Source organism: Dendropsophus ebraccatus, chromosome 1, assembly GCF_027789765.1.
Source record: "Dendropsophus ebraccatus isolate aDenEbr1 chromosome 1, aDenEbr1.pat, whole genome shotgun sequence".
In the NCBI taxonomy this organism is placed as follows: Eukaryota; Metazoa; Chordata; class Amphibia; order Anura; family Hylidae; genus Dendropsophus; species Dendropsophus ebraccatus.
The window spans coordinates 151,123,654-151,259,923 of NC_091454.1; the positions used below are offsets into that span (position 1 = coordinate 151,123,654).

Consider the following 136,270-nt stretch of genomic DNA (forward strand, 5'->3'; position numbering starts at 1 on the left):
TGTGTCAGGGTCTTCGGACCTGTTCTCTACTGCAAACGATCCTGTGTAGTGTTATACGTTTTTAATAATATATTCTTTTTTTCCTTTTTGTGTGTGATCTACTTTTCTATGAGCCATCTACTGAGCCCCCTGACTTACTTTGCAGTGCATTGTCCACCAATTGTTATATAGGAACATATTATGGAGATCCACAACATAAAAACCAATCCTAACAGATAAAGTCATTGGCAAAGATTATTCTGACATTAGTCTGTATGAAAGAAATGTGAGTAATAGCTTGTGTTTGAATAACTCGCCTGGATCAACCACCTTAGGAACACATACTGTAGATACAACAGGTATAGCCCTTACACTGTTACAAGTAGTTCAGTGGGCCAGCAGCTAGAATAGGGGCCTTTTCTTCCTGGCAGTATTGCTTTCCCTGAATAATTCTGGAATTTGATCTGAACCTTGCAGGGAAGAGGTCGCAAACCGGTTTGACTAGTCTGTGACTCCTATTTCATGCTGCATTTCTTTGAAGGAAAATCCCACTCCTGTCCATTGTCAGGGTGCACCTGTTGGGCAGCAGACACTTTGCAGAGGAGTAATGGAGCTGAATGCAGCAATAGTATACAGCTCCATGCTGATTCTTCTGCAAGGCTGTGGTCCATTGTCAGCCATGTTATGTCCAAATGGTCAGTTTGCCCTTAATGCCCAGTGTGTGAACTGCCATTCTAGCTGTGAGGAATGCAATGGACAGGAGCTATATGAATGCACTCAGTGTGGCATAGGTAAGTCAGCTGTGGACTCCTTTGTGCAATGCTAACCTGTGTTATTTTGTTATTGCGTCATAGCCCTGTATTACATTTACAGCATGACAGAATGTTGCAAATTTTATAGATAATTCTATGGATACTAAGTTATGATCACACATAGCATAAACTGCTGATTTCACACAAAGAAATCAATGAGTTTTAATATTCATTATTTTATTCTTTTTTCAATCATTGACACAAGCTGTGGATTTCCTTGTGTTAGATCAGCAGCTTATATACTACATACTTAAAGGTCAGGCTCGTACATTGGGGTACAACAATCGTATAAAATAAATTACAACAAAAGCATCATGTCAAATATACATTATGTCCGATGATTTGGGGGAATTAGAGTTCTGTAAAGTTAACAATGTGATGACAATAGGGGGCATAAATAGTGTATGACTGTACATTTTCCATTATGTGTATTAATAGATATTATTTAATAACTTTATATTATCTATCTATTTGTGTCACAATTGGGATTAGGAGCCTAAGGCTGGAATTCATGCAAGTGAATGCATAGAGTGGTTTAACAAAGGTTCTTTTTGAGTTTTCAGTAAGACTAGATGATCTGGGAGTACTCTGGATGGTAACATCTTAGCCTCAGGCTGCTTAAAAATCTGGTGCTTCATTACCACGGTCTAGTCTAAGGTTAAGGCCAGTTTTAATTTGGCTTATTTTTAAAGCAATGCGATAATTTAGAAAAACTTCTGACATGTCATGCAGACTGTCCTACGTTCCCCTCCAACTTCTATATATACTTGGGCACTTCACTCCCAGGCTGGGCACTCACTCACGGCTTATTGCAGGAGCGGGGGAGGGGGCATTATAATTCTATGGTGCCCATATCTGCAATGAATTGGATTGAATGTTGAGCCAGGGAATGAAGTGTGCTGCTGCATGCTTTATCCAGCCATGTAGAGATTGATGGAGATTTCAGGGGTGTCATTTCTGGTGGGCCCAATGAACCCTAGTACAACAATGTCTGTTTTACCTGTTTCTCCGAACTTGAAAGTGTGTCTGTGCAACTAATGGTCAATATTTGAGATTATTGCAACTCGTACAGGCTTTAGTGACTTATGGTACTTTTACACGGAGCGATAATTCACCCGATCGCACGATTAACGATTTTGAATGAACAATGTTTTTTTTATAACGATCAGCGTTTAGACGGAAACCATAAGATCACTCAGCATTTAAATACCGGTGGCTGACAAAGTTTGGTGCAGCCCTAGGGAGTACAGGAAAACATGGATATGGCCTATTGTAGTAACCATGTTTTCTTGGAAGCCCTGAGGCTGCATCCATCTTCTCTTGTCACCGGGAGTCAAATGGCGAGCATTCAGGTTTGGCCAAACTCAAACATTCGGCAAGTTTAATCATCACTAATAATTGGGTCTCAACAAATAAGAAATTTGTAATACATGGTTGCATAAAAATACTGATAAAAATAAAATTAAAGACAAAGCAACAGGAGAAGATGCCAAAAATGTTCTGTCCTGTGTGTGACACCATCCTAAAAAATTCTTAAAAATATGATGAAAAACAAATTTGTGGTCAGCCCATTCAAGCTTCATTTACATTGTGTTAGGTCTGTATGTCAAAGGTATAAGATATATTGTCTGTAGTTAGTATTGTTAGTATTGACTGACCACAATGCAAAGGTTCTCCATATACTATGTTGTATGGGGTTTCTACAGGGGCCTGCTAGATACAAAAATGCACATTCACATTGCCATCTGCCATTGAATAGGGGCCCAGGTATATATTTGGCCTATGCACAGTAAGCTGTCCTGAAACATATTCACCAAATGGCGTTTTGGAAAACCCTGACATGAATTGTAAAGCAAAAAAACAAACAAACAAACATACAGCAAACAATTCTGAGAACCCAGTCCATGTGACGTATCTGCATGTCAGTGAAGAAAGTCTTATGGAAAAGTATATGTACATAAAGTGTGACAGTATGTTGATGTTTCCACAGTAATATGTTTGTGTGACTTTACACTTTGTTAAGGGCTGAACATAAGCAGATTATACATGAAGCTGTGCTCACTGTGTGTATGCGAGGCATATATGTTGGGGGCACTCCTGGCAATTGTGTTATATGTATCCAGAGGTCCCCTTGATAGAATTCACAAGTATGTCTTTTTGGCCTCCATCAGGCTGGAATGTGTCATACTATTATCTTAAGGAAAACGTATTATCTTTAAGGGATCTGTTTTACTACAGTTTTTACTACTCAGTGGCCAGCCCAAGAAATGTATACCAGTTACACAGCCTTTTGCAAAGGCAAGTCCTTTTGACATACTTTTGTAGGCATCTATCCAGCAGTTATATACATTTGCATTTTATTTTAAAGATTATGGGAAAGACTTATCAAACTGCTGTAAAATATAAATGTCTTAGTTGCCCCTAGCAACCAATCAGATTCCACCTTTCATTCCTCACAGACTCTTTGGAAAATGAAAGGTGGGATCTGATTGGTTGCTAGGGGCAACTGAGCCAGTTTCACTTTACACCATGTTTGGTAAATCTCCCCCTATGTTTAGAAGTGTGTTCATGTATAGTATACTGTTTATCATTCCACTGTGTGCCATACATTAATAATTAACTGCCTGGATGAAGCTATATACTAAGTGTAAATACAATAATTTAGAATTTGGGGCTTGACTTAAACAATAACAATGTCTATCATGGGGTAACCACTTAAAGGGGTACTCCAGAGAAACAAAATTATTTTTCAATCGACTGGTGGTAGAAACTTGAAAATTATTTTTATTTAAAAAAAAACAAAAAACAAAACTCATCTTATTTTATTTTTAAGATCAAGATGGTATTGAGCGCTTCCTTCATCGCAGTCGTTGTAAAGTCCATTGTCCTCGAGGCTTTTATCCAGAGCGTGACACCTACAGCTGTGAGTCATGTCCGCTGAACTGTGACATTTGCACTGATGCTAATAATTGTCAGAAATGCAAAAGCAACTACAAGCTTCAGAATGGCGAGTGCTACTTAATCCAGTGTTTGCCAGGTACTGTACCATACACCGTTTCTACTTATTTAGAGGAATTTTCCTTGGCAGGTTTGGCTGTCTTGACGTGTTGTCGTCTGCACCTGTCTCCCTCTGCTAATTATTTATTTTATTAATGTATACAACTTCAACATAGTTTGTTGTGCTATACTTAGCTTCAGTGTCGGACTGGCCCATCAGAGGACCGGAGGATCCTCCGGTGGGCCCTCAACTTTAGAACCTGCACTAACACTGACTGACATGTCTTTTCTCACTGGTTCTACATTGGTGGGCCCCCAGGATCATTTTCTCTGGTGGGGCCCAGATACCCCAGTGCAACACTGCTCAGCTTTAGATGTTCCTAAGCCATGCCCATTCTGAGGGTATATGCATACCACACAATACTCGTGGCAGACTCTGCTTAAAGTTCCCCTTGTCCCATAGACTTAATTATATTTTCAAACAAAATCCAATTTTTGGGCGGATGGTGGATTTTGTTTGAGAATATCATTGAGTCTATGGGGCAGACGGAACTTCGAGCAGAGTCAGCCACGTAGACTGCGCTTGAAAGTTCTGTGCATGTTCTGTACACATACCCTTAGAGCTGGGTAAAGCTACATGGGGAGATAGGTCCACAGCATATTGTATTTAAGTTGTACAGTCAATGCATGGCCACAATGGCACATGGCAACTTTCTTTGGTGTAGCCCTACCCTTATTCTTTTCGGAAAACTCTGTACCAATCATTGGTAATACAATATATATTATTACATTATAAATATTATTACATTATGAATATCTCTAACAGTGACAATGATGATGGAAACAGAACTTTGCATTGACTTTTTTAAAGGGTTTCAGTTTCTATGATTTATGGTCATTTGGCTGTATGAACTTGTTATGAACTGTCTCTGAATTTACAATCAGCAACTATAACAGAGACCAATGTTCTTGTGATCATTGGGGATCCCAGTGGTCAGATTCACATTGACCACATATCAATGGCATATCCTAAGGATATGTCAACAGTCTTGAAAAATGTGGAACCCCTTTAATAATTGTCTATATACAGTGGTGCCTTGGATTACGAGCATAATTCGTTCGGGGACCAAGCTTGTAATCCAAATCCACTCTTACACCAAAGCAAAGTTTCCCTTAAGAAATCATAGAAATGCAGACCATTGGTTCCACACCCCAAAAATAATAATTTATTATTCTGAACAACTTGTAAAACAAATGAAACAAACATTCTGAAACAGCATAATATGTGATATCATAAGTTACTGTACAGTAATGGAGAGGATGGGAAACACAAGGGCTGGTAGGGACTGTAGGGAGCATGAAGGAATGAGCAGCACATATGTGGGCACATACATGCAGCGCTCTCTGTCTAGGGAGAAAGGGGTTACAGCTATGGATAATCCCCACAGTCCTGTCCCCTGAGACAAGCCCCAGCCTGAAGTGGATCTGCTATGATTTGGAAGGTGAAAAAGACTTCCTGGGTCAGAGTACAGGGCTCTAGACCACGCTTTGCAGATCATGTGCTTCCTCCACTCGCGTTCCCACCCAGTACAGGGAGCTCTTAAACCAAAATGCTCTTAAACCCAGTTACCACTGTATTATGCAATGTATCATACCATGTATAAAATTATTGGTGATTCATATACTATTTACTACACTTGCACTTTGCATGAGGCATTGCATACATTCAGACACTTGCCCTTATCGCTATATACTATTGGTAATAGTTACAATTCAGCCATACCAGTATCCTTTAGTGTTCTGTATCTCCTTGTTAGGATTATAGGGGGTATTCTCTATATGACTTAACACTGATATTCATAAAATGAGAGTGGTTGAGCGTTTTAACTGTTCACCCATAATACTGTCAATAAATAAGCCAAAAATACTTCAGGTTCACTATTTAAACCTAAAGAAATAAATGTTAGTCTACAAAGGTGTGACCTTTTTAAAAGAAACACATCTGTTCCAGCTTGCTGTACTGTTCAGATGAGATAGCACAGGTGGAAGGGATTGTATAATAAAAAAATATTCATCACTCCTGCTGGTTATCTGAGCAATACATGTGGCCAGGATACTGAATACATCAAAAACATGTTGATTCTGCACATTTTATTACATCAAAGGCTGCTACAAACTATGGAGAGCTGCCAGGCTGCATAGCAAATGTATATTTCACATTATTGGAATAGCCATGTTTAAGGAATAATTCTGATAATGAAGACATTGTCATTTCCTTAGTCATTCTGTCAGGACTGTGCGCTGGCGCTCCTCGGTCCCGAGAAGGCGCTGAGATGGTGCAGTTCCAAAACCCTTTCTGAACACAGGTTTATTTTAGGTTTTTTTAGCCCCACCCTTCTTGCTTATGCCTTGGTAGCTTGAGGGTTAACTTGCTGCTGTGCAGGTGAGCAGTGTGGAGGATGAGGGGCCGGTCCAATCAGCAGCTGACGGAGTTCCTGATCCTCCATAAATAGTGTGTAAGTCCAGCAGACAGTGCTGGCTATTAGTGTTCTTTGCTAGGCTAGCTTGCTGTGACCTGTGGTACTCTACCTTTTGCCTGTTTTCCGACCCTTTGCTTGTTTTCTTACTTCCCAGTTTCGCTGCCTGCTTTGACTGTATTGCCTGACCCTTAACCATCAGACTACCTCCATTTTTTGTACCTTTGTTGCCCACCATTACCAACCCGGACTGATCACCATGCTATATTTGTTTGTCTATCTGTTTTCTGTGTCCCTTACTTACACCAGCGCAGGGACTGCCTTCGTGGTTGTCCGCAGCGGCCTAGGGCTGACCGAGGCAAGTAGGCCGGGACAGAGAGTATGAAGAGCCAGGGCTCACTGTCTGTCTATATCTGTTTGACTGCCCTTACCATACCTGGTGCTGACACATTCTTAAGTTAGAACTGCTGTAAAAATTAATCTGTTTAAATTTAGTGACAGTGGGAATGGAATGATGGAATTTGATGGAATGTTATAGATACAGTAGGTGTATTCAGAGTTATTATAGTTCTAAAACAGCCCTTTAACCAATTGAGACATGGTCTGCACAAGACCTCTGTGACATGTCACACCAAGATGTTATGTCCTTTATTCAGTACATTTTATTATCAATGAAGTGTTTCTAAAGAGTTAACTTTCATTTTGTGCTGTCGTAGGTACTGTACAGCGTAGAGCAATTGACTCTCCCCTGGTCGCCGATAGAAAGATCTCCCGGGCATGGAGGCCGAATCCTCCATGATCTCATACTTGCCCCCTATGTTTAGGGGACAAGTATTTTTCAACCGGAAAACCCCTTTAACCGAAACACACTTGTAATGTCACTGTAGCATACCACTGTATGTCACTATGCATGTATGTAATGTCACTGTAGCATATAACACTGAATCTGACTTGTGATGAAAAAACATTTAATTGGTTACTTGATTTCCAGTCGCTAATTTGGAGCGATAGACATGGACCACCTGTACCACGGCTTTTCACGAAATCTCTCATCACTTTACCAACCCACTGGCAATTGTAAAATATGGATAGGAAGAAGCATATCCCCATTATATGTGATCTAGGCTGTTGGGCTACATCAGTAAGAATTTGTTAACCATGTAAACTGATTAGTTGAAAGTATATTAAAAATCACAAGTGCTTTAATGTATGTGCCTACAGAGTATCCTGACTGTTATGCATTAAGATCATTCAGAAAAAGATCACATTATTAGTAATATTATGCAGTATACCATGGGCTGGAAGGCTGTAGAGTGGTTTGCCGTTATATAACTATTATTATTAGAATAATTTATGAGAATCATTTAATAATTCTTTTAATAACCTACATTTATATTTGCAAGCCTCTTCCAAGAGTAATACTAAGGAATCTATCAAAAGCAGTATTAAGATATATACTCTATCTACAGCTATCCAAATACATCTTACAGTCAGACATGCAGTTTCATTAGTTATATATGTTATTCCTGCCTTTATTCCACATAATGAAATCTGTGACATGTGCTCTTGGATAAACCTCTTACTTTCGCTGTATAAATCAGCTGCACCTGTGGCTGTCTCCATGGTAGTCTTAGATCCAGATTTCTACTATAATGTATACCCATTATTGGCATAAATTATGGTAAATGTGATGGGTTGTATTGCTAACACCCCCCTCTGCCACTAGGCATATGGCGTAAAGGAGCAAAAATGTCACAACTTTTATTGCCAATGAGCCTTGCACAAAATTTGACTTATTTACACAAAAAAAGGCATATTAACACTGATGAATTCCCCCACTATAATGATCATGGACATATACTGATTAAACTCACAAACGTGGGTGACAGATTACTTTTGTTTCTGTAAGTCTTCATAAAATCATCAGAAAATTGTTTAAATAAGAATTTTTGGTGACATTTGTTTACAATTCTCTATTTTACCATCTACCTTATAAAATATTCCCACCACTAGGTCTAAAACTAAGCTGAAACTTCCTAAACTGTCTGTGGTGATAAGAGGAGGCTGCTGTAAAGTGATCTTTGCAGTATTAAGGCCCTATTACACTGAACGATTATTGGCCTTACTTGTCTGATTACCGACCGTCCAGGCTGATAATCGATCAGTATAAAAACATATGCTGATAGGCAATGATCAGCAGACATGCATGATGTCGGCTGATCGTGATATTTCAATATGTTGAAAGAATAGAGTCAGTCTGTAGTGCATAACAGGAACGGCAGCAGCAGACTGCCATTGATTTCAATGGGCCGCCCAAAAGATCTAAGGATCGTTCAGACAGCCCCTCCCACTGCTTTCCGCTTGCTGTCTGTGCATGTAGTAGCACAGTGCATCAGCTGAGGAACGTTGGGAGAGCTAGCGTTGAGCTGACACGTCGGCAATCACTTCCCCGAAGCATCAGGCTGTGTAATACAGCCTTTACTGCAGCAGGTGATACAGCAGATAGATAGCACCAGTTTAAAACAATAGCAGCTCCCTGTGGAATCACCTCTTTAAAGATCACAGAGTATGTTCAATAATGTTTCACATTCATCTCAAGAGGAAAGCATGTCACTAAATGCTGTTAAACAGCTCAGGCAAGATGGCAGGCCCCATAACAATTTACAAAAGTAAAAAAATGACTTAAAATAGTAACAAAGTAGAAATAAAGAACATCCTTTAGTATTTGACTCTACTCAGTAAAAGAAAATCTAGGCAATACATTCCCCTTAGGTAACAGTGTACATATTTGACTGCCAGTACATTGAACTCCTCCTCAAAGCCATGGTGCTATGAAAAACAAGGCCCTAGGGCATGTTTAAATGATTGTGGAGGTCCCATTAGTAGATCCCTCAGGGATCATATTTTTATAATGCTTGAAGAAGCACTATATTGTAATCCCTTTTCTTTCTTCTTCTTCCAGTTTTACACGATTCTCTACATTTAATACAGCCCAAACCACTTTGTGTTCAGACTGCTTTACAAAACCCTTGGTGGTGACAGGAGTGCTAAGTATTTTTAGATTTGATTGGATTTGTCTTTAAGAAATTTTTATGTAAAGACCAGAAATTCCCCATAGAAATGAATGGCAGAATGTTCAAAAATTCAAATACCACACAGCACAGCACCAACCAGTCAGTCAGTCACAGCAAACATGCATAGAGCTGAAATGTAGCAGCCAATAGAAACTCACAGGTGCTTCACACAAAGGCTGACAACATTCACTTAGTCAGATGTCCCCAATTGGATGGCAGGTCCTTACGATTTTGCTTCACTAATATAAACACAGACTTTAAGAAGATTGTCATGGTAACCGAGCAATTTTCTTTACCAGTAGAGGACTGCTGTGAATGTCACTATTAACCCCTTAAGGTCAAAGCCTATTTTCGTTTTTGCGCTTTTGCTTATTCCATTTTAAGTTTAAAAGTCCATAGCGCTTGCATTTTTTCACCTAGAGACGTATATGAGCGCTTATTTTTTGCGAAACCAATTGTACTTTGCAATGACAGGCATTATTTTTCCATAACATATGCTGCGAAACCGGAAAAAAATCATTTGCGCTGTCAAATTGAAAAAAAAAGAATTTGTTTTGATTTCGGGGAGTTTTGCATTTACGCCGTCCGTCCTATGGTAAAACTGACTTGTTATGCATGTTCCTCAAGTCGTTACGATTACTATGATATATAACATGTATAACTTATATTGTATCGGATGGCCTGTAAAAAATTCAAACCATTGTTAACAAATATACGTTCCTTAAAATCGCTCCATTCCCAGGCTTATAGCGCTTTTATCCTTTGGTCTATGGGGCTGTGTGAGGTGTCAGTTTTTGCGCCATGATGTGTTCTTTCTATCGGTACCTTGATTGCGCATATACGACTTTTTGATCATTTTTTATTACATTTTTTCTGGATTTAATGCGACCAAAAATGCTCAATTTTGCACTTTGGAATTTTTTTGCGCTGACGCCGTTTACCGTGCGAGATCAGGAATGTGATTAATTAATAGTTTGGGCGATTACGCGCGCGGCGATACTAAATATGTTTATTTATTTATTTATTTATTAATTTATATTTATAAAATGGGAAAAGGGGGGTGATTTGGACTTTTATTAGGGGAGGGGATTTTTTATTAATAAAAACACTTTTTTACTTTTTTTTTTACTGTAACTAGAAGCCCCCCTGGGGGACTTGTATATAGACAGCACTGATCTCTCATAAAGATCAATGCTGTGTATATACACAGCAAAGATCGATTAGATCGGTCATAGATTACTATGGCCTGCTGCAGGCCATAGCAATCTATTGCCGAGTCGGGATCAGCGTCATTCCGACGCTGAGGCCCGGCACGGGCAGAAGAACGGATCACCCCCCCGCGATCACATCGCGGGGGGGAGATCCGTCTCACTAGACACCAGGGATGTGTTTACGTAAGCCTCTAAGTGCAGCTGTCAGGTTTGACAGCTGCACTTAGAGGCTTAATTAGCCGGCGCGGCAACGGGACCCGCGCCGGCTAATAGAGGCACTGCCCGGCTGCACGTGTCAGCCGGGATCAGCGCCGTTCAGAGCGGGGTCCCGCTCTGAACACCCCGAGCGGCACCATGACGTATCAGATACGTCATGGTTCGCTAAGGGGTTAAGGGGATGGTAGCAAAGTCACTCTTAAAGGGCTAATACCGATTTTGCTCTTAAAGGGCCAGCATAAGAGTCGCTCTTAAAGGGTCGGTACCAACTTCACTCAATGGGCGGTACTGCATTAGCACTTAAAGGGAAGGTATCAAATTTGCACCTAAACGGACTGTACCTTATTGTTAAAGGGCTGGTACTAAATTCACTCTTAAAGGGGCACAACTGATTTTGCTCATAAAGGGCTGGCAACAAAGTAGCTCTTAAAGGGCTGGTGCAGAATCCGCTCTTAAAGGGCCAGTACTGAATTTGCTCTGGGCTAGTTTCCGATTTCACCCTTAAGGGGCTGTCAGCAAAGTCACTCTTAAAGGGGCAGTAACAAAGTTGCCCTTTAAAGGGCCAGCACCAAAGATGTTCTTAAAGGGTCAGTACCAAACACATTCTTAACAGACCCATGACGAAAATAAATGACATGGGTTGTTAACAGGTTAAAGTTTCTCCTAAAGGGGCGCTCTTTTCAAGCATTGTGTATTTTGTCCTGGGAATGCACATCCAGTTATCACAATAATGTTACTTTAATAGTAAAGGTGTGACAACTACTTACTGTACGCAGAAGTACAAGACCACCATTCACATTTTTACATTTTGAACAGTGACCAACCCCTTAAAGAAAATGTCAGTTAATGTCTTTTTGATGAGAACAATAATATGTCTTCCTAAACATATCAATAGGCATCTATACATTATTTAATGTTTTTATTACACAATGTAGGACAAATGGAAGACCCTGAGACTGGAGAATGTGTGGACTGTGAGACTGGATGTAAAACCTGCTCAGTAGGTAAGACAAAAAAAAGCCCAAGAGATGATTGAAAGTGTCTAAAAAAACACTGTCTCTGTTGCCCTGTGAGGGGATTGACTGTTATGGGCAACCAAGTTATACTGTACTTTCTTCTAGACAGTTTCATACATGTGTCCTGTAATGTTAAAATGTAATTTCAGTAAAAAATTATTCCTATTTGGAATTAGAGGCCAGATGGACTGACAGGTTCCCTTTAAAAGCCCTTCATATTAAAATCAACTTGAATGCTTAATGCCCTGTGCACTCAGAGCAAAAGCGGCAGAATTGTCTGCCGTGGAATGCCACCGGCCTCCGTGTCATAATGACAGTCTAGGGGAGGCTCACGGCGCATCTCTCGGCGCTGAAGAATGAACATGTTCATTCTTTAGTGCGGAGAGAGGGGCCATGCGAGCCTCCCATAGAGTGTTATTATGTCGCGGACAGTAGTGAATTATAATAGGGGCGTTTCGGGCGGCAGCCCTGGGCCCTGAGCTCCTGGGGGGCCCATGACCACCCAAAAAGACTTATACTTTCAGTGGTGTACTGTCTCCTGGCTACACTTTCGCCATGATTTGCAAAAAAATCACAGTTTTTTTTATGGCAATTTTGCACAAATCAGGACATCATGACATTATCTATACTGTACTATAAACGCAAGGCTAGTGCTGCCATAGTTACAGTGGGATTGGGGGCCCAGGCTTGGTGAACAGCCCGGGGCCTATGGTAAAGTTAATCCGCCCCTGGTCGCGGAATGCCGCCGCTTTTGCTCTGTGTGCACGGGGAGTGAGTAAATGAAGCAGACAAATGGCAACATTACAAGGGAATTGATCGTTCTTTGTGCCAGTGCAAACTGGCAAAACTGTGCAACAATTATTTGGGAAGTTCTTTTATGCTCTTTCATAAATATTTTTGTGCAATTTTTCCACTCTGCCCTGGTGCAGGAAATGATGAATTCCACCCCTTCTCAGTTTCTCAGAGGAGACTGCATGACTTAGGCCTTCATAGTAGAATTGAAGCAAGACAATAACTTTTGAGGGAGACAAAGTCTTGCTTGGGCCAAATAACACAAGCAGTGGACATTAGACCAGTGTAAATCTATCATTTGGTGAAGCAAACTTTGAGAATTGTTCCTCCTATTGCCCTACAGATGGCATGAGACTAGTTACAATAGGGACTCAAGAAACAGACAAGTGTTCAGCCTAAACCTATACTCCTTCATAACTTTGGAAAAGCATCCATGGTGGCTTCTTCATTAAGTAGAGGAAGCCACCATGGATGTTGAGAGTCGGGTTGAGAGAATACCAATATAATATCAATGCCAAATTGAGTCAAGTTAATATCAATGCAAAGGGCTGTTACTTTGAAGATTCTAAAATTTATGATAGTTTTGCGTTGTGTTCACTATTTTAGTTATTGTATAGTTTAATTTGTTTTACTACTTGGTAACAATCATTTTACTATTACTCTTGATCATAATATCTTGCGTAGTAGATGAGAAGTTACCTAAATTTAATAAGCTTATATTTTTCCTCTTATAGATGATCCAGAAATCTGTCTTAGTTGTCTGCAAGGTTACTTCCTGTAAGTCGTTTAGATTTTTACATTATAGTTGATAATCTTCTTGTATGTTATTAATGCACAGCAGAAATACAATGAACGTTATCAATAGAAAAATGTTTCTTGCATGTGCAGAATTTGGTAAAATATATTGTATTGATGGAATATATATATACCTATATATTTCTATTCTATTCTAGCCTTTATATTTCCAGTTTTAGTCACAGAACGGCCGGTGTTAGTAAATATCATCCTTGCCGATACTGCAGTACCGGCCGGATAATCTTCATTTGTGCTGAATTGGGATGCGGGCGCATCCCAATTCACCATTGAACACAATGGAGAGTGCTGCCACAGCCGCACTCTCTATTGTGTGCACTGTCAGGGTTGTGTGTGACATGTCAGTTTTTTGTGCGGCCGCTAGCGATCCCAGACGGAGTGTATACTATGTGTATACACTCCGGACGTGATTCCATAGATGGCAGCACAACATACGTTTCCTATTAATCACAGCCATTGTTACAAATTATCAACAACGGCCATGATTAATAAGAAACTTATGTTGTGTGAACATAGCCTTACACTGATAACATAATACAAAAGCAATTTAGAGGACCTATCAGATATAGCTGTGATTCATGCATGTTTGAAAGGTTTATATCTTGTACTGGAAAATGAATAAGGATATTACTAGCCATGTGGGTGAAGAGTGTTGACAATTCTGAACAAAGTTTTGTTTTTATTTATTAAATTGGTGATCCTGGAAAACAGGAACGTAGGTTTCATTACTAGTGTGAATGTGCTTATGCAGAATTTCTTAACATACAGACGTTGTGACTGAAAAAACAAAAATGCATGGGACTGACATCTTGTCACTCAGCTGTATATAAGCTGTCAGTGCTTTTGTTAGTACAGGGAGGGAACACTGACTGCTCACATTATCAAAACATATCAGACATTTTAAGATGAATTCATGTTTTATTTCTGTAACTGATTTTAGGTACTATCTACAATGCCGAAAACTTTGCCCCCTGAAAACGTATGAGGACAATGACAGGAGGAAGTGCCTTGCTTGTCCATCAGGGTGCATTGAATGCCACAATGAAACACATTGCTCTTCCTGTCAGAGTGGATATTATTTGCATGGTAAAGAGAAAGCTGTAAAGCTTATCTGCTACTATTCTTACATAACTGTTTCTTGTTCTTATTTGTTCACTGGTGAATGGTTCAACACATTGAGATAAGAGAACAATACACACCCTGCTTACAATTCTCACTTATGGACAGAAGATATTTCCTTATAAACCTTAATAGCATTTCACAGAAAATTCTGTTTAGTTTGTTTTTGCTATTAGGCACTTTTATATTTTTGGTACTTTGTAAAATAGAAATTTGCCAAATGTACTCAGTCAATTGCATGTCTAATCATTATAAAGTACTTTGGTATAAACATCCAAACTAGCCATGTAACACTGCATATCAAGTGACAAGTCTTGTGTTGTGTCATTAGTTGTGAACACAAGTACAACAATTGCTGTTGCTGGTTTACAAAATACAGTATTTCAATGTTATTTTTGGTCAATGACATCATAGCTGTAAGGAAACCAGTAATGTCTACCAGTGGTGATATGGATAGCTCAGGACTTTATTTTAGAGAATTGGATTTTAAGGCTAAAGATGATTTGTTTTCAGTAGAAAAAGTACATTTGGGGTGAACAGGAAGGGCAAAAACACAGATTGGAAAGGTATACAATGTAACGATTCAAAATGTCTGTCTATGCTTTGTGAAATTAGTTGCTACAATGATTGTGTATAGTAATAAAGCTTCATTACAGATGCTAAATGTGTGCTGAAATGCCCTGGTAGCATGTTCCAAAATACCAAGAAATTGCAGTGTGAAGCCTGCCACAAATCCTGCCTGTCCTGTCATGGGCCATCCCCTCGGGACTGTGACTTGTGCCCAGATGAGAAGCAACCATCCTTTGGAATGTGTCATCTAGTGATTTGCTTGGATGAAGAATATTTTAATGGTATGTAACAAAAATAATAGTCCGTCCCTTAATAAATTTAACCCTTTACCAACCTAGGAATTTGTCATTTTTTTCTTCCTTTCCCTAAAGCCATAACGCTTTTATTTTTTCCATCTATTGAGCCACATAAGAGCTTGTTTTTGCAGAACCAATGATATACAGGTGAAGTGCCATGAAGATAAGAAATGACCGATTAGCATAGATAGAATGCTAAGCGGTCATTTACTACATGGATTATTGGTGTGTAATTTGGTAAACCTGGGTGGAATAAACCTGGGGTATATGTGGAACCCCATCAGATACCTGCACTCTGCTAATGGAATTTTAACGCAATCGCATGGGGCATCCCCTTGCTGTCTTTCTCACTTCTGAATTGTCTTGGTGCCTGCATTGTGTGATAAGGTTTTCCATAAAGCTCTGTAACATCCAAAAAAAAACAAAACGATACTGATTATTAGAGTGATCCATTGTGACAGATTGGGAGGTCTTAAAGCATTAAATGAAACTGATCTATAACTCAGGAGCCTGTATTTCGGACACTTTGTTGTGTCTATCACCTCTTGGCTAATCAGATAGACATGCTCAGTTATTGTTACAGGTACAACAATACCGCATAGTGTGCTGAGGTAAGATAGCCAAGTGTAATATGATTAATCCCAGGCCATGGTCCTGATGCTGGGAATTTGGGAAATGCTGAACTAGTCAATGTTCCAAGCTTTTAGCAATTCTCAGGAGTGCTAGATAAGCGATATTCACAGTTCTACACTAAATTGCATCCTGCAACCTTTTTTCCCTCATTCAGAAGGCAAACATATTAACAGTTGTACTGTAAAATTAAATCATGATAAATGCCCTGCTTTACAACTGGTCAGCGAACCTCTCTGTGGCTTTTAATATCTTTTTACACTATGGTATACATTAATCATTGCAAGTTTAAGTTTAAATGAATCTATAATATATTCTTGACACTCCAGATGCTGTGGGAATCTTCTATAACAGAGTTAGGTCTTAAGCACATAGACATATTATAGATCTATATAGCCTCTGAGTGGCACAGATCCATACCATGGCAATTATAGTAGTCTAAGCAGACAACTGAAAAGTAACAAATCCTACAGAAAAAGAATTGTGGCATACTCCACTGACTACCACTCACTATCATATTCTGGAGGCACCAAATGGCAGCTCTGTATTATATATGCATGAGGCCTCTGTTATATAAATACAAAAGTCTAAGAACATACTGGGGATCTAAATCATTTATTATTATTATGAATATTTTTTTTTTATGTAAAGGACACCATATATCAATTAGCTAGTTTTCCATGTATATGGACATGCCTAAATCTAGTGGTTTAGATTGATACCCTAAGATAGATCAATACCTGTCAAGTGTGGTATAAACTTGGAGGATTACCTGAGCAACTTCTTATGCAGAAAAGTTACAGTTGTCATTGTTCTAATTATTGTATAAAAATATGCATTTAAGGTTCCGTTCACTCTCCATTTTAGACTTCCCTTAGTCAAAGTGACCTCTGTTTAGGGTTTGCTGCATGAGCAGTTTGCAATAAAAAGACAATATGCTGTGCAGCAGGCCCGGACTGGTAATCTGGCAAACCGGGCAAATGCCCGCTGGGCTGGCCGGATTACCAGTCCGGGGGCCGCCCAGACTGCAAAGAAAAAAAAAAAAAAGACATTATAAATAAACAGCCCCGCCGCGGCCCTCTGCCGCTGTGCTGCTTAATTGCTTAATCAGTAGCAGAGGGCCGCTGCCGGGCTGAAGACTGCGTGGTGGGCCGGGAGGGGGGAAAAAAACAAACAACAACATCTCACCTGTCACCCGTTCCTGCCGCTCCTCCCCCGGCAGCGCGCGTCTTCTCGCTCATCTTCCGGCGCAGGCAGCATAGTACAGGAGACTCTGCCTGGGCCGGACGTCGCAGCCTCTATCAGACGTCAGCGTGTGACGTCAGCGTGTGCGTCTTAAAGACACACGCACACGCTGACGTCTGATAGGGGCTGCGACGTCCGGCCCAGGCAGAGTCTCCTGTACTATGCTACCTGCGCCGGAAGATGAGCGAGAAGACGCGCGCTGCCGGGGGAGGAGCAGCAGGAACGGGTGACAGGTAAGATGATGTTTTTTTTTTTTTCGCGGGTATGGCATTATGGATGGGTCACTGCTGGTGGGGCACTGTGGGTGGTGGCAAAATACGGGGCACAGAGGAGGCATAGCATAACAAGGGCACACAGAGGACATAGAAAAGTATTTGGGGCAAAGAGGGGGCATGGAAAAAGCTATATATGGGCACAGAGGGGATATTTAAAAACCATATGGGGCATATAAAACTAAGGGGGCACACAGAAGTACTTTATACATTGTAGGGGGCAAGAGGGGGCATAGAACACTATGGGGCACAAAGGGGGCATTTAAAAACTATATGGGGCATAGAGGGGGCATACGAACATGGGGGCACAGTGGGGATATATATACACTATATGGGAGCACAGTGGGGATATATATATACTATATGGGGGCACAGTGGGGATATATATATATACTATATGGGGGCACAGTGAGGATATATATATACACTATATGGGGGCACAGTGGGGATATATATACACTATATGGGAGCACAGTGGGGATATATATATACTATATGGGGGCACAGTGGGGATATATACACTATATGGGGGCACAGTGGGGATATATATACACTATATGGGGGCACAGTGGGGATATATATATATACTATATGGGGGCACAGTGAGGATATATATATACACTATATGGGGGCACAGTGGGGATATATATATACTATATGGGGGCACAGTGGGGATATATATATATACTATATGGGGGCACAGTGAGGATATATATATACACTATATGGGGGCACAGTGGGGATATATATATACTATATGGGGGCACAGTGGGGATATATATACTATATGGGGGCACAGTGGGGATATATATACACTATATGGGGGCACAGTGGGGATATATATATATACTATATGGGGGCACAGTGGGGATATATATATACACTATATGGGGGCACAGTGGGGATATATATATACTATATGGGGGCACAGTGGGGATATATATATACTATATGGGGGCACAGTGGGGATATATATACACTATATGGGGGCACAGTGGGGATTTATATATATATATACTATATGGGGGCACAGTGGGGATATATATATACTATATGGGGGCACAGTCAGGATATATATATACTATATGGGGGCACAGTGGGGATATATATACTATATGGGGGCACAGTGGGGATATATATACACTATATGGGGGCACAGTGGGGATATATATATATACTATATGGGGGCACAGTGGGGATATATATATACACTATATGGGGGCACAGTGGGGATATATATACACTATATGGGGGCACAGTGGGGATATATATATATATATACTATATGGGGGCACAGTGGGGATATATATATACTATATGGGGGCACAGTCAGGATATATATATACTATATGGGGGCACAGTGGGGATATATATACACTATATGGGGGCACAGTGGGGATATATATATACTATATGGGGGCACAGTGGGGATATATATATACTATATGGGGGCACAGTGGGGATATATATACACTATATGAGGGCACAGTGGGGATATATATATACTATATGGGGGCACAGTGGGGATATATATATACACTATATGGGGGCACAGTGGGGATATATATATACTATATGGGGGCACAGTGGGGATATATATATATATATATATATATATATATATATACTATATGGGGGCACAGTGGGGATATATATATATATATACTATATGGGGGCACAGTGGGGATATATATATATATATACTATATGGGGGCACAGTGGGGATATATATATATATATACTATATGGGGGCACAGTGGGGATATATATATACATACCATATGGGGGCACAGTGGGGATATATATATATACTATATGGGGGCACAGTGAGGATATATATATACTATATGGGGGCACAGTGGGGATATATATACTATATGGGGGCACAGTGGGGATATATATACACTATATGGGGGCACAGTGGGGATATATATATATATACTATATGGGGGCACAGTGGGGATATATATATACACTATATGGGGGCACAGTGGGGATATATATATACACTATATGGGGGCACAGTGGGGATATATATATATATATACTATATGGGGGCACAGTGGGGATATATATATACACTATATGGGGGCACAGTGGGGATATATATATATATATATATATATACTATATGGGGGCACAGTGGGGATATATATATACTATATGGGGGCACAGTGGGGATATATATATATATACTATATGGGGGCACAGTGGGGATATATATATATACTATATGGGGGCACAGTGGGGATATATATATATACTATATGGGGGCACAGTGGGGATATATATACACTATATGGGGGCACAGTGGGGATATATATACACTATATGGGGGCACAGTGGGGATATATATACTATATGGGGGCACAGTGGGGATATATATACTATATGGGGGCACAGTGGGGATATATATATACTATATGGGGGCACAGTGGGGATATATATATATATATATATATATATTTACACACACTATATATGGGCACAGTGGGGATATATATATATATATATATATATATATATATATATTTGGGAGTCTGATAGGGGAACAGCACAATGACAGGAGAGCGGACAGAGCCTCTGTAACTGTTCTGTATTCTACCTGTGACTGCGTTTGATAACTGCTGTATACTCTTCTATAGTCTGCAGGGTGTAATACTCTGCAACATCTGTGTACACCTGGTAGCTGATATCACTGCTATATTCTATTCTGTAGTCTTGAGGGTGTAATACTCTGCTGCATCTGTGTACACCTGGTATGTAATATCACTGCTGTATTCTATTCTGTAGTCTTGAGGGTGTAATAGTCTGCTGCATCTGTGTACACCTTGTATCTGGTGACTATATGGTCAGTGTATGGCGGTATTATTAATTATATTGGTAGTGTACACTTATTTTTCTTCTGTGATAATTCTGGGTGCACACATGCAAGAAAGTAATGTGACTAAGTAGAGCTAAAAATTCTTCTGTTGGAAATAGTTGGCAAAATGTGTGTGTGTGTGTGTGTGTGGGGGGGGGGGCAACGATATATATGGGGGCTGGTGGGGGTTTTGTGCCCGGGCTGCTTTTCAGCCCCAGTCCGGCTCTGCTGTGCAGTATATATTAACATGGGTCTTCTAAACATCAGAGAATCCCTTGACATATCCTTCACAGTATGAAAAGAGCATTAAACTGTGACAATAAAATGTGTGTAATGTAAGGTGACTGTCGAAAAATATTATAATACTTATTAAGATTATGTGTTTTCTTCTTTAGTGGCAGATGGCAAGTGCTACCCCTGTGACCCGTCCTGTCAGAGTTGCTTTGGCCCACAACCGCAAGATTGCTTCTCCTGCCATTCTGGTACTGTAGAGAAAAACTTTATTATTCTTGCTGCCCCCTGTGTCTCCAAATTTATTAGAGATGTGCGAAGTATTGTTGTGTGCTGTATACAATGCATTCAGAAAATCTTCTACATTTTGTTAAAATTCCCCCCCCCCATCATATGAGACTCATTGCCCTATAATGAGAATGTGAAAATAGAATTTAAGACATTTGTACCAATTTATTAAAAAGTCAAATTTTGCCTGGACATAATTATTCAGACCCTTTGCAATGACACTTAAAATTTACCTCTAGAGCTCAGAGACAGGATTGTGTAGTGCAAAAGATATGGAGAAGGGTAAAAAAAGAAAATTCTTGGAACAGCCGGAACTGTTCTTAGCACTCTCCGACCACCAAACCAAGTAATCGGAGGAGAGGGCCTTAGTAAGAGAGATGACCATGAACCAAATGGCTAAACTCCAAAGATCCAAAGAGGTTTGCTTATGAGAAAGACTTCCAGAAGGTCAACAATCACTGCTGCATTCCACTAAACTGGGATTTATGGCAGAGTGGCCAGATGAAAGCCTCTCCTCAGTAAAAGACTTATGAACGCATACCTGGAGTTAGCAAATAAGCACCTAAAGGACTCTCAGACTGTGAGAAACAAAATCTTTCATCTGATGAAACCAAGATTGACTGGTCAGGGTGAAAAAAAGCTGAATCAACCAAAGCACAGCAATATTTTTTAATAAAACCTAATCCAGAGTGCTCTGGACCATAAATTGGGCCGTAGGTTTACCTTCCAGCAAGAAAATCACCCTATGCACACAGCCAAGATAACACAGGAGTAGCTTAGGGGCAACCCTGTGAATGTCCTTGAATGGTGCTGTTAGAGCCCTTACTTAAAGAGAATCTGTCAGCAGGTTTATGCTGTCCTATGTAATTCTATATAAAATTACATCACATATGAATCATATGATCTGCAATGGAAAAAAGAAAAGAAGGCAAAGAAAAAAAATGCATAAAACATTAAAGGAAACATAGCTTTTCAAGTCCCCAAAAACCCACAAAAATGTGAAGGAGGCCTTAATCCTAAACAACCTGCCTGACCTTTTTGCAAAGTATGTGCACGCAATGAAAGTAACTGTAAATGACATCATTAATCAGAGTCGCCCCATGCAATGTGACCTTGCATGATGAATAACACGCACATCTCATGTTTTCTAGGTTATTATCTGGATGTGGAAAATCAATGTGTGCCAAACTGTCCACAGGGATTCTTTGGTGATCCATTCACTCAAACATGTGAAAAGTGTTCAGTGACCTGTGAAAGTTGTGCAGGTAGCAGTGAAAACTGTCTGAAATGTAATACGCAAGAGCAAAATCTGTTCCTTCATGAAGGACGCTGTCTTTCTCATTGTCCAGAGTAAGTAGATGGGGGGTGAGAAAAGAAATAAGCTGGGGGAGAGTTATCAAGCTGTCCTATAGTAAAAATGTCCATTGTTGACTATAGATTAGCACTGTAGCCTTGCAGCACTGGAGTCCTGGGTTCAAATCCCGCCAAGGGCAACATCTGCAAAGAGTTTGTATGTTCTCTCCGTGTTTGCGTGGGTTTCCCCGGGTACTACGATTTCCTACGATACAGATGTAGGTGAAGTGCTGCAGAATCTGTGTGCGCTATACAAATAAAATACAATAAAAAATAAAATATAGCAACCAATCAATGCTTAGATTAGAAATAATAATCAGTTCTAGTAAAATGAAAGCTGAGCTGTGATTGGTTATGGGTAACAAAGGACATTTATACTTTAAGACTGCTTCAAACAATAAATTTACCTTTAAAGATTTTAGCACTACACAATTGAATGCATATACTTTATATATTGTACAGCATATACAGTTGTGCTGAAAAGTTTACATACCCCAGAGAATTTTTTTCTTGTCCTTTTTTCAGAGAATATGAAGGATAATGCACAAACTTTTTTTCCCCACTTATGGTTAGTGGTTGGGGGAAGCCATTTTTTTGTCAAACTACTGTGTTTTCTCTTTTTTAAGCCATAATGACAAACATCCAAATGACCCTAAAAGTTTACATGACCTGGTGATTTTGGCCTGATAAGATGCACAAAAGGTGACACAAATGGATTTGAAAGGCTAATAAAGGTAACATCCTCATCTGTGACCTGTTTGCTTGTAATCTGTGTGTGCGCATAAAAGATGAGTGAGTTTCTGGGATCCAGACAGACTCTTGTATCTTGCATCCAGCCACTGATGTTTCTGGATTGTGAGTCATGGAGGAAAACAAAAGAATTGTCAACAGATCTACTGGAAGAAGTAGTTGAACTGTATAAAATAAGAAAGGGGTACAAAAAGATATCCAAGGAATTGATAATACCAGTCAGCAGTGTTCAAAGTTTGATGAACAAATGGAAAATCTGGAGCTGTGTACGAACCAAACCATGCTCAGGTAGACCAGCAAACATTTTGTCCACAACTACCTGGAAAATTATTCAGGACGAAAAGAAAAACAGCTGAAATACAAAACTCTCTGAAAACTAGCGGGGTGGCTGTTTCAAGATGCACAATAAGGAGGCATAGCACAGAGAGAAGCCTCAAAACTTGCAACATGACAACGATCCAAAACACGAGGACAAGGTGACCTGTCATTGGCTACAGCAGAACAAAGTGAAGGTTCTGGTGTGGCCATATCAGCCTCCTGACCTCAATATCATTGAGCCACTGTGGGTAAATCTCAAGCACGCACTTCATGCAAGACAGCCCAGGAATTTAAAGGAACTGGAGGCTTTTTGTCAGGAAAAATGGGCAGCTTTACCATCTGAGAAAATAAAGAGCCTCATCCACAACTACCACAAAAGACTTCAAGCTGTCATTGATGTTAGAGGGGGCAATACATAGTAATAAGAACTGGGGTATTCAACTTTTGATTAGGGTTATTTGGGTGTTTTGTTGTCATTATGATTTATAAGGAGAAAACACAGTAGTTTGAGAATAAATGGCTTCACTCGACCACTAACCAGGAGTGGGAAAAAAGTTTTTTTTGTGTTAGCATTCATATTCTCTGAAAAAAGGACAAAAAAAGCCAAAATTTTGCCAAAGCATGTTAACTTTTGAGCATAACTGTATATCTGCTGTATTCCATACAGCCACCTGTTGGACACATTTGACACTGCTGTTTTAGGTAATGATTTTACAATAAGCTCCAAGCATTACTATTCATCTTTTCCTGTTTTTCATTTATAGAACTATTATAGTTTTTTCACTAAACTTTATATTTAAATTACTGTAACAGATAATTCAAGGTTTAAAGGTGTATTCCGGCCAAAATTATTTTTGCATTAATACGCTGCCCCCCGTAGCTTTCCATCTTTCCAATATAAAGTTAGTATGGATTCTGCACAGTTTTGCTGTTATCCAGCTGCATTCACCCCCACGGATTGCATAGAATCATCAGACCTCAGTCCACACCGACACGCTCCCTGCTCCTGGCCCCCACCCTCCGTGTCGGCATCACGTGTCCTCAGTCCCAGCACAGTGAAGTGACTGAGAACACTGATGCGGTGGCTGCTGTTACAGAGGGAGACAGTGATCAGCGCAGCTGTGACTGCATCCCTCTCTAACAGCAGCCGCCCGGTCACCCCCAGCCCAGAGCTCACCCCCTGTGTCCAGAGCCTCAGGGCTGTGTCCAGCACTCATCCGCAGCACACAGCCCCACGGCCCACAACCAACCCCCCCCCCCCCCATCACCCGTGGCATCCCGCAGCTCAGCACCCCCCCCCCCCCCGCGGCAATCTCCGCTCCTCCATTCCCCCGGCGATCGCCCGCGTCTAGCTCCGCCCCCTAGCTCCGCCCCCCGCAATCGCCCGCGGCTAGCTCCGCCCCCCGCAATCGCCCGCGGCTAGCTCCGCCCCCACCCGCAATCGCCCGCGGCTAGCTCCGCCCACCGAAATCGCCCGCGGCTAGCTCCGCCCCCACGCAATCGCCCGCCGTTAGCTCCGCCCCCCGCAATCGCCCGCGGCTAGCTCCGCCCCGCACAATCGCCCGCGGCTAGCTCCGCCCCCCCACAATCGCCCGCGGCTAGTTCCCCCCCCACGCAATTGCCGCCGTCACCGCCAACTTAGCTCTGCTACGCCGTCACCGCCAACTCAGCTCTGCTACGCCGTCACCGCCAACTCAGCTCTGCTACGCCGTCACCGCCAACTCAGCTCTGCTACGCCGTCACCTCCAACTTAGCTCTGCTACGCCGTCACCCCCAACTCAGCTCTGCTACGCCGTCACCGCCAACTCAGCTCTGCTACGCCGTCACCGCCAACTCAGCTCTGCTACGCCGTCACCGCCAACTCAGCTCTGCTACACCATCACCCCCCAACTCAGCTCTGCTACACTGTCATCATCTCCTTTATTGTCTCAGCTCTGCTACTTCACCATCATCAGGCATAAGCATTGCATGATGGGAAATGTAGTTTTCTATCTTGGTTATAGATTGGCTTTTAGAAAAACTTGTAACTTGAGAACGGCAGGAGCTAGAAAGATGGGAGACGTCTCAAAATACTCAGGGGGACTTGGTGAGTAAGACCAGCTAGGTTTGGGAGCATTTCTTTTTTTAGCTCTTGGGGGGAATACCCCTTTAATGGAAATATGGTTCATACAATTATGATATATAATTTATAGTTTTGTTGTCCAGCATGAGACATAGTGGGACAGCAGTTGTAATAAAATAATGAATGTGCCATAAGTTGTATGACATAAATGAGATTAAAGTTAGAGATGAGCGAACCAGGTTCGGGTTCGAGTCGATCCGAACCCGAACATTCGGTATTTGATTAGATGGGGCTGCTAAACTTGGATAAAGCTCTAAGGTTGTCTGGAAAACATGGATACAGCCAATGACTATATCCATGATTTCCACATAGCCTTAGGGCTTTATCCAAGTTCAGCAGCCACTGCTAATCAAATGCCGAAAGTTCGGGTTCGGATCGACTCGAGCATGCTCCAGGTTCGCTCATCTCTAGTTAAAGTGGTTGTCTTACATGATGACCTTTGCCTGTACGACTAGGACATTAGGTTGTCAGAGCATCTCTAAATCAGCAGGTCTTATGTGGTGTTCCCCGTATGAAGTGGTAAATAGTAAAATGGTAAAAAGTAGTCCAAGAAATAAAAAATGGTAAACCGGTAACAGGGTCATTGACATCTGAGGCTCATTGATACGTTTGGACATAGAAGCCTTGTGTATCTGATCCAATCCCTCAGAATAGCTACTGTAGCACACATTTCCGAACAATGTAATGGCTATGAAAGAAAGGTGCCAGAACATAGAGTGTATCAAGCCTTGCTGCATATTGGGCTGTGCAGCCATGGCCAATATTAGGCATGTGTACACCAGAACTGGACCATGAAGCAACCAAAGAAAGGTGGCCTGGTCTGGAAGCACACAGATAGCGTATGACACTATTATAGCACATAGGCTTATTATGGGTCAATAATATAGCACATAACCTCCTTGCACAGAATAATAATACAGCACCACAATAAATTTAGTGGGGGCTACAATTGCAGAATGCTGAATTGGATGCAATATTATGGAGTTATTCATAAAACTGTGCTACATGGAACATCATGTGGTGTCCATAAGGACACCATGTACCTCTGTGCAACCTCCAGCACGCCGTGCTGCCACGTGGATGAGGCCTTATATAAAGGATTTTAAAAAACTGACTTTAGTTGGAAAGCAAGGAAAAGAGTCAGGTAATGTGTGGAAGCATTCAATGCATAAGATAGCCTCTGTTAGATGTTGTTACTGAACTGTTTTACATTCAAGATGCGTACCTGGGAATAAATGCAGTTTACCTTTTTCATGAATATATTTCTCCCTACATTGGTTTTGGTTATATATTGCAGAAGTTTGATCAATGATTTTTTTTTTCTTTTGTACAGAGGTTACTTTGAAAACGTTGAAGGCTCATGTGAACCTTGTGAGGGTTCCTGCTGGACCTGTGAGGGTAGTAAAATGAATTGCTTGTCCTGCGTGGATGGCTTATACCTGGAGAACAATAAGTGCCTTACTAACTGCTCCCTGAGGTATTATCCGGATGAGGAGGGCATCTGCGAGCACTGTCCAGCCCACTGCACTGTCTGTGCAGATGAAAGAACCTGTATCGGTATAACCTTATCACAGTATTTATCCATTGCATATGTACATTGTATACATATCTATATGTGTGTACAGTATTAGCTGCAATGGTTTCATTGCAGTTCTCTATACTGAAATCTGTGAGAAAGCTTTGTATTTTTCTCCTACTTTAACATTTGAGCATGCATTTCACTGTATCCGTTTCAGCACATTTAATTTTAATGTACAGAAAAAGATGGGCAACTACGTCTTTGTGTACATTCAAATTTTATTTTAAAAAAACAGATCTGTTTTGATCCTTTTTTTTTATGTAAGTTAATTTTTACCTTCAGTTTTTGTATTCATTTTTTTTCACCTTTAAATATATATGTTAAATGGACACAGAAATGCAGTGGGAACCTAGCCTTTTTTGATTTTGAGAATATATTTAACAGTTCTCTATACAAAAGTCTAGGTCCACATTTCTACAGACTAAGCAGAATAGTAGAGACTAACAGGTGAACTGTTCTAGTAGTACAAGATTTAACATTTTACAACATATATAGACATATATTACATAAATCAACACTAGGGATGGTCCGAACCTGCTGAGGTTCGAGTTCGTATGAACCCGAACGCTCGGCATCAGATTCCCTCTGTCTGCGCGCTCCGTGGAGCGGGCGGATACAGCGGGAGGAACGCCTGGAAAACTGGGATACAGCCTATGGCTATGGCTGTATCCCAGTTTTCCAGGCGGTCCTCCCGCTGGATCCGCCTGCTGAACAGAGTGGGCAGACAGCGGGAATCATTACCGAGGGTTCGGGTTCCTACGATTCGGACCATCCCTAATCAACACCGAAACTGGAAATTGCCCAAACCAGGTGAAATTCTGGAAAAAGGCGAAATAGTTACCGGAAATTAACCATTTAAATAGGGTTGCTTTAACGTACTATAACTAGCGGAAAACAGCGACATCACACAACTACATGGCATATAATAATTATTATTACCACCATTGTTGTGGTGGCCTCAAAATTCCGATCTAATTTTGTTCATACCTATTCTTCTGTGACAAACCTCTGGAAACCTAGGCATCACCTTACATTTTGAATTATTTCTGTTCTGTGGCATCATACTGTATTTTTATTATACCTTTATCTGCAATCTATTCTCTTTGTGATATTATATCAGGGCATGTATGTTCCCTGTACTGTAGCATCACAAGGCTGTAAGATATGATTTCACAGAGTGTGATGTCATGCATGAACTGTGACACCACTTTGCTCATTATTCAAGTGGTTTGTGCACAAATGTGTGACTTTTAGCAAACGTATGCCGGGCATGAGATTGATAAATCACCTCAAATATTTTCATGGGACAACCACTTTAAGTATATAACTTAAAATTTAGAGTTACAGTATATACCCATACACCTTTTCTACATCCATCTTTTCCCTTTCTTGGTGAAACCTGATAGACGTGTCATTTTATGTTTTGTAATAACTATTAGAGATGAGCGAACCTCGAGAATGCTCGAGTTCATCTGAACCCAAACTTTCGGCATTTGATTAGCGGTGGCTGCTGAAGTTGGATAAAGCCCTAAGGCTATGTGGAAAACATGGATATAGTCATTGGCTGTATCCATGTTTTCCAGACAACCTTAGAGCTTTATCCAAGTTCAGCAGCCCCCGCTAATCAAATGCCGATCGTTCGAGTTCGGATGGACTCGAACCCGAACCAGGTTCACTCATCTCTACTAACTATGTAACTACAATACCTGTACATTAGGCAAACTGAAACAATAATACTATGCTTTAGGGCTACATAGTCACTTGTTAGGCCACTGCTAGGCACACCTACATACAGAGTATATTAAAAGTCTCAGGACACCTTTTTATTTCAGAAATAATAGGGAACATTCCATATTTAAATACCCCAGCTAGTGATGGGTGAGGGGGCTATGCCTGGTACATGGCTGCCATCTTGAAAGCCTCCATATTGGATCAAGGGCATGTTTTCCCAATAGGAAGGTGGCCATGTGGCATATCAGAGAAGACCAGAATTGTCTCAAAAATAGCGTGCCACAATCAGATTTTCAAAATCAAAAGTTTTTAACACAGAAAGTTGCATTGTGTTCAGCACCATGGACAACACATTGAACGTGTCAAACGGCTGTCTATCACAGGAAACATTCCCGAGTATTGTTGCAACTTTCTGTGACTTAATAAATTTCCCCTCATGTGTTATGTCTGGTAATGGTGTCTGGTAATGCTTAAAGTATGTTAGGATCTATTTGATCATATCTATAGGCACCTAACATATGCTGAATGGGACTATGGGATTATGCATTTGCTTTATGCTTTTTTTTTAATTTTTATTTTAACATAGGAAGTGTAGGCTACTATGCTATGGTGAGGTATACTTGCCTTTTTTTTTTTTTTTTTTTTTTAGCAAGGAGGTCATGACTGATACAACACAGTGGGGAAAATAAGTATTTGATTTGCTGCTGATTTTGCAAGATTCCCCACCTACAAAGAAGGGAGAGGTGAAGAATTATTGTAGGTTCACTTCAACTGTGAGAGACAGAATCCATAAAGAATCCAGAAAATCACAGTTTGATTTCTAAATATTTAGAATTTTATTGCATGAAATATTTCATATGAAAATAACAAAATGTAATATTTGGTACAGAAACCTTTGCTTGCAATTACAGAGGTAAGACATTTCCTGTGTAGTTCTTCACCAACTTTGCACTCACTGCAGCAGGGATTTCATCCTACTCCTCTATACAGATCTTCTCTTTCAAGTTTCTGGCAACATTGAGTTTGAGCTCCCTCTAAAGATTTTATATTGGGTCTAGGTTAGAAAACTGGCCACTCCAGGATCTTGAAATTCTTCTTATGGAGCCACTCCTTAGTTGCCTTAGCTGTTTGTTTTGGGTCATTGTCATGCTGGAAGACCCAGCAACAATCCATTTTCAATGCTCTTTTTGAGGGAGGGAGGTTGACAAAATTACGCAATACATCGCCCCATCCATCCTCCCTTCAATATGGTGTAGTTGTTCTGACCCCTTTGCAGAAAAGCACCCTCAAAGTATTATGTTTCCACCCCAATGCTTCATGGTTAGGACTGTGTTCTTGTGGTTGTATTGTTCCTTCTCCCTCCAAACATGAGTTGATACAAAAAAGTTCTATTTTGGTCTCATCTGACCATATGACCTTCCCCCATGCCACCCCTGGATCATTGCTGAACTTCAAACGGGCCTGCTCATGTGCTGGCGTGATAGGGGTGACTTAGCATGCCCTACAGCATTTTAATCCATGATGGTCTAGTGTTACTAACTATAATCTTTGAGACTGTGGTCCCAGCTCTCCTTAGGTCATTGACCAGGTCCTCTTGTGTAGTTCTGGGCTGATTCCTGACCTTTTTCAGAATCACCCTTACCACCTGAGGCAAGATCATGCATGGAGCCCCGGACTGAAGAAGATTAACAGTCATCTTGTATTTCTTCAATTTTCTAGTAATTGCACCAACAGTTATTGGCTCCTCACCAAGCTGTTTTCCTGTAGCCTATCCCAGCCTTGTGCACATCTATTTTGTAACTGCTGTTCTTAGCTCTTTGGTCTGTGTGTGTGTGGATAGTTTTTATTTTTTATAATACTTTAAGTTTTCAATTTTTTTTTTCTAGCGGGTGTTTTTTGTTCCATACAGGTAACAAGATAAAACATCTGCAATTAAGTAATGAGTGCTGAGTAGGATAAATAGGTTTGTCAGAGCCAGAATTCTTGCCGGTTGGTGGGTGATTACAATAAAGTGCAAATAATTTTTTTTTTTATAAAATGGGATTTTCTGGATTTTTATTTATTTATTTATTTATTTATTTTTTTTAATAGATTTTGTCTCTCACAGTTGAAATTAACCTAAAAAAATACAGACTTCTCTATTCTTTGTAGGTGGGAAAACTTGCAAAATCGGCAGTATATAAAATACTTATTTTCCCCACTGTAGTGTGTGCCTTATTCTGCAACATACAGTAAAAACATCAGCTAATTTTGAGAACTTATCTCTAACCATCATGATTTCTGTTCATTGCATGTGTGACCACAGTGTTGTTGCTACAAAGTTGCATATGTAGCTTTGATGCAAAATCCCTATTGCATTAAAGTGACTCTGTACCCACGATCTGTCCCCCCCAAACCACTTGTACCTTCGGATAGCTGCTTTTAATCCAAGATCTGTCCTGGGGTCCGTTCGGCAGGTGATGCAGTTATTGTTTTAAAAACAACTTTTAATCCTGCAGAGCTGTGTCTAACGGCCGGGGCTTACATTAGTATATGCATTAGGCTGGCACCACCTCTCTGTCCTTCCTCCCCACCCTCCTCATGATTAGGAATGCTCCAGGCAGATTGCTTCCTATTCCCCTTCTGTGTGCATAATGAACATGGGCTGGATCGTTAAGATACCTGTGCAAAGCTCAAACAGCAGGTAATGTTCCTGGATCATTCCTAATGATGAGGAGGGTGGGGAGGAAGGACGGAGAGGTTGTGCCAGCCTAGTGCATATACAAATGTAAGCCCCGGCCGTTAGACACAGCGCTGTAGGATTAAAAGTTGTTTTTAGGACAATAACTGCATCACCTGCCGAACGGACCCCAGGACAGATCTTGGATTAAAAGCAGCTATCTAAAGGTACAAGCGGTTTTGGGGGGGGGGGGGTTCAGATTGTGGGTACAGAGTCGCTTTAAAGGGGTTATCCAGCGCTACAAAAGACATGGCCACTTTTCCCTCTACTGTTGTCTCCAGTTCAGGTGCGGTTTGCAATTAAGCTCCATTTACTTCAATGGAACTAAGTTTCAAAACCCCACCCAACCTGGAGATAACAGTAGGGGGAAAGTGGCCATGTTTTTGTAGCGCTGGATAACCCCTTTAAAAATTAAAGGGGTTGGCCACTTTATAGTAAAATAGTTCAGTGTACAGTATTAGTATGTGTACTCACTATATACACCCACAGCAACTGCCTGTGTACCTCATAGAGCTAAAAATCCGACTCCTCTCCTCAGGGCTGTGCTGCCCTGCTCTGTGGTGTTTCTGTCCATAAGATGGCTGACACGGAGGAGCATGTGACCATTCCCCGCCCCCAAATGTCCACCATTGAGCCTGTGTATGCCTATGGAGGACACTGAGGGCAGGACATGTTCACATGCTCCTCCATGTCAGCCATCTCATGGACAGAAACACCACAGAGCAGGACAATCCATCCTCAAGGAGGGGAGTCTGATTTTAGCTCAATGAGGCACACAGGCAGCTGCTGTTAGTATATACAGTGAGTACCGTTACTAACACTGTACACTGAACTATCTTACTATAAAGTGGCCAACCCCTTTAAAGGCGTTATTCAGTGAAAATATTTTTCTTTCAAATCAGCTGGTAAGGTTATATAGATTTGTAATTTACTTCTATTTAAAAATCTTAAGTCTTCCAGTGCTTATCAGCTGCTGTATGCCCTGCAGGAAGTAGTGTTTTGTTTTTTGTCCAACACAGTGCTCTCTGCTGCCATCTGCTGTCCAGAGCAGTATAGGTTTTCTGCTGCTGCTCTGAACAGTTCCTGTCTCGGACAGAGATGTCAGCAGAGAGCACTGTGTTAGACTGAAAAGAAAACACATTTCCTTTAGGACATACAGCAGCTAAAGGAAAGACTGAAAGTACTGAAAGACTTGAGATTTTTAAATAGAAATAATTTACAAATCTATATAACTTTCTAAAACCAGTTAAAAGAAAAAGATTTTCGCTGGATAACCCCTTTAAGAATTGATTGCAGTGTGAACGTATGTGGAGCAGTTAGCTGTGTTCCTTCTTCCATCAAGTATTTCCAGTGTTAACTAATATAAATTGTGGTGTCTCATGGTGCGTTTACACGAAACGATTATCGTACAAATTTGCGCGATAACGATCGAATTCGAACGATAATTGTACGTGTAAACGCAGCGAACGATCATACGACGAATGATACATCGCGCATTTTGATCTTTCAACATGTTATCAAATCGTCGTTCGTAAAAAATTCGCAAATCGTTCCGTTTGAACAGTCGCTCGCCGATTTAACCAATGTGTGAGATAGGCTTAAGCGTTCGCAAAACGATCGCACAACTAATTTTCCGTACGATATAGCGTACCGTCTAAACGCTGCTCGTTATGAAAAAAAAAAACGTTACTCCGAAATCGTTAATCGTACGATCGGGCCAATTATCGTTACGTGTAAACGCAGCATCACAATTAATGAACAACATTCTCAGAGGCGTAGGTTCCAGAAAATGTGTTTTTAATTTGTCTAATTATTGAAGTGAGAAGTAGCTCTGTGGTGTATATCAGTCTGTTTCCAACATTAATGCTATGCTTGAAGTAATCTAAATACATTTCTACAGTTTTTAAAAGGTTTATTCTGGTATCAGAAAATTGTATTTAAATAAAACTATCCCCTCAAGACTTGTACCTTCCTAATAAAATGTTCATCAACTCAGGTACCCAGCAGGCAATAGGAACTTGCTACTTTAAAAAGTAACTGTGTACAGCTATGTTTACACATAATATTTCCGTCAGTCTTTTTGGTCTGTATTTTTTCACCGAAAATCAGGGGTGGAACTGACAAGGCAAAATTATTTGGTTAAAAAAAGACTGACCAAAAGACTGACGGAAATGACAAGTGTGAACATAGCCTATAAGATCATGAGTAAGAGATTAGGTTCCTTTATCTCTATGTCTCTCACTTAAGGGTGCGTTCACACCTACAGGATCCGTAGCAGATCTGCAGCAGATTTGATGGTGCAGATTTGATGCTGCGTTCAGTTATTTAAATGACACCTGCTGCGGATCAGCAGAAAATCAGATGCGGATCCGGTAAGTGTGAACGTACCCTAACCCAGGTGAATTTGTAGGGTACAGGGGTAAACGATTTTCTGGAGTAATAAATAAGGAGATCTATGGCTACCATTCCACTGTTATCAAATTGGCAACTAGAAATTAAGGAGCCAATGAACTGTTCTTCTAGAAGACTTTCTGTTGTTGGTGTTTGTCCCCATCACAAAAGTTTTCAACTTGCCTTAGAGTCAGATAGATACTAAAACATATTTTCTTCGAATCGTTTTCTATTTTTCTGTTTTTTAATTTATTGTTCCATATAATATGGCTACTACATTGCCTGAGCAATGAGTCGGTTCTGAATTACAGCTTAAACGTTCTGAATCCTTGTGGTGCGTTTACACAGAGAGATTTATCTGACCAATTTTGGAAGCCAAAGCCAGGAATGGATTTGAAAAGAGGAGAAATCTCAATTTTTCCTTCATGGCCTGTTCTCTTTTTATAGTCTGTCCCTGGTTTTGGCTTCAAAAATCTGTCAGATAAATCTGTCTGTGTAAATGCAGTATTACTCTATTTTATTCTGAATAAATGCTCTCAGAATATCTTTGCAGATACATGGTGAGGTCAATATCAATTTAAGTCCGTATCAATGTCTAAGGGCCCTTTTACACAGAAAGATTATCTGACAGATTATCTGCTAAAGATTTGAAGCCAAAACCAGGAACAGACTATAAACAGAGATCAGGTCATACATGAAAGCCTGAGATTTCTCCTCTTTTCAAATCCATTCCTGGCTTTGGCTTCAAATCTTTGGCAGATAATCTGTCAGATAATCTTTCTGTGTAAAAGGGCCCTAAGTATCAGTTCTAAAATGTGTTGGTCATATTCAGTCAATGGCATTTTAATGCGTAATGTGCTCCTGGGCCCCACCTATAATATGACATTTATTAGACTCGTGTCATCTTGTGTGGCAGAGGGCTTATGGTCCTCCTAATTTTCCAGGCCATGGGTGCAACCTCTTCACCTGAAACTTATGACCTTGATGGTATTTTCTATCAAACCCTCCCAAATATTATTTGATGGAATGGTAGAATATTATATTTTATATGTTTTCCTGGCCTATGAAGAACTTGTTAAATTTTCTGTACAAGCGCTGCGGAATCTGTTGCAAGCGCTGCGCAGTCTGTTTGCAAATAAATAGTATTAATATTATTAAAACATTTTTTGACAGCAGAAAATGTGCAAAAAGAGGCAGAAATAATTTACAACAAACTATGTTTACCCTGTACTAAATGTTTTCTCATTTTCTCTTTTAAAAGAATGCAGTTACTTGTATCTTCTCTTCAATGGCACCTGCAAGGCAACCTGCCCGGATGGTTACTACGAGGATCTTGATGCTGGAAGATGCATTTCCTGTCACATGAGCTGTGAGACATGCTCAGGGACATCAGACGATGACTGCGAGACCTGTCCTTCTGCTAACCCAAAGTTATATAGAGGAAGTTGTCTGACTAGCTGTCCTCCTGGAACCTTTTATAATGATGCGCTCAGTGAGTGCCAAGGTATGGCATCATTTAGATGGTTAGAAAATATGTATTGTAGTATATATAGATTAGAGGAATGAAAGCAATTTATGGAAGAATATTGGTATTTATTTCCATAGCTGAGGACCTGACTTAGGTCTGCTTTTAGTTATATATCACATAATAAATTAGTGTAACTTGATTGTATCAATCTTACCTGCCAAATCAAATGATGATGGATGAGTGAAAAGCTATGCCTTTGGTAAGTCATTTATAAAATACTGTATATAACACCCAATCACAGTGGCCCAGTGTGCTGTGTGGTGGTGATATACAGCAGGTGGGCTAGGTATTTTTCTGATTCACTTGGACACTTGTCATGATGGCCAGGAGTGGTAGTACCCACCCAGTGACACAAATATAGGACAGATTCCAACACTTAACCAAGGTGACTTTTACTTAGGAAACTTCAGTGCAATACAAGGTAATACAGCAGTGAACTTTGCAAGTGACGAGGTAAAGAGTAGTAAAGAAGGTAGAGGTAGCTTAGTGCAGGTGTACGGACCATCTTGGGGGTCTTGTCCAATGTAGAGATCCTTCATAAAAAGACATTTTCTTCTATATTACAATGGGATTGTATTATAGAAGAAAATGTCTTTTTATGAAGGATCTCTATCTCAAGTTGTGTCTTAGTCCCTTCACACCACTACTGACAAAAGAAATCCCACTAACTAACTACCCTTTTATAGGGTTGACTGGGGCTAACTCCTATTGGTGGGGCTGTGTAAGGAAGGAGAAGTGTAAGTGGCTTGAGTGGTGTGAAGCACCTGCACCTGTGATTGAATAGAACACTAAAGAAACAGTACAACAGTTAACCCTCATGCCATTTGTGCGATACCTGACAGGGGTACTTTACCCAGGCTGAATAAAACTTTGTGGACCACCCGTACCGGGACACTACACAATGTGTATGGAAATGCTAAGTTACTTTACTGGTTTGAATTGGGGCCTAACTTGGGAGTAAAAATTAAGTATCCTTGAGGAGCATCCTGCTCCAGGAGGTGGAAGCTGATCTTCTGCTGCTAAAGGATATCAGGTCACATCCACATTTGGCACGGTAAAGGTAGTGCACAACACCATCAATACAGGTAGGGGTTGAGGCTTCTGCATTGGGCCTGTAGCCTGGTAGTAATAGCAGTAGACACAGAACAGTCCAGTGTTTCTGACAGTAAGGTAAAACCAGTGCTTTGTAGAAGTAGGTGCTTTGTAGAAGTAAGTGCTTTGCAAAAAGAAGGAAGAGGAGAGGAGTTGCCAGAGGAGCCCTGCCCAATGTAGTATTTGTGCTCTGCTAGAACAACTTGACCGCAGAGAATATGGAGATTGATTGTGAGAATAAGGGCCTTGTGTTAGCTCCTTCAGCTGGTGATCTTATAGACGTACCTCCTGTTTCTTGCAGTGTTTATAGAGAAAAGACTTGTCCCTCAGCAAAGCTCTGGTGTCCTGGCATGGGCAAGGGTGGTCCTAGGTGGCTTCTCTCCCCTGTGGTGAACTTAGCACTGCACACTGAACTTAGTTGCTTGCCTAAGAGAAAGTCTTTTGCTGCATTTTTGGTCCCTGTCAGGGTTCCTGGCAAAGCCAAGCCCCGGTTTGACTTCTGCAGGAACTTGGTCTGTTTGTGTCCTCTCACTCTGAAAACTAAGAACTGACTCACTACCTCCACCAAGTTAATTTCTCCTACAAGGTCTATCTCTTGTGACTGGTGGGCGAGAGAGAAGAAGGATATGATAAGATAAAAAAAAGAAGAGCACCTGTGACTGGTCAGCATAAAACACATGATGTAAAACAGTTAACCCTTTATACTCTACAGCTCATAAAAGACATAAAAACAGTAGTGACACCTAGTGGGGAAAATAAGGTACTTTATCTCCCACTGGTTTACCTGAGAGAAAACTTTACACAGGTGACAAGGAACAGCACCCTCTGCTGGGACACCACATAGGTGCAAGGTGCGGCATAATTGATGACAGAGTCCTGACTTAAACAGTGCTTTAACTTTGCTTGGCATAATGACTTTAGTGCAACACATGATATAGGATAGAAAAAATACAGTTTACAAGTGCTAGTGCAAAAATACTTGATAAAACTTGGATAAGAACTTTGAGGTAGACTTGAGCAGAAGAAGAGAGTGAAGACATGTGTTCAAGGGTAGGATAGGGGCCAGTTAGGGACCCTTTTTAAATTAGTAACAGTCCTTTGCCGGAATGTGTAAAGAAATACAGTATTTTGAAGAACCTCTTGTACTTATGTTTAGATATAACTCTGATATCTGACTGCCTTCTGCCTGCACAATATTAGAGACCGCCTTGTGAGGTAGTACGAGTCCTAGTCCTTTGTCTCTAGGTTAAGTTCCCACTGAAGACTATCCCCGAGTGGGCGAGCGTGTGTCAGTAAAGTACATCAGTACTGTCTGTCTCAGCATACAGAAAGAGGTGTAGTCCCTGTCAAGGGCTCTGGCCAGAGCCAGGCCCGCTTAGTTACTGCAGAAGGAACTATGGGCTTGGTCTGTTTCCTATACACTTTCCAAACTAGACTGAACTGAATTCCCCTCCTGACAGGAAACCCCTACCGTATATAGGATGGTGTGACAGGAAATAAAGGTGAGAGAGTGTAAAGAGGTGTATAAAGTGTATATACAGTTAGGCTAACACACAAAACATAGTTAGCAAAACATTCCTGGGTGGTATAAAACTTAGGGAACCACCTGTGATGGGACACTACACTATGCCATTGCATAGCATTGATCATCGTTATCTGTGATCTTCTCATAAAGTCTGCACATAGGTATTTTACCTTCAGGTCAGGGAAAATGATTGGTACTCCCATAGCTCCTGTCACTGACAGTTAAAGATCGCGATTGGTGACATTTAAGGGGTAAATGACAGGCGGCAGCATGATCGCTACTGTCTGTCATTGACGGTGAGGACCTGGATGCTGAAAGCAGTTGGTCCTCACCCTCTATGAAGCAAACTTGAATGGAACCAATCAACCTAATTGGGCTGCTTTGGTTCCCTGCATTACTGTATACAGCTGCTGTGCAGCTCTCTATATGTTTTGGCCGCAGCTGCAGCAACAGCTATATATGGGAGAAAATGAAGTTTTATTCCCCAAGTGCGCGGCAGGCAGAGGCAGGCAGTCATCTGGGCGGCTCCCTGCCCATGTAAAGTCACTGCTCTCTACCTATCAGCAAGATCGGAGCGGATGATTGACAGGTAGAGAGGCTGGTAACGGGCTGCTATAATGTACCGGTACATTTATAGGTCCTTAAGTTGTTACAGAAGAAGTAGTGAGCTTGAGTTCAGGTATAAATTGTTCCCACCTGACTGTTGCCACCAATGGCTTTTCTAGGGAGGTGGTTGGCAGCCGATATTAAGAAAACAAGGCTTGGCAGACAAAAGTCCCATCTGAACCAGAGTACAGTAAAGTAGGTGCAGAGATACAGGTTTTACCTATAGTCAATGGCACAGTTAAATAAAGTTTAGGAGATTATTCTTTGTCACCTAGAGGCATAGTCCCTAGATTCAGGTTTTCAGTCTTAAGCGAGCAATTGCGCAGAAAGTGTTCCTTGCCGCCATGGTATTTTTAATATGTTGACACTGACCTTTCTGGTCAGAGATTTTGAGGTGTTCAACTTGCATGGGCTCTTCAGGTGAAAAGGCATTTACAACAAGTCTGAGAGCACTTCAAATAGCTGTGTGCATTACAGGCATGGCTGTGCTATCCCTTGTGTCTGTTAGATCGTCCGGTTGGCCCATAAAAGATAGCGGTGGTCTGCTGCACCATCTGCAGCAGAACGTCGCCATCGTTGTTGTTTTGATAGGTCATGTTTTAAGACAACGATGCGCCGTAATTGTGCATGTTGGCTGATCATTGCCCTTTAACATGACCTAAATGATTGTCATTCGGAACGGCCAGTAGTCGGCCAGTAATCATTTGGTGTAATAGGGCCCTAACTTAATAGAGCTATTGTGGATCAGGTGCACAGCAACAGCAAAGAGGGAGACATATATTTTCAAAGAGGGGGGGCATAATTGGGGAGGGGACTATAAAAATGCTAAAATCATCTATATTTTCTATTTAAAATCTAATAAGAACAGTTAAATGTTAATCTTTCCCGCTTTTGAAACTTTTAGACATCACATGTAGCCCAAAGCTGGTAACATCTCAATGCTTGAGCAGAAATGACTAGACAACAGAATACCAGTGTCCATTCCAACTGTGATGAAGAATAACCAGTTACAGCAAATAAAGCATTCTTTGATGGTGAAAATCTCATATTAATGGTCCATGACTGATTTTAGTTATTCATTTGCTGCTATTGCAAACGTACATGGCAACACATTCTGCTAGTTGTTAAAGGTTTGGTTGCCTTGGCACAGAATATGTCACTGGGTGGAGAGGAATGCTATTTACAATGGAACAGAAGCCTTGCTGGAGAAAAGTCGCCTAAGCTGGCACCAGCCACATAAATAAGATTAACAAAATGCAGACAAGAGTGTCATATGAATGACTCAGCTGACACAAATCAAAAGGCTCAAGTTCACACAGAACCTTGTTTTCCTTGGAAAACTCTCCTTCATAATCTCTGTCAGAGTCCTTGTGTCTATTTGAGTCACACTGATCCACAACATTAGAGCTCTGGTACTAATTTATACAGTTTACAGAACTTTTAAGGACATTGATAATTTGTGATAAAGTAAACTTCTCCTTCAAGACAATTTAAGCCTTGTATCAGAGAGCAGCAATATAAGAAATTCCTTGTTATATGTTAAGCAAATCACATAGATTATGGATAGGAATAGGTAACATGGCTAGGTAGCCATGGCATATCCATCTTCGTATCACTGCCCTTTTGGTACTCTTTGTAACCAGAGATGCTTTTTATGACTACTTCTATTCTCTTAGAAAAGTCTGAAAAAAAACAATTGGCTGATGATCATCATAGTATCCTGACTGCTCGCTCTGTTCACATAATACAAGTGTCCCTACAATTTTGGGTTTATCGAACCTATTGAAATCCATTCATAGATTCACATGTCTTGTGATGGGAGAAGTAAAAAGATGTTGTGGGAACATAACCATACACTGAAGACAGCATATCAATGAGAATCAAGATGGCAAGCAAGTGCTTCTATCAAAAACACAATGGATTCTATAGAAAGCAGAAATGAATAGTGTTAAAATGATACATGTCCAGAGTCAGAGCCTGATAGGAGATGACTGCCATGCAGGTGACGATCTTAATAAATTACACTTTATACTCTACTTACGCTATAGCCGTAAAGCACATTCCTGGGGGAGCATTTAAGAAGCAGCAATCTGTGCTATAAAGGAAACGCTTAGTTAATCCAAGGGACGTTTTAATTGTGATGCTGACAATTAGTGAAACATATGTAAGAAAATAACACAGTGGTTACTATTCCCTTGCTGCTGGAAGCCTATGTAGGTGGTACTATTAGAGAATTATAAGGGAGTTCATTAATTCACCATCTGTAATGAGATGTGTGCATTTGTGCCATTGCTTTCATTACATTCTTTTGGTGAAATATCTCATATGCTAGACGCATAGGAGGATATTTTTAAATGAAGAGTCTAGACTGAAGCGACCAGACGTCCATTTTAAAAAGGGACACTGTGACAAATGTATAGTATTGTGCCAGTGGAGTGTAGAAGTGTGTGACTCATGAATGCATTTCATCAGAATGCAAGCCCGCTCGCTAGTATATGTGATGCTAATACCACTGCAATGTTCCAGCTAGGGCCCATTTATAAAAATATGATTTCATCTAATGGCCATACACTAAATAAGTATAATGCAGGCCACAACAGGTGCCTCTTATTGCAACCATTTATAGTTAGACATCATCAGGTTATTTGCTTCCTGCTGTTATGGCCCCAGAAATGTCATTCTTTTTTTAAACAATTCATGTGCTCAAGTCACCTTAAGAAAGTTGTAAAGCTAAAACTCAAGGATTAAAATCATGCTTTTATATATAACTATATTTCTAAACCTAAAGAAAAACGATCATGTCACCAGCATTCTGTTAACCACCCCTAGTATGTTTTAGTAACATACATGATGGTGCTACAGAGTTCTAAAAAAAAAGTTTCAGAGTTTTTATTCAATAGAGAATATAAGTGTTTCCTAAAGAAGAGAACACAGTTTAACTGATGGGTTGCTTTATGGTTTGGTACCCCCTTTCCTGTAGAGCACCTGGGCAGTTATGTTTGAGGATTGAGGGAAAGCTGAATGGAGCAAAGTACATGTGTATTCTTAATGAAAATCTGATCCAGAATGCTCTGGACTTCAGATTGGGCCACAAGACAGTGCCACAAGAATGTCCTTGAGTGGCACAGTCAGAGCCTTGACTTGAACCCAATCTAACATCCTTGGAGAGACCTGAGTATTGCTATTGATAGACAGTCCTAATCCAACCTGAAAGAGACTTAGAGGATATGCAGAGAAGAATGAAAAAAATCCCCAAACCTTGTGACGTAATAGCTGAAGGCTGTATGCAATGCAATATGAGTTTTTGCTTTTCAGTAAGTTAGCAAACATTTCTAATACAGTGGTGCCTTGGATTACAAGCATAATTCGTTCTGGGACCGTGCTTGTAATCCAAATCCACTCTTAAACCAAAGCAAATTTTCCCAGAAGAAATCATTGGAATGCAGGCAATTGGTTCACCACTCTAAAAATAATATTTTTTATTCTGAATAACATGAAGAACAAATAAAACAAACAATGAGAAACAGGTGAAAATGTTATATTATAAGTTAATGTACAGTATAGCAATCAGTATGTGGAATATAATTTATAGTAAGTACTTATAGTAAGTGAAAAAAACAGCCACAGTTTGTAAATACAGGACGGAGCTGCAGATAATGCAGTAGTGTAGTATAACAGGCTAGAATAGAGAAACAGGACTGCTGTAAGAGGTCTGTGTGGTCACATGGCAGCAATGGGTAAGGGAGGCGTTTCAGCATAGACCAATCAGGAAGTGAGAATCACAGAGCTTTGCAGTAGAACAGTGACAGAAACTTTTCTATACAGCAGTGTGAGTGGCTGGGTGTAAGTGCAGGCACATTATAGCCAGAATGGAGAGGATGGGAAACACAAGGGCTGACAGAGACTGCAGGGAGCATGAAGGAATGTGTAGAAGTGGATCTGCTATTATTTGTAGGGTGATGGAGACTTCCTGGGTCATAGTACAGTGCTGTAGACCCCGCTATGCAGACCATACCCCTCTCCCACTCCCCATCCCACCCAGTACAGGGAGCTCTTAAACCAAAGCAATGCTCTTTATCCAAGTTACAATTTTGAAAAACTGTGAGCTCTTCTTTCAAAACGCTCTCAATCCAAGTTACTCTTAAACCAAGATAGTAGATAACTAGCTGATTGGTAAAGGCCCCATTACACCAAACAATTATCCGCCATACTTGGCCAATTATAAACCATTTCGGATGACAATTGTTTGGTGTAAGCTGGGAATGATCATTATCGTGGTGTTCCATTAATCACAAGAATGTAAGGAAATTTTTCCCTGAGTGAATAGAATAGCATTGTGTGTTTTTTGACCTGACATGTTGGCGCAAGCTTGCTTCTATATATTGGGCTGTCTAATATGGCCCTTAGGTTCTTGTGATGAGTGTGTTCAGCTAGTTTTCCACTATCCTGCAGATAGAGAATAACTCTTAATATTTATAAAACCCCTTCGGGATCCTGGCTTGCTTAAAGCGTAACTGTCATTTCAGGGTTATTTTTCTGAAAACATTAAATATCAACAGTACAAGCGATTTTAAGAAACTCTGTAATAGGTTTTATAAACCAAAAGAGTTTCCTTCTGTAGTGAAAAAGCAATCTCCCAGCCTCCCCCCTCACATCAGAAGCAGCAGGATTTCTGATTCCATTATGTGGCTATGGAGAGGGGAGGGGCTGTTAGGAGTGACTGAGCACGGAGCAGTCCTGCAGAGCACAACACCCTGCAATCTTCTCTCAGTAAGTTCATAGATAAGCACTGACCTTTCTGACCACAGAATCCTGCGTTTTAGGTGCCCAGAGAGTCTACAAACAGCTGACCTTCATGTCACCTCTTCCTGCTCCCTCATCTATCTCGGCCCCTCCCCCCTCCATAAGGATAGAATGGAGAGAGCAGAGCCCGTCTTCACTGGCTTCTCTATAATGAAGACGTGTTTGCCTGATAATGCACAGATAAGAAGTCAGGGGGGGAGGCTGGGAGATTGCTTCTTGAGTACAGAAGGAGGCTTTTTTGGCTGATGAAACCTATTACAAAGTTTCTTAAAATCGCTTATACTACTGATTTCTGCAATAACAAAAATATGACAGTTACACTTTAAGTTCAATTGCAATATACAGTAAATATATAACAATTATATAGTCTATGGAGAAAGAATTAAAGCAGCTTATAACCCCAATCCTTTTTTTTTCACTTAACGGGGTATTCCCATTTCAGCTTACTATCCCCTGTCTGAATACAGATCATCTCTATTGTGACACGGTATAACAGAAGTTTTCCCCTCCAAGTACAGTTTTCCTGTTGCTTATTGAGGGACACCATATATTATCCGTTCTCCAAAAGTGCTATGAAACACTATTTTAAATATAAAAGGTTAGAGTCAAACAAAATATCTTTTTTACCATCTACTGTACATTATGGCCAGAGTCCCCGGCCCAATAAGATGTGTGTATGATCCCAACATTTTACTGTAATAGTCAAAAGCGCACACATGTGAATGTACACATACTTGCATGTTTTAGGATCCGACATAGTAAAAGAATATTTCTAAAAAATTTGTTGTCTGTTTTTTTTTTAATAAGAGAAATAGAACCAGTATATTTGCTTATTTAAAAAATACAGCACAGTGCCTTCCAGAAAGACCTATGCGGAGAGTAAAACCTAACACTATAATCACTCACTCCTAGCAGTTTTAAGTGCTCTACTTAGTTGCTGATTGCATGTAATTATAGACATTTCGAAGCTAAACAGGGCTAAAATGTTCTACTGCCATTTATTTTTGCAAGTTATAGGTCTCTCTCCTGGAAAGGCCAGTACTTCCAGGACCAGATTGAACTGAATGACAAGGAAATTTAAAGGAGTCCTCCACTTAATAAAATGACTGTAATGCAGCACTGTGTGCATGCATGCCATTTTTTAAATATGTCCATTATGAATTTGGCACTGGAACAGGTTCCCAAGTACCTGTTCTCCCCGTACCCCGAGTCACACAGATAAGGCCCTATTACACTAAGCGATTATTGGCCATATGTAGCCAAATACTGATGTTCCGGACGATAATTCTTTGGTGTAATAGGACAAGTTAAAAGGCAGTGAGCAGCCAACATGCACAATGTCGGCTGATTGTGGTTTGTCAACATGTTGAAACGCAACAATCATGTCAATGAGGGTCTGCTGCTAGTCGCCCCGAGTAAAAGAGCGTCAGGAGACTGCAATGGGCAGCCTGGACAATCTAGGTATCATCTGGGAAGCTCCTCCTGCTGCTACATGCTCACTGCATGTAACAGCTAGGCTTGATCGAACATCTGAAAAAGCTAGTTTTGATCGAACTCGAACCTAGCCAGATCTTCCGTATTTGGTTGCTGATGTCTTCATGGTCCGTTCGGAAGGAGGAGATATCCTGGGGACCGCCTGGAATTCCGGGATTCAGAGGCTGGGTCCGGCTAGGTTCGAGTTCAATCGAACCTAGCTTTTTTTTAGATGTTCGATAGAGCCTAGTAATAACACAGGCAACTAGCAGGGAGCGAGGGGGAAGTGGGCGCTGACTTGAGAGATCAACGCTCGCTTCTCCCTCATTTTTGTGCTGTAATATGGCCTTTATACCTTATGAGACAAGCTTTCTGCAGCATCTGTATAGCTCTTGTCTCCAGACCGAGGCAAGAGACAAGAGAACAGGTTTTCAGAAACTTATTCTGGCATCAAATTCAAAATAGATATATCTTAGAAAAGACACGTAGTTATGCATAGTGTGGCGCAATAGTCATTTTTCCCAAAACTGCTCCATACCACTGGAGAAACATTTTAAACTTATTTAACTGTAAAAGTACATATATTTGGACTGCTTGGAAAGTGGTTTTGTAGGTCAGTATCAGATTGCTGGAGGTCCAACTCCAGGCACACCTGCTGATCAGCTTAATTAATGGGCCACAACACTTATGAAAGCAACCATTTCCTGCCTGGCACAACTGTTAACATTCAGTAGTGATTGCACTTGAGATTGCAACTTGCTCCATTAACTTCAGTAAATGTACAGAGCTGTGCTTGATAGAAAATGAGGAGACCAAGGTGCTCGTGCAAGGGCCATTGTCCATTTTATCAGTCCAAGAGTCAGACTCACACTGATCATATATTGATGACCTACCTAATGCTGCTTTTACAAGGAGTGTAATACTTTAATACATTTTTTTGCTGGACTTCTTTAACGATTTTGAAGTAACCATGTGTTTTTTATAACGATCAGCGTTTAGGCTGAATGATATATCGTTTGGAAAATTCAGTATTGCGATCATTTCAAGATCACACATAGGGTAAGTAGGGTAAATTGGTGAAAGACTGTTTACACGAAGCGATCTGCAAATTTTTAGCGAACGACCAACGGCAATTTGAGAACAAATTGAAAGATCAAAATGAATGATTTCTCACTCATCGCTGGATCGTTTGCTGTGTTTACATGTGCCAATTATCGCTCAAATGAGATTATCGCGAAAATTCGAATGATAATGGTTCCGCGTAAACGCAGCATAAGGCAAGGTCGTTGATAGTTATATCATATACTGCTTCAATGACAGATGAGCGGAGCGAAGAGTGATTGAGGGTAACTCTTCAAGGTTGTTCTTATGTCACGACTAGTCTATTTGAGAACAGGGTAGAGTCTCTGACTACTACGGCACACTGAGACTAGGGTGGTTTCAGAATCTGGCTGTAATTTTACATACAAGGAGGGGAGAGTGGGAATGGAAAAAAACAAGAAATACCAAAAGATTCAAAATGAAGACATGAAGTGTGTTATTTATATGTTTTGCATGAAGTGATATTTTACTGTCAACCAGTAGATCCATGTAATGCTTATTTTACTTCATATCCCGGGTCCCTAGTAATTGCTCACAATTTTTTTCTAATAAATATGTTTCTCATAAAATATTTGAATGTATTGAAAAGTATAGCTTTTACACTTAATATTAAGCGGACAAATACACTTACTTTTCAGTGTCTAAAAACATGGTGAGAAACCAGCAAGTAACACACAAAATACATGATTAAGAAGGTCAAAAAGTCTTGACGGAAAGAATAATAATGGGGTTTCGGAAGGAAATTCACACTTCCTTGCACTGCTTCTCTGGCACATAGTACATCTATAGATTAGTGGCCAGAAAACCAAGTTGCAAGGAAAACGGTGCAGTCATTCATTGATCGTCAATGAATGGGTCTTTTATGAGTTTCATTGAAGAGGCACTAGCATGAGTGGGTAGCAAGAGGGAAGTAATAACAGGTTCTACTGTAGCATATAAATGCCACCTTCTCAGAAGAGGCACCTGGCTACAGCAAAAAGCAAATTGTTAGCTAGTGAATAGAACTCAAGGAAAAACAAATTAATTTAGTGTACAGATAGATCTCCCAGCTGCTTGAGGTTTAATGGAGATGCAAATATTAGGTTACTTGCCTCTTCTAAAAGATATTTGGAGGTCATATACGTGCAATAAAAATGCAATAAAACATTGGTTAATGCAATATATATATATTTTTTTTTTTCAACCTCAATATTGTGAAAAACCATGCTAGGTAGATTGAATGATAAGCACAGGTCCCCGATTGCAGTGAATAATTATAGGTCTCAATTGATTTATACTCCTCTTTTGAGCAGTGACACCAGCAGGCATTTACAACCCATGCAACCCCCCCCCCCCCACCCCACCCCGCAATATCACCTCCAGTTTTTCCATTTGTTATTTCCAGCTTTGGCACACACCATTTAATAAGCATAGAGGCACACCTTCTATAAGAGCTTGCTTTCTGTGGCTGTCACTATGTCTGCTGGCTCCCTCATAAAAGAGACAGTGGATTGCACTGTTAGGCTAGGTTAACACAGGTTTTAGCTCAGTTTCAAATGACATACGTCATTTTGAGTGTAAAATAACGGACGTCATTTAGCAGCCTTGCCTCCCCTTAGTGCAATGGCTAGTGTTTGTACATTATTCTAGTTTAGGTGGACTAATTGGCCTTTGGGTGGGGTTTAATTGAAAAGTCTATAGAATTTAGAGGGAGCTTGTCACCCGGGAACGCGGGCGCAGAGCCCGCCCGACCCCCCCGGTGCAGCCCCGGATACTTATCCTTTCCTGCAAGTCCCACTCCTGGAAGTCCCGTTCCCGGGACGAACATATCCCTCTGTCGGCAGCCAGTCGCGCATGCACCAGAGATGAGTCTGACACCCATAGAGAATGATGGCTCCATTCATTCTCTATGGACATCGTACTCATCTCTGCTAATTAGCATACAGTACGCGCTCAGCTTCGGGCGCTGATATCTTCGTCCCGGGACCAGTTCCAGGAGTGGGACTTGCAGGAAAGGGTTAGTATCTGGGGCTGGACCGGGAGTCGGTCGGGCTCTGCGCTGGCGTCCCGGGTGATAGGTTCCATTTAATAGTAAAAACGGAGAAAGAATGGTCACAAAAGAAGAACTGTGTGTGAACAACTGATAAAAATTGTCCTCTGTTTGCAAAGGAGGTCCATAAATAATGATTATGTTCATTATTTTAACGTCCGAGGTAAAAACGTTTGTTATGTAATGCATTGTGTGCACTGGACGTCCGTCTTACCATTGACTTTAATGCATTGCCATTGCAGTCAGTTAAATCACAAAATCGGCTGCCTTTTCTCTATTAGGTCACTTTGGCTACAGGTCTAGAGGTCACTTTGGCTTTCCCGGTACTGTAGGTGTGACTATTATGTAAGCACTAAAAAGTTCACCAGTACCACGAAAATTAAAGACTAGATGCAAATCAGTACTGGTAACAAAAAGTGCTGAACAATTGAAGAATCAAGATTACCAGCTCAGTTAACTGACTATTATGATTTCTGAAAAGAAAATGAAATAAAATGTATGACCTATGTAAAATATTTGATCTATGTGTTTAGGATTTTAAATGTCTGCACTCATAAATGATTATTTCCTATTATAAGGCTGTGGTCCCACATTTTGTTGAACCCATGCAGCTGAAAACTTGCTTTGTTGTCAATAATCCCAGAAACTTTGCACAGTTACTGGTGAATGTGTGGTTTCAGCCGCATGCGTTCCTCGCAATATGGGAACATGACCTAACTATAATAGACAAATATACTAAAATGTTCAGTATGCTTCTCTTTTAGAGTGTCACAGAACATGTGCTGAATGTTCAGGGCCACAGCCAACAGAGTGTACACGGTGCCAAAGCCAGCTAACACTGGACCAGGAAAGTGACATGTGTGGGGTACAAGGGGATGCAAAATGTCCTCTGAAAACTTACTTAGAAGATGATTTATTTACATGTAGTTCTTGTGATCAGACGTGTGAATCTTGTGATGGCCCCTCTGCGGAAAACTGTCTGACCTGCTCTGTACCTTTATACTTATATAGTAAGTACAAGATATTTTATTGCTGATGTTTCTATTTCTACTGTAATTAGATGAATATTACAATCAATAAAGACTCTAAACAGCTTAGATCAGTGTTTAACCTTTCCCACCTCGGGATACCTCTTGGAAAAAGTTTTTACCATGGGCACTCCTACCAAATAATATTCTACAAAATACCATTGGTGGCTCACAGATGGTGTCTTTTTTTTAACCTGCGGGGTTCACTTTTCCATTTCTTATCCATCTGGCCCAGACTGCCATGACAATTTGTTCCAGCTCCCATTCATCTCTTCAGAACCTGTCAGACAAACATCTTAGGTTTTCCAGCAACATCCTTCCCTTTTTCCCTTCTATAGGGTCCTTAACAATAGTAATTCTGTGCATGACAGTTATTGGTGTCATGCACTGTAAAGTGAGTAGGTATGTGCCCCCATATAGTAATAATGTCTCCTGCTGTGCCCCCATATAGTAATGATGTCTCCTGCTGTGCCCTCCATATAGTAATAGTGTGCCTGCTGTACCCTCCACATAGTAATACTGCCCCCTGTTGTGCTCTCCATATAGTAATAAAGCCCTTTGCTGCAGATTTCAGCGTACACAAATGCCCCCTGCTGTGCACCAACATAGTGATAATGCCCCCTGCTTTGCACCAACATAGTGATAATGCCCCCTGTTGTGCACCCCCATAATTATAATAACCCATAGCAGAATGAGCCCTGCTGTGCACACCAATAGTAATATAGCCCATACTGTGCACACCCACATAACAATACCACTCACTCCTTAATATATCTGCATTATAGTATGCGGGCTGAACAAACAGTGAGCAAGGCATCCATAAAAGCTGAGCGGCCACAGCCTCTAAGGATGCTTAAAGGCAACATTCCCACTAAAATGCTGTGGCACCCCTGGCAGGTTCTCATATTGCCTCAGAAGCTACTAACTTAGATATAGAAGAAGCAAGCCAGCTTGTTCTTGAATAGTATGCTGGAAAACTAAACCACTCAACAGCACAACCTACTGGCTGGTACTGTAGAAAGAGAAAATCTGGAACCTATTCACCTATGCAAAGGAGCATGCACAATTAGTATATAAGGTAACAAGAGTACAAAACTTACACTATAATAATATCACAAATCTATTTATATTATTTATATAAAAAAGCCTAACAGAAGTACTCAAATGATAATATCAATAGGAATATCATGTGAATATTGTTTTAAACATGTATGTTGTATTTAAAGGCTCAGCATATTAAGAGTGCTAGTACTGATTTGTAGATTCACATTCTATAACTAATAGAAATGTATATAAATATGGATATAAATAAAGACTATTTACACTAGTCATCTTAGCAATGCACTGATTATTCTATATTCCTGTTTTCATGCTTATATATTGCAAAAAAAAAAAATGTGCAATGTGCCATTATTTGTGAATTGTGAAAAGATTAAATCATTTATTTTTCACAAAATACATTTCACACTTTATTTAGTTATCCCCCTAATGTTTAACTGAATATAACTTTGTGTTTCTTGCAGAAAACACATGTGTAAAGCAATGCCCTATTGGGACATACAAAACAAGTGAAGAAGCAGATGGGATGACACTTGGCTTCTGTTCGACTTGCCACCAGGTATGCACAACATGCCATGGAGGGTCAGCCAAGGACTGTGATATTTGTGCAGCTGGATACTACAAACTGCTTCACCTCTGCATTCTACATTGCCCCCCTGGGTAAGTACATTGAGAGTCCACCATGATCAATAGCCCGTATGTATTGCTATGCAAAAGAGTAGACAGATTTCAAATCCGCCAGTGGTGCTGGCTGTTTGATAAATGTGTCACATCTGAAGACTGTCCTCCAAACATCACCTGTAAGGGATGTAAGGACTGTAGCTGGGTAACACTAGCTGCTCCTAGTGGCTCTAGTTTAGGAAAAGTACAACCATCAGCTTTAAAGGTCCATAAATGAATCCTTCCACTGCGCTGGCAGTTATCAGATGAGTTGTCTGTTCTTTTGGACTTCATATCCCAGCATGTTCTGAGGGCTGTAGTGGACTTTAGTGCTTGCAGCCACAACTCCCAAACATGCAGGTTCTGCAGCTGCTGTAGTTGGAAGGTCCTATGTGCACTGTACACTGGATGCTTTGTGAAAGACTGGTATAACTAGTTCTGCGGAGGCTGACTGTGTGGATGTGACCACACAGTGTATATTAAAAAATAAGCCACCATACACATCATCATATCACCATACTGTTACTAATCAAATGCAGTCAACCAAGATGAATATTACCAATAATAACAGTATATAAGAAAATTTATCACCACACAGTGACCACCACCATTACTGACTAATACCACCATACCATTGACAAAATTCACTGGTACCAATTGTACACAGGCTCTGCACACCATATAAGTAATTACAGTGCAGTTACACCCGATGACTTACAGGCAACATCTTCCTTGATCGTAAATGCTCACTTTTTCTTTTCTTCTTCATTTGGCCTGGCCATCATGAAGATTTCTGATATCCGACATTATCTGGCAATAACTCATCTCTGCAGAATCTCCTGCTCTCCGCTCTACAGGGCACAAGTGATGCCAGTTGTGTGCCGGAGCTCAGTTGATGAAAGCAGCCACAAGAGTGGTTGGCAGGGTGGGGAGCAATAGCTCCTTGATCTGTCAATCAGACCACTGCATTTAACTGTAAGCACTTCTTAGGAGTGCTTTCAGTTAAGGGGGAAGGTGCAACACCTGGTGTGAGCCCCCAGAAAAAGGGGGCCCTCCTAGGAGCAAGGATCACTGCTAGCCCTGACGCCTTTTCCTGTGGGCCCTGCCCTTTGTGGGGAGCCCACTGTAGCTTGGAGCCCACTGAGGGATTCCTTGGTTTGCAGGTGGGCCAGTCCAGGTCTACCTGTATGCTGGATTCTGTCACAGCACATTAGTGAATTTTATCCCCTTTGTAAATTTACATCAGCTCATTCAAAATAATGTTGCTTATTGCACTTATGCTAGTATTAATAGTACCTACTTATAGATACATGTATATTCTTACTACTGTTATTATATTTGTAAAGGTTTTCCTCTTGTTTAATATTCATTTACTTTGTTAGATAACTGAAAGCATACTATGGGGCACTGGGGCACTTACTGTATGTGTACTGACCACACCTATTTGACCTCTGGGGCGTATTTGCGGTAACCCTATCGTCCCGGTGTCAGCTGCAGCCCAGGAGTTAGGAGTTCTGAGGGTTTTATTTTTGGTAGACCTGTTTTGGCCAAATTCAAATTAACTGGTGTTTATCTTCAATATATTATATTCATTACAGCCAAATATGCCTGAAACTGTTTGCTATGCTATCATAGAAGAGATCACCATAGCCCTTCAGAAATATTAATAATGTACATACCAGATGTAGCTACTGTTAAACTGATATTTACATGTTACATAACATTCATTTCTAAGTTATGTATGAAATACATTGAATATGGCATGTAGCACTTAAATGTCAGCTGACCGTTTGCTACAAACTGTATGCAGTAGTGTCACAAAACACAGTCATGTCATAGGAAACAAATATACACAAAATTACTGTATGTCACAGTACAGGCTTAATGCTCACAAAGGCATCTCAGTTCTAGAATTAGCTATAGTATGAAAGTCATGTAACGGTATGGGAACATTGCAAACAGTGGTGCTACTGTTTTATATGCTACATGACCATCTTCCACTGGAAAAAATTACCCTTGATCCAATATGGTGGCTTTCAAAATGGCGGACATGTTCTGGACATAGCCTCAAAGATAGAGCCCCTCACTCATAACTTGCTGGGGTATTCAGATATGTAATGTTTCCTTTCATTTCTGTAATAAAAGGGTGTCCTGAGACGCACCCTGTATTTAAAACTGATTCACCTTTTCCATCTACATAAAGCTGCCTAGCACATTATCCCTAGTTGGAAATGAGTGAATATACTTGTTCGAATATACTACTCGCTCGAGTATGAGGGTGCTCGATAGTATGAGTAGCAAGTCTGCTCCGTGCATGTTTGGCTTTAATTAGGTGATCTGCGTGTATATAGACGCAGATCATGTGATGCTTGTTTCACTTGCATTGTGTTAGCTGACAGGGAGCGCTGCTGGAGCAGGGAAAACTCCCCGCGACACGCCTCCCCCCCCCCAAAATAAAAAATAATAAAAAATAAAAAAAATAAATGAAGATCTTACATTCAGTATCCACTATACTGGCACTGGTACAGTATATAGCTAGTATATATAATTGTATACTGTGCTACAGTTAGTATTATTGGAGTATGCAGTAGTACTAGCATTAATGCAAACTACCCAAAAGTGCTTTTTTAGGACTAGTGATATCCCTGTGTGACACAGAAGAAAGCATCTGACAAACAGTATAGTTTATCAGTATCAGACAGCCTACTCAGTCTGACAGTGGTATAGTATAACGCTAGTAAAGCTAATATAGCGGCCTGGGATTCTTAGAGGCATCCATGCATGCTCCCTCTGCTGTTCCTGTTCCATTTCCGTGGTGTTTCCATCACTTTCTGAGGTTTTTAGGTGCACCAGATACCCTCCCTTTGCTGAGTAGGGGGCTCCTGAAAAAATCCTCTAATCTCCCGTTAATTTTAATGGTGTTCACTACTTGAGTATTGAAAAATACATTTGCGCTTGAGTAAAAACGTAGTGCCAGGGCCCGGGAGGTCTCTAGTCAGTCTTTTGTCAGTAGTGGTCTGGAGGGAATAAGACAACCAAACTGCTGCTTCTTTTACTGAGAGATTTGCTCCAGTATGCAGTGCTAAAAACTCAGGGCCCACCTTGTCCACGCCAGGGATCCTTCTCCTACTTTCTCAGGACAGTTACCACAGCAAGGAACAGGTCCCAAGTAAGACAAACAGCGGCAAGCTGATGTATCTTACTGACTGGCACGGCTCTTCTGGGAAACCTTGAAAGTCTGCTACACCCAGTGGTAAAGGCCTGGGGCTCGTACTACCCAACCTGGCACTCGCTGAACTGGTTGGACAGAAGGCGTTCAAATATACGATTACCTAAGTATTCTTCACACTCCTTCTCTACAAACATCCCGGCAGAGTAAACAACTACCTGGACAAGGCCCCCAAGACGGTCCCTACACCTACTCTGAGCTACCTCATCTACTATTCTCCTCCTCTGTTACCTGCACCTGCTCTTGAAGTTGTTGCCATTATTATTTTTTGCATTGCATTGAAGTCTTCTCAAGTAAAGAGGTCGCCTTGTGGAAGTGCAGGACTCTGTGCTATTTTTGTGTCTCTGCATCTGCACCTACACCTTGCACTTGGGCTACCACTTTTTCAAGCGCAGTGCCGGTGTGTCTGGTGGGGTTGGGTAACACCACTTCTGGCCACTGTGACAAGTGCCCAAGTGTACCCAAGCCCACCTTGCTGTACCACCTCCTCACACTACCCTGGCGCACAGCAATTCCTGTATTCATTTTGTAATAGCTGTAGAAGTAAAGTGTTAAAATGTAAAAGATTTAAAATCCCACAGTCTTGCTACTTTCTGAAATATATGCAACATCCCCTGGAGTGACAGAAGGAAAAAAAAAAGAAAATGAAGAAACGTCAAATCATTTGGGAAAAGCCATAAAGTCTTCAGCATTTCATTTATAGCGCACAGTATATTTTCAGATAATACACAGAGAATATGAGAATCTCGCATCAGTCCAGCTTATAACTACTTCCTCCCTAAAATGATCTCATTAGAGCATGCATAAAGCTATCAGACTGTAATAAAATAGTGGCATATAAAATTCCTTCTGCACTCAAGCCCCTCACCATTCCTTAGCAGAGGTGTCTGTTACATAGAAACTCTCTCAAATTGAGTATTCTTGGGAATTTGTTATGTGAAATAAAAATTAGACTTGAACGTTCTAGTTCAGCTGTAGAATGCATGGCTTCCAGGTTGCTCCATGTACAACATTCGTGCATAGGCGAAACTTGTTTGCCTCAGTTAAAGGGGTTATCCACCTAAGAGCAAGAAAATTAAATGCTAGCTGGTCTTACTCACAAAATCCCCCTGCGTATTTTGAGCCATCTCCTGTCTTTCTAGCTGCTGCCATTCCTACAACTTTTTGTTAAAAGCCGATCTATAACCAAGATGGGAAACTACATTTCCCATCATGCATTTCCCTGATTGGTCCATTTGCGTACTCACCCCCCTAGCTTTCTTTCCTGCCCACTGCTGTCATTACTATTGCACAGTAAACACAGGACAGTTTTTTTCACAAATTTTGCATCACATCACCCCAATATGTATTCTATACCAGCTAATGATGTAGCAGAGCTGATGCGCTCATGGTATAGCTATGTGCTGCATAACAGGCATCTGTTTACCAGGGGGTTGGGGATGTAGTGTAGGTTTAGATCTCTGCTTGCTGACTGTGAATGAAAATATTCTAGTTCCATCCAGACTCTAAGAACATCTATGACACTTACAATATGCAGAGCTGAGACACAAAGACTGCATTCACTGACATCAAGCAGTGATAGAACTATAATGTTTCATATTACAGAAACCTAGGCTCAGGGACACATGTAAGTCTATAGAAGCAGCACAGGTGCATGGAGATGATGCAGATAATGTCTCCTAGGGGTCAGGTTAACAAGTCAATAGCTAACCCAGCCCCCAGATAGGAGATCACATGTCCTGTGACTACAAAGGCAGGGGGAAGAGGGAGCTGAGCGTGCTCAGAGTGGACCAAAAGTAGAGGATTTTAGACATCCACAGCTGATAAGAATGAGGAAAAAAAAAAAAAAAACAGGGAAAGGGTGCAAGATTACACATGTATATTAGACATAGGGTGGTATTGGGAAGGGGGATTGTTTAGAATATTGTTTTTGTTACCCAGATAACCCCTTTAACTCTTGTACATTTAAAATTAATCAGATATAGATTTTAGTTTATTATATAATTACCTGATTTAAACTACTCAACTTGATGTTGTACCCTTAAAGGCGAATTCTGGACAAAACAAAAAATCAGGAGCAGGGAAGGTGCAGGAATATAATAAAGAATCTATATTTACCTGTCACTGTGCCCCTGCAGTGCTGCATCACCACTCACAGACCCCCGTCGGCCTTCTGAAGCACCTACTTCTACAACGTCATGACCTGGCTCAGGAATGCTCAGTCAGCCAACCAGTGACTGGGGCTGGGCACCTTTGTAGTCACTGGTTAGCTGAGTAAATTTAAGTCAGGTGATACTTTATAAAAAGTATATGAAATATACTTGTACTAGGACACTGGATAGGTATCAGCTAAACTACTGAAGGAAGGGTCTTATTCATATCAGCAAATTAGAACTCTTAGGGCCTTATTCCACAGTAACGATAATCGGCCGAATCGGCCCCATTTCGCCCGATTATCGTTCGGTGAAATAGAGAGAACGATCAGCCGATGATCGTGTCACCGGCTGATCGTTCATTTAGGACCAGACCTAAAATCATCGTTCCCCCACCGCACATCGCTACGGTTGAATAGCGGTGCGTGGCGGGCGACCGATAATTTCAGAAGCGCAGCATTATACATTACCTGCAGGGCTGCTTCTCTGCGCTGTCTTCATCCCCGGGTCCCGCGCGCTCTATCTTCCAAATGGCCGGTCAGCTGATGGAGCGCTCAGCCAATCACAGGCCGGGACCGGCCATTTGGAAGATAGAGCGCGCGGGACCCGGGGATGAAGACAGCGCAGAGAAGCAGCCCTGCAGGTAATGTATGCTGCTGCAAGGACTGCAAGAACATCGGTAACGATGTCCCTGCAGCCCTCGCTCAACGATCATCGGGCCGTGGAATAGGCCCAGTAAACGAGCGGCGATCTAGCAGATCGCCGCTCGTTTACATCGTTGATCGGGCCCTCCTCGGCCCGTGGAATAGGACCCTTAGTTGTCAACATTGAGGAAATCTCTCATGATTGTACCTGATAAGCCGAGCTCTGGCTGCCGGCTATGGCCGTTGTGGCAAAATTTATGAACTTGATAATTGTTCTAATTTCTGTATTTCACTAATATAAACATGGTCTGATTCTGCTTTGGCTTAACTGATTCAGGTTAACTCCCATTCTTTCTTTGGGTAGCTTCACACGTACCAGATCTGCAGCGGATTTCACACTGCGAGTTTGCAGCGGATCCGCTGCATGTATGGGGCCCATTCAGCTTCACACTACAGGATCTGCAGCGGAGCTACCCTTTGGCAAGATTTTTCACAACATGTATATAGTTAACACCCTGCCTTGCATGGTGATTGAGAGCCTGGTCCTCCTATCTGGTTTCTTGTTTTTTTGCTCCAGTCACCTCTGTCATGCCTGATGCCTGCTATAGGATTTCTTGTGCCTATATCTTGCTCCTTATTCCTGCTAGATCTAAATTCCTGTTATACCTGACCTCGGCTTGCTTCTGACTACTCTTTGGCTCTGTGATTTGGTCTGTATTTTTATTCTCCTGGTCCTGACTTATTTGTTGCCGACCATCCGCCATTGTGTTTTGTTTGTCTTTGTCCTGTCTTTTGTCTCGTCTTTTTCCTTGACCCCTTATTCCAGCATAGGGAATGGGTCCAAGTTGTCCGCCACCATTTAGGTTGGTCTCAAGACAAGTAGGCAGCGGCAGTGGGTGTGGGACAGTGTTAGGGCTTCACTTGTCTGTGTGCGTTCCCTTTGTGTGCCCTGACCAAATCATTGTAATTCTATAGCAAAAGTATAAAAACATAGGGGGAGATTTATCAAACTGGTGTAAAGAAGAATTGGCTCAGTTGCCCCTAGCGACCAATCAGATTCCACTTTTCCTTTTCCAAAGTATCTGTGAGAAAAGAAAAGTGGAATCTTATTGGTTGCTAGGGGCAACTGAACCAGTCTCACTTAACACCAGTTGATAAATCTCCCCTATGGTGTACAGAAGTAGCAGCCACACGTGGAGCCTGATGCCTCAGGGAAGTGTTCTCCAACCCCAGTCCTCATGGCCCACCAACAGGTCATGTTTCGAGGATTTTCTTAGTATTATTACTAAGGAATTACAATTCCTTACAATTATACTCAGAGCATCATATATTTCCACTGGTGTTTTTTTGCATGGGATATCATCTAAACATGACCTGTTGGTAAATGGTGTACACTGCCCCCTTAGGCCAGGTTCACATTATGTATGAACAGGTCACAGAACGGCCGGTGTCAGTGAAGTGCAGTACCAGTCAGATAAACTTCAATTATATTGAATTGGGATGCGGGCGCATCCATGTGTGCCCGCATCCCAATTCACTGTTGAACACAGGCTGCACTTTCCATTGTGTGAGCTGTCAGTGTTGTGCGGCCGCTATTTAATGAATAGTGGCTGCACAAAACTGACATGTCAGCTTTTCGTGTAGCCGCTAGTGATATGTGTATATGTGTATACACTCCTGCAGGGATTCCCTCTTACTGTAGTACAACATAAGTTTTGTAGCAATCACGGCCCTTGCAAATCGGCAACAACGGCGTGATTAATACAAAACTTAGGTTGTGTGAACATGGCCTTATAGAGTTATCCTGTGTTGTTAAACACTCTTATTGATGTTTATGTGAACTATATGTAATGATATTGTATTGTTTAACAATCTACTGTGTTTAGTTATATAGTGTATTCATGTCAAAAATTTTAATTTGTGTCAAGAAGCTGTGCAAGAACAACAAGATGTGCACAGTAGCATTTCACTACTTGCCAGTAATCTCCATTCAGGCAGCTCAATTATAAGTCTACAGGGTTGTCTGGACAGAGATGATTGATAGTGGGTAAGTGCAGTGTGGTACTCCCTGCTCGTCTTCCTGATCGGTGGTGGTGTAAGCAGTGAAACTTTTGACAGTTTTTTTTTATTATGACAGATTGACTTTAACATACGCCAGTCATGACATCCGAATTGAAGTAAAAAAAACCCACAGCAAATATATATATTTTTGTCTTATGTATGCTGCTCATACCTCTGCATTTTACTCTGAACCAGTGGACGTTTTTTCTTCTTCTTAGTCATCATTAATTGTTCTCAAGTCTTTCAGTGTAAACATTCATCGTTCATAGTATTCAGATTCGAACGCAATTCCGATCATTCAAATTATATATATAAACATAATTATGATCACACTAATGCCTTTTTATAGTGATTTATCTTCTTGTCTTAACACCTAGGGGGACATGTATCAAACGGCGTACATTTTTTTTTCGGCGGAAAGTGCCGATTTGCGCATGATTTTATTCGCAAATGGCCGTTTTGCGAATAAAATATTCGCAAATCGCCACTTTCCGCTGCGTAGGCCGGGGGGGGGGGGGGGGGGGGCGGGGGCCGGGGGGGGGGTGTGGAAGGGGCGGGACAGGGGGCACGGACTCATAGTCCACGCGATTCATCATTTTTAAACTGAAAGATACGCCGAAAACCTACTCCACCTTTCAGGTGGCGTAGGTTTTCGGCTGTGCGCACCGACGCGCATCGGATTTATGTAGAGGCAGTCCGCCTCTACATAAATCTCCGTAGCGCCGGAGATGTGGGGACATTTATAAGTCCGGTGTAAAAAAACATTGGACTTAATAAATGTCTCCCCTATTGTTTAAGAGAAAAAATTATTGCTCGGTCTGCACTAAACGAGTGCTTAGGTGATTTATCTGTATGCGTAAATGGACCCTTAGTTTGTTCAGCTACTGCAGATAACAGGTGGGTTATAGGGACATGTACAGCTGCTGACCTCCCCCAGATCACTTCCCCCATTCTAAAGGCCAAATAGCCCTAGTATTGGAGAGTCATCTGCAATTTTACAGTAAGTTAGACTCCTAGTGGTCAAATTGATAGCATTGTGTTTTATATAGGAAAAAGTCTTATTATTTATTGGTAATGACAGTACCTATACAAACAGACAAACTGTTTCATAGAAAAAAAAAATCTTTTTCTAAATAAAAAATAGACGTATTAGGCTAAAACTACAACCTACTAACAGGAGATGCAGGCAGTGAAAACAAATCTTATGTGACCTAACTGTAATACACATAACCATTTCTAAATAATAAGACTTTCCCAAGATTCAAGTTTTACACCAATAATTCAGTGACAAATCACGTTATGACTAAATTAATTCTTACAGGGGTAAGGCTAGGTTCACCCTTTTTTTGCACAAGTTTTTGAAATCCATTTTTTCATCCGTTTTTGGAAAAAAATGATGAATTTGTGCGCATTCGTTCCATTTTTCTCATTGAGTCCCATTATAAATAAGGATCAAAACGCATCTGGTTTTTTTTAACATACACAAAACCTACTTGACCTTATTTTTGTGTACGTAAAAAAAAAGGATGCATTTTGATCCTTTTTTTTTATAATGGAAGTCAATGGGAAAACGAATGCATCTGTTTTTCCATCTTTTTTAATGCAAAAATGGATGAAAAGAGCGGATTGCAAAAACGCAGTGTGAACCCAGCCTTACATTGTTTTTTTTTTTTTTTTTTTTGTGGATCTCAAATATTGAATTTCTGTATCTTTTTGTACCAACAGATACTATAAAAGAAATAACCAATGTGATAAATGTGACTCTCACTGTCAGCTCTGTTCTGGTCCTGGATTTGATTCTTGTCTAGAATGTCCTTCAGGAACCTTCCTCATAGAGGATACCACCCACTGCGTTAATGAGTGCCCTGATAGGTTTTACATGCATGGAAACAAATGCAAGAAGTGTCACCCAAGCTGCAGAACCTGCAATGGTAAGACTCTCCTGCTGCCATTTTGTATTCATAATCTGAAAAAATGGATTACATGTAAAACATTACAATTGCCTTTAGGTAAATACACGTAAATTTCATTATTCTTGAACTGGGCTTTGGAAACTGGGTTTTGGACAACCCACAATTCCAACAACTGTTCTTAGGGTTTTCTTGAGATAAATAGAAGTAATGGAGAAAGACGGGTAACACCACTGGGGTGAACAGTGGCCGATACTGCAGAATGGCTGCTGTTTTACATGGCCTTATAGTTCTTTTCTGTTGTTTTTGAGACCAATGTTAGATCGGCATGATAAAGTGAAGTTTTTTTATAAGAAGGATTGTACTGTCTCTCTTTCGGAGAGGTCATGTACTGCATTTCTACAGCATTTCCCACAAATGTGATAATATATCCTATACAGACTCTTCAGTGCAAGGATGCAAGACTTGTGACAAAGGCAGCAGCTTTAAAGCAGGGATCTGTTACCCACAGTGTGAAGAGCACCGCTACCTGGATGATGATGTAAGTGGGCTCCACATTTCTCTAGCACTAACCCTGTAATATCCAATACTATCTACTACTATTACTACTGTGTGAATAATGACGGTGTCCAGGCATTTGTACCAGCACTTTTTTTTTGCTCACTAATGCTGCCACCAGATTTTATCGCAAAACCAAAGGGATATATAATTGCTATAGCTACAAGGCTAGGTTCACAGACAGTAAAATATAAGGTAAATATGGCCATTATTTGAAGTGTAAATAAAACAATGAGTAGATAATATTTAGATGGCCACAATCAATTATGAACATTATTCTGCATGGTGTGCGCACTGTTTTTGCTTTAGGGCAGAGTCTGATTGACTTCTAGAGCCATGACACTGGAGGCCTCAGAGAGGTCTCCGATTTTCATAACTACCATCGGGACTTTGCAATCACTTTGCAGAGTCCCAATGGTGAACAGAAGGAGATGCTGCAATTGCACTGACCGCACCATATATGGGTTTAACTGCTGGGATGCGAGCAAGGCAGTTGTGGTGAGTGCCTGGCTATCACTGACGACAGATACCCACTGCTGATGGCACTGGAACTGCTTCTGTCTCCATTTCATGTCCACTTTCAGTAACTCAAAAGCAAAATTGGATAGTGCGGTAATGTCCATTTGCGGGAAGGGGTAAATAAGGGCAGCATTAAGTAATGACAGAAATGCTGAACAGAATTTAGTATTGCATCATTGTTTGCCTATTAACAGTATATATACACAGTATGGCTATGTTCACCCTTTGTATGACACTGACCATTCCATTACCCGGCCGGGTCACGGAACGGCCGGTGTCAGAAAAGATTATCCCAGTACTGGCCAGATGGTCTTTACAGTCGCTGAATTCGGATGCATGCGCATCCATGCGCACCCACATCCGAATTCCTTGCTTCACACAATTAAGCGTGCAGCCAGAGTCATACACTCCATTGTGTGAACTGACAAGGCTGCAGTAAACTGACATGTCAGTTCCTTGCAGCACCGCTAGGGATTCCGGCCAGACTGCATATTATGTGTATACACTCCGGCCAGGATTCCTTAGAAGGTACCACTACTCGAGTACCGTAGTAATCACGACCATTGTTACGTAGTGGGAACATGGCCTATAGATAGATAACTGCCAATAAGCTGCCAGTGGAGTGAGGGAGCTGGTACTCATAAATATTGAGGGTTATTGAGCACATGCACATAATGGAGAGGATTAGTGCATAGTACCCAGAGTCCTCGTTATTCAGGAGAATATCTAAGAATCAGCTGCACAAAACAATGTAAGTGATACATCTCTTTGCTCAGCTTGTTTGCCATTAGTTTATGCTACTCTTAGGTAGGGCAGCATAAACCTACTGACAGTCTCTGTCAAAAGCAATATTTGAGCAGCCTTTTACTCTATAACCATCCTATAACGCTTTTACTTTTTGATCTATGGGGCTAAATGAGTTGTAATTTTTTCGTGACATGGTCTGTACTTTCTATTGGTAGCTTGCTTGCGTATATGCAACTTTTCGATCACTTATTACAATTTTTTTCAGAATTTGATGTGACCAAAAATGGTCAATTTTGTATTTTGGCAGGTTTTTGCGCTTGGGATGTTTACTGGAATGTGGGATCAGGAATGTGATTATTTAATAGTTAGTACAATTCCTCATGCGCCAATATTAAATATATTTATTTATTTCGAAAATGGGAAAATTGGGGTGATTTAAACTTTTATTATGGGATGGGATTTTTTTTTTATTAATGAAACTATGGGAATTCCATAAACAATATATTAATTGTTAATAAAGATCAATGCAATACATATGCACTGCATTGATCTAAGTTTCTATGAGCTGCTGGAGGCCATAGTAATAGAATGCTGAGCTGGGATCAGCGTCATTGTGGCCCTGACCTCCAGCCCGGCAACAAAAATGGATTTCAGAAAACAAGGCAATGCAAAAATAGGGAGCCAGCAGAAACAGAGTGAGAACTCAAAATAGCCAGCATCTAGTGCAGATACTGGAGGTGCTTTATAGGAGGTCAGGGGTCAGATTCAGGACTGGATTGGCCCAGCCCTTGATCTCCAGCCACAGATATAGTGCCCCAGCACAAAGTGTTGCGCTAAGTTTCTCATGCACCTGTGTAAAGTTTTATCAAAGGTTCACAGAATGGGAGATGGTCTAACTATATACTGTGTTTTCCCCACTAGGTGTCACTACTGTTTTTTTGTTATGACTTATTCTGTGCACAGCTGAGGAAAGTATTGGGTTAACTGTCTTTGTCACATGTTGTTCTCCTGTCCAGTTGTAGGTGCAGGATACTTCCCCTCCTTTTTCTACCCTATCCTGTCCTTTGTTGCTTACACACACAGCCCCCACCAATCACAGGGAAGCTTAGTATGCCCCTAGAAAAGGAGTTCTAGTTCCCGGTGGGAGGAGTCTTCCAGTTGGGGGAGAGAGAGAGAGAGTGTAATTAAAAGACACAGTTCTTGCTACAATGAAGCCAGGGAACCAGAGACTTACTTCTTCTAACAGCAATCAACCACTAGCATGCAGTGCTGGACCCCCTCTGGAGGAAAAGGACGTCCTCTGAGGACGACCTTTTCCACGTCAGGGATACTAGCTGTACAGGGCAGTGACCTGGATCCAGTTAGGCACTCACCCCCAGTGGAACAAAGCTGGGTTAGCCAATATATTCCACTGCGTAACGTGCGGCTATCCTGGAAAGTTTCAGGAAGTCTGCTCAACCCAGCTCAGGGACCTGGGGCCTCATACTACCCTCACGGGACAGGTACCTCAACGCTATAGGGCATTAGGCGGTTCAGTATATGTGAGTACACAGATCTTCTTTCTTCTTATTCTCTACTACACCCAGCTACGCTATCCCAGGCAGAGTACACTGCTACCTTGGAAAAGCCCCTCAAGACGCTCCACTACTCCCCTCTCTTCCGTTCACAGATTAACACTGCTTCGCACTCCTGTCTGCATCTATTGTTATTGAAGCAGAAACCTATTTTTGTGTATTGCACTGAAGTTCTAAGTAAATGGACATTATTCTGGTTAAGTCATTGGACTCTGTCTATTCCTTTGCACCAACACACCAGTGTATACTTGGGCTAAACCTGCGGGACTGAAGGTCAACCGATCGGGGGTGGGTAACCATGCCACTCCAGGCTACCGTGACAAGTGCCCAAATGACCCTCACCCACTTAGCTGCCACGGCTACTGGTCCCTCCGTGTTCACCTCATGGACACCTGAGCACAGCACACACACTAGAAGGCAGACCTGTCAGTCACAGAACAAATAAGGGCTTATTCCCACATCCCTTATATTGTGTAGGCTACGGATGGGGAAGTCCTGTATTGGAGCGGAGAAACTGATTGAATCTCCGCTGCACTGTAATGAAGCAGCCACGTGGCTCTGTCACTACAGTGTTGCGGAGATTCAAACAGTTTCCCTGCTCCCGGTATCATGTTGATACATCATGCCAGGTAGAGAAACACTATAATATAGGAGAAGGTTTAGACAACAAAAAAGAAAAAAACAAAATGAGTACAAAGCTATCACAAAAAACGCAGTCTCGCACTACGCAATACGAGGACTGTGCCAAGATACAGATAGGCATAGTCCTAACATTGCATTTAAATGCTTAATTAGTCAGCACAGCAAAAGGCCCGCATCAGCTAATAGCAGCGGTTCCCGGCTGCTGAACACAACGTGACCCCTCTCTGACCCCCCCAGCGTCTCCATGATGTACCAGGTACGCCATAGGTCCCCAAGAGGCTAAAGAGGTTATTCCACAGGGAGCTGCTATTGTCTTAAAATTGTCTTATACCAGTGATATATATCTATTCATGTCACCTGTCACTGTTATGCTGTACAAATCACCACAGTCTTAGGCTTTGTTTTAGACCTAGTGGTGAGAATAACTGCAAGATATAAATATTTTTATAATATAGACAGTAAAATGGAAAATTTGAAATAAACATAATCAAAAATTCTTAACCAATATGTTTAATATATAAACTTGATTTAAGCTATACATCATTTTTCTTTTTTTAGCTGTTTTGCCATTAACAGTGAAGGCTTTCAGTACCTTATGTTCTCCACTAGAGGGTGCACTACACTAACAAGACTACATTGCTTTTTAAAACTTGTTAATGAATCAACTCCATGACATTTCATGATGCATTCACAACAAGGCAGATATGTTTGCTGAAATTCCCATAGCTGTTCAATTATTTTTTTTTAATAAAACTTGCAGAATTTGTGTCCTAGCTGCCAAATCAAGGTTAAGGGAATATATTTTAAGTAGCAAAACAACAAATTACTGCTTATAAATATCCTCTACTTGTAACTCTGGTGTTATCTCTTGTGTTTTTATTCTCAAGTCATGTGTTCATCATGTAATTCTAGAATTTTTATTGAAGTATTAGGGAAAAATGCCAATAGGCACATAGACATGGCATTTATTGCTGGAATAGACTTCTACCCTATAGGAGCAAAAATGTATTGTGAACTAAACAACCATACACAATTTTTATTTATTTTATTTTTTTACTTTTTTGGGGTGGGGGCACATATCATTGCACTGGAATTTCAGATGAAATTACTTTGACTACCTTAACAATTACCATATACAGTATTCTATGACTATGACAGGTAGGGCCTAATGGAAAACACCATTCCTAACACAAGACATGTTCATATAACTTTAACCTTTAAACACAATTGAGTGGCAATTTTATGTTTATTGGTATAAATAAAGGCTAAGTTATAGTATACTTGGTGTCGTACTGCAGCTTCTTTTTTTATGATTATTTGTTAAAATTCCTACTGCATACGTAAGTTGCATATTTACTCATACCCGGAGCCACACACCGAGATTTAAATATATTAACTCGACTTGCAGGAAAACATTCTTCGGGCCAGGGATTACTAACTCAAACATATTTTTTAGCTTTGGGTTAAAAATTCTTGCTGACAGTAGCTTACCTTTTTATGGGATGGTGAGAGAAAATATGTTTATTTTGTGGGTAACAACTAGAGAAAAGTTTGGCTTTGTCCCTAAATGAACCACGTTAAAACAGCCAAACGATTGCAGGCATTTAGCTGTTTTCATGCTTTAAGCAAGTTTGCTCATCAATACTTACCTGTCCACCCTCCCCTGGTGTCTCCTGCTGATCGCAACTGCCTCCACTTCCTAAGATGAGAGTGACAGCCTGCTCAGCCAATCAGTGGCCGTGGTGCTATCGTGTTTCAGTCAATGATTGGCTGAGCGGTCTGTTACTCTTGCTACTGGACATTTTATTTATAGGATCTGTGGAGGAGGGTAATCACTAGTTTATACAGAAAGGCCATGGCAAGTAACACCATCCTAAATGCAGACAGTTGTCACCTCAGACATACAGTAGAGTCTATCCCTTTAGTGGAATTCACCAGGGCTAGGAGGGCTTGAAGTGACACATCAGTTTACATTAAAGGGGTTGTCCAGCCAGGACTCCTTTCTGCACTATAACTGGGGAGGGGGTGAGTTAAAAAAAACAAAAACATACACTTACCTTTCTGGCTCCTGCACTGCTGCCTGTACTATGCATTGATGTAGCAGGCCTGCTCATCTATCCAGGCTACAAAAGGGTTCTGGCTGGATAGCCCCTTCAAAGTAAACAGGACATTAGGATATGATTGAAGAATAGGTGTTACAAACAGTGGATGCTATCTAAAGCTCCTGTCGGATTGAGTTACACCCCATAAAATGCCCTATTACAAAATAACAGTAAGGGTGTGTTCACACGTACAGGATATGCAGCAGATCTACACCATCAATCCTGCTGCGGATCCTGTATGTGTGAACCAGGGGCGTTGCTAGGGTCCTAAAACATCCGGGGCCCGGGCCCTCTGAGTGTCGTCATAAATGATTAGCGAAGGAGCCCAGTGCAGAAGTTAGTAACCTCAATGACCGCTCTATTAGCCCAGCTCTATTGCTGCCACTCATAACAACTGTGGCTAAACAGAAAGAGGCAGCCACCTGGCCTGAGCTCCTGTCAGGGTCACTGTCACCAGTCGCAGTACACCCCAGTGGTGAAAAATTGCCAAGTAAAAGCATTTCTAAGGCTAGGTTCACACTGCGTTTTCAGCATCCGTTTAACGGATCCGTTTTTTTTAACGTCCAGAAAAATAGGGTCAGCAACGTTTTTTGGTCCGTTTTGGTCCGCCAAAAAAAACGGATCCGTTTTTTTTTATAATGGAAGTCAATGGAAAAACGGATGCACACAAATGAATCCGTTTTTTGCAATCCGTTTTTCATGCGTTTTTTGCAAAAAACGGATGCGTTAAACGGATGCTGAAAACGCAGTGTGAACCTAGCCTAAGAAGATTTTCTTGCTGTGTCCCTCCATAGTAATAATGTCCCCTGCTTTTTTCCCTATATAGTAATAATGCATCTGCTGTATCCACTATAGTAATATATTTCCCCCTCTCTGCCTGCAGTAACCCCCCCCACACACACACACACACACACACTACCCCCACCTAACCCATACACACACACTACCCCACCTGACCCATACACACACACTACCCCACCTGACCCATACACACACACTACCCCACCTGACCCATACACACACACTACCCCACCTGACCCACACACACACTACCCCACCTGACCCATACAAACACACACACACTACCCCACCTGACTCATACACACACACACACTATCCCACCTGACTCATACACACACACTACCCCACCTGACCCATACACACACTACCCCATCTGACCCATACAAACACACACACACACTACCCCACCTGACCCATACACACACACACTACCCCACCTGACCCATACACACACACACTACCCCACCTGACCCATACACACACTACCCCACCTGACCCATACACACACTACCCCACCTGACCCATACAAACACACACACACTACCCCACCTGACTTATACACACACACTACCCCACCTGACCCATACACACACACTACCCCACCTGACCCATACACACACTACCCCACCTGACCCATACACACACACTACCCCACCTGACCCATACACACACTACCCCACCTGACCCATACACACACACACTACCCCACCTGACCCATACACACACACACTACCCCACCTGACCCATACAAACACACACACACACACACACTACCCCACCTGACTCATACACACACACACTACCCCACCTGACCCATACACACACTACCCCACCTGACCCATACACACACTACCCCACCTGACCCATACAAACACACACACACTACCCCACCTGACCCATACACACACACACTACCCCACCTGACCCACACACACACTACCCCACCTGACCCATACACACACACACACACACTACCCCACCTGACTCATACACACACACACACACTACCCCACCTGACTCATACACACACACACACACACTACCCCACCTGACCCATACACATACACTACCCCACCTGACCCACACACACACTACCCCACCTGACACATACACACACACTACCCCACCTGGCTGACCCCCCCCCCCCCACACACACACACTACCTCATTTGGCGGCCATCCTCCACACATACACATTACCTCACCTAGCGGCCACCCCCATCCGGCCACCATCAAAGGTGGTTTAATATCCCCTGCTGGTAGTCCCCCTGTGTATACATCATATACACCCCATATGCATACACACACACCCTAAACACACTGCACATACATCACATACTTACACACATACTATACATGCATACACCATATACATATATCATATACACCAACACTGTACATGCATACACTCTATACATCATATACACACATACACCATATACATACATCATATACACATACTGCACATATATCACATACACATACTGTACACATATGCATACACCATATGCACACACTGTACATGCATACACTTACTGCTCATATATCATATACTGTACATGCATACACTTACTGCTCATATATCATATACTATACATGCATTCATACACGTTTAATACACACACTGTGCACCTTACATACATAAGCACACTTTACACACATACACTTGCACACTGCATAGAGACATCCACAGTTCTCATACACGGACAGGCAGGCAGGCACACACACTCACATACACACTTACTTTTTATCAGGTTGTCCTCAGCTCCTGTCCAGCCACCCTCTTCCTCATGGTCCCGACTCTCCTGTGTCCTCCCGCCCCTCCCCCTCCTCCCGACAGCAGAGGAGAGCAGGAAACATATTATGTGGAGGGAGCAGGATCCCAGACTGCAGCATGAGGCAGCCTACTGGGCCTCTCCAGGAGCAGGGGCCAGCACTGGCTGTCATCTGACTGGGTAAGGTAAGAGCCCCATCAGATGACAGCTTGCACTCACTGACTGCTGCACATCCTGCTGCGGGGCCAGGACAGACAGATTCAGTGTGCAGTGTGCCCGCACTGACTGGCATCTGACTGGGTAAGTGCCTGAACCAGGGCCCAGTCAGATAACAGCTTGCACCGGCACACACTGACTCTGACTGCACGGGACAGTCAGAGTCAGTGTGAGTGCACTCACTCACTGACAGTCTATAGGAGATGCAGGGGCAGAAAACATTCGGGGCAGCAGGCATTTTATCCGGGGCAGGAGCCCCGGATAAAACTGCCTAGCGACGCCACTGGTGTGAACGCACCCTAAGATATGAAATTTTCACTTGTTTTTTCCTCACTGTACAACTTCCAGCATGGAGAAATTAAGTCCAATACTAATAGATTTATTCCTGTATTATACCAAGACCGTGATCCTTGGAAAAGGAATAAATTGTGTTACCAGAAAGAGACAAACGATAGGAGACCTTTTGTCCCTAAATCTATTTGTGAGTTCTGCCAGACATAAAAGTTGGCTTACGCAACAGGGCTTCTTTGCATGTGGTAGTGCACTGTATATTACCTGTAAGTATGCACGGAGGAGACTGGAGTTAACTCCTCAGATGAGACTTCACATTTTATAGTTATTAAATCTTATGAAGCTCCGATCATGTGATTTATGGATTTATGGTATAGAAAGTACGACATGTAATCTTTTGTACGTAGGATGTGCTATAAGGAAGCTGAAAGTGAGAGTCTTAGAGCACATTGCAGACATTAACCTTTGGCAAGTTTTCAAACCACGATGAGGGGGAGATTGGAGGAAATGTGTCCTGAACAGAGAGGCTTATTAGATTAAAGAGACCTTGTCAGTAGGTTTATGCTTTCCCCTCTAAGGGTAGCATACACTAGTGACAGAGAAGCTGAACAGAATCAGGGCCGGCCTAAGGGCAGATGGCGCCCTGTGCGAAATTTGTTTTCTGCCTCCCCCCCCCCTCCAGACGCAATGCTATCAGAGTCAGCAAGCCATGAGATGAGAATATAAGCAGCTCATATACTGTGTAGGAAAAGCACAACTGATTGTCTTATTGTCCACATGGACCCCTTTAAGGACCCCTCTAAGTCTCCCCATACAGTATCAAGAACCACAATGATACCACTACATAATACCGCCACACCATGACCACTATCACTACAACCCTATAACAGAGTGCAGTTACATCCAGTGACTCACAGCAGGCGTCTTCTCTGAGTTGTTCACTTTTCCTTTTTCTTCTCCATCCAGCCTGTGCCATCTTGAATTCTTCTCCTCACCATGAATCCTTTCTTACAGAATCTACCAGAGAAACATTTTAGGCTCCTTGCTCTAGAACACAATAGTATTTAGGTCCCATGTCCCTATATAGTTATTTGCCCTTCTGTTCCCCTAAGGCTCCCCTGTGCCCCCACATAATAGTTATATATATGCTATATAATTACACACACTGGTTTGTGATAGATGTGAAATGAAATGATCTTAGAACAGGGGTTGTAGTACCAACCTACACCACCAGATGTCACCCTATCATTTGAAACTACCCAAAATAAAATTATATACAATAAAAGACAAAATGGGCTTAGTTCATGAAAGTACAAATCATTTTTATTATGTATAATAGGTACCAATACATAAAAAAGCTTTCTTAATACTAAATGAAGTTTAAAAGTATGACCACAATAAAAACAAAATAAAACAAGTGTCTGCAACAAAGTATGTCACTAATGATATTACCCACAACAGTTTTGCTATATGGGAATATATATGCAAATTGCTTTAGATCTCGTAATGCTCTAATACTGCCTCAGTTTCAATGAACACATAGGCAACCAAAACCAAATGGCCATTATAACATTTAGAACTTATTGCCCCTACCCATATTGTCAGACACCGCACAAGCCGTTCCTACGTACGTTTCGCTATTGCACGCTTCCTCGGGGAACTGCCCACTTCTAGTCTCACCCCCCTTAAATATGCCTCAATCCTCATTAACACACCCGCATCTTCCGGGACCACGGCGCGCTGGACTGGAAGCGGAGGCCGCGTCACATCTGGTTTGGCAACACATATATTATCCCCAGAATAATTGTTACTTTCACTAATCAGGCTCTTTAAATGTATACAGCGGTTTCAGAGGTTTTCCATGTAGTTTCAGTACTGTAGATAGCACAGCTACTATTGGCCAAGCAGAGTCCCGTGACCAAGCACCCCCAGGCGTGCGCACTGGGGCGGTCCCTGACGCCGTCGTCGCATCCGGTTGGCCTCAGTTACCTGATGTGCGCATGTCCGTGACATTTTTGTTGTGGACATGCGCACTTGGGGTGAGTTGCCAAACCGGATGTGACCCGGCCTCCGCTTCCGGTCCAGCGCGCCGTGGTCCCGGAAGATGCAGGTGTGTTAATGAGGATTGAGGCATATTTAAGGGGGTGAGACTAGAAGTGGGCAGTTCCCCGAGGAAGCGTGCAATAGCGAAACGTCCGTATGAACGGCTCGTGCGGTGTCTGACAATATGGGTAGGTGCAATAAGTTCTAAATGTTATAATGGTCATTTGGTTTTGGTTGCCTATGTGTTCATTGAAACTGAGGCAGTATTAGAGCATTACGAGATCTAAAGCACCTTGCATATATATTCCCATATAGCAAAACTGTTGTGGGTAATATCATTAGTGACATACTTTGTTGCATACTTTGTGGTCATACTTTATAACTTAATTTAGTATTAAGAAAGCTTTTTTATGTATTGGTACCTATTATACATAATAAAAATTATTTGTACTTTCATAAACTAAGCCCATTTTGTATTTTATTGTATATAATATACTGTATGCTATATAGTATAGACTCCTCTATGCAGTCCTAATAAAATATAACCACCCCCCAAAGTGCAGCACCCACCTTATATACCTCCCCCATGTGCAGTATCCCCCTTATATACCTCTTCCATGTGCAGCATTCCCCTTATATACATCCCTCATGTGCAGTACCCCCCTTATATACCTCCCCCATGTGCAGCACCTCCCTTATATACCTCCTCCATGTGCAGCACCCCCTTACTGTATATACCTCCCCCATGTGTAGCACCCCCTTATATACCTCCCCATGTGCAGAACCCCCCTTATGACTCCCCCTGTGCACCATCCCCCTTATATACCTCCCCCATGTGCAGCATCCCCCTTATATACCTCCCCCATGTGCAGCACCCCCCTTATATATCTCCCCCATGTGCATCATCCCCTTTTTATACCTCACCCTGTGCAGCATCCCCCTTATATACATCCCCATGTGCAGCACCCCCCTTATATGACTCCCCCCTGTGCACCATCCCCCTTATATACCTCCCCCATGTGCAGAATCCCCCTTATATGACTCCCCCCTGTGCACCATCCTCCTATATACCTCCCCCATGTGCAGTTCCTCCTTATATACATCCCCCCATGTGCAGCACCCCCCTTATATACCTCCCCCATGTGCAGCACCCCCCTTATATACCTCCCCCATGTGCAGCACCCCTTATATACCTCCCCCATGTGCAGCACCCCCCTTATATAGCCCCCTTCCCTGCCGTTTAGCACCCCCTTATATAGCCCCCCCCCTCCATTCAGCACCCTCCACATGCAGCATCCCCCATAAGAAAAACAAAAATAAAACCATACTCACCTCTTACAGGCTCCCCAGCAGATCCTCTCTCCTCCCTGAGCTCCGGTTCCTAAAGGCTCTCATTGGCGGGGTCTTCTTCTTTCCTCCCGACAGGGGACATAGCAGACGCGCCTGCACACAGCACGTCTGCTATAAATAACACGGCTGTCCCTAGAGGTGGAGAGTGGCCTCTTTTGACCGCAGGCAAAATGATGTCTGTGGTCACAAGAGGCCGCTCTGCACCTCTAGGACCAGCTGCGTTATTCATAGCAGACGTGCTGCGTCCAGGGGCGTCTGCTATGTCAAGAGTGATTGACAGCGCGACGAGCCAATGGACATATATTACTACTGTATGTATTGTGTTCTTATTCCCCATTTTTCAGGTCAGAAAAATCTGGTGACATGTTCATAAACTATGTGATTGGTTGTCATTATGTGTATAATATTGGTTGTTTTAATACTGTATCATGCTGTGAACAAGGGAGGTTATGACCAAGAAGTTTTAAAAAAGCCTTTTTATTTCAGAAGTGTTGAGTTCTAGTCCATAGTTTTGCAGTCTCCCTGCTCTGTGTCTATGTGATTGAGACAGCCCTATAGAAATCCTTTATGTGGACATCTTGGTCATGTTACACAGACCTTGATCAATAAAAATGTCTATGTGACATATTGTGAAAGTTTTTTCTGGTGACAGTGCCTATTTAACCCATTTCTCATGTCATGCATTAGGTGAGGGAGCATGGCGCATTTTTGGGAACCACAACATGCCCAGTAATCACCAGCCAGTGAATATTGACACTGGAGTTCATCATCATCGGTGTTCAGAGGGTCTGATCGGCACCCCCATGATGTAATTGGGGGTTGACGACCAGTTGTCAGGGCACAGCCCCCTGGGGTGACTGAGCTACCGATGCAGCCTTCCTGTGGCAGGCTGTGCTAGTGAAGCACTCCTGATATAGATCAGTGTAATGCATATGCATTACATTAAGCAATCATTCAGTTTCCTTTATAGCTCAAAGTAAATAGGTCACCCCCAGACCAATTACTTAGCTGGCGGCACAGCTGGATAGAGATCAGTGAAAACATTTAAAACATACCTCTGTTGATTGTGTCTGTGTTTTTTATTTTATTTTAAAAAATCCTTGATTTGGGCTTCAAATTGTTTTAGAGGTGGAGCCTATTGTTTCCTGGGGCCTAGCACCGCTACAACTCACTGTCTATGCACAGTGTATGGCCCTGATTATACAAAAGGCGGACATACAGCATAGTAAGTTGTGTCAGTGCTAGGGCTGAGGGAATACTAGACTATGCCTCTTGTACACTATTTACAGCTGAAATTATAACTTTCAAAATCTAAATCGACAGTTTATGTGATATAAAGTAAGTTAGAAAAATCATACCTTTTTTTTGTTATGCTACGAAACTAGGCTATACTTACTTGTATCCAGGTCCAGTGTCCTAAAGGCAGCTTTTTAGTCTTTTAGTAGAGATACATAAGGTCCCGGTCAGTATAGAGTGTCACTGCTTAATGTGTCCATCAATCACATGACTGACTTCTCTATGAACATGCAGATTATCTGGGAAACAGGGGACTTCCTGTGTTTAGACTCTTTGAAAAAAAAAAAATCTAAACACGGGAAGTGCTGTGTTTTCCATGATACCTAAAATAGGGTTGCTAACATTTTAAAAAATGTTTGTTTCAATTTTATATAGGGTATTGGGGATGTATACTGGAACTCAAAATACCCCTTTAATATAAAAATATGACATGCAGTTTTGTATTTTTGTTACAGGGTGTGTGTAAGCAATGTGATTCTTCCTGTAGACATTGCTCAGGCCCTGGATCTGACCACTGCATATCTTGCAAAAGTAACACTGCATGGGCTCCTGAAGAAATGAGATGTATTAACTGTTGTGATACACAGGCCGATCAAAGTGACTGTTGCTTCTGTGATGTAAATTCAGGTGTGTACTGATATATAGCACTGTTATAAAACACTAAGAGAAGTTGTAAAATGTACAAGAGATTGGGGAGGTACAGTTCACGATCAGAAGAAAAGGCAAGAAAGATCGAGGTTAACTAAAAATGCCTCTACCTAGTGACAGGAAAAAGGAAAATTAAAGTGACTCTGTACCCACAATCTGACCCCAGCAAACCACTTGTACCTTCAGATAGCTGCTTTTAATCCAAGATTTTTCCTGGGGTCTGTTTGGCAGGTGATGCAGTTATTGTCCTAAAAAACAACTTTTAAACTTGCAGCCCTGTGCCAAACGGCCGTGGCCTAGTTTGTGTATGCATTAAAGGACAAGTGCCATGAAAAACTTTTTCCCAGTAATCGAAGCACATTACAAAGTTATATAACTCTGTATAATATGCTTTAATCACCTATCTGCCTCCCTTCCCTGTCTTTTCCCCCCTCCACCCCCACCAGGAAGTGTAAGAAACTTACACAGACCTAATGACTGTCGTCACCGTCACCAAGATCTTCTCTCAGCTCCTTCTCCTGTTACACTAGCCTCCCCCCTCCCCTGCCTTGTCAGGTGACAGGCTTGCTCAGCTCCCATTGGCTGAACAACTGCAAGCCATCACTTGGACTGGGGAGGGGGAGGCTGGTGTAACAGGACCTAGAGCAGCCCTCCTGATGATGACTCATCCTCACAAGAAGGAGCTGCCTGGTGACGGTGACGACAGTAATTAGGTCTGTGTAAGTTAGGACACTTCCTGGTGGGGGGTGGAGGGGGGAAAAGACAGGGAAGGGAGGCAGATAGGTGATTGAAGCACATTACAGAGTTATATAACTTTGTAATGTGCTTCAATAACTGGGAAAAAGTTTTTCATGGCACTTGTCCTTTAAGCTGGCACAATCTCTCGGTACCTCCTCCCTGCCCTCCTCATCATTAGGAATGATCCAGGCAGATTTTCTACTATTCATCACCTGTGTCAGCACGGCACATGGGCTGAATCAGTAAGGCACCTGTGTAGTTTTTACTGGAGAGGAATAGGAAAAATGGTGAAGAGGGCGGGGAGGAGGGACCAGAGGGGTGGTGCAAAGTTAGGGCACATATACTCCAAGCCACGGCTGTTAGGCATAGGGCTGCAAGTTTAAAAGTTGTTTTTTAGGACAATTACTGCATCACCTGTCAAACAGGCCCCAGGACAAATGTTGGATTAAAAGCAGCTATCCGAAGGTACAAGCGGTTTGTAGAATGACTCCTACAGGGAAATAGTTTTTTAAGTCAAGTTTAAAAAGATATTGTAAAACTAAGTTGGGACCTGCGTGTTCCTACTTGATTATTGCTCCAATTTTGTATGACCTTTCTTAATAAAATGGGTTTGGAGAAAAAAAGTTTAAAAAGATATTAAGGAGAAATTGAATAAAAACAGTAAATTTAATAGAAATTAAGTTACACTGTCTATAGAAATAAAAATTGCTGTTAGGCCCTGGTGGAAGAAGAAACAATTCTGCAACTATCAATATTCTGGAGTAGCAGTGTGTCCCACTGAAGGGATTGCAGCAGACCTGAATAAGGAAACTGTTTTCTGGGCGTTGTATCACAGGGAGTAGTGAACATTTTCACCACTCACCAAGTGTAAGTAATCTGTTACTAATATACGTAGTGCTCCATAGGGAGGACAGATGCGCTCCCGCTTAGTTTTTTGTGTTATTTCTTTCAGAATAATCTATTTAGACTATAATTTAGAAGAGGGTGACTGGCTGTAGCTGGGAAGCCCTGCCATGGTCGGGCATAGGTTAACCCGTCTATGGAAGAGAGGTGGCAGCGGTGCTGAGGGTCCACGGGGTCCTGCAAAGAAAATTCCAGCATACTGCTACTGCAGGATATGCTATTGGATTCTGGATAATCACAGAGAAATATTTTTCACCCCCATCACTGTCAGTAGCACCTTTGCCACAGAGCTACCTGGTACTTAAAGGATCCACAATGACTGCGGTATGGCGACTAATTAGGGTCTCTTGGTGACATTTACAGGACAGTTATGAGTAACCGCATCTTGGTGGCATACATTGTGGTGACAGATAGTCACATGCATATATCTATACACTTTTTGTGGGTTCCCTGAGACTATACTAGGGGACATCATAGCCATAATAATAATTCCATATGTACCCTTTCAGGCCTATGCAGAATACCAGGCCTGCAATGTTATCTCTCCCCTAATGCCATCACTGCTCGGGACAGAAACACTTGGGAAGAATTTCCTTTGCTTCTGCTGTTACCAAAACATAGGTTTATCACTGTACATAGTGTATGCATAAGTGTATGCAAATGTCTGATTCATGACAATGTGCAGTGTGCGTGCAACAGTGGATTAGCCAATACATTATGAGGTCAGTATCTGACTGGTTTTATTTGGTCTCATTTACCTGGTAACATCCCAGTATGACACTGTCCTTATCATACCCAAAAGAATGCAGGCAAATATTTGTTGATTGGGTGTAGCATTACATGCTGATACTGAATTTCTAATTACATTTAAGCTACCCAAGCTGTTTTTGTTTGTCTATTTATTTCACACCAGAAGTTTTTTCCTCATAAAGGCAAGGTGTACTGTATCTATACTAGGTCTAATCAAGACCGATATTGACAATAATACTAGTATACACAGGTTACGTAATAGTGTCACACCATAACCACTACAACTACCACTATATAATGAATAATGCCACCATAATATTACTGAATAACATCCACTGTAGAAAGGCATATACTAATAATACCAGTATATACAGGACAAATAAAACAGTCACACCATGACCACTACCATCCCTATAAGGTGACTGGATAATACCACTGTACTGTTACTGAATAAAAGCCATTATATATATAGACCAATATTCTCCCTAAGCAGTGACCATATAGAGACAGATCCAACTGTGCATAAATTATTATAGTGCAATTACATCCAGTGACTTACAGGGGTCGTCTTCTCTATATGAATTGCAAATGATGTTTTTGGTAATCAAAGCTGTTCACTATTCCTTTTCTTCTCTATCTGGCCCAGCCATCATGAAGACTTCTCTATGTGATGTCTTGTTTCTGCAGAATCTACCAGACAAACATTTTAGGCTCCCTATGTGTTTTGCTTCACATGGTAACATAGCTCACTCTGTGCCCCCATATAAGCAGTTATGCCCAGTTTGTGCTTCCAAATCGTAGTCTGGACCAACATATGGTATTAGTGCCCCTTTGTACCCCTGTATTGTAATGGACCTCCGGTTGGCTGTGTATTTTTGCTAAAGTATTTGGCCATTCTGCTATGCTCCCCTATAGTAGTTAGACCCCTTATTGTCCCATATTGTAGATTGGCCCCCTCAGTGCCCAATATGCCTTCTCTGTGCCTCCATATAGTATAAGCCTCCTCCCTGTCCCCATATAGTATTAGGCCCGCTCTTTGCTCACACAGTATAGTCCCTTGCTAAGCAGCAGCCTTCATATAGTATAGGCTACTTTTATGCAGCAGCTTTCATATAGTAGAGGCCCCTTATGTATAGCAGCCTTCATATTGTAAAATCTTCTTTTGTGCAGCATCCTTCATATAGTATAGGCCACATACATTACAGACCAAAAGTTTGGACACACCTTGTCATTCAAAGAGTTGTCTGTATTTTCATGACTATGAAAATTGTAGATTCACACTGAAGACATCAAAACTATGAATTAACACATGTGGAATTACTGTATATACTTAACAAAAAAGTGTGAAACAATGGAAAATATGTCTTATATTCTAGGTTCTTCAAAGTAGCCCCCTTTTGCTTTCATTACTGATTTGAACACATCTTGGAATTCTCTTGATTAATTGGTCTTGATAAAGACCTGAAATGATCTTCCAACAGTCTTGAAGCCTTCACTCTGTGGTCCAGCTCACCCCAAACCATCTTGATTGGGTTAAGGTCTGGTGACTGTGGAGGCTAGGTTATCTGATGTAGCACCCCATCAATCTCCTTCTTGGTCAAATAGCCCTTACACAGCCTGGCAGTGTGTTTGGGGTCATTGTCCTGTTGAAAAATAAATGATGGTTCAACTAAACGCAAACCGGATAGAATAGCATGCTGCTACAATCTACAATTTTCATTGTCATGAAAATACAGAAAACTCTTTGAATGAGAAGGTGTGTCCAAACTTTTGGTCTGTACAGTATGTGCAGCAGCCTCTATACAGTATAGGGCCCTGCTGTGCAGCATCCGCTATATAGTATAGGTCTCTGCTGTGCAGCAATCACCATATAGTCAAAGTCCGCACAGTGGAGAAGCCTCCATATAGTATTGCCCCACTATATAGTATTGCCCCACTAGGTGCCTCATTTATTTAGCGTCTCCCATATGGTTAAGCTGCCCTGTACAGCATTCCCCATGTTATAGGTCCTCTCTGTGCAGTAGCTCCTATATATAGTTTCACCCCCTGTGCATTCTCAGCGTGTGTAAAAAACAAATAAACAAAAGAATACCTCTCACATCTCTCTCCAGCAGCATCTCTCTCCCCTAAGAGCTTTGGTCAGCATCTATTCAGAGAGCTTCTAGCGCAGGTAGCCTGATACACAGATACCTGCACTGAAAGTTCTCTGGTCCAGCGCAGCAGCCAGTGCCTGTCCTCCTCTCCAGAGCAATCAGGGGGCGGGTTTTGAAACAGACTGGCCTTAATGGCATCCCACCACCATGGTCCTTAAAGAGTCACTGTCGTATTTCTTTTTTTTTGCAGAAATCAATAGTCCAGGCGATTTTAAGAAACTTTGTAATTGGGGTTATTAGCCAAATCTGCCATTATCTGCATGTAAAAAGCCTTTTCCCAGGTCCCCCCCTCCTTCCTCTTTTTCATCCACTCTGAAAAATCTGAAAATTGTGACTTGTTGCAGGAGTCGTCCCCTGTCTGCTCTAGGGAGAGGGGAGGGGGGAGGAGGAAGGAGGGAGTTAGCCGGCAGCAGAAAGCAGATAACAGAGGATTACAGGCACAGAGCTGGGTGACAGCTGTAATCCGAGCCCAGACAGGTCACTGGTGACTGTCACAGGAGATATCCCGTGAGGGATTTGTAGATTAACTCTTTGTTGTCCTGTTTTGGTCTTTTCTTTAGCTCTCTCCATAGGAGAACAATGAAGACAGGGGGGAGAGCTTCAAACTGCTTTTTCATGATAAAAATGCATTTTTCGGATAATAAACCCAATTACAAAGTTTCTTAAAATCGCCTGGACTATTGATTTCTGCAAAAAAAAAATTCACGACAGTGACACTTTAAGTGTACTAGGTAGAGGGATCAGGCATATGTCCATCTGCTCCTCACCCCAACACGCCCCTGATAGGGATTGTCTTCACCTAACATTAACAAAGGTCAGGTTCGGCAGGTTCGCCAAACTGAACCTGGCATACAGTTCAGGTTTGTCCAGACTGAACCTTGAACTAAGTGTACTAAAACAGCTAAACAACTGCAGCTACAATAGTGGGAATATCTGGGCTCTTTTACAGTTTTTTTTACGTCAAAAAAGTACTTTTTAATGTCCCGTTGATTTCAATAGGTAGGCAGTAGGGATGGTCCGAACCGAGTTCGGTTCGGATTCGTACAAACCCGAACCCTCGGTAATGATTCCCACTGTCTGCCCGCTCCGTGGAGCGGGCGGATCCAGCGGGAGGACCGCCTGGAAAACTGGGATACAGCAATAGCTATAGGCTGTATCCCAGTTTTCCAGGTGTAACTCCCGCTGGATCCGTCTGCTCCACGGAGCAGGCAGACAGCGGGAATCTGCTGCCGAGCGTTCGGGTTCATACGAACCCGAACCTCGGCAGGTTCGGACCATCCCTAGTAGGCAGGCTAAAAGCTTCAATGCACAGGTTTAGGCTATGTTCACACAATTTGAGAGACTGGCCGTTCTGTGACCCCAGCTGGGTTACGGAATGGCCGGTCTCTGCACGGATCATCCCAGCCGTTACTGCAGTATCGGCTGGTTGATCTTTTGGCTGCAGGGTTCTGATGCGGGCACATCAGCACGCGCCCACATCAGAACCTCCCACAGCACACTATGAAGCAAGCGGCCGGAGCCGCTCGCTTCATTGTGTGAACTGACAGGGTTTCCTACAGTCGCAATTCAATGAACATGTCAGTTATTTGCGGCCCGTACAGATCCCACAGAAGATAAGGCTATGTCCACCACGCTGATGGCAACAACGGCCGTACTTTTACCTAGTGTGAACATAGCCTTAATATGTATAGGTAAAACAGTAAAAACTAGTGGTAAGGAATTCACTCACCTAGCGATGTTGCTGTAAGATCAAAACATCTATGTCAGAATATACGGTGCAAGACACTCTGCATAGGGCATCCAGGGGAAGGGAGCCATCCCAACTCCTGGGGGGAACAATTCGAGAAAAGTGCTTGTATTTTGGCAATGCCAGTATCGGGATTGGAGATTCAAGTGCACCAAGGACACGATGATGAAAAATAAGTCCAAGTTCACGCGCCAAAACAATGAGGCATGCCCCCAGTAACCGATAGGAAATAGCTTAAATATAAAACAACATTTATGGTGATATAGATATAGGTATAAAGAATGCATAGTTTCATTAAAAGTATTAAAAAAAAAAAGGCAAAAATAAGATAACTGGATAGCACAAACAAAAAAAAGTTAGAGAACACAAACACATCTACTTCATTAACCCCTTAAGGTCAAAGCCAATTTTAGTTTTTGCGCTTTTGCTCTTTCCGCTTTATGTTTAAAAGGCCATAGCACTTGCATTTTTTCACCTAGAGACCCACATGAGCCCTTATTATTTGCGACACCAATTTTCCTTTGCAATGACAGGCTTTATTTTCCCATAAAATATGCTGCGAAACCAGAAAAAAATCATTTGCTCTGTCAAATTAAAAAAAAAAAGTAATTTGTTTTCATTTCAGTGAGTTTTGTGTTTACGCTATTTACCCTATGGTAAAACTGACATGTTATCTATGTTCCTCACATCAATACAATTACAACGATATGTAACTTGTATGACTCTTATTTTATTTGTCGGCTTTTAAAAATTGAAAACCTTTAAAAAGAATGAAAAAAGTGTTTAGAATTGCTCTATTCCCATCCTTATAACACTTTTTTATTTTTTGGTCTATGGGGCTGTGTGAGGTGGCATTTTTTGCGCCATGATCTTTACTTTCTATCGGTATCTTGTTTGCTTATATGCGACTTTTTAATCACTTTTTATTAAATTTTTTCTGGATTTGATGCGACCAAAAATGGGCAATTTGTTTATTTATTTATATTTTTAAAAGGGGGGTGATTTGGACTTTTATTAGGGGAGGGGATTTTTTTATTAATAAAAAAAAAATTTACTTTATTTTTTACTTTAACTAGAAGTCCCCCTGTGTGACTTCTATATACACAGCATTGATCTCTCATAGATATCAATGCTGTGTATATACACAGCACTGATCAATGACATCAGTGATCCATTGCACCGGCCTGTCACAGATCAGAGCAATGTATTGTCGAGCCGGGATCAGTGTCAGTGCGACACTGAGGCCAGGCCAGAAGAACGGATTTCCCCCTCGCAATCACATTGCGGGGGAGAGATACACTCCACTAGACACCAGGGACGTGCGGAGAATAGCATTTAAATGCAGCTGTCAGGTTTGACAGCTGCATTTAGATGCTTAATTGAGGCGCTCCCCGGCTGCAGATACCAGGTACGTCATGGGATGCAAAGGGTTTAAAAGTTTCACATAATTGGAAGGTATTAAAAAGAGAAATACTTATTAAGAACCATATAAAAACTATAAATATCTATGAATACAAACATCCATGAGGTCATACACACCTGTAGCGGTGGAATGCACTAATAAATTATTTAATTATTTATTCATTCTACCACTGCATGTGTGTAGTTCTCTGAGCACAAGTTTCATCTCCAGGTTTGCCTTAACTGTTTCCCTTTTCTCTCTCTTTGCTACATTTATTCGATAGTAGAAAATGAACCCGGCGCTGCCCGGGTATAAAGTCTCAGTGTGTTGGATTTGTTCTAAGGTGCCCAGGAGGCCAATCTAAAGGTATTGTTTCACCTGAGTTAATCAGTGGAATTAGTGTATACCTGTAGTGCATAGTTGGAAGGGTTCTGTATGCCTACAGTGTATAGTTTTTAGGGGTCTCACATATCTGTAGTGCATAGTTGGGGGGTGGGGGGGCTGTATACCTATAGTGTATAGTTGGGGGATTCCTGTATACCTTTAGTGTGTAGTTGCAGGGGGGGGGGCTGTATACCTGTAGTGTATAGTTAAGGGAGGTCCTGTATACCAGTAGTGTATAGTTGGGGGGGCCTGTATACCTGTACTGTATAGTTTGGGAAGTCCTGTATACCTGTAGTATATAGTTGGTGCTGTATACCTGTAATGTATAGTTGGTGGAGGTCTTGTATACCTGTAGTTTATAGTTTGAGGGTCCTGGATACCTGTAGTGTATAGTTGGTGGAGGTCTTGTATACCTGTAGTATATAGTTTGGGGGTCCTGTATACCTGTAGTGTATAGTTTAAGGGGCCTGTATACCTGTAGTATATAGTTGTTGGCGGTCCTGTATACCTGTAGTGTAAAGTTTGGGGTCCTGTATACCTGTAGTATAGAGTTGGTGGATGTGCTGTATACCTGTATTATAGAGTTGGTGGAGGTCCTGTATACCTGTAGTGTATAGTTTGGGGTCCTCTCTTCCTGTAGTAAATAGTTGGTGGAGGTCCTGTATACCTGTAGTGTATAGTTTTGGGGTCCTGTTTAACAACTTGAACAGCTCTGGTATGGCAGTGTTGTCCAGTCACAGTATGGCAGTATTGGTCAGGTCTGGTATGCAGTGTTTTCCAGTCACAGTAAGGCAGTATTGGTCAGGCCTGGTGTGGCAGTGTTATCCAGTCACAGTATGGCGGTATTGGTCAGGTCTGGTATGGTGGTGTTATCCAGTCACAGTGTGGCGGTATTGGTCAGGTATGGTATAGTGGTGTTATCCAGTCACAGAATGGCGGTATTGGTCAGGTCTGGTATGGCAGTAATACTTAGGCACAGTATGGTGGTATTGGTCAGGTCTGGTATGGCAGTGTTATCCAGTCACAGTATGGCGGTATTGAACAAGTCTGGTATGGCAGTGTTATCCAGCCACAGTATGGCGGTATTGGTCAGGTCTGGTATGGTGGTGTTATCCAGTCACAGTGTGGCGGTATTGGTCAGGTATGGTATAGTGGTGTTATCCAGTCACAGAATGGCGGTATTGGTCAGGTCTGGTATGGCAGTAATACTTAGGCACAGTATGGTGGTATTGGTCAGGTCTGGTATGGCAGTGTTATCCAGTCACAGTATGGCGGTATTGAACAAGTCTGGTATGGCAGTGTTATCCAGTTACAGTATGGTGGTATTGGTCAGGTCTGGTGTGGTGGTGTTATCCAGTCACAGTATGGCGGCATTTGTCAGGTCTGGTATGACAATGTTATCCAGTCACAGTATGGCAGTATTGGTCAGGTGTGGTATGACAGTGTTATCCAGTCACAGTAAAGCGGTATTGGTCAGGCCTGGTGTGGCAGTGTTATCCAGTCACAGTATGGCGGTAGTGGTCAAGTCTGGTTTGGCGGTGTTATCCAGTCACAGTATGGTGGTATTGGTCAGGTGTGTTATGACAGTGTTACCCAGTCACAGTTTGGTGGTATTGGTCAGGTCTGGTATGGCAGTGTTCTCCAGTCACAGTATGGTGGTATTGGTCAGGTCTGGTATGGCGGTGTTCTCCAGTCACAGTATGGTGGTATCAGGTCTGGAGTGGTGTTGTTATCCAGTCACAGTATAATGGTATTGGTCAGGTCTGGTGGTGTTATCCAGTCACAGTATGGTGGTATTGGTCAGGTCTGGTATGGCGGTGTTCTCCAGTCACAGTATGGCGGTATTGGTCAGGTCTGGTATGGCAGTGTTATCCAGTCACAGTATGGTGGTATTGGTCAGGTGTGGTATGACAGTGTTATCCAGTCATAGTATGGTGGTATTGGTCAGGTCTGGTATGGTGGTGTTATCCAGTCACAGTATGGTGGTATTGGTCACGTCTGGTAAGACAGTGTTATCCAGTCACAGTATGGTGGTATTGGTCAGGTCTGGTATGGCAGTGTTATCCAGTCACAGTATGGTGGTATTGGTCAGGTGTGGTATGACAGTGTTATCCAGTCATAGTATGGTGGTATTGGTCAGGTCTGGTATGGTGGTGTTATCCAGTCACAGTATGGTGGTATTGGTCACGTCTGGTAAGACAGTGTTATCCAGTCACAGTATGGCGGTATTGGTCAGGTCTGGTATGGCAGTGTTATCCAGTCACAGTAAGGCGGTATTGGTCAGGCCTGGCGGTGTTAAATGTGACGTCTGGAGCTATTATCTACCAATCTATCATGATGCTAATTGGTGAGTGAAGATGGGGCATCTTCAGGTTTAGTGCTTAGGGCAGCAGCAGCTGGTAATACTGCCCTGTATACATGTACTGTATAGTTTTAGTAGGGGGTCCTGTATACCTGTACTGTATAGATGGAGTAGGGGGTCTACCAGTTAATTCTGTGGATCTGTTGTGAGGCAGCTGGCCCTAGCAACCATTCAGATTCCAGCTCCCTATGAAAATGATAGGGAGCTGATAGGGACGGTCCGAACCTGCAGTCCGATTCCCGCTGTCTTAAACCTCTGTGCAGAGGGTGGATACAGCGGGAGGACCGCCTGGAAAACTGGGATACAGCCTATGGCTGTGGCTGTATCCTGGTTTTCCAGGCGGTCTTCCCTCTGCATCCACCCTCTGCATGGAGGTTTAAGACAGCGAGAATCATTACCGAGAGTCTGGGTTCGTACGAACTCGAACCTCGGCAGGTTCAGACCATCTATAGTTGCTAAGGCTCCCAACTGCCGTTTCTTCTGGGCAGAGCTGCAGCTAATTATGTCACCTGTGTGTGCAGTGTGGAGATTTTCCCATTCATTTCTATGGGGCGCCGGTCTTCCCCCTCCCCCTACCCTCCTGTACATCTGGCGGGGACAGGACCGTCACTCTAACCTTCCCGGGCACCCAATGTATCTGTGGGCCAAATTTGGGGTCAAATGGTTCAGGCCTTTGGAAGTCTATACGAGACAGACAGACAGACTTTCATTTTTATTATATAGATGAATGCCACTATTTAGTCACTGTTTGGCATAAAATTCTTCTTCCTTTTTTTTTTTTCATTTTTCTTTTTCAACATTTATTTTGTCCTTGTCATTACAAGACATTAGAGATGAGCACATTTACAGTACAAATAAAGCAAAATGCTTCATTAGCTTGGCAGTTGGCAATGCCGTGCCACTCCTTGGGTGTTTTATATTTACGCTATTTCCTATCTGTCACTGGCGGTGGGCCTCATTGTTTTGGCGCGTGAACTCTTTTAAATATGGTTGAATTCTATCTGTTTGTATGCAAGCCCTCTTTTTGGCTGGACAAAGAGGTCCTATGCACCGCAAAACACTTTGCCTATGAAGCAATAACATTTTAAAAAAATATATTTTTCACCATCATGTCCTTTGCACGCTTTCAGTCCCGCTACTGGCATTGCCAAAATCCAAGCACTTCTCTTTAATTGATTTCAATGGGAGAAGTGTCTGTTTGGAATATGTTTACTCGTCCTTTTGAAACATAATCCCCCCATAAAAACGCATCAAAACCGATGCCAGAAAAGCGTTGTGAATGCCAATAGAAAGCTCCATCCCTGTGTTTCTGCCCATATGGAGCTGCTTTTCTGCCCCAGTGTTTCCTCCCCTGCAGGTGCTCCTTAGCAAGCCGCTTACCCAGCTGTCCACATGCGGCATACATGCTGAAGTAAATGACTGAAGTAAACTACTGAGTCTAGTAGTCCAAGTGAGGCTATCATACTTGCCCTCAAAGAACCCTTAGTGGTCGAAGTTCATTTACAGGGCAAGTTGCTGACCCGGGCTGGGAGTTTGGAAAAGAGCCACAGTTTGGGCCCTAATGCCGTCCAAGAGAGGCCCTCCTGTACAAGTGCCTTTTTCCTGCAGTCCACCTCAGAGCTATAGGCGCTGGTTTAAGGAATCAAAAGAGCAGGAGTGGGAAGGTCAAACATGTCTGGAACAGCTAACCTCGGAAGAACAGTGTCCTGAATGGATACAAGCCAATGTCCAGAAATTTGAAGTTAGAGGATACGGCTTTGTGAGGGATCTCCAGCACGGCCATTCTGTTAATTGGCACTCTATAAAGAAAGACTAGCTCCTGGACTATTTGCACAATCTTGTACTTAGGGAAGAGGTGGAGTACACCCCTATGTGGCACCACACGGATGGTGGGCTGCTGCAATTACCCAGCCAGGTGTGTTGCCTTGAGAACCTTATTCCTCAGTAGCAGACTCTGAAGTGTAAGAAGAAGATCCCAAACAGCCTGCACAGGCCCTGGTGAACACACTAAACATTTGCGTCTGAGACTGTTGCCAGAAGCTTAAAGGGGTAGTGCGGCACTAAACAATTATTCACTAAATAACACACATTACAAAGTTATGTATGTTATGTTAGTAAATGGCCCCCTTCCCAATGTTTCCCCCCACCCACGCTAGACACGGAAGTGTAGTGCTCTATACTCACCTGATCCGCGTCGAACCCCGTCCGCCATCTTGCGACAACAATGTAATCTTCGGGTGGCCGGCTGAACCTCTTCGACCGTCCCTTGTGCCGACCGTCCTCTGCTGCGTCATCAGCTGCTCAGCCGCGATTGGCTGAGCATAACTGGGCAGCTGAGCAGCTGAGCAGCTGATGACACGGCGTAGTGAATAATTGTTTAGCGCCGCACTTCCCCTTTAAGCCAACCCTACAGTGAGCGAATGCACCTTGCCAGGCCCTTTTACTTCATAACTCATTGTATCATAAGAGATCCACCAACTTCCACAGCTCTCCTCGGTGAAGTTAAATCTGTCATTCACCTGCCAAGTAACGTCAGATGGTCCCTAAAATTGTCTGGCAGCAGAATAGTGTGACTTGAAAGGAAATGAAATGGCTGAAAGGGGTTATGGATGACCTCCTGCACCTGGGCTTTTGACATACAGACGACATTTTGAACCTGATTTGCTCATCCCTAGTGATAATTCCAATCTACAGTTTATCTACATTTTTAATGTCACTATCTACAATCTATTCCTTATCTATTGCATTCATTTTCTAGTTTTACAAACTAATAATTTTAGGTGATAAATTCCCTTAGTTGACAGAAAGATTATTAACAAGTTGACAGAAAGATTATTAAATCATTGTTATTTTAAGGGATTAAAATTATTACTCTTATGATAATATTCACTGATACTATCATTGACCCATATACAGTCACACTAAATATGTACACTTTAAGGCTATGTTCACACTGCGTATGAGTCCGTCCGTAGTTCGTACGCCGCCGTACATGTGCGGCTGAAACTACGGGTGCGGGAAAAATCGACATGCGGCCGGATGCGTACGAACCGCGAACATACGCCCATAGTACAGTTATGCTTCCTAGCTTGATTCGAAGCGATCTGAAACAGGTCATTTACTTGGAAATCTTCGCCCAGCCCAATAAAACACACAGAACCTTTTGGATCGAAAAATCAAGTTCAGTTTGGCTGAAATAAGGACTGCAAGGAAATCCTCGGCCGTGAGTTTCAACATTTTGTCCTCAAACAATGGTCTTGTTCATTTTTTACGGCGCCGTATACGATCCGGCCGTAAGCTCATACGTAGTGTGCACTGTGCAGGCGTATATAGTATACTTTCAAGCGAACGCATCAACCTCAAAACTATGTGCGTATATTCGCGCAGGGCCGGCGTCAGCACCAGGCATACTCGGGCAAGTGCCGGGGCCCACAGTGCCTCAAGGGGCCCCCCTGCACTTGCCCACACCATTTCTTCCCCTCTCCCTCCCCTCTCACTGCGCTCACACACTGACACACATCGCACTGTGTGCAGGTGGTGAGCGCACACATTATTACCTGAGGCTGTGGGGGGAGGGGGGATGAGCCGGGCGCAGGGGTGAGGGGGGCGCTGGTGAGCCACTTAAGTCATTTTGTGGCTCCTCCAGGCCTCAGTCTCTCAGCGTCGGACCAGAGGAGAGGGGGGCGGGGCTCACTGCACGGCAGCCTGTAGAGGCCAAACAGCAGGTCATTGCCCAGAAGCCTCCCCACACTGCTGCCTGTGCTGTGCTTCCCTGCCCCCTCCTGTATTCCTGGGTCTCCTGACCTCCACAGCAGCCCGGGCAGAGGGAGAAGATGTAACAGGACTGCCAGATACAGAGGTGAGTGTATGTGTGACTGAGTATACATGCATATGTGTGCAAGTCTGTATGCAGGTGTTGTGTGTGTGTGTAAGTCTGTATGCTAGTGTTGTGTGTGTAAGTCTATGCAGGTGTTGTGTATGAATATATGTCTATGTGTGCTGGGAGTAGGAAGGTAGGGTCACCTGTGGCATATCTGCTGCAGTGGATTTATTGCAGATTTTCCCCTTTACTTTCCATGGGGGAGTCACAATATGCAATAAATCCACTGTTGTATTGCTATTTTTTCTCTCCATTTAGTGTAGGTGATCAGCAGTGTATTATAATAAGTATATATATATATATATATATATATATATATACATACACACTCATACAGGGGGGGATAATAAGTATATAATACACTGCTGATCACCTACACAGAATGGATATATAGATATATATATATATATATATATATATATATATATATATATATATATATACACACACACACTCATACAGGGGGGGGGGATAATAGGTATATAATACACTGCTGTATACCTACACAGAATGGAGAGACATATACTTATTATCCCCCTCCTGTATGAGTGTGTATATATCTCTCCATTCTGTGTAGGTATACAGCAGTGTATTATATACTTATTATCCTCCTGTATGAGTGTGTGTGTGTGTGTGTGTGTGTGTGTGTGTGTGTGTGTGTGTGTGTGTGTGTATATATATATATATATATATATATATATACACTGTATATCTCCATTCTGTGTAGGTATACAGCAGTGTATTATATACTTATTATCCTCCTGTATGAGTGTATATATCTCTCAATTCTGTGTAGGTATACAGCTGTGTTTATATACTTATTATCCCCCTGTATGAGTGTGTACAGTATATATCTCCATTCTGTGTAGGTATACAGCAGTGTATTATATACTTATTATCCTCCTCCTGTATGAGTGTGTATATAATACACTGCTGTATACCTACACAGAATGGAGATATATATACACACTCATACAGGGGAATAATAAGTATATAATACACAGCTGTATACCTACACAGAATGGAGAGATATATACACACACATACAGGAGGATAATAAGTATATAATACACAGTTGTATACCTACACAGAATGCAGAGATAGAGACCCTCTAAAAGTGATGCCACATGATTTACTATACAAAGGGGCCTGTTGAGGCTCTGTCGCCCAAGGGCCCACCAGAACATGGAGCCGGCCCTGTATTCGCGGTTCGCACAACGGACGGAATCATACGCAGTGTGAACATAGCATAAATATGTATAGCACATCTTCTTTAGGTATAATCAATGTTAGGAAAAGCAAGCTATGATTTAGACGTTTTTTTTTTTTCCTGAAATGATATAGGTCATTTTCTACTGTGCTCATTTTTACTGTTGATTTCACTACTTTCAATATAACAGGGGTGCAAGTCGTTGTTAATCAGAAGCAAAATTAGCATGTTCTGTAGTGTAAAAAAAAAAAGTTACCTTTTTAAATTCTTCTCCAAAAGTGTGTAGGATTTAGCAAGAGTGACACAACCTTCTTTGGCCCTACAGATTTGTTATAACCAATGCCAGAAATTGTGTTAATGATGTAAATTATAGTTGAAAGCTGTCACAGATTTTATAAAGTGCTAATCTGTAGAGCTATAATTATTGGTTTCCTACATAAGCCAGAAGCCAACCCAACCACACCCAAACAAAATGGAACATAAAAATTACAATTTACATGTGACAGCATAATACATAGCAGCTAGCAGGGATGCCAGCACCAAAAGATCCCTAGATTCTACTGTATAACACTCTCCAAACATATTACCCTTATCTGGATGGGGGAAAAAGCAAGATTAGCCAAACATAATTCACATTATTGTGACCAACGCATTCAGTGGAGCAGGTCTGAACTTTACTACAAAGGTACTTTACTTACTAGATTTGTGGACTGGTACAGAATCCCAATGGGAAAAGCATTGGTCTCAATGGAGAATGATCTCTCTTCCGTGCACCTTAGATCTCTTCTTTTATTCCAATCTGAGGTCACTGCCGCACTCCCCCCACCACCACCACCACCGAGGTCCAATCCTCAGGGCCACATACCCAAATTGGTATTGGTTTAACTCTAAATACCTCGACACACAGAGGGACCTGTCAGTTCACACAGTGAAGAGAGCGGCTCCGGCCGCTTGCTTCACTGTGTGCTATGGAAGCTCTGATGCGGGCGCGTGCTGGTGCACCCGCATCAGAGCTTCCCGGGCGGATAGATCATCTGATGCGGACTGGCCGGATGTTCACGTAATGTGAACATAGCCTAAAAAAAATTCTACCATGTCTTAAAAAAAAGTCTACAGAGCCGTATTGGTACTTTTTTGCACCATAGTTGTTTTTGTAGTTTTTATTGGGCACTTATATATGCAATCATTATATTGCATATACTGATCAATCCTATACCATTGAGTCAAAAAAATACTTAGATAAAGTATTGCGATGTATGTGACCGTTTTCTGTTGCAAGCTTCATTCCGTTAGAAAAAAAAAATTGCAACATTTCTGTGTTTTTGCCACTTTGCAGCTCCTCCACCAAAGGGATGTGACTTCAGTATAAAAGGGGTGTAAATTTTCAGCTACATTTATTATCTACAATTTAAAAAAGACACTACATTTTGCTGCCATTTTTTGGTGCCTAAATGCAGCCGTTTTATGCAAATAAGACAAGAAACATACCCTGCTATTCGGCTGACTGAAGTCATTAGGGAATACACCCATAGTGCATAGTGCCTGGCATATAGGAAGATTGCAGCAGCTCTTGAAAACAAACTCCATTCTTCTCATTGTGTACTTTAGCCATTGTATTGCTTGTATTGTATCGCCATTGTATTACGAATATTTAAGGTCATTAATTAATATGCAGTAATGTGTTTTTTTATTGCAGTTTTATGCATAAAGCATCTACAACTTGAAGTTGAGCAAGTTGCTTTAAAGACCTTGAAGTTTCCAGTCCCCTCCACAGTCTCCCATTTTTCTGCTGCGGCTCCTGTTTTGGTCTCCTTTCTGTTGGTATTTGCAGTTGCACTATTAAGCATGTGGCAGGCCAAGTCCAAGAAGATGTTTTGCTGGAAGCGGAGCTATGAAAGGCTAGAAGGTAGTCCTCAGGATGCGTTGTGTCATGAAGAAGAAGACAGTAAAAAGGATGCCGAAGAGGAGGGTTTAGATGAATGTGATGTAGTATATAGTACAAAAGATGGGACTGTGTATAAGAAGCTCCCTTTCAAGCTGCATACGCCTGAAAATGGGCTATTGAATGAAGTGGACTGTATGAACAAAGTATAGTAGCTTTTGCTGATAAGATGCCAGGACGATTGTCTTCACTGAACAAGACATTGGTTTATGCACATCTTTCATAGCAAGAGATCATCTAACCCTTTAGTGACCAGCCTATTTTGGGTCCAAGGAATTCTGTGCTTTGCTTTAAAAGAGCCGTAACTTATTTTTCTATCAACTAAATTGTAAGAGGACTGTTTTTTTTTTTTTTTTGAAACAGATAAAAAGTTTTAATGGCTTTATTACAGGGTACATACAATGTATTATACAATTCTTATTTCTGTCTTTTGTTGGCAGGTGGTTGATTATACACTTATGGTGATGCCAAAGGTTTTTTTTTTTAATTACCGTTAAAGGGGAACTTCAACAATTTTTCCCCTTTCAAATCAACTGGTTCAGGAAGTTAAATGGATTTGTAATTTATTTCTATGTAAAAATGTCAAGTCTTCCAGTACTTGTCAGCTGCTGTATGTCCTACAGAAAGTGGTGTATTCTTTCCAGTCTGACATTATGCCCTCTGCTGCCTCATCTGTCTGTGACAGGAACTGTTTACAGCAAAATAAGTTTTCTATAGGAATTTACTACTGCTCTGGACAGTTCCTGTCAAACACAGGTTGCAGCAGAGAGCAAAATGTCAGACTGGAAAGAATACACCACTTCCTATATACAGCAGCTGATAAGTACTGGAAGACTTGAGATTTTTTAAATAGAAATTAATTACAAATCTATAATACTTTTCTGACAACTGTTGATCTGAAATAAAAACATTTTTGCAGTAATACCCCTTTAAAACAGAATTTCCATCTTGACTAACATAGTTAATTCTGTAGTACTCATCAAGTTAAAGTAAACCTATCACTTCAGGCCCTTGGCAGTATACGCTGAAAAAATCCTGCAGGTGCGCAATCCTACTCTGTTGAGGGCGAAGGGAGAAATTCCCGGAAGTGACACAGACTGTAATTTAAGTGTATTACAATGCAGTCAACAGAGCTGAGGGAGTTTCGTTTCCTGCTTGCTTTATAAGAGATGTATCTATCTATCTATCTATCTATCTACGGTATCTATCTCAGGAGTAGTCCTTTAAATATATTAGTTGAGATGTGAATATCCCTTTAAGTTTTATAATTTTGTTTTTGTCTTGCCACCCTCCAACCTTTCACACCCCTGTTATTTTTTATTGTATGGCCTTGTTTTTCGCAAGATAAGTGTTTGATCAGTCATTTATACTCAAAAATGGTACTAATGACTTTTCATTCCATTTTTGGGAAGGTGGATTTCATGTGTACACTGTGTAAAATAAATGGGCTGGTAATGTTAAAACTTTGGTAATTTTGAATGTGGTTATAGCAACTGTTTTTTTTTGTTTATTCCCCCAGAAAAGAGGAGTAAAAATGTAATGAAAAGGCACTGCAGTAGTTCAGTATACTTCCCCTAAAAGATATTAAAGGGAAATCACCACATTTTTGTTTTTTTTACTGACAATTAGTATCTAATAAAGCTCAATTCAGTCTGTCCTAACATATATTTCATCAGTTAGACACTGCCCGCTAACCCACGAAAACATACATTTATTATTTATGATCATCTGCGATCACAGTGCAGGACCTGCAGCATCACTGAGGGACCGCCAGTATATTTCTCTGAGCTTTTTCGTCCAGCCCAGTGAAGACGTCAGAGATCAAAGAAATATAGGTGTGTCGCTGCAGGTCCTGCATTGTGATCACAGACAATTTTCTTCTAGCCATGACTAGTTCGAAGGAAAGGACAGCCCTGATGCCTAGTTAAGGGTAATTGGGATACAGAGCTGGAAATAATAAATGCATGATTTTAGGGGTAAGCTGGCACTTTCACGCTCATAAAATATACAGTATGTTAGGACAGACTGAAGTGAGCTTTACTAGGCATCATATGTAGGTGAACACCCAAAAAACATGATGATTGGTTCCCTTTAAATACATTACATAAAGCATATGATATTGCTTGTAATAGAGAAAGTAACATTTGGAGCAATGCTATTGTAAAAACTCTTGGGGCTACAACAAACAAAGAGGGCGTAAATAAAAATTGCTATTATTATAGCATGCAAGCAATAGAGCAAAACTGCATTTGCATAGACTAACAGCATATATACAAGTGATAAAGATAATATTATGTAGTTCCTAGAACAAGGATTACAAAACAAGGACACAGAATGCATGGTAGTAAAAGGTCATGGTTCAAAAAGCAAGTAATTCATATTAGAAAAACATGAAAAAGTAGATGGAGTAGAGGATTTGCATAAAGAAGCTTCCATAAATAAATAAGTTAAACAGTAATCAGTGCCATCTGTGCTATCTAATCTATTTAGTAATATGTACCATGTACAGAGCACATGATTTATAAAATGTATGCAAATCAGGAACTGCAAAAATAGTACTTTTATAAATAAAGTGCTTTTATAGTAACCGGGGAAGTAGTGTATATCAGGAAACAATGCAAGTAATTTAATAAATAAAAATAATATATGGATAAAGAATGTCACTACAGGTATATCCTGTAGCGTGTCATCAACAGCCAAATACTCCTTGGCCGCTACTTGTAAGCAGTCAAGAAGGGGTGCTTTTTATTCTGTTTAGATACTGTTTAGATCACTTACATTATTTATTGTCAGGAGTATACCACTCTGTAAGGTTAAACTACACCTAGAAACGTTGTGAATTAACACACTGCTCTGTAAAGGCTGTCATCATGCATATTGTTATTTCTACCTAGGAGCACATTGGTCTGTAAGGTTTAGCTTTGTCTACAGTATATCTGGTTTTCTGCACCTGACACACAGCTCTGTGAGGGTATGTTCCACTACATAAAAGGCAAGGAATTTCAAGCGGAATCCCCGCTGCGGACTTCGCTTGAAATTCTGCCTGTCCCATTGATTTATGTCAATTCTTTGGGTGGATGGCGAATTGCACTTGAGAAATCCCCCAAACAGGCAGAATTTCAAGCAGGGTCCGCGGCGGGGATTCAGCTTGAGATTCTTTGCCTATTCCTTAGTGTGAACATACCCTAAGGGTTGGTTATTTCTCTTTAAGGGCAATTTTCATAGCGGCGGTCTACTGCCACAGATCTTTTACATGGAACGACACCCAGCAGACCATCTCTATAATTCAATTTTTTTTTAGCATGTTGAAAGACAAGGATCATCCAACATCATGCATGTAGGCTGATTGTTGCCTTTAACAGGAGCTATTACACCAAGCAATTATTGGTCATAATGGCCGATAGTCAGCCAAATAGGGGAGATAATCGCTTGGTGTAAAAGGGTCATAAGTGAAGTACATGGAAAACTTTTACAGGGATCAGTCGAATGTATGGCCTATTATAGGGGTAAGTACAAATTTTTATTTTTAAAATCAACTGCAAGTATCGGGACAAAAATAGGGAAATACCAGGGAAATGAGCAAATAAAATCAAATGGAGGACTCATTCAAGAGTCTCCATTGATACATTGCCCCCTAAAAATTTAAACATGCAAAAAAAGGGGTCAGTGGTGCCTCAGTCACAAACTTTAGAACACGGGAATAGCCTGATATCCCTCCAGGGAATGAAACCTGTTGCCAAGGGGTGCATTGGGCAGATCACCAAACCACCCTTATATGCAGCCCCTTAAATCCTATTCTGTTGCAAGTATTGGGACACAAATAGGGAAATACCAGGGTGGCCCCTTTGGATCCCGGCGGATCACCCGCTGGGGACTCCAAAGCTTGCCCCTGTTTGCAGCCACGTGCATTTCTGCTGGTCCCATAGGCTTCTTTCTATGGTTTGGCAGATTCCGATGTCTGCCCGAAGAATGAACCCGCTCATTCTTTGGCGGCCGGTGGAATCTGCCAAACCATAGAATGAAGCCTTTGGGACCAGCGGAGATGCGTGCAGCCGTGAGCTGCGGAATCCGTGACAGGTTGTCCGCCGGGATTCTGTAGTGTGGACATGCCCTAACTCAGTCGCAAGTATTGAGTCATGACATGGGATTACCAAAGCCAGGCATCCATCCACAGACAGCTGTTCCCAGGTATTTCCCCCTGTCAGTGTGGAGTAGAATCCTGGCTAATGGGAGCAATGAAAAGTAGACCAAAAAAACACAACAATCACTGAGCTCCACTGACCCCTTTCTTGCATGTTCAAATTTTATAGGGGGGCAATGTATCAATGGAGACTCTTGAATGAGCACTCTATTGGCCATTGCTGTCAGCAAGGGAGCTCCAAGAGAAGCTAGTAGATTGCAAACACCCCGAGACACTGGATTTGGCGAATCTATTGGAGGAATCTCCTTAGAGGCAGGAATTTGGAAGAAGCATTGAGACTCCCGGAGTTGACATGCCCCAGAGCAGTGAGGAGAGTCAGCTTCTGGCCAAAGTACGGGATTATACTGCATGGCTATGAAGGATGAGAGCCTGGGAGAGTAAAAGTTTGTCCCCCGGACTATCATGATGTTGCAGACCCCACTTGGAATCTAGGTCCACAAATGTCATCCTTGGCATCATCATCTGTAAATCTAATCTAAACTGTAAAAGAAAATTTAGGTGACAAGTTCTTTTAAAGATCTTTTAATGATTTATATTTCTCCCTTGTGAAATAAGAATTGTGATTTGTGTGCTTACAGTCTACCTCTTTAATTTCGTTGCAAACCAGGCTGACAAAGTTATCTATGTTGTGGCACGGCACAAGTGGGGTGGTAAACAGAGATTGTAGCTTTAGAGATGACTGATGTGCTTTAAAATTAAGTATACCTATTCTGTTTGTAGTTCAAACAGAGCTTCTCATTCTATCTTTGTCAGGTTGGTTTGTGTCAGGTTCCTGTTTTTGTGGAATTTATGGAGAACTAACTTACGGGCAAAGACACAGGTAAATTTATCAAAGTTCTGGGTTCGTGTAAATGATAAACTTTGTTCTAGTAATGTAATTTCTTAACCTGAGAAGCAATTAAAGCAACAGAAGTAAAAGTAGCAAGCTGAGATGTAGACGCATTTAGCATGAATTGGGCACCCAGCCGGACGAATATTTTTTGAACAGAAGGGACAATGTGTTTGCACAACACAACACTCTGATCACAAAATTACTTCAATTTCTGCTTACACACAATTTTTTTTTCACTTTTGAGGACAAATATTTTTTGCAGATCACAGTTTTGACAAAGGGGACAAGCTGTGTGCCCACTTATGTCAATTTATTTCTGGGGTGGTGGGAGTGCGAACATGTCTTCATGGACCCCCACCATCCATTCACCCAACACATACTTTTCTGGGGATGTTATATCAATGATGTCCTCATTTTATGGAACAAAGATATTGATCCCTTCCAAGAATTTGTACGCAAACTTAATAGCAATGAAATAGGATTGAAATTCACAAGTGAAATTAACACACAAAAATCGCCTTACAGGATTTATTCATTTTCATACAACCCAGTTGAACATTATGCACTGAAATCTACAGGAAAAACCCCTCCACTAATAGCTTCCTGCAGTAGTCCAGCCACCACCTGCCACCTCTAAGAAGAGGAATCCCCTTGGACAGTATCTTAGGCCGGGTTTACATTTGTCCGGCGGTGCGGCGGCGTTTCCCTCCGGCGCATGAGAAAAGCGCCGGAGGGAAACGCATTATTGAACTGATCCCATTGTTTTCAATGGGATCGTTCAATATATGCGGCGTGTAAATAGTGACGCCGGACTGACCGCACGGGAGAACGCAGCATGCAGCGTCCTCCTGTGCGGCCCGCAAGGCTGTGCGGCGCCGCATCCACTAAAGTGTATGGAGCGCCGGATGCCTCGCCGGGCAGGACGCATGCCGTTCTCCTCTGGCATCTGGCATGTAGCAGCACAATGTAAAAAAATAAACATATATCTCCCCTTGTGTGCTCTCCCCCTCCCCTATAGCCTCTTGTTGCTCCCCCAGTAGTATAAAGCCCCCCCTGTTGCTCTTCCAGTAGTATATAGCCACCCTGTTGCCCCCCCAGTAGTATTTAACTTCCATGTGCGCTCTCCCCCAGTAGTATATAGCCCCCCTGTTGCCCCCCCAGTAGTATTTAGCTTCCCTGTGGGCTCTCCCCCAGTAGTATATAGCCCCCCTGTTGCCCCCCCAGTAGTATTTAGCTTCCCTGTGCGCTCTCCTCCAGTAGTATATAGCCCCCCTGTTGCCCCCCAGTAGTATTTAGCTTCCCTGTGAGCTCTCCCCCAGTAGTATATAGCCCCCCATGTGCGCTCTCCCCCTCCCAAATAGCCCCCCTGTGCGCTCTCCCCTTTCCCATATAGCCCCCCTGTGCGCTCTCCCCTTGTAGTATATAGCCCCCTGTGAGCTCCCCCAATTAGTATATAGCCGCCCTGTGTGCTCCCCCGCAAATCCCATTGAAAATGACAGGAAAACATACTGGGAAAAAAATGTCAACTGATGAGAGCAACTTGTGACAACTGATGGCAACTGATGGAAACTGATGGTTTTTAATGAAAAGAAGGATAGAAAAACTGATGGCAACTGATGCATTTTTGGCATCAGTTGTGACATCAGTTGTGGTCAGTTTTTAGACAAAAAACGCAACTGATGCAAACTTATATATGTAAACCCAGCCTTAGAGCAACAAGGAACTGCTACAATGAAACATCATTTTAGAGTGTGATATTCTATATACAAGATTTTTAAACAGAGCGTAAATCCTTCTCTTTTGCAGTCTTTGCTCAGTAACACCAATCAAGCCCTTTCATACAGTAGTGGATTATAATAGGTCTGTTTAGGGCGGTAGGCCAGGGCCCTGAGCTTCTGGGAACCCATAGCTGGGGGAACCATAGGCTCTGTTAATATATTTAGGCACAAAATTCATAATGAAATTAATTTAGAAAATGAAAAGTTAGCACAGGGCTGCCTGATAATTATTTTTCATAAAACTTTACAAGAACTTGGTAAAAATGACATTATCTATCCCGTACTATGAACAAAACGCTAGTGCCCCCATAGTTACAATGGGTTGGGGGGCCCAGGTTCGGTGAACAGCCCGGGGCATATGGTAAAGTTAATCCGCTCCGCTTTCATAGCCTTATAAAAAGAAACCAAAGAGTAAAAGAAATCAATCAAAAACACAAAAAGGCCAGTTTCACACGTACTGCAAGAATGTAGCCCAGGAGTAGGGAACCTTTTTGGCTGGGAGAGCCATGAACAGCAATTTTTTAAAAATGTAATTCAACAATAGCCATACAATATGTTTATAACAAATTAAAAGTAATTTTATGTAAAACCAGCACTTTTAAAGTACAATAAGTCTCTGAATTCTTTTTATTAACATTGTTATGCTGTTGATAACCAATAAAGAATTAGGTACTTCATACCATTAATGTGACTTCTGGTGCTGCATGGTCCAGCTGATGGCTTTGTAGTCCCCCCACACACTACCCCAACTGTCCCCCCCAACACACTAACCCACCTGCCCCCCCCCCACACACACTACCCCACCTGAACACCCCCCACACACTACCCCACTTGACCTCCACACACACTACCCCACCTGACCCCCACACACACATATACACTACCCCACCTAAGCCCCACACACTACCCCACCTGACCCCCATATACAGCCAAGGCTTGGGGATTCATAGGTATGAAAAGGAAGCTAGAAAAAAAATGGAGTGACATTCCTGTGTATGCAGAAGGGAAGGCAGGGAGGAGGCCTTGTGCCAGGAGGCAGTGCCAAGGCAGGGAGGAGGCCTTGCGCTTTATATGTGTAATGAATAGATGAAATGGTAAGCACACGTGTACAGGTTAGGTGCATGGAGACAAAGTATGGCCATGATGGGGGCAGGGAGGCGAGCAGGGGCAGTTCTGCTGGGAGGTCTGAATGTAGAGAGAGCATATTTTTTTAGGAAATAAGCTGTATCCTGAGGCAATGATGGAGGCAATAGGGACCACCTGAAACCCCCTAGCAGACCTCTATGTAGCGTCCAGCATGGTCCTCCATGGACGCATTAATTGAATGCATGCGCCATAGCCTCTGCCCATGCCTCTGTAAACAGGGAATTCCCCTCACAGGAGAATTACCTGCTTGGAAAGGCGGAGCCATCGGTTCCCAACCCCCGATAGAGCCCCTGCCCATTTAACCCAAAGCTGCTGGGCTAAGATATTACCTGTCCACACTCCCATCTGCTTGTCTGACTCCCGCTCAGTCAATCATTAGTGCTTGCTACACAGATAGCCCTGGCAGCTGCCCCAAACAATGTGACAACAAAAATACCTAATTCACAACCTGTAATGTACCCAACATCATTAAAAGCAGTAACTCAAGTTCAGCAGCCTTTTCTAGGCTTCACAGGTGCCCAACTCTGGGACAGAGAAAAGTGGAGCTACAGTTACAGGCATTACATAAAATAAAGATGCAGATTTGTAACCTCTCCCAAGAAACATTCTTAAATACTGAAATTACATTACTAGAACGAGGTCTATTATTTATAATAACCCTGAACTTTAATTTAACTGGGTCAAAGATATACACCTCTTTGCCCGTAAGTTAGTTTTCCATAAATTCTACAAAAACAGGAACCAGACACGAACCAACCTGACAAAGAAAGAACGAGAAACAATTGAAGCTCTGTTTGAGGTACAAACAGAAAATGAGAAGGGTATACCTAATTTTAAAGCACCTCAGTCATCTCTAAAGCCACAATCTCTATTTACTCTTCCACTAGTGACGTGCCACCACATAGATACATTTGTCAGCCTAGTTTGCAATGAAATTGAAAAAAGGTAGACTGTAAGATTACAAATCACAATTCTAACATCACAAGTAAAGAATATAAATCATTAAAAGATCAATCAAAAAAGAAAAATATTGTAATAAAACCAACAAAGGTGAAAACCTTGTCATAATGGATACTAAGGACTAAGCCAAACACAATACGGATGCATTTATGTCTATTACATATTCCTCCACATCGCAACTGGCACTGGAGCTTGCTAAACCTATAGTCCTGACAGCTGCCCCCAGCAAAGCTGAAATTACATTACTAGAGTGAGGTCTATCATTCACACTGTCCTTAAACTTTAATAAATTTACCTGGGTCAAAGATTTACACCTCTTTGCCCGTAAGTTAGTTTTCCATAAATTCTACAAAAACAGGGACCTGACAAGAACCAACCTGACAAAGAAAGAATGAGAAGCAAATGAAGCTCTGTTTGAGCTACAAACAGAAAATGAGATGAATATACGTAATTTTAAGCACCTCAGTCATCTCTAAAGCCACAATCTCTATTTACTCTTCCACTAGTGACGTGACACAACATTTGTCATCCTAGTTTGCAACAAAATTGAAAAGGTAGACTGTAGGATTACAAATCACATTTCTAATATCACGAGTGAGAAATATAGATCAGTAAAAGATCTGTCAAAAAAGAAAAATGCTGATATAAAACCTTCAGAGGAGGGTGGAAACCTTGTCATAATGGATACTAAGCACTATAGACAGATGACTTTACGTTTACTGAATGACATCAAAACATACAATGTCCTGAAAAAAGACCCTACAAAACAATTTTTGAGTACACAATGTTAAGTGAGGCTAAACAACAAATTGATATACAATAAAGAACACTAAGTAATGCACAACTTCACACCAATTGTCGCTGGGAATAGCAACTTAACTGAGGGCATAATCAGGTATGTTGGCTAAATTTTAGCCCCATATGTGGAGTCTCTGGCATCTCTGCCTGCTATATATGGCGCAACCTAAATCACTGAGAGGTATATATACAGTGGTACCTTGGTTTAAGAGTAACTTGGATTAAGAGCATTTTGGTTTAAGAGCTCACAGTTTTTCAAAATTGTGACTTGGTTTAAGAGCATTGCTTTAGTTTAAGAGCTCCCTGTACTGGGTGGGAGGCGGAGCAGAGGAGGGGCATGGCCTGCACAGGGTGGTCTACAGTACTGTACTATGATCCAGGAAGTCTTCCTCACCTTCCTAATCATGGCAGATCGATGCTGGGACTTACATCAGAGGACAGGACTGTGGAGGTAATCTCTCCATAGCTGTAACCCCTCTCTCCCCAGACAGAGAGTGCTGCTATACTGTGCCCACATCTGTCCTGCTCATTCCTTCCTGCTCCCTGCAGTCTCTATCAGCCCTTGTGTTTCCCATCCTTTCCATTATAGGGATCTGCAGCTCCATCCTGTATCTACAAACAGCTGATGTTTTTTCAGGTTTATGCAGTTACTATACATTATACTCCACATGCTGATTGCTATACTGTACAGTAACTTATAATATAACATATCCAGCTGTTTCGAAATCTTTGTTTTATTTGTTTTACATGTTATTCGCAATAAAAAAAAATCATTATTTTTGGGGTGGGGAACCAATTGTTTGCATTTTAGTGATTTCTTATTGAAAGTTTTGCTTTGGTTTAAGAGTGGATTTGAATTACAAGCACGGTCCCGGAACAAATTATGATCCAAGGCACCACTGTATATTTATAAGAAAGCAATATATTATGGCACCTTACAAAACTAAGGGAGAGATTTATCAAACATTATGTAAAGTGAAACTGTCTCAGTTGCCCCTAGCAACCAATCAGATTCCACCTTTCATTCCTCACAGACTCTTTGGAAAATGAAAGGTGGAATCTGATTGGTTGCAAGGGGCAACTGAGCCAGGTTCACTTTGCACCATGTTTGATAAATCTCCCCCTGAGTGTTCTGCGATAGACTTTTAAATCACTGCTCTTTGGATCTTTTGTAGGACTTATTTTTTGTAGAAACCATTTTGTTCAACTCAATATTAGTTTTAATAGGGTCCCCAGTTTATTTGTAATGATTTGCTACTCATATTGGAAGAAATTGATCTGGTTACATGTCATATGAGGCCAGACTTCTATAATTGAAAATCAAACAAAAAATGTTCTAGCCGATATTCTACCCCGATAATACATAAAGCAAGTGCAAATGTAGTGTATGTGGGGGTATCCTACTGGGTGCTACAACAGCAAAACAATACATATATACCTACAAAAAAATACTGTACCCAGATATAATATAATCACAAAAAGATTTTTTATTAATCACAAACAAAAATGAATATAAAATGCAATAAAATCACAAAATGAATCAGAACAGATGATTACAGAAAACACATGGGTAAAGTGCATGTACTAAAGTGCCGGCATATAACAAGAATGTGTAAAAATGCAAATGTTACAAATAAAGTGCCTGGCACAATAAAAAAATAGTCTACATATTTAGCAGGGGTTCATTACATTGAACAACATATGCCAAGTGGCCATGAAACAATGTCATAGAGAGCCCCGTTACTGAGACATTACCCAAGGTGCTGGTTCACACAATACCCATGAGGTGCGCCCCGACGCACGTTTCGGCAACACACCTTTCTCGAGAATTAAGGGCCAAGTTGGCTCGAAAAGCGTCGCCAATGGTTGTTTTAAGTTTTTTCAATAAACATGAATTTTTTATGAGCTGAAGGATCCCAGTTTCTTCCTTGTTACTATACCCCGGAATCCAGGGGGCATACCTTCGTGCTCAAATTGTGCTTGGACATGTGAGAAAGCACAACCTTATTATGCTGGGCGCTGACCATATCTATTACTTGTGGATAATATATGTTGTGTTTGAAAATGTTTTGGCATGGGCACTAATGCAGATGATGCAGATGATGCAGAAGATGTCATTTGTGGATGTGAATTCCACGTGGGGTTTGCAATGTCATCATTTTCGTAATCTGGGACAAACTTGTCCTCTCCCAAGCTCTCTCCCTCTATAGCCATGCAGTACGATCCCATAGTGCAGACAGAAGCTGCCTCAGCCTGGCTCTTCTGACTGCTCTGGGTACATCAACCCCGGGGGTCTCAACGCTTCCTTTAACTTTTCAGGAGAATCCTCAAAAAGGTCCCCCAAATCTAGTATTTTAGGGTCTAGCCAAGCTGCTTGGTTCAGCAGGAGCTCTCTTGCTGATGGCACAAGCAATTGGGTCTTAGAAACCCAATCACCACTTTCTCAAGTCTGTCTTTTACTGGGACCACCTTCTGTGACACTGGTCGTTCCCTGATAAGGGCCAGATTTTTGGCACACTTGGACATTGTGTATTTTGTGTATTATGTAAGGCAGTGCTTCCCAACCTTTTCCACCTCGGGGCACCCCTTAGAAAAAAAATTAAGCTCGGGGCAGCCCTAATAAATAATGTTCTACAAAATATAAAAAATGCCATTTAGTGACTCACAGGTGTAGTCTTCTTTGATCTGAGAAGTTACTTTCCCTTTTCCTCTCCATTCGGTCCAGATCACTGTGAAGATTTCTTCCAGCTACAATTCATCTCTTCAGAACCTGCCAGACAGACATCTTAGCCACCACACATTTAATAATGCCCCATGCTGTGCCCCCACATAGTAATAATACCAATTATTCATATAGTAATAATATACCCCCTAGTGTGCCTTTTATCATAATAATGCCCCTTATGCTATTCCCCTCAGTATAAATGCCCCCCTGCATGCTGTGCCCCTGGTAATAATGTCCCCATGCTGCCCTATATGTATAAACGCCCACTGCCTGCCCCTATTAATAATTTCCCCTATCCTGCGCCCCTTAGTATAAATGCTCCCTGCCTGCCCCTAGTAATAACCTCCCCCATACTGCCCCCTCAGTATAAAGGCCCCCTCTGCCTTCCCCTAGTAATTATCTCCCCCATGCTGCCCCCCTGCACTGCCGCAGCTTCTAGGGATATTAAAGTGGCAGTGTCACATTTCCCCCCAGGATCCCGCGACACCCCCCAGTGTGCTGCGGCACCCCGGTTGGGAAACGCTGGTGTAAGGGAACAAATAATGTTTTTATTATAATACAAATGTATTTACAGCTCCCAGTGATTGATTTAATTTGATTTGAAACACTGTCTTTACAGTACCCCGACACTTGTTTTGTACATCCAGTGGTTTGCTATAATGCACAACCAGCACCCAGTTACTTTGTATACTGGACACTGGCTGCAAGGCTCTCACAGAAAACCACCCACAAACAACCCACAATATAACTGCAATTATAACTATGAGAAGCAGGATTGCTTGGAAGCATTGATATTTCTGTGCTACAGTAAGCATATGTTTGTTGGACTATGATATGCATAAGCTGACTAAATTTATGGGCTATTATGGACATTAATGGACTTTGTAATTTGAGTATTGAGTTCTGGTAGTTTATTGCCTATTGCATGTTTATTGTGGACTTAAGAGTTAATAAATAACGCATGATTTGCATATAGATTTGAATGCTGTTTCCTATTTTTGCTACAGTAAAAGTATACGTATACCCTTCTATGGTTCATGAGCTATTTCACATAACTACTGTATAGAAGCACTTTTCTTTATATAGCTCAGAATAGATTGCATGTTTTACAGACTTTCTTGCTGCGTTACAAGACTGTATTGAAACTCTTTAAGGTAACAGACAGTTTGTTATGTCTTGGACTCAAGTCTTGCATACGGGGAATAGAGATATATGGGCTGGAAGATTCAGGACACAAAACATGGAGAGATGGACAGATAATGGTTAAAAACAGAGAAGTAGGTGACAGCAGATATGTGTATGACAAGAAGTACATTTTAGTGATGAGCGAATAGTGAGATATTCGAATATTCGTACGAATATCCTGCGAATATTCAAATATTTGATCGAATATTCGATCCCATTAACCCCTAGACGACCCAGGGCGTATAGTTAGGCCATGGAAGTCTGTCCCCAGACGACCTAGGGTGTAACTGTACGCCCTGGGTGTTTCTCCCGCTATGAAGCGTGCTCCGGAGCGGAGCGCGCTTCATAGGAGGTGGGGGCCGGCTGCAGTGAGGAGCCGGGACCTCACCGGTAATGACATGCTGCAGCGATCGTGCTGCCGCGTGTCATTAACTCCTTAAACGCCGCGATCGCGGCGCGACCACGGCGTTTAAGTGTAAGTGACAGGGGGAGTCCCCTGTCACTTACCGATCGGGACCCCCGCAGTGTGACTGCGGGGGTCCCGATCGATAAAACGGACCGCCGGAGGTCTCTCACCTGCCTCCGTGCGGTCCGATCGGCGATCTGCTGCACTAAGCCTGCACAGGCAGGTTCAATGAGCAGATCGCCGATAACACTGATCAATGCTATGCCTATGGCATAGCAATGATCAGTGTAAAAATCCAAGTACTGGATGTAAAAGTCCCCCAAAGGGACTTCAAATGTGTAAAAAAAAAAAAGTTAAAAACACTAACACACTACCCCAAAACCCCTCCCCCAATAAAAGTTGAAATCACCCCCCTTTCCCATTATATAAATAAAACATATAAAAATAAATAAACAAATAAACATATAATATACCGTAGCATGCGTAATTGTCCGATCTATTAAAATATAACAAGCGTCATTGCGAACGGTAAATGGCGTACACGGAAAGAGGGGAAAAAAGTGCGCGGATTACCGATTTTATGTTACATTATATAGAAAAAAAAATTATAAAAAGTGATCAAATTGTCCGATCTTCACAAATATGGTATTAATAAAAACTAGAGATCATGTCGGAAAAAATGATACCACATACAGCCTCATAGGTGAAAAAATAAAACCGTTATAAGCGTCATAATAGGCCCATTTTATTTATAATTAATTGCCAAAAAAAAAGGATTTCATTTAAAAAAAATATATAACATTAGAGAATCTGTGTAAACCTGCATATGGTTGTGTTCGGGCTGACCTATAGAATAATTGTATCATGTCGCTGTTACCATATAGTGCATTACATAGACACAGGAGCCCCCCAAACATTACCATATTGCATTCTTTTTTGTGATTTCACCAATTTATATCTTCATAAATAATATATTTGGAATTCCATAATACATGTTATGGTAGAATGAATGACGCCATTACACAGTACAACTATTCCTGTAACAAACAAGCACTTACATGGCCTTGTAGATAAAAAAACTGAAAGTGATAGAGCTCTTAGAAGGGGAGGAGGGAAAAACGGAAACACTAAGATTAAAATTTGAGCGGTCCACTGGGTCATTTTGGGCCTGGTCCTCAAAGGGTTAAAGTCTATGGGAACAAGTACTCGATTGGTGAAAAAACATCTATTTGACCATTTGGAGGGTAAAACCGGAAGCTGGGGGCTTTGAACGCTTATGGAATATTTATCAAATATTCGCGGGATATTCGTACGAATATCAAATATTCGAATATCTCACTATTCGTTCAAATATCTATTCGATCGAACAGTATTCGCTCATCACTAGTACATTTCTAATCTCTTAGTGGGAATTACTGTAAGCTTGAACTGTAGCCTCATCATCTTCATGTACCCTATAGCAGATAACTAGATTGACTGCAGGGCCTGCACTTATAGGCCATTTTCACACAATATCAATATGCAAAAAAAAAAGTAATGTAATGAATTGTAATGACACCGAAAAAACCAAGGTCAGGTTCCATCCACATACAGCTGTTTCTGGGTGTTGACCCTCATCAGTGTGGAGCAGGATTCTGGCTAGGTCGGAGCTCCACACTGATGAGGGCCAACACCCCGATACATCTGTCTGTCTGTGGATGGATACATGGCCTTGGGCCGCTTAATATGGTGGTTTTGGTGGTTTCCCTACAGGAGTCACCCCTTGGCTTGTTCCTTCCCAGAGGGATATCTGGCTTGTCATGTGTTTCAAGAATCTTAAATGAGGCTCCACTGGTTCATTTTTTTTTTGCATATTCATGTTTCCCAGGGAGCAATGCATTTAGGATTTCACTGCATTAGGCGGTTTAACTAGCAGCCGGCAGTGTTATCTTTTGGCTGGTCTCCTTGAGATCAGTGATCTTATGGCTCTACTAGGCATTGCTCCCTCCTAGCCAGAATCCTGCTCCACACTGATGAGGGGAACACCTGAAAACAAATGTTGGGGACGGATACCTGGCCTTGGTTTTTACCTTGCCTTTACATTGACTTATGGGGCCACTTAATATGGTGGTTTTGGTGGTTTCCCTAGAGGAGCCACCCCTTGGCTGGGTTCATCCCGGAGGGATATCTGGCTAGTCCTGTGTTTCGAGACTCTTAAATGAGGCTCTACAGGTTGTTTTTTTTTTGTATATTCATGTTTTCCAGGGATCAATGCACCTAGGATTTCACTGCATTGGGTGCTTCAACTAGCAGCCGGCAGTGTTATCATTGGCAGGTGAGATCAGTGATCTGTTTCTCGCACAAGGCCTTTTTTTAGCACCTAAATGTGGTTGTTTTAGGATGCAAAATGGCCAAAAAAAGACGTTGTGTAAATATAGCCTTATATTGTATTTTAAAATGTACTTCTCTGGAGCCCAAGGTTATGGGGCACATGACTGGTGCACATTTAAATACAAGTGGTATATTTGTACCAAGTGTATTACTATGAGGAATGTGGGGTTTAGGAATAGATGTAACTTCCTGTCTTATCAATTCCTTTCTCTCTCTCAGCGTAGCGGATTATAATAGGTCCTTTTCAGGCAGTAGCCCAGGGCCCTGAGCTACTGGGGGACCCATGGCCACCCAAAAAGACATACTTTCAGTTGTGTTCTGTCTCCTGGCTACATCACGCTAATGCTGCCATAGTTACAGTGTGTGTGTGTGTGGGGGGGGGGGGCAGGCTTGGTGAACAGCCCGGGCCTATGGTTAAGTTAATCCGCCCCTGCTATTGTGAGTGGATAAGCTTTGTTTAGCAGAATTTTCATAGCCTTTCCCTGGACTTGTAGTTTCAAGTTATAGGTTCATAGCATTGAATTAAGTTAGCAAAAAAAAAATAAGAATATTAAATTAATGGGGAAAAAATACATGGAAAAAAATACATGGCATATTTTTATACTGTCACAGCTGTGGTTTGGTGATTCAGAAATCAGGTGGAAATTGCAGGCAAGTCACAGAGGACTCATTTTATCTAATAGAAGATGTTACAGTGGTGTACTACAACTGTAAAACTGTTTATTGTATAAAACAAAAGACTGACTTTAATTTCTGCAGACATTCCCTGATAGAGAGATTATTCTCTGAGCTGATAAAATCTAATCTCTGACTGTGCATGTGACAATTCTTTCTTCATGCAAGAGTAATCAATTAGTAAGTATTGAGTGACTAATGTTTGCTATTTTCTCACGCTATTGTTTTTGCCTACTCTTGCAACACATACTCTTGGACAATTTTTGAACTAATTAACATGAGCTATATCCCATGTCTTATTTCAATGCAATTTTTTTTTTTTTTTTTTTTTTTTTTTTTTTTTTTAAACTGTTATAGGGTGGTTTGACATGCAACTTTTTTTTGGGGGGGGAAATGCCGCTGTGGTTTTTAGTGCAGTTTTTTTGGGCCAAAACCAGAAATGGATCAAGCAGGTAGTAAAAAATAGAACTTTAGAGCAGGAAATCACATTCTTGATTTAACCCTTTAGGTTAAGGTCTACCATAGGTAAATCCAATTGGACTCAGAGGCGTAGCTAGGGGTTCGGGGTGTGTGTGTGAGTCTCAGTTCTAGCTCTTTATCTCATTTATATCTGTCTAATATTTATTGGGCAGCATGAGGACTCCACCATAGCTGATGGTCAATGACCAAATTAGCAACACCCAAATGGGATACCCGCAGCACCAAAAGAGTAAATGTATAGTACAAATGCTGGGTAGTAACAATAAATAGTCTCATGGAGTTCAAGGCAACTATACTAAATAACCTATATACAAAAAAGCCAGACGACTGCAACATAATTAAATTGAATAATTACTTTACTAATTCATAAAAACAATACATGACAATACATTAAATATATAGGAGAAATCAGCACTGATAATCATGGTGTACAGGGTCTATGAGAGCATCCAATTTATTTTTCCTCGTAGTATTTAGACCCAATTTTAGCCCTCATATAGTTCGCAGGGTCCCTCTATGCTCTCATATAGAAAATAGTCCACCATTTATACCCTAACATAGTAGAATATCCCCCCTTGACTCTCCCTGTGCACTCCCATATGGTAGTCAGACCCCTCTGTAGCTTCATACTTAAATCCAGCTTCTCTGTGCATCCATATATTAGTTAGGCCTTCTGTTCCCCAAAATAGTAAATAATTCCATCTGTTTCCATGTAGTAGTAGTAGTTAGGGCCCTCTGTGCCCTCATATAAAAGACACTCCAATCTATCTAGTATTTAGACTCCCCCCCCCCCCCCCAAAAAAAAAAAAGGTAGTATCCTCCATGTAGGCATTCCCTCCAGTACCATCTCATGTAGGTAATCCCCCTGGTTTGTATTTCCCATGCAGCCACCCCCTTCCCCAGCAGTAATATCCCTTGTAATCCCTTGTACCACCACCACTGTGAGTAGACTGGACCTCCAAATTAGGTACCCCTTTTTCAGTTAGCCAGCACATCCCATACACCAACCCCCATAGATAACATCCTTCCTAGGAGTTAGCCCCACCCACCAACATAGGTCTCCTTCTCTATAACTAAGGAAAAAAAGCCATACTTACCTGCTGTGCGTTTGCAGTACTGTAGTCTTCCGATGTCAACTCTCTCCCTGCTCTGTGAGCTCACAAGTGACATGAATCATGTCCCACAGGGAGGGAACGGCCTCTTGCGGCCACAACAGTGATTGGCAGGGTGGAGAGACAAAGTTTTCCTTGTCTTGTCAATCACCCTGCTGCATTCAACTGTATGTTCTACTCGCATACAAGTGCATACAGCTAAATGGTCAGACAACATTCGGTAGCCGTGTGGGCCCTCCAGGAGCACTGGTTGCTGGCCAGGAGCCACCTACAGCCAACAGACATTTGTTAAGTCTGTCTGCAAAAGCAATAGTGAACAGCATTAACTTGCAAAATCTTCAGTGGGCCCCCAGCCGGTGTGGGCCCAGGAGCAGCCGCCCCCTCGGCCCCTACCAAATTACGCTACTGCTCATACTGTTTCAGCATAGAGACACAAAAAAGTTATGCAAAAACCAAAGCACTCCTGTTTGTCAAAAAAAGACTTTCAAACTCATTAAGATATAACTAATAATAAGGTGAAGCAAAAAGAACCAAAAGTCCATAAAAAGAAAAAAAGTAACAGCTTCCAGGCGGATTCATAGTGTAAATAGCAAAAAAGTGCTTTTTATTACCTCATGGTACATACAATTCAGCAACGTTTCGACCTACATGGTCTTCCTCAAGCTGACATAACATGGTATACAGCAAAGTATATATATCATTAGTAACCAATCATAATGGTATGTCCAATTACAAGGTATCCACCCCTTAATTCTTTATTAACCCTCTTCACACCAACATAGTGAAACATACATCACATAGTCTATACATAGAATTGTGATCCATTACCAGACATTGCGTCCTCTCAGCTCGGACTCCAGGAAGTGTGCAGTTTTAGTGCATTTTTGTAAGCATCAAGCACGTATAGTTATTACCTTCTGTTTCACCCAATTATCATGTGTATTATAATGAATTTGTAGCATTGTGTTAAATTGTATGTCATACTGCTGATTAGTTATACTTACAGGGTTAAACGCTGATTCGTTATAATCCCGCCCTGTGTCTTACGTCCTCGCGCATGAGGAAGGAGGAGCCTGTATCCTCCGAAACGTCCGCGAGGAGGACGTACTTGGGCGTCCGGATGTGAGAGTCACATCAGCTGTGAGCATGTAACTTTTTGGTATGCTGCATCTATCTACATAAGAAAATAAAAAAAGATTTCTGAAGTCATATCGACTCTGTGAATATAGTGCTCCACATAGTTGGAGTATATTGGGTTCCATTACCTGAAGATTGCGGCTACGTGGTGAGCGAATCACTTTCCTTCACATTTATTGTATATATTGGAGTATAAACACAGTACACAAATCCAATAAAGGGATTGTGGTCAAGTTCACCAGAATTATTTAGAATATTAATTAATCACAGGAAAGGGTGCATAGATAAATAGGAAACCTAACTTTTAACCCCTTAACGACAAAGGGCGTATAGGTACGCCCTATTGCCGGTAAGGGAGTTCAGAGCTCTGAAACGCAGCGGTCCCTGGTGCCGCGTGTAGCCCGGGACCATAGGTATTAGCGGGCATGGTCCGATCGCCGTGCCCGCTAATACAGTAATCAGATGCAGCTGTCAAACATGACAGCTGCATCCGATTACCGGATCCAGCGTTTCCCTGGTGCCTAGTGGCGGAGGAGGAGCGATCCCGGAGGAGCGATCTCCGTTTCTGAAGCCGGCCGGGGACCGCTCCAAGATGGCGCCATCCCCGACTCGGCACTCGTTTGTTTCCGGCTGCAGCAGCCGAAAGCAAACGAGTACCGATCTCATGGATCTCTGCAGCATATCTATGCTGCAGAGATCTCAATGAGAGATCAAAGTGTATATACTAGAAGTCCCCCAGGGGGGCTTCTAGTATATTTGTAAAAAAAAAATATAAAGTGTTGTTTTCAATAAAAATCCCCTCCCCTAATAAAAGTCTGAATCACCCCCCTTTTCCCAGGTTATAAATAAAAGTAAATAAATAAATAAATAAATAAACAAACATGTTTGGTATCGCCGCGTTGCGTAATCGCTCGATCTAATAATTAATCACATTCCTGATCTCGCACGGTAAACGGCATAAGCGCAAAAAAATCCCAAAGTGCAAAATTGCGCATTTTTGGTCGCATCAAATCCAGAAAAATTGTAATAAATAGCGATCAAAAAGTCGTATATGCGCAATCAAGGTACCGATAGAAAGAACACATCATGGCGCAAAGAATGACACCTGAAACAGCCCCATAGACCAAAGGATAAAAGCGCTATAAGCCTGGGAATGGAGCGGTTTTAAGTGACGTATATTTGTTGACAATGGTTTGAATTTTTTACAGGCCATCCGATACAATATAAGTTATACATGTTACATATCGTTTTAATCGTAACGACTTGAGGAACGTGCATAACAAGTCAGTTTTACCCCAGGGCGAATGGCGTAAAAACACATTTCCCTCAAATAAACAAAATGCGTTTTTTTTTCCAATTTCACCACACTTTTAATTTTTTTCTGGTTTCGCAGTGTACTTTATGCAAAAATTCAGCCTGTCATTGCAAAGTACAATTAGTGACGCAAAAAATAAGGGCTCATGTGGGTTTCTAGGTGGAAAAATGCAAGTGCTATGGCCTTTGATGCACAAGGAGGAAAAAACGAAAACGCAAAAATCTAAATTGGCTCTGTCCTTAAGGGGTTAATGATCAAATTTTAAAATTGTATACCCCACAATAACGGACCAACACAAAAAACAACAAATTGCAGTCACTATTAAGTAGACTTTTAACAGCTCAAGACCATACTGCTGAAGCACTTGTTACTTATGATAATAGCTAGACTGTCTAATTTCATCTGCAATAGGTCTGAACAACAAGTTCAAGTGCTTCAGCAGTATGCAGAAGAGTAATTAAAACACATTACAAAGTTATCAAAAGGATGGAAGTAGACAAATGGATGACTTCTAAAGGTGCTCGTACCGTTCAGGATGCAAGAAAAGCCAAGTCCAACAGAAACTGAAAAGCAACTCTTTTATTGGTAAAATGGGCAATGCGTTTCAAGGGATTTATTGTGGCCTTCGTCAACAGGTTCTAATCAAAATCCCAATGTATCCCAGCTCCACATCATTACAACTCATGTAAGTGTAAATGTATGAAAAAGTTCACTCACTTTTGTAGTCTCCACATCGACTTAGTCATTATTTTTAGGTACTTGGACAGATTCGGCTGTGTGTGAACAAGGCACTGGAGATAGCTGGAGGCTAGGCGTCCTCTCCCCTATCGCACAACATTTTGGAAGGTGGAGCTTCCTTCCAAAATGTTGTGCGACCATACTCTACGGGTTATGTGGACCCAAGACCCTCCATTGCTGGTTCACAGGTTTGTGGCAGGGGATGTGTGATAGGCGTACTGGTGCCTTACTGTCAGCAGCCCCCCCCCCCGTCCTTGTGTTGTTGCATACCTTATGTGTATTTTTCACCCTCAAGTTACTGCTTATTGGTTGTATTAACCATTTCAGTCCTGTTACATAGTTTGAGCACTTGCACTTTAACTGTATATATACTTATTGACTTTTATTTCATGTGTAGGGGGGAACATTGGATGATGGCAATATCACTATACTAGATATATTCATTTGGGGGTGTCTTGGTATCCCATTTTTTGCGTTTGTGCGGTCAAGGGTCCGTTTTGTAATGAATTCTGTTTATGTGACATCACACAGACCCCATTGTTGGAGCCTGTGTGAGTGTGGGTTTTTTTCTATATATTTTTAAACAATAAATAAAGAATATTCATATTTTCCCTATAAACACTTCCTTTTGTTTGTATATATTGAATCGTGCGTTGGGATTTTTTATTGTGTTGGGGATTTTTTTCTCTGATAATTTACCTGAAAATAAAGACTATGGAGGAGATTTATCAAAGGGTGTAAAATTTAGACTAGTGCAAACTGGCCACAGCAACCAATCACAGCTCAGCTTTCAGCTCTGGTGAAAGAAAAGAGGAGCTGTGTTAGGAACCGGACAGCAGGACAAGACAAACAGTGAGCCCTAAGCTCAGCCCCGCCCACTGTCCTCTACCTATTTGCCACAATCCACCCTAAAATGGCGGCGAGCAACTGGGCGGCAGTCCCTGCGCTGGCTAGGTGGGACACAAGGACAAGACAGACAGACAAAACACAATAACGAATGGTCAACAGTCCGGGTCACAACAAACGGGCAGCAAAAGTACAAAATCACAATCCGAAGGCAAAGTCAATATACAGGCAGTATGGTCAGGGGCAGGCAGCCAACAAGAATGGTCAGAAAGGCAAAGCAGGGTCAGAATCAACAGAGCAAAAATAGAAACACAGAACCAGGCAGAGACAAGCTCAATATCCGGCCATGAGAGCACAGACTGGGTTAGTTATATAGGAGGCCAGGATTCTGGTCCAGAACGTAATTGGACCATCCCCCTGATCTCCAAGCACAGACACCTGAGAACAAGACAGATCCACTGGCAGGATGACCTGTCAGTCACAGCAGAACCCAAACACAGATTAACCATGACATGGCCAGACAGAATTCAGCAGGTGAAGTCGGGTGTGTCTCCCAACAAAGGTGAGCAAATAAACCAGTGTTCACACACTGCAAACAAAACACAGAAACAGGATAAGAAAATCAGCACCTTCTCGGCCGCACAGCATGAGCAGAGGGACGCATGACGCTCCGCAAAGATACAGTCCTGACAGTACCCCCCCTTTTATGAGGGGCCTCAGGACCCTCACCAGACGAACCAGACCTGGGAGGAAACGGACCTCTTACAATACATGTCTCAACATCGCTAGAGATCTCATCGTCCGTCTCCCATTCATCAGAATCAGACTCCAAGTGATGGACAACTGGTCTCCTGACAGATCTCCCATAACCGCTCAAATCGGTACCAGACACAGAGCCAATTTCAGCATTACATGAAGACACAGATATGGTATCCTCAGTGGGATACCCAGAGCCAACTTCCACATTACATGAATTCATAGAGATGGCATCTTCAACAGGACAATGCACACAAACTCCACCCACCTGCGCGCCCAGATGACCCTCCTGGTAGTCATCTGGACGCCGATGATCTGGCCTTGCAGGACGCTTGGTACAAAAGCTGATGAAATGTCCGCTGTCACCGCAGTAAAAACAGAGTCCATTCCTTCTTCTGTGTTCTTTGCGTACCAGGGAGCTTTTAACTTGGTCCAGTTTCGAAGGTTCTTCCAGAGTGACCAGAGGACGAGTTATAGAAGGCAATGGTTTAGAGGGGACAGAGAAAGGCACATCAGTGACACAGGGGGAATCTTGGTTTGATTTATTTTTACGTTCCCTGAGCGTGCGATCAATAGAAGTCGCTAGAGCAATGGCCTGTTCAAAGGAGCTAGGGGTGGGGTGACTAAGCCAAGCCTCTTTAAAGGTAAAAAATGTGTTCAGGTCCCCTGAACCCTTGTCAGGCTCCTTGAGCGTGACCACTGGGGTGGCAGGAGTGGTAGCTGGTAGCTGCTGGGCCAATAGCCGGACCTGTTTGGCCAGCTCAGAAACAAGGGTAGCAAGATCTTCCACAGTAGCCATGGCACCAGAGGGGGCAGTATATATATTAGGCCGGATATTCTGTTAGGAACCGGACAGCAGGACAAGACAAACAGTGAGCCCTAAGCTCAGCCCCGCCCACTGTCCTCTACCTATTTGCCACAATCCACCCTAAAATGGCGGCGAGCAACTGGGCGGCAGTCCCTGCGCTGGCTAGGTGGGACACAAGGACAAGACAGACAGACAAAACACAATAACGAATGGTCAACAGTCCGGGTCACAACAAACGGGCAGCAAAAGTACAAAATCACAATCCGAAGGCAAAGTCAATATACAGGCAGTATGGTCAGGGGCAGGCAGCCAACAAGAATGGTCAGAAAGGCAAAGCAGGGTCAGAATCAACAGAGCAAAAATAGAAACACAGAACCAGGCAGAGACAAGCTCAATATCCGGCCATGAGAGCACAGACTGGGTTAGTTATATAGGAGGCCAGGATTCTGGTCCAGAACGTAATTGGACCATCCCCCTGATCTCCAAGCACAGACACCTGAGAACAAGACAGATCCACTGGCAGGATGACCTGTCAGTCACAGCAGAACCCAAACACAGATTAACCATGACATGGCCAGACAGAATTCAGCAGGTGAAGTCGGGTGTGTCTCCCAACAAAGGTGAGCAAATAAACCAGTGTTCACACACTGCAAACAAAACACAGAAACAGGATAAGAAAATCAGCACCTTCTCGGCCGCACAGCATGAGCAGAGGGACGCATGACGCTCCGCAAAGATACAGTCCTGACAAGCTGTGATTGGTTGCTGTGGCCAGTTTGCAACAGTCTAAATTTGGAGTCTAAATTCGATGTGGAGACTACATAAGTGAGTGGACTTTTCATACATTTATACTCACATGAGTTGTATTAATGTGGAGCTGGGATACATTGTGTACTTAAGTTAAAACGAGCCAATTAGGTAGATATTGTCAGTATTCATTAGCAATACATATAAGTTTTATTGCATTGGAACTTTACCAGGATTTGCATATATAGATTCTAACCATAATCCCCAGGCAGGATTTCTATTCATCACTTGTTTAAATTGCACCTGTGTCGCTATATAGGAGGGTGGGGAGGAAGGAAGGAGAGGCATCACAGACCGGGGGCAAAGATCCACCAGTTTTACACTTATGATCTTTGCGATTTTGCAGTCTTGCAGCGAAATTCTGTAGCTCTTGGACATTGCATGTGGTTCTGCAGGAACGCAATCTTAATTAAGAGGAATATGTAAATCGTCTGTGTCCAGTTTGAGGAGATGAAAAGTTGTCTTGCCATATGTATACCTTATCAAGCTTATAATGTTCTATGACTCGTAGATTATTTACATATAGAAGCCTAAGTCTTTACACACAGATGCAAACAGCATCTGCCCTGTTTGTCTCCTAGTAACTGCCAATTCTGGTATGCCCTAATGAGGACAGGGACTTATACAGAGTGAGCTATGTAAAAATTAATGCCATATAGATAAAGGAATTATTATTATTATTATTTTAGGCATGTACAATAGGTTTTTGTGGGCATATGTTCTTGGTCTTTTGTGGTCCTATATTGGGCAGCTTATCTTGATAATATCATTGTTTTAACATTTTGTAGCACGCAAAACACAATGCCAGACTATTCTAATTGATTATGCTATGTCACAAAAATCTTGAAGTACGGTGGTGCCATGTTTATTGTTTATCAGGATTTCAGCAATGCTTTCTTACGATCTAAAGAGCTATCTAAAGATGCTGGGAGACCTCCATTATACTGACTACTATACAAGATGCTGGGAAAGCTAGTTGACCTCTATTATACAGACTACTATACAAGACACTAGGAAAGCTGGGTGACCATCATTATACTGACTACTATACATGATGCTAGGAAAGCTGGGGGTCCGCCATTATACTGACTACTATACAAGATGCTGGGAAAGCTGGGTGACCTCCATTATTCTGACTATAAAATACATGATTCTGGTAAAGCTAAGTGACTTTCATTATACTGACTACTATACAAGATGCTGGAAAGTTTGGTGACCTCTATTATACTAACTACTGTACAACATGCTAGAAAAGCTTGGTGACCTACATTATACTGACTACTATACAAGATGCTGGGTGACCTCCATGATACTGACTAATATACAAAATGCTGGGAAAGCTGGGTGACCTCCATTATAGTGACTACTATACAGGATGCTGGGAGACCTCCATTATACTGACTACTATACAAGATGATGGAAAGCTGGGTGACCTCCATTATACTGACTACTATACAAAATGCTGGGAAAGCTTGGTGATCTCCTTTATACTGACTACTATACAAGATGCTGGGAAAGCTGGGAAACCGCCATTATACTGATTACTATACAACATACTGGGAAAGCTGGGCGACCTCCATCATACTGACTATGGCACTGTGGGCCCTGGCACTTGCCCGAGTAAGTCGGGTGCTGACACCAGCCCTGAATGTATGGAACTGTCTCCCTGCCTGATAGCAGCCCCCCACCCCAGAGCTCATCCACCCCTTTGATTGCAGCACATGCCCCCAGCTCATCCATAGCCACCCACAGTTCCACCTGACTGACACCCCCCCGCCACCCCCCGAGCTCACCCATGGCCCCACGGCACTCCTCTGAATAACCCCCTTACCCCTCGCCTCAACTCTACTACCTTACTATCTCTGCAACTTTGCTACGTCACTGCCGCTTCAACTCTGCTACGTCATTACCGCCTCAAATCTGCTACGTCACTACTGCCTCAACTCTGCTATGTCACTGCCGCCTAAACTCTGCTACTTCATTACCACCTGGACCCTGCTACGTCACTACCACTGCAGCTCTGCTACATCACTGCTGCCTCAACTCTGCTATGTCACTGCCGCCTCAACTCTCCTACATCACTACCGCCTCAACTCAGCTACGTCATTACCACCTAGACCCTACGTCACTACCACAGCAACTTCTCATGCCGGTATTCCTCAGGCTGGTGCACACTGTGTGTTGCAGCCATCATCCGAGCTGTGCACCAGCATGAGGAATGTCCCAGGAGCTTTGTTCATTTAATCATAGCAGCGAGGCCCCTGATGATCAGCTGCATAGGAAACGCATTGGGACACAAATACAAGTCTGAAGAGAACCATACGAATGCAATAAAGGGAAGTACAAAGTGCAATAGGACTAAATAGTCCAGAACAGAGGCACGAGTGATCATAATATGACATAGTTGTAACAGTTATAGAGACTTTTTTTGGAAAAATCCTTAACATGTGAATTGTTTCTTAGAGACTTTTTGGTGAAAACCTTAAAGCCGGGGACACAATAGTATAATGCGAGGGTGATGGTTGTGAATATTAATTTTAAGGAAGATAAATAAAGATATATATTTTTTAAATGTACTATCTAGTATTTAAGTGATATATATATATAAAACATACTTTGTTGATTCCACTATCTCAGATCAGATGCAGTGTTTCATAAGGTAGAACCGCCTATTAGTACTTGAATAAACCCTTTATTCATCCATGAACAAACCCTTTATTTATCCATGTTCTTTTGGCTATGCTGTGACCCTTTTGTACCTTGGATTCGATAATGGGGCGTTGTCCCCCACTGTTTGTCCATGTGTGGAACAGAAGTGCCTGCTGCTTACTCCATGTGCATATCTATACTTTAAATAATAGTCAAAGTTACCAATAATACCAGTATACAAACAGCAAATATTTTTACCATACCAGTATACAAACAGCAAAAATTTTTACCATATATAATATCATAACTGACTAAGGACCAGTATATCTAGACAAATCTTATCATAAAAAGTACAAATATTACCGTCAAATCATGCCATGTTACTACCACAAGTGACTGTAAAATACATTGTATATTAAAAGCATACTGTTACTGAATAAAAAACACTATACGGAGTCCAATCCTCCCATATAGTGGTTAAAGGTTTTACACAGGACTTCTGCACACAATTGATTACAGTAGTTACTTTCAGTGACTCACAGGTTGCGTTTTCTCTAATTGGACTTGTTTACTTTCGTTCCTTATCCGACCCAGACTGGCTTTTTTCAACCACAACTCATCTTAGCCTGTTTTATAGTAGGTTCTAAGATGCGGGAATAGATATGTCCATACACAATAAGAAGTGAGTAAAGTTTACTTAAAGCGTAACTGTCATTTCAGGGTCGTTTTTCTGAAAACAATAAATATCTATAATACAAGCAATTTTAGGAAACTCTGCAATAGGTTTTATTTCAGTACCCTTCTGTACTGAAAAAGTTGTTTTTCTATCTCCCCCTGACTGTAGAAGAAGCAGGATTGTTACGGCCGCGGCGGCGTCCCGCGGTCCGGGCCGCCGCCGCGACCGCTACCTGCCCTATGCAGCAGCCGGTGTCCATAGTCGGGGACCCGGCGCTGCTGTCACCTCGGCCCCGGGGGGCGCCTCACCTCTCCACGCTCCTGTCTCCCGCTGTGCCGGCCGGCGCGCGCGTCCCCGCCTCCTAGGGCGCGCGCGCGCCGGCTGTCTCAGATTTAAAGGGGCAGTGCGCTCCTAATTGGTAGTTGCACCCAATCACTCCCCTATAAATCCCAGCATGCCCTGTCCTTAGTGTTGGAGCCTCTACATGCTTCCCATAGCGTTTGGCCCAGCCCCCTGTTGTTCCTGAGTCCTATCTGTTACCTGGTCCCAGTCCCTGTTCCTGAGTCCTATCCGTTACCCGGTCCCTAGTCCCTGTTCCTGGTTCCTGTTTCCCTGTCACTCCATCTGTTCCTGCGTTCAGCCTGTCACGTGCGCTCTCACCTGCTGACCTTTGCCAGTGCCATCTCCTGCCTACTGCTCCTGCCACGCCTCGCCTGCCGACACCAGCAACCAAGCCAGGGGTAGCGACCTGGGGGTCGCCTGCCGCAGCAAGTCCATCCCGCCTTGCGGCGGGCTCTGGTGAAAACCAGCGGCCCCTTAGACTCCGCTCCCTGGTGAGGTTTGTGCCATCGCTGGTGCCGGTCCAGTGGATCCACTACTCCGGGCGTTACAGTAGGCTCCAACCATGGATCCCGGCGAGGTGCCAGATCTCCGTGACGTCGCCAGAGTGGTCGCGCAACAGGCTCAACAAATCCAGAAACAGTCACAGCAGATCCAGCAACTCACTGCCGCCTTACAGCAGCAGACTACTGCCCAGCGCACACCATCTCCTGACGCTGCTTCTTCACTCCGACTGGCCCTCCCAAGCAAGTACTCTGGGGACTCTAAGTTGTGCAGAGGATTCCTGACTCAGTGCACCATGCACATTGAACTTTTGAGTAGTCAGTTTTCCACCGAGCGCTCTAAAGTGGCTTTCATCATCAGCCTATTAGAGGGTAGAGCCCTGGCCTGGGCCACGCCACTGTGGGACCGTGATGATCCTGTTGCTGCCAATCTCCGGGCCTTCCTATTCGAGTTTCGCTCCGTCTTTGAGGAACCTGCCCGTGCTTCTTCGGCCGAGACTGCTCTCCTCAACCTCTCTCAAGGCAGCTCCTCTGTCGGTGACTACGCCATCCAGTTCCGCACCCTGGCAGCTGAATTGGACTGGAACGAGGCCGCCCTGTTGGCCACCTTCAAGAAGGGCCTGTCTAGTCGAGTGAGAGACGTGCTCGCTGCCCGAGACCTGCCTACCTCCCTGAACGAACTCATTCTACTGGCCACCCGAGTTGATACTCGTTTTTCGGAGAGGGAGGAGGAGGTTCGGCATGAACATTTACTAACCCATTCCCGTCGCCACCCCCAGCTGGCGCCGGTTTTCCAGAATCCTGACCTTTCGATGTCCCAGCCCTCTCCTGAGATTCCTATGCAGGTGGAACGGGCTCACCTGACGCCTGATGAAAGAATCCGGCGCCTGGAGCAGAATCTCTGTCTCTATTGCGGTGGTTCCGATCACTTCCGGCTGGGATGTTCCCTACGTCCCCAAACATCCGGAGGACGCTCGCACCTAGGTCCGGTGGGACAGGTGTCCCTAGGTGCGAATGCCACCATTCCAAGTCTGTCTATGCCTGTTTCCATCCGGACTCCCTCAGGACAAAATCATCAGACTACTGCCTTCCTCGATTCTGGCTCAGCAGGCAGTTTTATTGCGGCAACATTGGTCCAAAGATGGCGGCTACCCGTGACCCGACTAGCCAGGCCCCTGACTATCTCCTCGGTCACGGGCGAAATTCTTACCGACTGTGTGTCCTACCAGACCGCATCTTTAGTCCTCCAGGTGGGTCCTTCACATCAAGAAGAGATATCCTTCTACGTCCTGCCCCATTCTTCCCCCGCGGTCCTCCTGGGACTCCCGTGGCTACAAGAACATGCCCCTCAGCTGGACTGGAGAACCGGGGAGATTCTCAGTTGGGGTCAGGACTGTTCCCACCAGTGTCTCAAGTCACCTCAGACCAAGTGTATTATGTCATTTCCTGTCCCGGCCAAGCCTTTATCCGGCCTACCGGCAGAAGACCAAGACTCGGCGGATGCCTTCTCTGCCGAGGTGTACCCTCTCCTCGTACCCAAGACTAAGGTCGTGTCCTCTCACCACCGGAAGAACTTACAGAAGGTCCCTTGCCACGTTATACCGCCTGATCGCCTAGTACCAGTCGTCACCTCCACTCTTCAGAGAGTACCCCCCGGAAAGACTCATGTTCACCCTGCGCTTCGAAGAGGTATTTTGAACTGGGGACATTCCTCGTTGGAGGCCGGGCACCCGGGAGTCCGTAAGACCGGCCAACGGATCTCCCGCCACTACTGGTGGCCCAGCCTATCCCAAGATGTCAAAAACTTTGTGGCTTCCTGTGCCATTTGCAGGCAAGAAAGAGGGGGAGGCCAAAGGGGGGGGGTACTGTTACGGCCGCGGCGGCGTCCCGCGGTCCGGGCCGCCGCCGCGACCGCTACCTGCCCTATGCAGCAGCCGGTGTCCATAGTCGGGGACCCGGCGCTGCTGTCACCTCGGCCCCGGGGGGCGCCTCACCTCTCCACGCTCCTGTCTCCCGCTGTGCCGGCCGGCGCGCGCGTCCCCGCCTCCTAGGGCGCGCGCGCGCCGGCTGTCTCAGATTTAAAGGGGCAGTGCGCTCCTAATTGGTAGTTGCACCCAATCACTCCCCTATAAATCCCAGCATGCCCTGTCCTTAGTGTTGGAGCCTCTACATGCTTCCCATAGCGTTTGGCCCAGCCCCCTGTTGTTCCTGAGTCCTATCTGTTACCTGGTCCCAGTCCCTGTTCCTGAGTCCTATCCGTTACCCGGTCCCTAGTCCCTGTTCCTGGTTCCTGTTTCCCTGTCACTCCATCTGTTCCTGCGTTCAGCCTGTCACGTGCGCTCTCACCTGCTGACCTTTGCCAGTGCCATCTCCTGCCTACTGCTCCTGCCACGCCTCGCCTGCCGACACCAGCAACCAAGCCAGGGGTAGCGACCTGGGGGTCGCCTGCCGCAGCAAGTCCATCCCGCCTTGCGGCGGGCTCTGGTGAAAACCAGCGGCCCCTTAGACTCCGCTCCCTGGTGAGGTTTGTGCCATCGCTGGTGCCGGTCCAGTGGATCCACTACTCCGGGCGTTACAAGGATTTTGGGGTCTATTATGCTCTATGGAGAAGGGAGGGGCTGAGAGGAGTGAGTGAGCACAGAGAAGTCCTGCACAGCACAACACCCTGCAATCTTCTCTCAGCAAGTTCCTAGATAAGCACTTACCTTTCTGACCTCTGAATCCAGCGTTTTAGGTGACCAGACAGTCTAAAAACAGCTGACCTTCATGTCACTTTTTCCTGCTCACTCATCTGCCTCGGCCCCTCCCCCCTCCATATGATATAATGGACACAGCAGAACCCGTTTTCACTGGCTTCTCTGTAATGAAGACGGATTTGCCTGATAATGCACAGATAAGAAGTGGGGGGGAGGCTGGGAAATTGCTTTTTGAGTACAGAAAGAGGTTTTTTTGCCTAAAGAAACCTATTATAGAGTTTATTAAAATCGCTTATATTACAGATTTCTGCAAAAAAAAAAATGACAATTACTTTAAGTGATAAAAGCAAATATAATACAAGATACAAAGCTAAGTCAGATACAGAAGATACAAATACAAAGCTAAGTAAAATACAGTAAAATATACTTAACTATCCCAGGTGAGGGCCCCACCCTTTCTTCTGGGCACCTGGGAGAGAAGACTTTACACACCATCTTCTTCTAATGTTCCACTAAAATGGCCCCCCTCTGCTTGTGTGCATCAGCTTTTATAGTCCATCTGTACACTAAGGATGGCCAAAACTCCAGCAAGGCCCTTAGCCCCCTGTACCTTGGGCAAGCATACATCAATGTCATGTTTTTATTGGGGGAGAATGTGAAGACTCTCACAAACACAGTTTTAAAACATCCAGCTGACAGGTAGGTAAGATTAGGAGTTTCTATAAACATTAGGCCAAGAACAATAGTGAACTGAATGAATTCACAGTTAATCCAGGATGACTGTCTCACGGTCCTATATGTTACACTATACATGGAGATTCACTGTGCTAATTATTTAATTGATAAAACCACACAAATATATATACAGTATACAACCCACTCCTGGTTTTATCCATTAAACTATCTTTTATCCAAAGCATCATGTGTAGTACAGTATAGTGCACAGATAACAAGTCAACTGCTCTAAGAGAACAGAAGAATAAACTATTTTCCGTCACCAGGCTAAATCTTAGCTACTTTGCTGCACCTTTCTCTTTACTTAACAATACAATAACCAGCACCACCTCATACTCTGTACCCCTCCATGGAACAGGTTTGATGTTTACTGAGAAAACAGTTTTACTACCATGGACCATGACTAGGACAGCTTAGATGCTCAACAAGCACTTCACTTTACTGTACAAGCTAGTCACCCAAGGACAGAAAAAGACTGGAAATATACTGACAAACACGTGCAAGGACCTTCAAGCAATAATCAATACAATAGTCGGTAAGGCTACAACTCTGGACTTTGCATGTAATGTACCTCCCTTTCAACTCAAATGAACAAAACTTTTTCATCACTGTAAAGCAGCAGTCAATATATTTTTTTCGTTCCCCCAAACCTTCTAAACCTAACAGTAGAATTGTCTAAATCATACACAATCTAATTGCAGCTTTTAGAATAACATACAACTTCAGTACCCAAAAATTATTATAAACACCAGACCTCAGACACCAGAGATATTACTGAGCAGGGGAATGTTTGTAACCCCCGCTTCTAAAGGATTGCACACTGCTCAAAACATAAAGTACAAACAAATACAACCACCAATATCTATCACATATTAGTATCCTCTTACTAACAGATCTATCATAATTTTCTTTAGTTGGTCCAATGTTTGCCATGCAATAGCACTACCCCCACCAACTCCATGCTACAAATATAGGCAATAAATCCGCTCAAAAAGATACACAGAGAACAAAAGACTTCACTCTATCCAACCCAGCTTTCCAAGGAGCTAAGCTTTTCTAACATTCAGATTTACAATTACATACAAGCTTCCATTGTTTGCTGGATTCACAATCAGCAAGCACATTTATTTTATTTTCCACTGTACTGCTCCGACAGACAGTTCTATTTCCTATCAGGCTCACCTTATTTCCAAGCTTAATACAGACATTCACTTAACCTGTATAAGCTATCAAATGTACAGTATACAGCAACCTGGTACTATGTAGTAATGTGCTAAGCACCAGCTTAGGCCCCCTTCACACGTCCGGAAAAAGCACCCGGATTTCTTATCAGGAAATCCGGACGGTTTTCCGGACCCATACACTTTAATTAGGCACGGACACCCTTCCGGATTTGTCCGGAAGGGTGTCCGTTCCGGAAAAATGATCCAGAAAAAATAGGACATGTCCTATTTTTGTCTGGAATTCCGGCCCGGAAGCCCCCATAGAAGTCTATGGGAGCGCCGGAACCACGGGCACTTTCCTGATGTACATCAGGAAAGTGGCCGGGATTCCGGATTGCCTTCGCATCCCCCACTGCCTATACCCCTCTCCTCCACAACTCACCCTGCACCCGGCTCCCCCCTGTCCTCCTGCTCCCTGGTGCCACTCGTCCTGGTGTGCACCGGGTCCTGCTGCTGCTGCTGCCGCCGCACCTTCCCTGGCTCCCCCTATCCTCCTGTGGCTACACCCCCCCCAACCCCCCTTAGTTTAGCGGCCCCCACTCGGCCCCCTCACCCAGCGGCACCCGGTGCCGCCCCCGCCCCCCTTCCTCAGGTTGGCAGCCCCCGCCCGGCCCCCTCACTCAGCGGCACCTGACAGACCCGCCCGCCCAGCAGCCCGGCAGAAGACCAGGACAGGTGAGATCACTGCCCCCCCCCCCCCCCCCCCCCCCCCGAAGAACTGCTGACAGGACATGATGGGAGTTGTACTTCTGCATCCTGTCGCCATCCAGGTTGCAGAAGTATAACCACCATCATGCCCTGCTGACAGGACATGATGGGAGTTGTACTTCTGCAGCATGTGGCCATCCAGGTTGCAGAAGTATAACCCCCATCATGCCCTGCTGACAGGTCGTGGTGGGAGTTGTACTTCTGCAACCTGTGACCATCCAGTTTGCAGAAGTACATTTCCCATCATGTCCTATTTTTACTTCTTCCATCAGGAAATTCTGATACTTTCCTGATGACATTTGAGGCCTCCTGATCAGGATTTCCTGACAGTAAAAACTGACACGGACGTGTGAATGGGGCCTTAGTGAGTGACCAGGAGTTCAATACAGACACAACTTTTAAACTTGCAGCCCTTTTTAAAATTGGTGTGGCCTACAGTACCCGTACCCTAGGACTGTGACACCTTTCCGTCCCTCCTCCCCGCCCTTTTTATCATCAGGAATGCCCCTGCGCAGGATTTCTCCTAATCATCACTTGTCTGAACAATGCACATGTGCTGGATCTTTAGGGTGCGTTCACACCTACAGGATCCGCAGCAGATCTGCAGCAGATCCGCAGCAGGTTTGATGGTGCAGATTTGATGCTGTGTTCAGTTATTTAAAGAAAATCAGCTGCAGATCCGGTAAGTGTGAACGTACCCTTAAAGAACATGTGTACCATTCAGACAAGTAATGAAGAGGGCGGGGAGGAGGGGCGGAGGGGTGTTGCAGGCCTAGAACACAGACACTCTAGGCCACGCCAATTTGACACAGGGCTGTAGGTTTAAAAGGTTTTTTTTAGGACAATAACTGCGTCACCTGCCAAACGGACCTCAGGATAGATCTTGGATTAAAAGCAGCTATCCAATGGTACAATCAATTGTGGGTACAGAGTTGCTTTAAAGCAGTTATCTGGTTGAGTTAAATATATGTGTCTGGAGCCGGCTCTCCCGATGGTGTTCCTAGTTACTAGCGTTGCACCCGGGGCACTCAGCTGTTCTCTCTCTCCGTGATGGCTGTCTGTCAGTCAGCGCTGCTTTCAAAGGAGGAGCTGGAGTCCCTGCCCTAATCCAGTCCTGTGGCCTATGCTATCGTTATAATGTTTGACTTATACTTGTGTACCTGGACCTTGGCTTTAGTGTTCTGGACTTCCCCTCTGCCTCTTAACTTGGTACCTTGTAGCCAGACTGTTACTGACCCGATTTGCTGACTCCTCCTTTATTGTGTTACCATTTGTCTTGTCTTTGTCTTGTGTTTTGCACCTACCCAGTCTAGCCTGCAGTCTTCTGGTCGGGGCTGGCCTGTTAAGGAGTCGAGTTCCCCAAAAGTAAGGAACAGATTGGCAAGAGCACCAACAGGGTATCAACCTGTCTTTGTGTCTGTGCCAAACAGAGTATAACGCTAGCATAGGCACCCCTAAAGAAAGCTTTATGGCAGGCATTAGAACTTAGTGGTGGTAATAGTATGTAGGGGCTAAAGTCCCAGCCACAGGGCTGAATTGGAGCAGGGACTCCAGCCCCTCCTTTGGAAGCAGGGCGATGCTGGTAACTAGGGACTCAGTGGGTGCGATGCTGGTAAATAGGGATGCCATCGGGAGAGCATATGACACATATACTTAAAGCGACTCTGTACCCACAATCTGACCCCCTCAAACCAAAGTAATCTTTTAGGACAATAACTGCATCACCTGCCGAACAGACCGCAGGATCTAAAGGTACAAGTGGTTTTGGGGGGTCAATTTGTGGGTACAGAGTCGCTTTAACCTAACCAGATAACTGCTTTAAAGCAACTCTGTACCCACAATCGCTTGTACCATTGGATAGCTGCTTTTAATCCAAGATATGTCCTGAGGTCCGTTCGCCAGGTGATGCAGTTATTGTCCTAAAAAAACAACTTTTAAACTTTTAGCCCTGTCTCAAATTGGCGTGGCCTAGAGTGTCTGTCTTCTAGGCCTGCAACGCCCCTCCGTCCCTCCTCCCCGCCCTCTTCATCATTAGGAATGCCCCTGGTCAGAATTTCACCTAGTCATCACTTGTCTGAACAGTCTGGCTACAAGGTACGAAGTCAAGAGGCAGAGGGGAAGTCAAAACACTAAAGCAAAGGTCCAAATCTCTAAGTATAAGTCAAAGAGTATAACACGGGAATAGTCACTCCTGAAGAAGGCTTTATGGCAGGCACTAGAACATGGTGGGGGTAATAGTATGTAGGGGCTAATGAAATGTATGGAATGAATTGTTAGTCTTCAGGAGGGGGGATTCATCATATATGAACATAGAGAGGAACCTTTTTTGGAAACAAAATTACATCCTTCATTGAAAATGTCTGCTAAATCTTTGTCCTGTCTTAGGATTCCTAAATAATTCCGTACAATGCACTTGATTGCATAAAATGCCTAATTGTAAGAGGTACTGAAAAAAATGACTCCTTCTGTTTTTGTTTGTTTTTTTTTTAGAGATTTTTCTCTCCTAATTATCCACTAACAAGGAGACACGTGTTTTGTTGTCGACTACTTTCTTTTTTTTGCCCTGTCAAGGACCCACTTCGGGTAACCCCTGTTGATCAAAAACAAAGAGGCCTTGCTCTTCTTCAGATATTGCTTAAACACAAAGGAAATTTAAATCCCCTCCCCCCTCGCTTTAGATAATTTACATTGACCCTTGCTTTAAAGCGACTCTGTACCCACATTCTGACCCCCCAAACCACTTGTACCTTCGGATAGCTGCTTTTAATCCAAGATCTGTCCTGCGGTCTGTTTGGCAGGTGATGCAGTTATTGTCTTAAAAAACAACTTTTAAACCTACAGCCCAGTGCCCTTCGGGCGTGGCTTATAATATCTGTGCCCTAACTTTGCACCACCCCTCCGTCCCTCCTCCCCACCATCTTCATCATTAGGAATGCTACTGGAACATTTTCTCAATGCTGAACATTTGCACAGGTGTCTTATCGATCCAGCCCATGTGCCTGAAACAGGTGGGGAATAGGAGGCAATCTGCCTGGAGCATTCCTAATGATTTGGAGGGCGAGACAGAGAGGTTGTGCCAGCCTAATGCATACGCAATCTAGGCCACTCCCGTAGGGCACAGGGCTGCCAGTTTAAAAGTTGTTTCTTATAACAATAACAGCATCACCTGCCAAATGGACCGCAGGCAGATCTTGGATTTAAAGCAGCTATCCGAAGGCACAAGCGTTTTGGGGGGGGGGGGGGTCAGATTGTGGGTACAGAGTCGCTTTAAGGGAGACTGAGAGCTGTAAGAATGTAGCTGTGTAATAATCCAGTATAATCTTCTCGGGGCACATAGGGTTAATACCACCAGGCACTCTTAGCTGGGGTGATGCTTGTGTTTTGCTATTGATCGCAACATGGCCCTTTTTAACATACACATTCATGGAAGAAGCATGTGGGCATGACTATTAAACCTATCTAAACCTCTTGGCATCTATGATCAGAGGTGTAGCTACTACTGTATCAGCCATAGCAGTTGCTATAGGGCCCGGCGCATTGGAAGCCCCATGGCCTGCTCCTGCAATACACTGCGCCCCCTGAGCTGTCCTCATTGGCAGCACCAGGTGGCTGAGCGGGCCTTCCGAGATCTGCAAATGTCCATTTAAATGAAAGCACTCCTGATGAGCGCTTGCAGTTATGTAGTTATGACTACTTAGTGGTCAGTTGGGGGAGGGGGGCATTCAAAAATTTCCTATGTTTGTTTGCTTTTGATACTATATGACTGTGGAGCTGAGTACAGCTTATTATGCATTAAAACATGAATTTTTTTCATTTATTTATGTGAATCATGTTTTACCTAATTATGGTTGCCACCATTTTCCTTTATCTTGCACATTTAAACCGTTTTTTTTTTTTTTCCTTATATGCACCTCTCTGAAATCCTGTGACCCAGTTATTGTGTAATTATGCGTCACTACAACAATTGTCTTGTTAGTTTATTTTATAACCATGAGATATCCTTATATATACGATCATATAATGATCAATTTAATTTCTACATAATTACATGTAATCATGTGCTGTTCCAGAATGTGCAGTTAATTTCTCATGCAATTATCAAACATAAATTTTATTTACATATTGATGTGTCACTTATATAAACCATATAATTATGATACTATGTAATCATGCAGCAGATCAGAGAATAATGAAGAATGTTCAGTTCTTTTGGGGCATGATATATTATCTATTGATTCTTCAGGGACACTGCACAACATGTGTGGAATGTGTGCAATATGTGCAACTATGTAATGCATGTGAAATGAGCGGAAAATGTGCAATACGTAATATGCGCAAATATGTAATGCATGTGGAATATTCGTTATGCACAAATTAGGGACTTTTGGTCTTATGCAATAAAGTACAAACATGGGTGGAATATAAATAGATGAAATGTAAAATTCAATTAACCATGGACTATAGTCTGTGTGGAACAAATCATGGGATAAGTTTCGACATATGTGTTTGGTTTGATATATGTATTTAACCTGAAATGCTCACTTTATATTTTATATGATCATTTCACATAGGGTGTTTGTGATGTAGATCTGCACCTAATGTTCATATTGACGTTTATATGTTTTTTTAATCGGTAAGGGCGAGTTAGCCCTGAAACTGCGTCTTCACACTGGACACAATAATGAAATTATTGTTCACGGAGATGGAGAGCTTCTGGAGTTTTTCCTACAAGTTCGTCCCTGAATCTAGGGCACTGGTGCTAAAGATTTGGCTGTACAGGCATGCTGGTAATTGTAGTTTTGCAACAGCTGGAGGGCCTGAGTTTGACACCCCTGGTCTAGGTTATATCTCTCACGTGCTCCATCTAAACAGGAGAAGCCAATGTGGAAGCCTGTATACAAGAGTGTGGATTACACACAGCAACTTCACTTTTTGGAACACAATATTTATACTGCATAATGATCAGCATACAATTCTAAATACAAAAACACTGTTGGAATTGTGTTTTGTTTTAAACCCCAGTGATGGGACATCAGGAGTGTAAGTTGAACTATGCAGGCAGGAAGCCAACGATATTTGTTAGACAATTTCTTAGACTCCCAAAATGGCAGAGGATGCATTTACTTACTATTTCAATAGTAACAGATGAATAGTTGGGTAGATGAGTAAATGCAATGCAGTACAGGAATTAGTTAAAACAATTGGTCATAAATAAAGCCATGCTTATTATGTTTATATCCACTGCAGACGTTTCCTGGCGCCCTAGTAAACCAGTCTTGTTTACACCTGGGAAAGACTGCACCAAGACCAGCACACCTCTACAATGTGCCGCAATAAATTTGTCAAGTCTCCTAGACATGGTTTGAGCAAAGCAAATTGCCTGTAGACATTATCCACAAAGGCGTTGCCAGGATCTAGGGATCAAGCAACCACCAAAAGACAACATTGTTTACTTACACTTACAAACAGTGCTATACAAGGGCCAAGCATGTTATACACACCATGACTACTGTAGAGACTAATATAACTATCATTCTCCATACAGTATCCATCCAGTAGTAGATTCTAGTAATGTATCTAGATTTCTGCACGCTGTATAAGGGATTACAGTTACAGATGTAGTGACAGATAACGTCTTTTCTGTGCAGATTCACTCTTTTTCAGTTCTCTTTTCCATGATACTCATAACTTTTTCCACCTGTGCCTTAACTGTGCAGAGTAAGCAATAACCGTTTCCCCACCTATTAATATCACCCTTATAGCTCCATGTAATTCCCACACTCCAACTTCATACAGTAATGCTATCCTCTGTGTCCCCATTTTATAATTTATAATAATGCCCTCTGTGCCTCCATAATGTTGTCCCCCCATATGGTAATAACGCCCCATTCTGTAATAATGCCTCCATAAAGTGACAATGTAACCCTGTGCACCATACAATAATACTAAACCCTTAGCCACCTAACAATACCTGTGCCTCTGAATGGTAAATAGTGTCCCTCTGTGCCCCCATACAATGATACTAGCCCCCCCCATTGTAATAGACTCCGTGCATTTCTATCATAATAATGAGCGCCCAGACCCTAACTACACCCATAGTAATAATGACATCCCTTTGCTAGATCCTTTCCTGGAGTGATATACGGCTCGTTCTGTGTTTCCACACTTGTCAATGAGGCACTGCAGGCTTTTTTGGATATTCATGTTTCCCAGAGGGAAATGCACCTAGGATTTTACTATGTTGAGCACTTTAACCTGCAGCCAAAAGAGTCTTCTGTGGCTGGTTTTCCTGAGATCAGCGATCTTTTTACCATGTTGATTCACTAGGCATTGTTCCTGCCTGGCAAGAATCCTACTCCACCATGATGAGGGGCAATAGCCCAAAACAGCTGTCTGTGAATCAATACCTGGCTTTGGTACTTCCCTTGTAATACCCTTAGACTTGTAATTGAGTTTAATATTGACTAAAGGGCCACTTAATATGGGGGTTTTAGTTGTCTATGTACAGGAGCCATCCGTTTGCTAGGTCTTTCCCTGGAGAAACATACCGCTATTTCCCTGCAGGTCACAGGATTGGGGCGTTAAGTGCAAATTTTGTTACACAATCTGAGTACAGAAATGTATTCTGAGCCCTAAAGCCATGCCACGCAGACTTTTTATCTTTATTACTTGATTAAATGCTCCCATTTGTCTTGCCTTATCAGTTTTATGGCCCTTAAGAAGATAAAGTATTAATGATTTTCTGGACACGGTTCTTTTGTATTTGCTCTGGAGGACACTGCAACATGTCCAGTCTGTGTACAGCTGTGGTGCTGCTGCTGCTGGGTGAGCTATACACTTTCTGACTTTGTTTCCATGGATGGGTAGAGGTTAAAGGTTTTTTTTGGTGCCACAGTCTTTTTTTTTCTAACCTCTGCTCAGTTCCAACGCACAGCACAGGTCTATTCCCGAGCACTGGCCCGGCATAAAGCACTTGGGGCAGGCTGATGAAACCCCACCCCCTCTGTGACACAGCTCTATTAGACACAGCTCCTGTGACACTGCCTCTAGTGCTTCATGCAAGGCACCGCATCACCGGCATCCCAGCACCAGCGCCGGTCTGTTCATGTAAAAAACACAAAGCAATGTACCTAGTGGTACATTCGCTTTAACCCCTTCACAACCCAGAACATAACTAAACATCCTGGGTCAGGTAGGGGAATTCAGGGGGGCTGACAACCCCTCTCTAAACTGCCACGATGCTAGCTGCTATTCGTAACCCGGGTGCACGGCAATTAGCAGGCGAGGTCCGACTGCCGCGCATGCTAAATAGCTGCATTCAAATAGTTATTTCCCCGGCACATTGGGGGTCTAGTGGGTGGATCGCTACCAACCCCCCCCCCCCCACCGTGATGCGATTGCGGAGAGGTGACTCATTTAACTTGCCCGGCCGGGCCTCAGCGTCGGAATGAAGCTGATCCCGGCTCAGTAATATACAGATCTGTTCTGCAGCAGACCAGAGTAATACAGCACTGATCTAATGTATCGTTGCTGTATTATGTATACTACAAAGTTCTTCCCTTAATAAAAAGTTAACTCCCCTAATAAAAATTTAAATCACCTCCCTTTTCCCATTTTATAAATATATATAAAAAAATAAATAAATATATATTGGTATCGCTGCATGTGTATTCACCAACTATTAAATTATCACATTCCTGATTTTGCACAGTAAATGTCGTAAGCACAAAAACCCGCCAAAATTGATGATTTTTTGGTCACATCAAATCAAGAAAAATTGTAATTAAAAGTGATCAAAAAGTCACATACATGCAATCAAGGTACCGATAGAAATAAAGATCATGGTGCAAAAAATGACACCTCACACAGCCCCATAGACCAAAGGATAAAACCGTTATAAGAATGGTAATTGAGAAATTTTAAGGAACATTTATATTTTTAAAAAGGTTTTAATTTTTTAAAGCTATCAAAAAAAATAAAAATTATTCAACTTACATATCGTTGTAATCGTACCAACTTAAGGAACATAAATACCATGTAAGTTTTACCACAGGGTGAGCGTTGTAAACACAAACCCACCCAAAATAAAAAAAAATGTGTTTTATTTTCTGTTTCACTGCGCAAATCATTTTTTTCCGGTTTTGAGGCATATTTTATGGAAAATTTCCATCTGCCATTGCAAAGTAAAATAAGTGGTGCTAAAAATAAGGGCTTATGTGGGCCTAAAGGTGAAAAAAAGGAAGCGCTATGGCCTTTTTTAAACACGAATAAGGAAAAACAAAAGCGCAAAAACTAAAATTATCCCGGTCCTGAAGGGGTTAAAAAATGCTAACTTTACAGAGTTTTTCAGAGTTAAAAATCAAATACAGCGCACTCTCCTTGCAGAGCCAAGCACCATTGCTCTAGTATACCGCAGTGCTTCCCTTTACTTCCCTGTATATCATGTTGTCCTTGTTCTCCTTACGATGTTTCAAACACACAACTGCTGGGTCCTTCCCGGAGGGATATCTGGCTAGTCCTGTGTCTCGAGATTCTTAAATGAGGCTCCATGAGCTCTATTTTGTATATTCATATTTCCCAGGGAGCACCTAGGACCTCGGATTTCACATCATTGATTGCTTTAACCAGCAGCCGACAGTGTTTTCTTTGGTTGGTCTCCCTAAGATCAATGATCTCCTTTTCTTATGGCTCTTCTAAGCATTGCTGCCACCTAGACAGAATCCTGCTCCGCACTGATGAGGTGCAACCCCCTGAAAAAGCTGTGGATGGATACTTGGCCTTGGTTTTTCCCTTGTCATTACATTGACTTATAGGGCCACCTAATATGGTGGTTTTAGTGGTTACCCTACAGGAGCCACCCCTTGCCTTG

The 136,270-nt window shown here is 42.4% G+C and overlaps 1 protein-coding gene across 2 annotated transcripts; it reads left to right on the top strand.

Moving 5' to 3' along the window:
* The first annotated feature begins 367 nt into the window (after positions 1–367).
* On the top strand, positions 368–94,260 carry LOC138800265 (proprotein convertase subtilisin/kexin type 5-like). 2 transcript variants are annotated; one of them, XM_069981948.1, is made up of 16 exons: positions 368–770; positions 3,625–3,828; positions 11,702–11,770; positions 13,309–13,351; positions 14,328–14,473; positions 15,163–15,357; positions 20,778–20,864; positions 22,053–22,251; positions 26,778–27,001; positions 35,126–35,368; positions 48,786–49,031; positions 50,573–50,768; positions 60,581–60,786; positions 61,206–61,306; positions 75,134–75,305; positions 92,552–94,260. In XM_069981948.1, the coding sequence occupies exons 1-16, from the start codon at positions 587–589 to the stop codon at positions 92,947–92,949; spliced, it is 2,913 nt and encodes a 970-aa protein (XP_069838049.1). In that variant the 5' UTR covers positions 368–586; the 3' UTR covers positions 92,950–94,260. The 2 variants fall into 2 exon arrangements, with proteins under 2 accessions (XP_069838049.1, XP_069838051.1); XM_069981950.1 differs by lacking the exon at positions 368–770 and adding an exon at positions 3,325–3,351.
* Positions 94,261–136,270: the final 42,010 nt, after the last annotated feature.

Coding starts and splice junctions, on each gene's coding strand:
- LOC138800265 (XM_069981948.1), top strand. CDS start 587: ATGGAGCTGAATGCAGCAATAGTATACAGCTCCATGCTGATTCTTCTG. Junction 14,474..15,162: donor GAGTGGATATTATTTGCATG/GTAAAGAGAAAG, acceptor GCTTCATTACAG/ATGCTAAATGTGTGCTGAAA. Junction 50,769..60,580: donor ATTCTACATTGCCCCCCTGG/GTAAGTACATTG, acceptor TTGTACCAACAG/ATACTATAAAAGAAATAACC.